The 130,182-nt window shown below is 51.4% G+C and overlaps 1 protein-coding gene and 1 non-coding gene across 3 annotated transcripts; both read left to right on the top strand.

Annotated features, from left to right (window-relative positions):
- The first annotated feature begins 9,040 nt into the window (after positions 1-9,040).
- Positions 9,041-124,766, top strand: Nfatc2 (nuclear factor of activated T cells 2). 2 transcript variants are annotated; one of them, XM_020175153.2, is made up of 10 exons: positions 9,041-9,170; positions 25,306-26,335; positions 30,815-30,986; positions 60,095-60,297; positions 61,215-61,387; positions 74,622-74,762; positions 89,290-89,345; positions 89,751-89,877; positions 91,581-92,270; positions 121,739-124,766. In XM_020175153.2, exons 1-10 carry the CDS (start codon positions 9,041-9,043, stop codon positions 121,792-121,794), a joined length of 2,778 nt encoding a protein of 925 aa, XP_020030742.1. In that variant the 3' UTR covers positions 121,795-124,766. The 2 variants fall into 2 exon arrangements, with proteins under 2 accessions (XP_020030742.1, XP_073931084.1); XM_074074983.1 differs by lacking the exon at positions 9,041-9,170 and adding an exon at positions 115,423-115,508 and having other exon boundaries at positions 25,691-26,335.
- Positions 74,225-74,297, top strand: Trnaa-agc (transfer RNA alanine (anticodon AGC)). Its single transcript has one exon. It is a non-coding gene; the product is annotated as a tRNA-Ala (tRNA).
- Positions 124,767-130,182: the final 5,416 nt, after the last annotated feature.

The following is a 130,182-nucleotide window of genomic DNA, read 5'->3' as shown; positions in this document are numbered from 1 at the left end:
GGGGATTTTTGGCAACTGGTGTGTGGGCTCTCTGGTCTTTCCAAAGGATCACACCTGTGGTGACTGTGACATGAGCAGCCTAGAGCCAGCTTGGACGCTGGGAAGCAGGGGGAGGCTGGTGCAGGGCGGGGGTGGCAAGCGCTGGAGGGTTGGGAGTGGTGCCGGCCAGTCCACAGTGTTGACTGTTCTCAAAGTGCCAGGGTGCCCGGGTTCTGCAGGGATCCTCCCTCTCTATCTGCAGTGCCCGGGGGGTAGAAGCTTTGGGTCTTAGAGCACGAGATCACTTCAGCTGTGCGTGCCACAGGGCTACATTGTCACACGTCTCCTTCTGCCCTCTGTTTTCTGCTTGCACTGGAAATCAGCCTGTGTTTCATCTTGGTCCAGAACTGCCCTCCACTCATAACCCAGGGAGCGAATGACTCAGTGGTGAGCATCAGGCTCACATGTGACAAGGCCACGGTGGTGACACGAGTGACTTTCTTAGTAGCATCACAGTCTGAACGTGCCTCAGTTTCCTTAACTGGAAAGGGGGGGACAGTCATCATCGCACACAGGGTGGGGTGCTTGGGGGTGCAATGGAGACCCCGTCTGAAGCTCTCAGAGAAGGCTGAGTGGTCAGCTTGTGACTGCTGCCATTTTTACTGTTACTCTTTGGTTTTAAGTCAAGTTATTAGTTATTAGTTCCCTTCAGCCAAATACCTCCAGGAGTCCGGAGGTATGGCAGGTCCCCGTTCTGCCATACGTCAGGGGTCTTTTCTGCAGGTTCTGGATGACCGATGCCAACCCCTCAGCGTGAGCCCAGAGGTGTTTGTGTGAAGGTCTGGCTGGGAAGGGGGCGCAGGGCAAGTGAAGGTCAAAGGTCAGACACACATTCAGTTATACAGCTGTGTCAGGCCATTCACGGGCTGAGTGACTCAAAGCAGAGGGGAAGTCTGGTGGTTGTGTTGGGGGAGGAATGAGAGAGGGAGAGAGAGAGAGAAAGAATATACAGATATACACGTTATGTGCCTTTTTTGGGAGGAAGGGGTAAGGTGCTGCAGGGTTGAGGTCTCTCTGGAGTGCACTCTGTCCTCATCACTGCCGGATGTCAAAGACTGCTGGGTGTGGTGGAATACTCCTTTAATCCTGGCACTTGGGAAGCTGAGGCAAGTGGATCATGCATTCCAGACCAGTCAGGACTTCATAGTGAGAGCCTGTCTCCAAAACCCAAGAGCAGGGGTGCAGCTCAGTGGTAGAGCGCTTGCCTGGCATGCATGAGGCCCTTGGTTCCATCCCCAGCGCCACGGGGATGGTGAGGCAACACTTGTGCCTGAGTCTGCAGAGAACATGGCGGGAGGGAGCATGGAAAAGAGGGAGAGTGCTGGGGGAGTGGTCACGAGGAAGGCAGCCGGGCTGTCACTGAGCAGTGACAGGGTGACAATGGGCCAAGGGGGCCAGGCGGATAGTTGAGAAGTGGTGGGGATGGCAGGATAACCAGGCTTGGTTGCTAACTAGCCAGCCCTCCTCCATGCCTGCCCTTAAGGCTCTGACCGGGTAGAAGCCGGGCCTGGCGGGTGAGTAGTCCCTTAAGGGCAGGGACAGAAGTGTAAGGGAAAGGCAAGTGTGCCGACTGCACTCTGCAGACACGCTTGCTCAAGGCAGGGGGATGAGCTATGCAGCAAGGAACAAAGACAGAAATAAAACCAGGGCCAAGAGGACATGCAGAGACGGAGGGGAAGAGCCAGGAGGCTGGAGATCAGTGACTCCAGCTACACAGGAAGCCACGGGGCAGCCAGGTGGGGCTGTGGCAGACAGAGATCCACAGAGCCATGGCCCAGCTGCTGCTGGCACATGTCTAATCCCAGCTACTTGAGAGGTAGGAGAGTCACAAGTTCCAGGCTGGTACTGGGAAAGTTAGCAAGACCGGCTCAAAACAACAAAAGGACTGGGGATGCAGCTCTCTCAGTGTGGCAGAGCACTGGGCTGGCATGCGCGGCGGCCCTTGGTCCAAGCCCCAGTACCATACACACAAAAAAGGAAGAAAGTGGAAATTTGGAATTTCATAGGAGCGTTCTCAAGCTAAAAATGGTAGCGCTGGAGACCCCTAATGTAATATGCCTGCAGCATGGGTTTGGCTGTACTATTGCAAATGCGTAAACTAGGCTGCTGTCCGCAGGCCACCTCTGGAGCTTTCTGAGGACCCTGCTTTCTTAGAAGGATCCCATCCATGGCCAAGGACATCAGCTGCCTAGTGCCTCAGTCCCCTCCCAGAAAATAGGTTCCTCACAGCAGAGAAGTCCTGCCCAGGCTTTAAAGAATGATTCGGGAGGACTGTGGTGTGGCTCAGGTGGTAGAGCACCTGCCCAGCAAGCACGAGGCCTTGGGTTCAAATCCCAGCACAGCAAAAAAAAAAAAAAAGATATGAACTGGAGTGAAAGTCAGGCTCTGTCTGGTTGTGTCCCTAGTTATAAAGAGCTAGTTCCTGAAAATGACTTTCCTGGAGCATGGGGGCAGGGGGATGGGGAGGCATTCCAGACAGCAAAACATAAGGGGAAAGCAAAAAGCCCAGTGACTAGGATGAGTCAGATTGATTGTAATATTTTAAAAATGGTAATGAGTGCCAAAAATCCATGATAAATTTAAAAAATCACAATAATTTTAAATGAAGGCAGTCACATTGTTTGTTTTCTCTTTACCTCAGGCTCTAGCGTGTTCTACACGGTGCTATCACTAATCCTACCTTTATTAAAATTCCAAAGATTTGCTCATTATGGATTTTCTGTGTTTATCTTGTTTTTTTTTAAAGCCATTGCATAAAAATATAATTTATTTGGGTTCTAAGTTTCGGTCACCTCTTAAATTTTGCCTCTTGCCTCACCCTAGTGCCAGTCCATAGAGGTCAAATGTAGCCATCTGTTAAGTCATACTATTAACATCTAGTGTGCTCATGAATTCCAGCTTATGTGTGGGAAGAAATTGCTTCTGGAACTTGGTGGAGAATGCTCCTACTTTCCAGATTAGATATAAAACTTTCAGTGCTGGCCTTTTATGGCCAGCATTTGATTATAATGGGAACGTTGTTAGGATGTGGTGTTCCTGACTTGTTTCATTAAAGAGTGTAATCAGGATAGGCTGCATCATTTCAGGGCATTACACAAAAGGAAAATGCCACTATTGAAAAATTAAGATGCTGAAAATGGCAGTAGTAGAGCACACGCTAAGTCAAATACACTGCTCCCCCGTGTGTGGGGTGCTGGTGGCTGTGCTTGTCCTACCCCAGGAAGTTGGCTAGGGTGTACTTTGGTGAGCTTGCCTTTCCTTTGTAAATTAAAAAGAATCTGCCGGGTGCAGAGGCTCACACCTGTAATTCTAGCTATTCAGGGGTGGAGATAAGGAGGATCACAGTTCAAGGCCAGCCTGGGCAAAAAGTTCTCATGACCTCATCTCAACCAAGAAAAAACTGGGTGCAGTGGTGCACACCTGTCATCCCAGCTATGCAGGGAGGCACGAATAGGAGGATCCTGGTTCAGGCCTGCCAAGATCTAAAGCGAGAGCCTGTCTAAAAGATACCCAGCACAAAAAGGGCTCAAGTGGTAGAGTTCCTGCCTGGCAAGCACAGGGCCTGAGTTCAAACCCCGGTGCCACCAAAAAAAACCCAAACCGAAACAAAAAAAGCCTTAAAGGATCCTTGAATATAGGAAGTGAAATGGGGGTGCAGGTGTTATTTAGTTCACTCCCCTCCAGTTTTACAGTTGGAGAAACTGAGGCATGAAAAGCTGGTGGTGCCAGCCCGGGCCTCTCCACCTGGCTGTTCCTGCTGTACACAAGATGGGCTCCTGCCCTGGCCACACACTCGGGCCTCCACTTGAGAGGCCACTGACCTTCAGAGAGGCCAGCTTGGAAGGGGGTGTTGTCTGCCACCGGACATTTTCCTCTACCTATAATGGTCTTTCCATTTTCCTTGTGAAACCATCCGTGCAGGCAGAAGTTCCCTGAAGCCAGTCAGTCCGATGAAATGTTTGTAGAAAGAACTTACCCAGCTAGGGGCTGGGACACAAAACACCACCGATTTTCCCAACGTCCTGCTGGGTCCCATGAAACCCAGCCAAGCAGGGCCGGGTTCTCCTGATCTGTCTCTCGGCGCAGATGTGCTTGCCCCATCCTCCGTCCACTCCGTGGCTACTTTTCAGTAAGTACCGACCATGTCCTGGGTTCTATGGAGGAACTGGGTGTACAGCCAGTCTCGTCAGATAAGAATACAGGATTTCCAGTTAAATTACAATTTCAGATAAACAGCAAGTAATTTTTTTGAGCTTGCATCTTCCCCCTTGCAATATTTGGGACATATACTAAAAGTGTTTTTAAAATTCAAATTTAACAGGTGTCCTATATTTTTATCTGTTCAACCTGGACACCCTAGATACTCTACTAAGAAAAAAAAAAGACAACTCCCCCCACCGCGTTTATAAAGCTCATATTTAAGGTCAAGGGACAGACAAAAACAGATAACTACATATACATAAAAGAAATCTATGGGGTAAGAGGAGCACAGAGCAGTCAGAGATGACAGGGAAGCCATTCCTATTGGGACAGGCATGGAGAGTCTCTGGGGAGGCGATGCTTCAGCTGAGAAGTGGGCAAGGTGAGGAGACAGCAGGTGCAAAGGCCCTGTGGCAGGTCATGCTTGGTGTTCCCAATAGCAGGTGGATTTTCACTGTGGCAGATGGAGCAAGGGAAGGAGGGACTTGGTACCCCCTAGAGAGCTGGGTGATGGCAGCTGACAAAAGGCCCTGTGGCCACAGCCTTTGTATTTCCTTTTAAACATAACGGGAAGCCACTGGAAGGCTTATGGGATGTGTATTTTGAAGGATCCTCTGACTGGCCCATGTTTGAACAAAAGCGGAAGCAGGAAGTCTGGGGGAATGTACGATGGGAGTCAGGGAGAGGTGATGGGGCCCTGGATGATGGGGGCAGGAAGAACAGTGACTCTGGTGAGGAGTGGCTGGGTTTGGTTATGGTTTGAAGGTAGAGCTGCCCATGACTGAGGTTAGCCTGTGGGTGGGAAAGGGGGAGGAAGCAGGGACCACTTCTTGGTTTTTGGCAGGATTGCTGGATTCATGCATGGGCAACACGTTAGCTGAGGACGAGTGGAAAAGGGTAGCCGGGTTTGGTTTTGGACACATTTACTTTGAGACCCAAATGGAGATGTTGAGTTGGCAGTTGGATATATGAACTAGATTTCCCGGGAGAGGTCCGAATGGTAGATAAAATGATGTGGAAAGGAGGGCAGAGCTGTGGGTCCCTCCAGAGTCATCTCCTGGGCACTTGCCACTGTAGTCTCTTTTTGGGTCCTCCAAAACTTCATATTCCCCCCTGTTCTGCCTCAGGACCTTTGCACATGTTTCCCCATCTATCAGTTCTTCCCTCACTATTCTCTGGCTATCTTCTACTCAACCTTCCGGCCACAGCTTAAAACTCACAAACTGTCTCCAATTGCTTGCAGACTTCAAATCCTAGGAGCTTTGAGAAGATGGTGCTGTTGCAAGGGACAAGCAAGGCAGCTAGAGTGCTATTCAGAATGTCCCAAGCAGCACTTCCTATGGCTGAAGGTTTTGTAGTGCTTGATCAGTTGTCAAGTGATCTTCTCCGTATTATCTTATCTTGCTATTGGAGAGATTTTGGCGGAGGAGGGGGTTAGGTTCTCTTCCTAGCATTTGCGTGGCCTCCTCCTTGGGGAGGAGGAGACTTAGAGAAAAGTTTAAGGATTGTATACACACAAGTAGAGACATCCTCACCCTCCATCCATCCAAACATTCATTCCTCCATTTCCCTACCCACCCATCCATCCATCCACCTACCCATCCATCCACCCTTCCACCCATTCACCCACCTAACCATTCACCCACCCATCTGCCCATCCATCCACCTACCCATCCATCCACCCTCCCACCCATTCACCCACCTAACCATTCACCCACCCATCTGCCCATCCATCTACCCCATCCACCCATCCATCCACTCACCCACCCATCCATCCATCCACCCACCCATTCACCCATCTATCAATCCATCCATCCACTTACCCATTCACCCACCCATCCATCCATCCACCCATCCATCCATCCACCCACCCATTTACCCATTCATCCACCCATCCATCCATTCACCCATTCACCCACCCACCCATCCATCCACCCACCCATCAATCCACCCATTCACCCATCCATCCACCCATCCATCCACTCACCCATCCGCCCACCCACCCACCCACCCACCCATCCATCCAAATATTCACTCATCCATGCACCCACCATCCATCCATCCATATATATTTACTCACCCATTCATCTACCCATCAATTCACCCACCTATCCATCCATCCATCTAGAAATTATCCATCCATCTGCCATCCCTCCCTCCATCCTCCGTTCATCTGCACATCCACTGTACATAAAGCTGTGAATGAGATGCACATGACCCCTGCCCTAGTGGATCTCATAGGTAGTGGAGATAAAAATTCTCTGATATTGGCTTGCGTCCTTCATCTACCTCTTTGCTGGGGGAGTGTAGTTCTGCCATAGTTAGGTTATGAGTGATTTTCCAGGAGCTGGAGGTGTAGACCAGTGGGAGAACACTTGTCTAACATGCACAAGGCCCTGGGTTCAATTCCCAGCACTGCAAAAACAAAACAATACAGAAAGAAGCTTCCCAAAGGAACACCCTAGAGTACTGTTCTCACAAGAAGGCAGGAAGGATTCTGGGAAGTCATAGCCAACAGATAGCTGCATTCAGTAATTGTGAGATGGAGTGGAGTGATGGGAAAGAGTGTGGGGGTGTGTGTGCTGTCACTGGTCTTTCTCCTTTTCTATGGCAGAAGGGGGGGCTGAATTTCAGAATGTGGACCTTGGGTCCCTGTCATAAGGAACCAAGCAAACCCCTTTCCTTGTAAGTACTTGGTTATCAGTGTCCTAGCCGGGGCTGTCATCCCCTACTGCTTCACCTAAATTCATCAACCACCCCTAAGACACTGGTTAGATAGAAAGTCCAGTGGTTCTTCTAGGCAGGAAACAAAGGAAGGGTTTTCTTTGTTCTCTGACAACCAGAAAGTGCTTCACCACACTTAAATATGCCCAGAGCCAGGCCCAGGCCTCTGCAATGGAGTCCAAACCAGTGGCTGTCGCCTCTGGCCTCACATTGGAAGCACTTGGTAAGCTGTTTCAAAGTATTGATGCCTGGGCCCCACGCCTAAGAATGTTTAAATCAGAATGATCAAGTTGGTGTTTGGGGCTGGGGTGGTGGTGAGTCCTTGTGTAGGTACAGGTGGATACCCCGTTCACAGCTGTGCGTCTTTGCTTCCAGGTCACAAGCCTGATGAGGGTAGAGAGCATGTCTGGATGGCTGCATCGCACATATCTGTAGCAGTGCCAGTGCCTGGCAGGTGCTCTGTGATTATTTTGTGGAATGATAATGTGTGGCTTTGCACAGAGCCCCTTAGGTAGCAGAGGCACTGCCCCCTCCCCTCAAGTCCTTCCTGGCATGGCAGCGGGCGGAGGGGGAGGTGTTAGCCACTCTGGTCAGGCCACAGTTCACATCTGGCACTGAGGACCTCTTCCATCTTCTCCTCCCCTTTTCTCCTTCTCCTCCTCCTCTTCTTTTCTTTTTTATCCTTCAGTACTAGGAATGGAACTTACTTGAACCATGTCGTGAGCCCTTTTGTTTGTATTTTTTTGTTTTTCAGGTAGGGCCTTTAACTTTATCAGGGCTGGTCCTGTCTCCTTCTCCAGAGTAGCCTGGATTACAGTCATGTACCACAGGGGTGGGCCACCACACTTGGCTTCCACCCAACCTTCTGATCCCGAACACTGGCCTCACATTAGAGTCACCAGAAGTCTTTTAAAAAACAATCTTGGGACATTTTGGCTCAGTGAGTTTTAATGGTTGCAGGACCTGGGCATTTAAAAGATGTCCCAGGTGGTTCTGACGGGCCCTGAGGGATGAGGACCCCCATGCAATCTCCTTTTCTACCTGGGAGTGTTTCTCCCCTTCAGAAATGTGCAGAGACCTCTGCCAGTGTTTTAGGCGGCACTGGGTTCTCCTGTAGTGTTTGCCAATCACACCTGCTCATGACACTCAGCTTGGATGCTTGTCTGAAAGCACATATCCTTGAGCTTGTAATTTTTGGAGCTAGAGTCATCCGTGTTTCAAAGCAGCACCCAGATGGCTTGGTGCCTGCCAGCCTCCCGCAGCCGGGCAGCTCCTGCTCTGCCTCCCACACCCCCAGGCCTTTCAGCCCTTATTTTTTTTTTTTTTTTTTGTCTCACTACAAGGACACTTCAGGTTCATGGTGAGGCCCTGCCTCATCACCAAGGGACTGAGTCCTTTTCCCAGGCCCCTGGAGAGGTCTCTCCTGACACCCGAAGTTGAAGTTGTGTGATCACCTTTGTCCCCTTATCTCTGGCCCCCCACCCCCGTCCCAGAACCCAAGGGCAACAGTGGCTGCTTCCTGGGGTCCCAACCCAGGCTAGTGGTAGGTGGCCAGGAAGCAATGAATGCAAGGGTGGGCTCGTGGAAACGCGGGCTCTCGGAGGAAGAGGGTCACTGGGTGGCTCCTTAGGGCAGAAACGACCCGTGGCAGCCGCTTTTTGTCTAGACCCAGGATCGGACAGGGGAAGGTGGGAGGCGGCCCAGCCGGTCGCTAAGAGCGGTGCCCGCGCAGTGCGACTCCTTCCTGCCCCGCGGGCCAGCCGCCCCTCCCCCTCGGGCCGGGTGGCGGCCCCGCCCCCGCCGGCCTGGCCGCTGTCCCCGCCTCCCCGCCCCCTCCGCGGGCAGCAACAGGTGCCTCGGAGCAGGAAGCTCGCGCGCCGCCGCCGCCGCCGCCGCTCAGCTCCGGGAGCGTCCAGGACCCGCTGCGCCAGGCGTGCCATCCCCGGGCCCGGCGTGCGTCCCCACGGGGAGAGTGACCCCGTCGCCCGGAGACCTGCCGCCCCCGCCACCCTCCGCGAGGGGCCCCGGAGCGAGCCGCGCCCCCCCAGCCCCGCAGCCCGCCCGCCGCCCTGCGCCCATGGACGCCCCGGAGCCGCAGCCCGACCCCGACGGCGGGGACGCCCCCGGCCCCGAGCCCGGGGACAGCCCCCAGGACGAGTTCGACTTCTCCATCCTCTTCGACTATGACTATCTGAATCCTTTCCAAGGTCGGTGGAGGCTCCGCCGCTGGCCCCCGAGCCCGGGTAGGGACGCGGGCCTGGGGACAGGGCGCAGGGCCGCGCTCTGCTCCACCTGCCACCCTTCCTCGGGGGCCTGGGCGGGGGGTGTCCCTACCCGGGTGAGAGGGAGGGCAGCCGACCACAGTGGCCTCTGCCACCCTTAGGAGGCGTAGGCTCGCTCTGGCTCCATAGGGGCGTGGGTACCCAGTTACTTGTGACTGTCGTTAGAAAGCAAAAGATGGCAGGTCTCCTGGCTGGGCTGGGGTGGCAGGAGGCGAGAGGGGATGGAAGTGATTTCTCTGCATCCGGAGGGAGGAGGCCTGGAGGTGATGCCAGGAGGCTGAGACTGGGCCCAGTGATCTGCGGGGGGAGGCTGCGCTCTGCGCTCCAGGCCTTCAGTGACAGGCGACCCGTGAGCGTGCATGCTGGGGACTGTAGAAACCAAGGAAGAGCCTGACTGTGTCTAATGCGCCGGGCGGTTTGACTTCGATGTTGAGAGGCCGGCCCATTTCCTCTCTGGGTTCTGCTGCGTTTATGAGCCCCAGCAAGGGGACCAGTTGGAAGGTGATGAAGTCATCTACCCCCAGTCCTGATGGATGGGGCCTGGGGGAACAGAGTGTGGGTTAGGGAAGACACAAGCGTTTGCTGCCTGAACTCTTTCGGTCTGTGCCTTCTGTCCTGGGGCCTGGGGACTTCCCCAGGCTGGGCGGGCTGCTCCTCTGTCATTTCACGTGTTCAACAAGAGCCTTAGTCAGAGGGGGAGGAGGCCCTAGACCCAAGCTCACTGTATTTTTCTGGTTAGCAGGTTGTCTTGGAAAAAATAACAACAAAAAAAACCCAAGCAGGCTTCCTGAATTCAACAGCCCAATCCAGCCATGCCTGCGGCAGGCTCGAGGCCAGCCTGCTGGTGACTTCCACATGCTCTGCTTGCATCTGGTGCAGGGTGTGTAGGAAGGGCTTGTGGCTCTGGCTCTGGAGGAGGCCTGTGGCTGAGACTTGGTGGCTCCAAGTTTCCCAGAGACGCTGTGTTAGGCAGCTCAATGAAGAAGCATTAACTTTCTTTCCTGTCAGTGTCCTGCCTGGCCACCTTTGCGGGAGGGGCTGGCTTTGACTTTGGGTATCACCTTCACCAGGGTCCCAGGAGATGAGCAAGGATTTTTCTTTGGCTGGAGATGGAAATAATTAGGCAGTAAAAAGAGCCTTGTGTAGAGTCTGAGTCTGGAGGGTATGATTGGCTTTGAAAGGATACAATTAGAAATCTGCGAATGATCCATGCAAACATCACTGGTGTTTCTGTCCACCAAGATTAAAGTCATGTTTGGCAGAGAATTAATATGCCCCTCCCAGATCCACAATCAGCTCACTTTTTTTTTTTAAGCGGTGGGGGGGAGGGTGAGGATTTCTGGGGAAATAGTTTCCAAGCCAAATCTGCTGGGATGCATTTTTTATAGTTTTTCTTGGCAAGTGGTGCTCAGTGGCCACCAGGTGGGTATCTTAATGACCATGGGGAAAGCCCTGGAATCTGTTTTTTTTTTTTTTTAAATAATAAACTTTATTTTTGGAACAGTTTCAGTTTTATTGAAACATTGTAACGATAACAGAGTTCCCATATACTCATCACCTGATTTCCTCATAGAATTAACATCTTACATTTGTTATAATATCATGAACCAATAATGATGACATTATTAACTAAAGTTCATAAGTTTTCAGATTTAGAATGTTTGTGTTTTTCTATGAGTTTGACAGCTCTGAAGCGCACTGGTCTGATAGATCATAAACTGCCCTTCAATTTTGTCTTCCTTCCTTCCTTCCCTCCCCCCACCCACTCTCTCACTGTTTCTCTCACTCTTTCTTTCTTTGAGAAAGGGTCTTACTATGTAGCCCAGGCTAGCCTAGAACTCTCCATCCTTCTGTCTCAGCCTCCTGAGTGCTGGCATTGCAGGCATTTACCACTACCCCGGCTCTGATCTGAGTTTTTCTGGTATTTTTCTCATGATTGGAATAGGGCTGTGGATCTTTGGAGGAGGAAGGTCATGGAGGTACAGTGACCTTCTTCCCATATTGTCAGCTAATGTTGACCTCCATCACCTGGGCCACTCTTAGGTAGTAGAGAGCCGTGCTCAGGTATCTCATGGTGAGACGATGCCTGGGAAAGTGGAAGACTCAGCTCCGCTGGGGAGAGAAGGGACTTCCTAAGTGTTGGAAGGCTAGTGTGAGATGCCCCAGGTGTGGTGTGGCTCTGGCAAGGCCCCTCTCTGCTTCTGCAAGGTGGAACTACTGAGTGTTAGCCTTAGCTTTGGTCACAAGCTTGGCAAAACCAAGGAAGGAAAAGGCGCGTCGATGGTACAGATGTCACAGTCAGAGTTGACGAAGGCACTTAGGAAAGTCTTGGGCGGTTGGACCTTTAATATGTAGTGGACATTGCTGAACCACATGGTAACATGTCTTTGAGCCTAGCAGGCACTGTTTTCACCCCCATTTCATAGGGGAGAATGGGAAGGCACATGGAGGTGAAGTAATTTTCTTGGGAAAGCACAGCTGGTAAGTGACAGAGGTGATGTCTGGACCTGGGCAGCCTGCCCCAGAGCTGGGGCTCTGAACTATGCTGGGAAGCGTCGCACTCCTCCACTGGATGAGTGTCCTACACAAAGCCGTTGGCCAGGTGACTGGGACCACAGTGAGGATGGAATTGAAATGCAAAGAGGGTATCTTGAGCAAGTCTTTGAGCCTCTCTGGGGCTCTGTTTGCTCATCTGTAAAATGGCTGCAGTAATAGTACTTAAGCGATTATTAGTTAACACAGGCCCTAAGCACGCTCCTGAGCCCTTGTGCTTGTTAAGAGAGGTTCTCAGTCTGAGCTATTACTCATTTGCTCATCCAGCAATGAGTTAGCTCCTAGGGACCCCTTGAAGGTACGACCCAGCTCCTGCCTTCACTGAGCAAGTGGCCCCGCTGTGCCTCTGTCCGATTGTATCAACCAGCTCTTCTGGTAGACCGCTGCACAATAGTGGAAACAGTAGACATCCTTGCCTTGCTCTTGACCTGGCAGGGGGAACCTTGAGTGCTGGTTCAGGATCGAGATGTATGCATATTATGTTCGAGAAGTGTCCATCCATTTCTACGTCATTGAGCATTTCAGTAGAAGTGGGAATTGAATTGCATCAAAGGGTTTTTAGCGTCTATGGCAAAATGTGATTTTAATTTTCTGAGGCCCGTTCTCCACTGGGCTCATGCAAAGATTGGTCTAAGCTACGCTGGCCACTGTATTGTTTTCTTGCTGCGGAACACCTGTCTGATAATATTTAGACTTTTTCCAGCAGTACTCATGAGTGATTTTTGTCTGTAATGTCCTTTTTTTTAAATACGTACAGTCATCACTAGATTTCCTTCCCTTTTTGTGCTGGGGAACATCTTCTGTGTCTTGGGTTGCTTTTTCTAAAGCTGTGGCAGATCTCTGTGACCCCATCGAGCCCCGCTGCTTTCTCTGGGGTTGTTTCTCCATGGCTTTCTCTGTTATACCTGTGGCAGTTGACTTGTTTGCACTTTCTATTTCTACGGAAGACAGTTTTGGTAAACTGCATCTTTCTAAGAAATTATTCATCTCATCTCTCTGGGTTTTCAAATTTATTTGCCCAGAGCTGTGTAAAATACACTGTCATTTTCCCCCCAGTGGAAGAGATGGCCAAGTGTATCACGACAAAATGGAGATGGGACTGTGGGGTCCTGGCTGCTGGTGAGAGAGGTGCTGCTGTCAGCAGATGGTTTGGAAATTGAATTCCCTGGGCATGTTTTCATTTCTTGGATTCTTACTTCTCCCAGCTTGTGATACCTTGGGGGAGAGACAGGTGCAGTGGGAATGCCTGTTCACCTCCAGCCAGATAACTTGTGTACTGTGTTGGGGACAGTGGGGACAGACATGCTGGGAGTGCTCGCTGTTGGCTTGCCTTGGTAGGTCTGGTGTGGTCTCCTTCCATTCCTGGTTGGCTAAAAAGTATGGCGCCAGCTTTGACCCTTCCAGTGGCTCTTCCTGATGGCTTCTTTGTAGAGTCTATTCCTGTGATCCTTAAATTGCTGGGTCACTGCCCTTCGAAAAGCTGATAAAAGCCACAGATGCCACACACACACATGTGTACACATGCACACACACATGTGTACACACACACACACTCCAGGGGGCTGTTGGTGCACACCCCCTCCCTATGGGCGCTGCCTCCCCACTCACCCCCATCATGTGCATTTAATGTCAGTTCTCAGAGGTAGTTGTACCCCCTTCTGTGGCCCACTCCATAATGTCACCTGCACTTCAGGTTGGGGAACACCTGCTCTTAACCCATTCACAGGGGACAATTAAGGCCTCATTCTTCCTGAAAACACACTGAATGCTGGTTTTGTGCCAGGCCCTGTGGGTGTAGAGATGAATGAGGTGTGGTCCCTCCCCTTGCCCGGCCCCCAACCCCAATATGGGACACAGCCTGGTAAACACATAAGACAAACAAGGTGCTGTGACAAGGTAACTGAGTTTTTTTGGTGCCTACTAAAAATAGGGCTTTATACTAAGCAAGCAGGCTTGCTGAACACACGTGACATTCGGAGACATTGCCGTCTGTGTCAACTTAAGGACAGGTCTTAATGAGCCTGCTTAGAACATACAATGTCTCTAGGTGCAGCTGGAAAGGTGAAATGAGCGCCAGAGGTAAGGAGAGGCCTCGTCAGGGGTAAAGTGGCCTCAGTCATTCCTCACTCTTGAACATATGTCACTTGAGTTTCCAAATTAAAGTCCCTCTGACCTTTAGGTGGGCTTAGGTTTTGACTAAAGTAGAGGCTCTTAAACCCTTCAAGCTGCCATTTAGGTCCATTCCTGGGGCTCTCTAGCCCTAGAAGGTGGCGGGCTGATCAGTGTGATGGATGCCATGGTTCTCAGTCCCAGAGTTCTCCTGGGCTGTGCCAGGACCGTGAAGTCAGACTCCCAGCAAAGAGCTGTACATCTAAGTGCAGAGCAGGCCTGGCGCCTAGCACCTGCTGTCTGAGTCCTGCACTCTGTACCGTACTCCCAGTCAGAATGCACCCCCAGAGCCAGGAACCCCATGTACATACAGCTGCCTGCTGTCTACACTTGTGTCTGTCGTGCTCCATGTGTTGCAGCCTGGGTGCACATTGTCTCTTGTAGGTGACATGTGTAGTTGTAAGTCATCCTACTGTTCCCACAGGGGGTCAGTCAGTACTCCTTCTGAACTTCCAGCAGAGGAGAGAGGCAAAAAGCAAAGGACATGAGTGGGCAGTGCTGTTTTGGATTTCTCCCTCTATCCCTGTGGGTGGTCTGCATGCCTCCTGGGTACCTGTACCCCTGTTGCTCCAATGCTGGAGTCCACTGGCATGGCCACCAGAACACCAAGCTTGCCGTTCTACCTTGGTGGTTTTCTGCTCAGTGCCCTGGGCTGCACCGCAGTGCCTGCCATGTAGCAAATCTGCAGTAAATATTTGCTGAATAAAGGGGTGGGAAGTTGTGCCCCACCTTATTAGCATTTTCTCATCTGTGAAATGGGCTGGTGATGACAGTGCCCCTGCCAGGGCGGATGTGAGGTCTCACACTTAGAAGGTGGAGTGACTCTCGCAAAAGCATCAGGGCTCTGCCAATATGGGAAATCGAGAACCACCACTGGCTGTCAAGGGCACTGGCTCTTGGAGGAGAGTTTGCCCCAGGCCTTGGTGAGTCCTGAACCATAGTAGCACTCGGGCCAGGGCTGGCTGCTGGCTGCATGCTGGACTGGCTGCAGGGTTCCAGTTGCAGTGAGTCAGTCAAACTCAGAAGCTAGTTCAGTTTCTGACTTGAAAGAATCTTGTCTGCCCTGTTCAGCCCCAGAGCTCAGCTGGCTGCAGAAGGCCCTCAGTTGTCCAGATTCCCCCTCCCCACTGCCTTTCCCCACAGCTCTCCCCATCTCCACTGCCTTTCCCCCCCACCCCCCAGGTCAGGCCTCCATGGCAGTCTGGAAAGTGCAGAAAGTGCCCTGGATGTCTTCCCTCTCCTCACCAGGAAACCAACTCAGATTCCCTTGGTGGTCCTGCTCCCATCCCTGGGCTGGGCAGCCTCAGAGTTAGTGTTTTGCTGATTGATCTGTCTGATCTGAGCCAGGGAATGAGGCCAGACCTGACCCTGGGCTCATCTGGGACAGCCAGGGCTGTCTGCTTCTCCAACCCAAAGCAAGACAGCTGCCTCTGACTTATCTCCTGAACAAACTGCTCCCCAAATATGCAAAAGCAAAGATAATGGTTAGTGAACGCCCACAGTCCCCTCTCTCAGCCTCAGCCATTGTTCATGCAAAGCCAAGCCCAGTATTCTCGCCACCACGCCCTCAGTTACTTTAAATTCAATTCCAGATGTCATAAGCCTTTATTAATAAATAGATGAGCCAGTATCTCTCATAGATAAGGACTGCTGAGAAAATCGCAGCCATCCTACAGTATTCTGAGGGGGTGGATTCCAGGAACCCCACCCCAAAGCCTCAGATGTTCATTTCAATCCTTCCTAGATTGCTTGTACCACCTGATACAACCCTGTCCTGCAGACAGTTGCTACACTGTATTGTTCACATATTGTTTACCCTTCTGGATAAGGGTAAGAAAGAATTGTCTATATGCCTTCAGTCCAGGCACAGTTTTTTCCCTGGATGTTTCTGATAAGCAGGTACCTGAATCTACAAATGCATAATGGAAGGATACAGAGAACCAGTGTACCATTGTTAAACTTAAAATAATAACTTTATAACAAATATCCAGTCTTCAAATTTTCCTTCTTTTTTTACAAGTGTCTTTTTACAGCTAATTTGAGCCAAAAATCTGAATATGAACCTTGCATTGTGATTGTTTGTGACCATTGTGTCTTTTATTCTATGCAAACCCCTGTCAGCTGGTTTTCTTGTGATTCTTGTGATTTATCTGTTGAAGAAACAAACTCAATATCCCCGTGCTCTCATTCTCACTCTGGATTTGGCCAGATGCATCCTGGTGACTTCTAACATGATCCAGCATCCCAGTTTTCCTATAGACTGCCATTTAGTTCTGCAGACCAATACCTTGGGCCTTTAATTTTTTTTTTGTCATTTTTTTTTTCCTTCTGCAAAAGAAATATAGCAGAGGCAGACTGTGAGCTGCAGGCCAGTGGGGAGATTTCCTGAGTCAGCACTGGGGACTGCCCCACCTCTTCTAATGTGAGGATTTGGGAAAGAGTCTTTTTTTCAGCTGGCCTGTTTTAGTTAATAAAGCACACTTCTACCAGCCAGCTCTTCCCATGTGAATTTTAATTGAGCCATGGCTGGGTGAGCTTTCTGAAGGCCAGAAGGCAGCCTGCAAGGCTCGGGATTTGCCGAGGTCCTTATCAAAGCAGACCTACTTGGAAATGCCTGTTGGGGAGTGGGGGGTGAGGGGATGGTAAATGAAGGAAAACCCTGCAAGTCGATTTTAAAGGCTAAGGAGAGGGGTGGTTTATCTGCACAATCCTGGGAAGGTGGCTACAGGTCTGAAACCCCCAGTGGGTGAGGTCACCTTGGACTTAATGATCTGGGGCTGGCAAGGCCGCTGATGAAGTGTGCCCACCTCAGGGAACATGGCACTGGAATGAAAGCTGTGGGGGAAAAGTGTAAGTAAGAAGCAGCCAGTCAATAAGGATTTAATTTGAAATCTCAGTCCTTGGCCGAGGGTTACATGGGCCCCGCTGTCTCCAGGGGAGTTTCCATTGGATTTTTAGTTGGCTGGAGGAAAGGGGCTCTCGGCCTAGAATCAGGGTTTGCCCCTGGAGTGGGACTTGGCAGGGCGCAGCTCCCAGGGGAGGCCCCGGGCTAAACTGGGCAGAGGATGAAGTCTATTTTGACAAATTCTTCTGACAAGATCTTTCCTTTGCCTATTGTTGAGAAAGCCATCCTGGCCCTGAGCCAGGTCTAGGGACTGCTTTTAAAAACGAAGGGAGTGCAGCAAAGTGGCCAATAGATGAAGAAATTACGGTGTATTCTCCCGAGGTAGTGCCCCTGGAGGTGAAAAAGATGCGCACTGCACGCAGGACGGGCGAATCTCAGACTTCACATTGAGCAAAAGAAGTGAGATGTGCTCATCCTGTGTGATTTTATTTCTGTGATGATCAAGCTCAGTCTACAGTGAGAGAAGTCAGGCGAGTGGTGTCCCCCACCCCCAGATAGTTGCTGGCTGGTGTGTGTGTGTGTGTGTGTGTGTGTGTGGCACAGGGAGCCCTGGGGGCAGAAGCTGGGAATGCTTCTCTGTCTTGAGTATGGACATAAGCACACAGCACAGGATGTCACTCACCATTCGTGAATTTTACATCTGATTAATCCCTCAATTTCAATCTCAGTTTTGCCTCTGACTATTTTTATGACATTGGGGGTTTCCCTGTACTAAAGCCTCAGTTTACCCATCTTTAGCACAGAGGTATTGGCAGCATCTGCTTCCCAGAGAGCTAGTGCCCATGTGGGCTGGTGGCACGGTGACACCAGCTTGAATAGGAAGACTGCTGGGATTCTGGAGGTGGCTTATACCCGGCCAGAGACAGTGCTCCCCATCCAAATGTGCGAGTTGAGGCCTGGAGTCTGCCAGATACCTGGGACCTGCTGCCCTCAGCTTGAAAGTGACCTGGAGGACTTTGGGTCGAATTTCTACCCCCTGCTAGCTGAGGGTCTGCAGGGCTCCTTGTTTGTTCATTATCCCTATCCTGTGTCCCAGGCGCCTGGCCTCCTGGCAGTCCTCTTCTTAGCCAGTCGTCTGGTGAAAGCAGACAGCCACCATCCCTGGGACAAGGTCAGCAAAGACCTGTGGCTGTTGCCAGGGCTCCCACGCCGATGGACAGTGTGGTAAATGACCTCCCTCCCTTCCTGGCATTTCGGGGCCTGGTTGATCTGGACAGAATTTCTCAACTCTCAGGGCCTGAGTCTGTCTGTGTCACCTCTGAATGAAGGGTGTGACAACCTGGATCTCTCTCATCCTTAATGCACATGACTCACTGGTTGGGAAACCGTCCACTGGCCTGTGGGAGCAGCAGTAGAGCCTGGGGGCTTTTTGGGAAAGTTTGCCAAATGCTACATTTTTTACTTGAAGGCAGTCAGTGGCTTTCGACAGCAGCTCTGTCCTGTAGGTGGGCAGCCTGTCAACCTCCCACTCTCTCAGGAGCCCCATGTGGTGGGAGGCTAGAGGCCTTGGCAGGATTCTCTCTCTGCCTTCTCCCCTTCCTCCACTTCAGGGCTGCAGGGCAGGCTAAGTACTGCCATGGTGATAGACTGTAATGTCTCAAAGCCAGGGCTGGGGACACCCCAGGCAGGGATGTCCTGCCCCTGGGCTGTGCCCTGACCCCTCTCTTCAATGTCCTTAGGCTCCAGAGTGCCATTTAATGTCCCCGCATCCCTCCTCCCTCCCCCCAACAGGCACCTTTTGTAGGTTCCCTTGCTGGCTTTCTATTTTGGTCATTCTGCTTCCTGAAAATTCTGCCTGTCTGTGCTTCTAGATGGAGAGGATGCCTCCTGCTCTTCCCTTTTTCAAAAGCTATCTGTTGGCTGGTGGGTTGGCACTGAATGGCTGCTCAGACTTTACCATGGGTCCATCTTGAGGATGGGCAGCAGGCTCACGAGAGGCCCCAGGAGGGCAGGTACTGGCACACATGGTCTAAGTGTGATTTTTTTTTTTAAAACAATCCTTGACTCAGTCCTGGTGGGAATATTCCTGTAGGAAGTGATGGGTGTCTTTGGGTGTCAGGGGCAGCTATTTCTTCAGTGAAATCATGGCCCCCCTCAGAGCAGTTTCTATTCTAGGGGAGCCTTTTTCTCTGTGTGGGTGTTGAGGTGTCACCATCCAGGAAATAGCCACTTTTGTGGAAAGTGGGGTACAGTAGTGGTTGAGGGGTTGGTAGAGGAGGTTGCCTGAGAATGAGTCTGGGCTCTGCTGCTTAGAAGCTGTGTGGCCTTGGAGAAGTGACTCATCCTCTCTGGGCCTCATTTTCCCCATTCGTAAAGTAAGGAAATTATGTTACCTGCTTTGTAGGGTTCTTATGAGAAAACGTATTCATATATGTTAGATGGATACAGTGGTTCTTGGTGAAAAATAAATGACAACAGTGTGCTGGCTGTTATCCCTTTTGTTATAACAAGTAGCTCTAAGAGTCAGTAGCACTTTAGTAAGACTTAGTTGGTCCATTCCCAGATAGCCTGGGGGAAAAATGTGAAGCAGGGGATTGGGGGGTGGTTCCTGGCTGCCTCCCTGGGGGTCAGTACCATCTATCAGGAGAAGGTGAATTCCCCAAGTGTGGACCAATCCATTTTATTTTTATAAAAATCCCTTCTTTTTCAAAAATGCTTTTGAAGGAGCTATGGGCTAGCGTTGCCAGTTTTAAGTCACAGAGCCTCTGTGGCAGGGGACGGATGGAGCGTTCACGGAGTGTCCTTTCATAGTAACAGCAATTTCGTCTTCATTCTGTGGGTTTGGGGCTTTGTGTGGACCAGGTCAGATGTGCCCTGTATCAGTCACATGTCACCCATGAGGGCCTGGAGCATCCCCAGGTCTCATAACAGGGGTGAAGCTGGGGTCCCCTCGCCCTGTGCAACTTGTGTTGTTGACTTTGAGACTCAGACTCTTCCTGTGTACAGACTCTTGGACGAGGAGCTGGACTGGTGGCGCAGCAGTCTGGACTTGCAGTTCTGGGGAGTGACCACAGGTCTTCCCAGACTCTCACAGCGCCCGATGTTGGCTGAGCCCTAGGAAGGTGGTGATGGCGAGACAGTGCAGAGCTGAGCCGAGGGCTCCCGAACCTCACAGGCTAGGGTGTGACTCACACAGTGACGCAGCCAGCAGACTTCAGGCCTCTGCCAGAGCTGCCTGTGTGCCAGGCCCCGGCTGCAAAGTAGAGCGTAGTTCTCAGTGGGAAGCAGGGAACCAGTCTGCCTTGCAGGAGTGCTTAAAATAGTTGGAGGGGGGTAGGGATGCTGATCAATGCCCTCCAAGCCCTGGCCCTGTGCTGGCCGCCCATCCTGCTGAGGCTGAAAGTCCGTGGCCTGGGGGCTGATGCACTCCATCTGCCTGGGTTCCAGCTGTGGACTTCAGGCCAGTTAGTTCACCTCTTTGTGTCTCAGTTTTCTCATCTGTGAAAGGGGAATAAGCCATGCCCCCCTCACATATGGTTATGAGGATTAAATAGTTCACCACAGTGCCTGGCACGGCTGCTTTTGCTATATTATCATTATTATTGGTGTGGCAATATTGATCTTGAGTTTCAACGGCTCACTATCTCGGGGGAGACAGTCAAGCGAGTGTCTAGGTGAACCTCGTGGAACTCTGCAGGCTCTGAGCATAGGAGCTACCTGATCCAGCCAGGGAAACCAGGGGCATTGGCCATGATGGGGAAAAGTGGCTTCTTAGAAGAAGGGCAGTCGGGGCATGGAAGGGAGTTCTGGGTAGGGGAACAGTGTGTGCAAAGTGTGGAAGCACAGAGGACCTGGAGCAGCCACCTCTGGGTCCTCCCCCACTCCCACTTTCCCACCTGCCTCCTCCCTTTTGGTACTGTCCAGAGGGCAGGCCCGGTTATCTCCAGTGGCAGGTGAGATGTTTGAGGTGGTCCACCGAGAGCACTTCATCGCACACATATGAGCTGTGTCCTTCCCAGGGCTGTTTTCTCTTTGCGCTGGCCAGGAGTGGTGTCCCCTATGCACAATCGATGGAGTCTCTAACACCTTTCTTTCTGTTGCTGCTGTGCCCTCCCCCTGCCTCCAGGCCTTTATTTGGGTGGACTTTGTGAGGGTCACACAAATGTGCCACATCTTGAGTGTGTGACAGTAACCAGGCTGTTTAATATTTAATGAAACCCATCAAACTCGGCCCTGAACACCTGTATATGTTCTACCTCAATCAAAAAAGTACAGGGTTCTGGAGTCCCAGCTACCGGGAGGTGGAGGCGGGAGGATTGGCAAGTTTAAGGTCAGCTGGGCAAGGTTAGTGAGACCCTGTCTGGAAAATAAATGCCTCAAGGTGTAGCTCAAAAGGGAAAGCATCTGCCTAGAACACAGGGCCCTGGGTTCAATACCCAGTACCGGAGGCGGCCCAGCGCCTGCCTCACCGCCACTCACTTTGTTTTCATTGTATCTTCACCTTCTTCTTACAGATGTGACACTGACTTTCTGTGTTTGCAGTAGTGGTGTGAAGTTCCCTTTTAAAATAAAATGATTCATGGTGAACTTAAATAGAAATATAAATGTTTACTGGGGTACAGGGAAGAGCAATCACGAAGCGATAAGAAAAGTCAGACTTCCGGGAACCCTCCTGAGAAAATTGGTTGGTGCTAAGATGCAGCTGGCGTCTGCCAGCGTCGTGAGGGCAGGGAGAGAAACAGCTGGGCACTGGGGGGGACACACTTCAGAAATAATGAGGAATCTCAGCTACTTAAATATTTTACTTCGTGGAAGGTGGAGATTGGGGGGATGGAGGTTTGAGGCAGAAAGTTGGTGAGACTCCGTCTCAATCAATGTGGTGGGGTACACCTGGTACGCCAGCCATGCGGGAGGTAGGCAAGGATCACGGTCCAGGCATCCTGGGCAAAACCTCGAGACCCTATCCAAAAAATGAACTGAGGCAAAAAGGACTGGGGGCATGGCTCAAATGGTAGAGTACCTGCCTAGCAAGGCTGAGGCCCTGAGTTCAAATCCCGAACTGCCCAGAAAAGAGAACTATTTTAATCCTGAGCTACTAGCTTGTGAAATTTGCTGTCAAATACCAGGAGGACCAAGAAATAAACGATTAATTACCCTCCTACCTTGCTTGCTGTGAAACATTCATAGAGGAGGGAGAGAAGAAAAGCCGTGTCGTGTGGGTTAATTAAAAGCACAAATGCCCTAATGCTCAGAGCCCAGGGCTCCCAGGCTGCGTGAGCGCGTGTGTCTTCACGGCTTGGCTTCTGAGCCATTTGTTCACAGTGGGATTTCTGAGAATCTGCCAGGCAGTTTTTCTGATGAGGCTGGAATTTTTACTTGGAGACGTTCTGTGCTTGGTTGTGCTAGCTTACGGGGCAGTGGCTTCTCAAAACATTGTCAGACACGGATTTGACACTGATCTTGTCCTAGATTAAAGCTGCTATCTGCCAGGAAGGTGCACATGTGAGCGCCGCCTGTGCCACAGGGGTTAAGATGCGAGCTCACATTGGCCGTGCATCAGAGCATCTGCAGACCTTGGCAGACCCCTGGCTAGAAAATCAAAGGATGTCAGAGCCCAAAGCTTCACACTTATCAGTGAGAAGGGGGTGGCCTAGAGTGGGTGGGGGCTTTTCCAAAGTCACATAGCTTAGTGAGCGGCAGAGCAGGGCTAGAGTCTCAGTTTCCTGCTTTGAGGCCAGGGTTTCATTATCACGTGTTATGTTCTATCACCCCTCCCCCCATCAGATTTAAAAATGGGAAATGATGTTTCTTTTCTGGACATAATGTGAAAATCAAAGTCTCCCTTCTGTACGACACTGTCCCCTACTTATTCAGTTCCTCTTCCTGGGGGAAGTCACTGTCACCTGAATCAGAGAGAACTGTGCCCTGGGTTGTACTCAGTATGCATGCGTGTGTGTGCATCTTGCCCTCCCCTTTATGCTGGGTGACTGTCTTTTCTTCCCCCGTGCTGAATCTTCTTGTCAACCTGTCCCAATGCAGAAAGAACTTGGCTTTCTTGAACACATCACGAGCAACCCCTCTTTCCCCCCAGCTGGTGGACTTTGGGTTCCTTCAGTCTGTAGGTCACAAATAGGACACTAATCCCACGCACACTTCATTCTGCATAGGTGAGGCTGCCTTGCAGGACAGGTGGCACTGCTGGCTTCCGCGAGCATGCATATTTGGAATTTTGCTAGATATTATCAATCCTCCTCTGTAGAGGTTATGACTCTCTGCCTTTTGGTTTGGACAATAGCATCTTTGAGGAGGAGTTCCAGCTGACAGTTTTTTGAGGACCTGCTTCCTGGCAGGTCCCATCCAGGTGCTGGGGACACAGTCTTGAGCAAGAAAGTCCTTGTGGCATTTACTGATTGGTTAGGGGAGAGGCAGACAAACTAACTTCACTTCACGGCCAATTGGAATTTCGAGAAGTCCTGGGAACACAGTAGGGACCCCTGGGAGGGGCCTGAGTTACTCAAGGAGATCAGGAAGACTCTGGGAATGGGCTTTAGTTATGCAGAGAAAGGGGGTGGCAGGAACTGATGAAGCAGAGGGAAGATAGCAAGTGCAAAGGTCCTGAGGTAGGAAGGAGCTGGGTGTTTTCACAAAACTCTAGTTTGGCTGTAGTCCAAGAGAGTGGAGAAAGAGGAGAGGCTGGGTGTGCAGGCCAGCCCCAGCCAGGCATGAAGACAGTTATCTTTCCCCTTAGTGCCCTGGGAAGCCATTGGGTGGTTCTCACTGGATGGGGGGTGGGGGGGGGACCACATCAGCTAGATGGTCTGACGTCAGCTAGGCTAAGCTTCCTCAAGGGTGGCCCAAAAAGGGCACATGGAGGCAGAGGATTGCATGACTGTCTACCCTGCTCCCCAAGGCAGGAGCCAGGCAGGTAGCTTTAGAAAGAGTTTCCGTTCCTGGCTGGCAGGCCCTTGGGTGTGATTCTTTCATGATTTTTCTCTCAGCCACTCAGCAAATATTTATGGAGGGCCTGCAAGTGCCAGGCACTGTGGTGGGCGCTTGGCAAACAATGTTGAACCAAAGTAGACGTGGCCCTAACCCCATTGGAGCAGAGTCCAGCGTGGAGTCACAAATGCCCATAAAGGCCAGATAGTAAATGTTTTAGGCCTCATGACTCATATTGACTCTGTCCTAGTCCCCTGCTCTGCTGTTACAGGAAAAAGCAAGCCCTATGTAGAAAAAAAAGAAAAAAATTGGCATGTCTGTTTTCCAATAAAACTTTATTTGTAAGTGCAGTCAGGGGGGCCAGATTTGGCCTGTGGGTTGCAGTTTGCTTGCAGTAAATACCAGCGTGTTGTGAGCTAGTAGCAGGTGCGGTGGGGAAGAGCTGGTGTGGGGTGGGAGGGAAATGATCTTTCTGAGGTTCAGGAGCTGCCAGCTGAGCAGATGCAAGAAGGAATTAGAAGAAACATCCCTGGGAGGTCTTGTGAGGACAGGGAAGTGTACATTCACGGACCCAACAGGAAGTGGTTGAAAACACTGAAGTGATCCACTGGGGGATCAAGCCAGCGTGGGAGAGTGGGGCCAGGGCCCAAGTTACAGAGGGTTTCTAGAATGGGTATGTCAGAGCTACTGCATGGAGAGATGGGGGTGGGGCGTGCTGGATGGAGAGACATTTGAGTCTTATGTCTGCTGATGGCGGAGGTGGGGAGGGTGTGGGTGTGAGGAGCCAGGACTGACCCAAGTTGCCTGTGGAGAAGGCGGAGGTGGGGAGCCCTGGAGGTGGAATGGGGTGAGGGGCAGTGGAGCAAACCATGCCCTTGTCAGTTCCAAGGGGTTTTCCCAGCAGCCCTGGGTGCCTGGACTTAGGCAGGACCCAATGAGGGACACAGAGCAGCAAAGATGGGGTGTGTGCCTCCGAGGGGTCCGGCTTGAGAACTAGGGACAGTGTGAGGTGAAGTGTGGCCATGCCTGTAGGTGATTGGGCAGATAGCCTGCAAGAACAGCCCTCTTTGGTGCTGAGTCCTTTGGAAGGGCGACAGAAGTGGCTATTGTAAAGGAGAACTTCATTTGCTCTGCAGCCCCTGGTCTCCATGGTTTGGGGGAGTCCATAGCTGTGACTCTGCCTTTGGGGGATCAGATGTCTCGGTGGCAGGAGTTCTAAGCCTATTCATTCCATGACTCTGGGTGGTGAAGCTCTTGCCCACCTGGGGCCCCATCTGTAAAGTGGCACAGACGAGACAGGCAATCCCGGTCCTGAGCTGAGCAGGCGACCTCTGCCCAGGGGGACCATCGTCTTTGATCTCTGTCTTCCAGGGATTGGGACAACAGGGCCTCACTTTCCTCCCAGCGGGGGCCAGTTTTAGCTCAGGCCCTGACATGGCGGGGATCTGACCAGATGAAGTGACAGGAGCCAAGGCCACCTGTGACTGCTCTGCACGGGGAGTTCGGTTTTAGAGGCTTAAAAGTCCCCTCCCTCCCTCCCCCTTCTCTTTCCAGAGGAACCGAGCGCACATAAGGTCGCCAGCCCACCCTCCGGCCTCGCGTACCCCGACGATGTCCTGGACTATGGCCTCAAGCCATACGGCCCCCTGGCCGGCCTGGCTGGCGAGCCCCCCGGCCAGTTCGGAGAGCCGGCTAGGGTAGGGCCCCCGAACCCTGGGAGCGCGGCCAAGCCAGCAGGGGCGTCGGGCCTGAGCCCCCGGATCGAGATCACTCCGTCCCACGAACTGCTGCAGGCGGGCGCGGCCCTGCGGCTCGGGAGAGACGCCGGCCTGCTGCCCGAGCCACCCGCGGGGGCCGCCAGCCCGCGGGTCACGCTGCCCGTGCCCGGCTTCGAGGGCTACCGGGAACCGCTTTGCTTGAGCCCCGCTAGCAGCGGCTCCTCTGCCAGCTTCCTTTCCGACACCTTCTCCCCCTACACCTCGCCCTGCGTCTCGCCCAATAACGGCGGGCCCGACGACCTGTGTCCCCACTTTCAAAACATCCCTGCTCATTATTCCCCCAGAACCTCGCCAATAATGTCACCTCGAACCAGCCTCGCCGAGGACAGCTGCCTGGGCCGCCACTCGCCCGTGCCCCGTCCGGCCTCGCGCTCCTCGTCACCCGGTGCTAAGCGCAGGCACTCGTGCGCCGCCGCCGAGGCCTTGGTGGCCCCTCTGCCCGGAGCCTCGCCCCAGCGCTCCCGGAGCCCCTCGCCGCAGCCCTCGCCGCGTGTGGCCCTCCACGACCACGGCGACCCCGCGGGGTGTCACCCCACGGCCGGCGCTGCCGTCCTCATGGATGCCCTGAACAGCCTGGCTGCCGACTCGCCCTGCGGGATCCCCCCCAAGATGTGGAAGACCAGCCCTGACCCGTCACCCGTGTCCGCCAGCGCGGCCAAGGCCAGCCTGCCCCGCCACATCTACCCTGCTGTGGAGTTCCTGGGGCCCTGCGAGCAGGAGGAGAGGAGAAACTCAGCCCCCGAGTCCATCCTGCTGGTGCCACCGACTTGGCCTAAGCAGCTGGTGCCTGCCATTCCAATCTGCAGGTGAGTGGGGCTTAATTGTTAAGAGGTGGCTTTCGGGGCCATGGGCGGTCGTGCCTGCCTGTAATCCCAGCTACTTGGGAGGCAGAGATGGGAAGCATCAAGGCTAAGGCCAGCCTGGGCAAAAGGTTTGGGAGACCTCATCCCAGCAATCCCACTGGGCATAGGTAGGAGGATCGCAGTCTGGGGATGACCCTGGACAAAAACGTGAGACCCTGTCCCCAAAATAACTAAAGCAAATAGGGCGAGGGCATGGCTCAATGGAAGAGCGCCTGCCTAGCAAGCTTGGGGCCCTGAGCTCTAACCCTGGTACTGCCCCAACAAAACAAAACAAAACAAAACAAAACAAAACAAAACAAAAAACAGGGCTGGTTTTCTAGTTACAGTATGGGATGTAGTCAGGCAGACTGGATTTAAATCCTGGCTTTGCCCCTTACTGGCTGTGAAACTCTGAGAAAGAAGTTAAATTTCCCAAGTCTCAGTTTTTGCACGTGTAAAATGGGTATAGTTAGTGTTCCCAGCTCACCAGGTGGCTGTTATGAGGAGGCCATCATGCAATAAATATGACTGTTCATAGGGCACTTTTGCTCAGCTATTCACTCAACAAACGTTTACCAAATCCCTTCTATGTGGCAGGCTTTTTTTTTTATAGGTTCTGGGCAGAAAGTGGCAAACTAGATAGGACCAAATTTCTACCTTCATGAACCTGACATTGTAGTGAGCACAAAGCAAGCCTTAATATGTAAAATTCACAACGCATTATGACAGGAATTGGTGTGTGTTGATATCTGCCCATGCCTCAGTGATATGGAGGTCCTAAAAAAATGTCCTCGGGGAGTTGAAGATCTTGGCGGGCTGAAGAGATGTGTGCAGGTGGCAGGACAGGCTCTGGGATCTCTGAGGACTGAATTTGCATCCTGGCTCTGCCACACACAGCCAGCATATCGCAGGTGCCTGTGGCAGACGTTGTTAATCAATTATGACTCATCAAGCACCTTGTTGACACTCTGCCCAGAGCAGACACTGCTAATCAATCAGTACGCCCCTCTCCGTGCACACACTTTTTTCCCTCTTCCTTTGAGACAGGGTCTTGCTATGTAGTCCATGCTGGCCTTGAACCCTTGAACTCATGATCCTCCTGCCTCAAGGACTCCCAGCTTTTACTGGGCACCTTTTCGGCTTTGATTCATCCCTGGGATGAAGATAATAATAGTAGCCACCTCATGGTGCCTTTTTCAAGGATTAGGTAAAATGCCAAAGGTCAAACTCTTGGCACAGAGTCTGCACTTAAGAGCTCCACGAAGGAACAGCCACCGCTGTCACAGGGGACACTTATCCTCATCGGGGAAGCAATTACTCACTGACAAGCCTTTGCTGCCAGACTGACCCACAGCGGCCTTTGCAGCAGTGCTGGTGACAGCGATAACCACTGACACAGCACAATGACAGGGGCATAACGGCCACCAACATTTGAGGATGCTTGCATGTGCCAGCACGACTTTAAGCACTTTATACGTGTCACTTAGTACATTTTCCTCGCGAGCCTGGTTTGCTATTATTTTGCATTATTTTTTACGTAAGGGGAAGGGCGAGGTGAGGACAGACACTGTTCCGTCTGCTGTCTCCTGGATGAAGCGCCAATGGCTTACGCTATCACCATCATCCCTGAGGTTTTCAAACTGCTTTTGGCTTTAGTGAATGGAAGGCTTTCCCCCAAATAAAAGGTTGAGTTGAATGCCATAGTGGATTCGGGACTGAGGGTGGCCAAGGACCTGCTCTCTGGGCGCCGGCCACTCCCACAGCAGACTATAACAGAGCATGGGAGCATCCAAGCTGACATTCTTCCAAGGTGTGCCAGCCAGCACCATGTAGGTCACTGGTATTTCCTAAAAAAAAAGAGTTTCCGGGTTAAACAGAGTTCACATGTGCCCTTGTGCAGGCCTTCCCAGAGCCTTTAGTGTGGGCGGAATGTGCAGTGATTCAGAGCCCATATGACTACAGAGTTCTGAAGTTTCACAGAGTCACTTTGGGAACTGCTGATGGAGGCCAAGCCCTGACAGACTGGCAAACGGGCCCACCGAGGTCCTGCGGCAAGCCCTGCATAGCCAGCAGCTAATAAGGAAGGTGCAAACGAGAATCTGTATCCGCGGCTCTTCACCTGCTGCAGATCTGTCTCCAAATCTTGACTTTATTTAATGGGAGGACCATTGAGAGGAACCTTGATGGCGACATGTCTGTCTGAGATGTTTGCAACCCTGTCTCTCTGTTCTGCAGCTTGACGTGTGAGGTTCTGAGCACTTGAGTCCTTTATTCCCCAGCAAGTGCTGATCTGTGTCCCCCAGTGAAATACTGCAAACCTTTCCTATGACACTGGGGGAACGGGGCAGTCAGGGACACCTCATGGTAACATTTATTTCCTGAGGATGGCTGTGGACAGCTTAGACGAGGACTGGAATGTATATACAGGATTTCAGGCTGTCTCACTGGTCTGACTCAAGGTTGTATTTCAGTGTCAAATTCCTATCTGTCTCAGAGCCAAACTAAATTAAACACTGGAACTTGGGAATATCCCAGGGAATCTTCTAGTCTTTAAAAGTTTTTGATACTTTAAGAGATACTAATACTCAGCTAAAGTGGTGTTTTTGGTTTTATCTTGCAAACTTTTAATTCCAACTTGGATACTCTTACTCGATACAAGTAACAGTATTTCACACATAGCACATTGGCTGCAGGCAGAGCTTGGAGGCCTGCTGTTGTCACTAAAGTAAATGAAGGCACTAGGGACACACTACGGCTATAGAGTGAGGGAGGCTCCAGGGCCACCTGGCTGGCTGGGCAGAGAGGATGGAGGTTTCCTTGCAGAGTGAGGCTATGATTCAATGTTGGGCCGTACATGTGAGCCGGGCTCTGAGTCTACCTCTGCCGTCCTCCCTGGGGTGCCACCATGATAGAAGGGTTGATTCATTACCAGTGCTTAGCTAACTAAGTCTGGTTGATAATGTCATCTTCTCACAACCCTAAGCTAAGTGGGAAAGACTACTCTGAATGAATCGGTGATTTCTGCCATCTGTAAAAAATCTAGACACAATAACACAAATCTGTGTGTTTGCAACTTCAAAGCTATTTTGATTATACAGACCTGCTTTGAGAGAGAGATGCTGATCTATTAAGTCACCTCTCCACACACCCATCCAGCCAGCCAGCCACCAGTTCACATGAATTTAGCAAACGTTATGGCAGGCTTTACAGTCATGCCATAAAGGAGATTTTTCTTGGACCCATTTAAAATAAATTAACAAGACAAGAGGCAGCGTGGAGGGGTGAGCGATGTTGGCATCCTGCACTTGGAGTCAAGAGACCAGAGTTGGAGCCTTGGCTCTGCACTGCTCTGTGATGAACCCGGGGAAATGTCTTCATGTTCGCTGTGCTCAGAAGCAGGGTCTTAATGGGTCTCAGAGACCTTGGCCGACTCTTCTGCGACGTGATTCTAATCGTGTATCAAGTACCTGTTTTGTGCTGGGTGAGCATATGACACTTAAGGCACGCCTTCAGAGTTGTGCAGATGTGAAGGCGTGTGTGTCTAAAAGCATAGCCAAGTCAGATTGTCACAGGAAGTAACTGCTTGACACACACGTGTATATCTAACATAGTCTAGGAAAATGTCACAGCTAAGTTTATTGAGCACTTTGGTTTAAGTTCTCTATATAATCTCCAGCTCTCATTTCACAAGTGAAGAAACTAAGGTCTGGGAGGAAGAGGGATTCCCTCAAAGCCACACAGGTAGATGGAGGTAGAGCCGGGGCGTGAACTTGGATGTGAAATTCTTGTCATGTTATTGACTTTCACCCTTCATTTAATGTCTGTGTGGTTTGGTCCATCTATAACCTGATAGACACCTCTGTGCTTAGAGGACCGTCAGGTACAGACCCTATGAATAACGACTGTGACTGGAGCCAGCCTTTCTTCACAAAGGCACTGTGAATGGAGACCTCAGACCTGGAAATGAGAGTGCTGCAGCTCTCAAATGCCATCTGCTCTACTTGCCATGTGATTGCAAGACACTGGATAAGCAAGGTCAAGTTCTTGCTTAAAGACCCATGGCAAGTTAGTGCCACTCGGGTATTCTGCGCCATCCCTCTGAAAAAGGAAGCACCCTTGCAAAGGGGTGTCTTTGCGAGGTGGAGGTGCTGTTCCCTCCAGTCCCCAGAGAGGTAGTCATAGCCATTAGAAACATGGTAGAATTGACATGTAATGAAATTAGCTTCATATGTCATGAAGCTGGTTGTGCTGTCTTCATGGGAATGAAAGAGAGGGCAAAGCAAAGATCGCTGCCTTGTGTAGAGCCCTGTCTATCATGTCTGAGCATCACGTGACTCAATTTTCAGCATTTTATTCATGTACCACGGGACCCAAATTCCGGAAAAGGTGCTGTTTACCTTTATTGTACAGGCTAACTGATCCTGGCTTCTTTTCTCCCCTCAGCATCCCAGTAACAGCATCCCTTCCTCCACTTGAGTGGCCGCTCTGCAACCAGTCAGGCTCTTATGAGCTGCGGATCGAGGTGCAGCCCAAGCCCCATCACCGGGCCCACTATGAGACTGAGGGCAGCCGAGGGGCCGTCAAGGCTCCCACAGGAGGTCACCCTGTGGTTCAGGTACAGACGCCGTTTCTCTTGCTTTTGTGTCCCATGTTTGTCACAGGTGACTCACTTCTGCTGAGCCTCTCCTTGTTGTTTGTTAGGCTGATAAGCGTCTCAGCCTCTGCTTTCTTTAGCCTCTCCTTTCTTTAGGGGATGAAAAATTTGAAACTGAATCGGCATCTGGAACTGCCTTGGCTCACAGCAGTCTGGGAAGAAAGTCTTTGGGAGGCGGAGAAAGATACGGATTACATTCATGTGCCAGATACTCATTTCTTTCTGATTGAGAAACTGTTAGGCTTGTGTGTGCACAGAAGGTTTCCAAGGTCACAAGTTTCAGATGAGAGCCCAGCTCTCGTCAAACACAGAAAAGTAAGAAAAACTAAAACTACACACAACCAGATTTCCTAAGAGAACTGTGTTTAGGATTTTAGTATATTACTTGCTCTTTTCTTCATAAACACGTTGACCTGTGCTAGTCTCTGTATGCCTGATGCTGTAGTAAACGTAGTGTGTACTCTGACTTTTTAAACTGCAGAACCATGAGCATCTCCTTCTGATTTTCCTAATCAATATCCTTTATATCTATGAGTTTTGATTTAACCTATTTTCCCTCCAAATAAGTAGAGAAGTATCTTTTTTTTTTAAGTCCAGGAGAGTTGAAATATTCTTTAATTGTATAATCTGATTTACCAGGTGCCCATCAACCAGCTTGATTATCCAGCATCTTCAGTGTTTTTAAATTAATGTAACTATTTCTTTTGTATTTGCCTTAAAATGGAACTAATTTATGGTAGGACCCTAGTTCTTAGTCCACAGCATTTAGCAACACCCCCGAGAGCGGGTCTTAAAAAGGCACTCCAAAACTGCTTAATTAGAACCTCTATAACACGAGTAGAGTCCAAACAATACCAACCCTCAAATCACCACAGGCCCTTGGGGTATGAACCCCGGTTAATATCCGTGATAGCAGTAAGAACTTACAAATCCTGGAAATTGCTTTTCTAAATCTGACATTACAGACATCTTAGAATCTATTTATTGATGCTCTTTTCTTTGACTATGAGTCACTTCTCTCCTTGCGTATCTGGTACTTGTTGTGACATTGTGGTGATGACTGACGCTGGATATTGTAAAGACTCTGGATTTTGTTACCTTCCTCTGAAGAAAGCCCAGGTACTGGCAGGTCAACATGAGTGTGTGTGGGCTGCATTTTGCACGTTGCTAGGGGGATTTGTGGAAAGCCCAGTGGTTTCTCGTTTGCTGAGGCTCCCTGTCTTGAAATTCTTTTTTTCTGTTTGACCACTGGCCTCAGCCTTCCCTGCTCTCAGGGGACGGCAGGCCAGTGCTGTGTGCCGCCAGAGGCCTCAAGAATGTCTACCGTGGAATTGTTTTTGTGGTGGGAGGATTGGTCTGTTACCAGTTACTCTGCCACAGCTGGAAAGTGCGTTTTGCCAGAGAAAGTCTTCATATCATTACTGACCCGGCTTTGCTGTTTCCCAATGAGAAAGTGGCCTGCAGGCCGCTGCTGAGTTGTAATGGAGAGAGAGACCATTCAAAGCAGATTAGGAAAAGGGGAAGGTGACTCCTAAGGCATTGCACAAAAATGACAGGAAATTCCACTTGAGAACACCTGACATGGGACACCAGGGCCCGAGATGTCTTTGTTTGCTGAGCTGGTGCATTTCAGCAAGTGGGTTCAACCCACAAGCATTTTTTGAGCAGGTGTCCACCATACACCGTGCTTGACACTGACGTACGTGGAAGAATGAGGAGTTGTGGTCGTCTCCCTAGCCTGGAGCATGTGGTCTGGTGGGGAGAAACAGGGACTCAATAAATGCACAAATGGTAGAATGACAAGCTGTGTGGCATGTGGCAAGAAAGAAGAGTACATGGAGCTCGGGGCACTTAAAACAGAAGGGGAAGAACATCGCTGAGATGGGGCTGAGGATGCTTGGGTGAACAGCATGTGCAAATGCCCAGGGGTAGAAGGAACTGGACCATGTCAGAGGAACTTAAGGAGCCCACTGTGACAGCAGCATAAAGGGCCAGGGAGAAGGAAGAGAAGCAGCAAGGGGCCAGAGCACACAGGGCCTGGGCATGGGGGAGGCCAGGAGAGAAACACCACCTGATTTAGGTTCTAGCAAGACTGGCACTGGCTGTTCTGTGGGGTGGTAAGAGCCGAGTTAGGCAGGGAGTCTGGAGGCTTCTTCCAAGGCCTCCATCCACTTCGGGCCAGGTGCTGTCTTCATCTGCTGCTCATCCTACAGATGCTCGCGGAGCACCTGTTACCCATCAGGCATCAGGAATCGCTAGATTCTGCGATACTATGTGAAAGCCAGAAATTCCACCCTGGTGAGCTTACACTTAGCAAGATGATAATAAATACTCAACCCTTGCCATGTGTGAGTCGCCATTCCAAGTGGGAAGTCCTCAGGAGCCCTGTGAAGCAGGTTACAGTCAGATCAAGGTGAGGTCATAAAACTTGGTCAAGGTCACAGCTATTTGTGGGTTGGATTCCAGGAGCTCTGCCGGCTGCATGTCCTTGCTGAGCATGTACGCCTCTGCAGACAGCTCACCCTGACTTCTCACTCATGCTTACAAAGTCAGGTAGACAGTGCTCACGCCTCCCACCTGCCACCCCTCCCCCATTTCCTCCCAGTTTAGCCCCGACACCAGCTTACCGGAGCCCAGTCCTACTCCTTGGGGGAAGTCTGACCAGCATTGGCTGTCCACTTGTGCAGTTGGCTATGGCCATGGAGGCCGGGCGGTGTGAGAAGCTGGGCTCTGCTCAGCAGCACGGGAACAGGGGCAGATGTGGGAGACGAGCTCAAGAGAGATGCGGAGGGAGTGGGAGCTCAGGGTGCACAGCAGGGCTCTGTCACTCCTCCAGGAAAGGAAGGCAGCCTCCAGGTTTCATTTGCACCCCTCATTGGGCGCTGGGGCCCTGGAAAGTTCCAGAGAAGGGAATGGGCTGGATGGGGAGTCCAAGGACGCCTGTCACACTGCCACTGAAGCCCAGGTCCCTCTCAGTGGCCCAGCCCTCTTGTGGCCTGTCACTTTGAAAACCTAACGTATGCTTTAAAAATCTGTAGTCACATCTTCAAAAGAGGCAAAGGATTTTTAAAATCACTTAAGAGATGACTTCTCTTCAAGATGAAATGTGCTAATCCCTGGTTTTAGCATTGGAAGCAATTAAAAAAAGAAAACCCAACTTGAAGCCGGGGGCTCCTGCCCGCCTCGTGCTTGCTGCTGCTGTGGCCCTCGGACTCCTCCCTCATCTCCATTCCTGGGCTGTGTGACAGGGCCTGTGCCCTCTCTGTTCTCTATTCTGTGGTTCCCACCTCTTCTTTCTTTCTTTTTTATTTGCTGCATTATAGAACTTTACTTCTGCCGGCTGGTTTTGATGCCTCTTTATACAAGAGGAAAATGAGTACAAGACAATGAAAAGTGAAAATTCCATGTACAAGCCACGCATGGCTTACTTTTTGGAATGTCACTTGGTCTGGGGAAGAAGTTCGTTCCACAGCCTGAAAAGCTCACGGATCTCATGGCTTGGTCGTGAGCATTTTGAGCAGGACCCGCTGTGGGGCCGTTGTAGTTATCATGATGGAGGTCCACAGAGCTCATGCCTCGATGGAGCTCAGAGGCTGAGATGGGAGGAGGAGACCCGGATGGTGGCGTGTGACTGTTGCTGAGATGGACTGGCTAGGAGGTCCCCAGAGACCAGATGAGGACCACCTGGAGTGGTCTGTGGGTTCATACTTAGACTCGAGATAAGGTGTGATGGCAAATTAGGTGCTCAGCCAGCGGGCTTATAACTTGGGGTAACTGCCCCAACAAAATGAAGCATGTCAAGAGCTGCTTCTTGGAAGACCTACCTTAGAGGGAAGTGTCATTGAGGGGGTGACTTACCAGCTGTGAGCAGGAGCAGACCATTGAGCTAGCAAAGAGATGAGTGGTGCCATCAGCGTTTCTGTCTCTGGGTGATGGTGGAGTGTTCCATGCACAGAGCAAGGATATGCAAAGGCCCTGGGGCAGGGCAAGAGCTCAGAGTGTCTGAGGGGCTGGGGACATTGTTTAAGTTTGGCATGGAGGGTGATGGTTGGCAGGCCCAGGCCATGCAGGGCCCAGTAGAAAAGGTGGGGGCCAGTTGAAGGTTTTATTTTGCTGCACAGGGAGACAACATTGGCTTTTGAACAGGTGAGGAATATGATTCTGACTTTGCACTTTTAAGATCGTTCAGCTTAAAACGAACTAGCTTTGGAGGAGATGAGGCTGAAGTCAGGCAGGAGTTGGTAGGGAGTTGAGGAGTTGCTAGGTAGAAGTGATGCTGGGCAAAGGCCCCAGGGGTGAGGACTGTAGGAGGGAAGAGAATGGACTCTGTGCCTGAGGAAGGGACAACAGGGTGGCTGGGCCACCTGCGTGGGTGGTGGTAGAAGATGTGGGATGAGAAAGTTTTCGTGGGAGTTGATGACGAGTTCTCTCGGGACACAGAGATGTGTTCCTTCCCTTCTCTCCCTGTCCCCATGCTCGGGATGGAACTCAGACCTTCTGCATGCTTGGCAAGCACTTTACCTCTGAGCCACACTCCCAGCCCTTGGGGCAGTAATCAGAAGCTGTCCTTTTACTTAGATAAGAGTCACGATGTGACATCCTCCAAGGATGACACTCTAGATCCTTTCAAGATGTTGAGACTTACAGAGAGAGCACTGCCGTCCCCTCCGAGGCAGAGCCCTGCTGGCCCCTCATCCCAGGGAACAGCAAGGCAGGCCAGTGAAGAGCAAGCTGTGCGTGCATCTGTCTGGGTTGCCACCCTGAGGACGGATGGCAGGACATAGCTGCTCACTCAGTCGTGGTGCTCTGAGACTCTCTGTCAGCCATGTCTAGGAAAGGAAAGAAGCCCCCAGTTTCTTGTGCAGCCTTATTTGGGTCTTGCTGATGCTAATTCTTCTTGATCTGGGCAGCGTTGGTGTCTACAGACATTCAGGTTCCCTAGGAGTTGGGGGAGAGTGCTCTGAGCTGGCTGAGATCCTGGGCTCATTCATTCCTTTATTAAAAAGCTTTGCAAGGACCTCCCACATCCAGGCACCAGGAATACATCAGTGAACATATACAAAATCCCTGTCCCTGGGGAGATGATGTCTGGCTGGAGGGAGATAAATGACACATGAAATCAATAGCAAAATTAAATAGCACATTGGAAGGTGATAAGTCCTGTGGAGAATGGGTGCTGGGCAAGCAGAAGAGGGAGTGGTTGGAGAGGCCTGTATGACCTGGGGGGTCAGAGGCTCCCATGAGGAGGCGACATTGGGACCAAGAAGGGGATGAGGGAGTTGAGGGCACAGGACCCTAGGGGAAGAGGGCTCTAGGCTGTGGGCACAGCTGGGCGTGGTCTTGGGTCAGAGGTGAAGACCACGGGCCTTTGTTGCTCTGTGGTAGGTTTTGGATCCTGTGGGGGTAGGGCTGTGGGGACAGGAGGAACTGCTCCAGGGGTCTAGACTGGGGTGACAGTGTCCTAGACCAGGTGTCAGATCATGAGATATGGCTGCCTAGTGACAGTTTCTGAGACTGACATGAGTGAGGGACTGTCATCTGGCTCTTTGAGGTCGTGGCCTTGGGAAGGGCTGGGTCCCTAAGTGGAAGGACCCTGCTTGCCCCCACTGAGATGCCTCCTGTTTTTAGAGGGGACATCTTTTAGAGGTGACCCCACTTAGCTTTTTTGTGGGCATAGCAGAGCAGGAGCGCAGTGTGGGGATTTGGAGTCCCCACCACCTTCCTCACTGTCCTCTCCTCTGTGCTAGTCTCCAGGACAGAGCACCAGCAGTTTAATTAAAACCCTTTGGAACGAGTCTGTCCGAGCCAAGGACATCCGTGGGCTGGATGTGGCCTGGGTGTGGCCCGGGCTGGGCATTGCATAGTGTGTGGGGAGCAGGTTGTGAGAGTCGAGCACTGTGTGCTGCGTTCAGGGTGGCTGGGGGAGGAGGCAGTGCTGGGCGGGGGGCTGGTGCAGGAAAGGCACTGTGTGTCCAGGTGGATGGAGCCACAAGTGAACTGGGCTTCCCTCTGGACACTCAGGCGAGGTGGGCTGTGTTTCCAGTCCATATTAGAAGACAAAGTGTCATGAATGAGCCTCAATGAAACAGTTCCTTCAAATGTAGGCAGAGCGCAGAAAACTTGTAGATTACTGGAGAAACCATTGTTTCCAAAAGAGAGGAATTCTGAAGCCTGAGCTAGTCCTGACAACCTGTGGGATCACGTAGAAGAAACTTCACTGTGGCACGAGTGAGCTCCGGGGCCCCACTCGGTGCTGCGCACCATGACATGGTGACATGCGTGAGCCTCGATCGCTTTCCTTGGTGACCTATTTCTCCTTGTGTCGGTGGTGGTAGAATTACTGCACTCATCTTACACTCAGGGTAACTGGGACACAGCAGTGATGTCACCCCAGCTGACTGACAGCTTGATTGGGTACAGGCAGTCTGAAGCCAGAGCCCCACTGCATGTGGTCTCACTGCCTTGGGGAAGTTGAAGGAGCAGGTGTCGTGACCAAGGTGGTGGCAACTCTTGTTGGCTCTGGATGATGGCGGGGCTGCACTTTCTTCCATCCAAAAGTGACTGAGCCCTACGCCTTCTAGACTATTTGTCTTGTCTTGTCAAGAGCGGTCGGGATGCTAAACAAACGCAGTCACATGACCTCAGATGTGGACAGTCACCTGAGCCACTCCTGCTCTTTTGCTGAGGCCTGGGACTTTTGGTGTTCCATGCCTGGTGCAGCTGTTTGCAGTGGTGTTCACCAGACCCAGGCAGTAAGATGCATCGGGCTGTTGGGTCACACGTTGCTGGCGTGTCGCACACACCATTTTATTCCATCCTCGCAACCGCCGTTCACAGACGGGGGAGAGAGGCTTAGGGAAGTGAACGGACTTACCCAGAGCCGGGTGGCAGTGAGCCGTGGAGCCTGGAGCGTGGGTGCAACTTGTGATTGCTTGTGTCTCTCCTCGCCTGGTCATCCCTGTGTCTGCGTGCTCCCGGCTGGCTCTGCATTGACCCCAGGCACAGTCCGTGAACTTGGGGGTGGCACCTGGGCACTGTGGGGCGTCCAGGTGGAGGATGGCATGAGTGAGATGGGCAGGCCTTAGGACAGTGCCTCCACATCCACTAAGGCAAGGGCCCAGTCAGGCGTTTGAGTCACCTTGCCTCCACCTCGTCCAGGTGGGACTCGGGTGAGGCGTATGAGGAAAGGAGGCCTGTGCTTGAGGCCACTCTTCAAGCACCAAATGCCACCAGAGAGAGAGGACCGTGACTGCATCCTGGAGCCCTCCAGAGGCTCCTCCCCACCTCGCTCTGCCTGGCTGCAGTCGAAGCTCCCGTGTCCTCAGCTGGCCCTGCTCACCTTCTGGGTGCCCTGCGGGCTCACCGGGCTTGGAGCCGAGAGCCCATGTCTGAGCTGCAGAATTTTCTGATTGGGCGCCCTGAGCGAGACGCCACATTGCCTCGAAAGACACCAGCTCTGCTGACAACAGTCACTGCAGGGACCATGGGGGATGGGCAGGGACGCAGCCTCTCTGGATCCTAAAGAGAGAGCGGATGTCAGAGAGCCTGGAAGGCCATGGCCCACTCACAATAGTCAGTCTGTTTATTGAGCCTCCCATGGAAAGGCCTGGCTCACATGTGTCCCTGCTCTGTGAAGGAGGGAACCTATACTCCATACTGAGCCACTTTCCCATTGTCACTTGTGACCGGTGTGCCCATTCTGACCAAGGCAGTCCTGTGGATGGTGGCAGTGCTGGGGACAGAAACCAGGGCCTCATTCCTGGGTAGGCGAGCACTTTGCCACTGAGCCACACTGGGCCACTTACAGATGAGGCCACTGAGGTTCAGCAAGTGCCTTTCCCAGGTCACACTGCTCTTCGGGGGGTGACACTAATGCTGGCCCCCAGTGTCATTGCAGAAATCAGGCTCCTCCCAGGGTGTGTGCCCTGTTTCTTACTTTTCCTCTGCACATCCCATTAGGATAAAACTCCGTGTGGAGGTTTCACTGCTCTGCACTGGGGTGCACGTGAGTTCGATGCTGGTGACACGAGCGTCATTGACACCTGTCTTCTGTGGAGGCTGTGCTCTATGCATGGCTCTTGTCCTCACACAGGGCTGTGACACAAGTGCAGTGGATGTCCCAGGCCTACAGATGATAAACCTGAGCCCTGTGAAATCAGGAGCTGAATTTAAAAGCTTGTCTGTCAGGCACTGTGGTCAAACTACTCACAGAACGCTGAATGGTCCTCAGCCTTGCTGTGTAGCGGGGGGATTCCAAACACCCTGACACAAGGGTGCAGAGACACACAGACGTAGCACACATATAAACATGAGATATTTTATATATCAATAAACACGTGTGACCAGGTGTGGTGGCGCACACCTGTAATCCCAGCTGGTCAGGAGGCAAAGATAGGAGGATCACTATTGGAGGCTGGCCCAGGGCAAAACCATGAGCTCCTGTTTGAAAAGTAAAAGGTGTGGCTCAAGTGGCAGAGCACCTGCCTAGCTAGTGCAAGGCCCTGAGTTCAAACCCCAGCGTAGCTCCCAAACCCCACATGTAATATATCCATGCATGTGTATACGTAATGTGTATACGCATGCGTCTGCATTCTATTCAGTTGCTTTTTCTCATTCAGTACAGGAAAACATAAATTAGGAGCGAAAATTCACCCTCACGACTGGCGTCAGCTTCTGTCACTGCTGCTTCGGTGATGTCCCCAGCCTTCCTTTCCTCTGCTTGCACGCTAGTGCTCACAGGCCCTGCTCCTCCCTCTGGCATCGTCCAGGCTCGACCAGGTCATTTTGATGACCTTGGGGGTGGAGGTGGCAGCATTTGCCAAGTAAGGCTGGGACTTGCTTTAGGTGCTTTCCAGTCGTTCTGCTGGCTCTACAGTACGTGGAGGTACAGAGAGGTTAAGTCCTTTGTCTAAGGTCACACAGGAAGCGGGCGAACCACAAGCTGAACCGAGGTGGTCTAGCACAGAAGCCCACATGCCCAGCCTCTCAAAGAAGAACTAGAACCTTTAACGACCCCGCGATAGCTCTCCGGGTGGCTTCCCTTGTTGCTCAGGTGTTTTGAGAAGGTTAGGGAGTCTGATGCACTGAAGTGGGGAGTCGCATTCCTTCCTTGCCGGGTGTCCCAGGCTCAGGAGGGCCAGGGCTGTCTCCCACCCACCTGGCTTCAACTTCCTTCCCTCCCAGGCACAGGCGGGATGATGACAGCTATGGAGCAGGTGTGGTCCCTGAGCTGGGCGGGGTGTGAAAGCACGGCTCAGGGAGCCAGGTAACCTGCACTTGTCCTCCATCAGGTCCATCAGACCTGAGATGTCCGACAGCCACAGAATGCTCAAAGCTATCCCCGCCACCGTTCACCTTACGTTCTCTGCACACTCGGGCCTGGCCCCGAGCGAGGGCACCGACTGTCCTCCTAACTTATCTCTGGGGATGTGCGGGGGTAAGCGAGGAGCTACGGACAGGACGCAGTGTCCCCTGGGACCTGGGGGGCGGGGCACTTGCATGCTCATCCTTTAGGGTCTGTCTGCTGTGGTTGAAGTCACCATCCTCCTCGTCCCCAGAAGCAGCGTTGCTTGGTGGGGGGGAACCTGGCACACTTGAAGCTCCTCACTGTCATGGAGACAGCAATGATTGCCGAGGTGTCACTTCTTGATTTCCCAAGTAGAAGCCAGGCTGTCCAGGTGGTCTTGGCCTTGGTTATTTAACCAGGCTGAACTTTACCCATGTCCCTTAGGTGTCTGCTGAGTGAGCTCCTCTTACTATGCGACATTTATAATGAAACCATAAATGCTGGGCTGAGGGTGTGATGCTGGCACCTGCCCCAGGTGAGGGCTTATGGAACCTTGATTTGCCTGGTCCCAGGTAAATGTCCCCAAGCGACATAAAACAAATCCTCAGCCTGCATGTGCTTGATCACCCATGTCACTTTCCTCCAGCCTCTGCTCTGAGAGGCAGCAGTGTGGGCACAGGTGGTGCGTGGGTAAGATGTGGCAACAGTGTTGCATGGGAGTGGTTCCTTCACTCCGTGTTTATTCAACAAGCATTGATTAAGCCTCTGCTCAGTTCAGTCCACGAGCGACAGCACGGATGTGCCCAGGGAGCATGTTGCAAGTGCAGGATCTCAGGCCCTGCTGCAGCCCACTGAGGCAGAATCTTCACTTTCACCTTACACAGGCGATTTGTGTGCACGTTGAAGTCTGAGACTCGTTCTCCTGGGGCAGGAGTCGTCCTACTGTGCCGCTGAGTGCTGCCCACCCCCTGCTTTTCCAAATAGGTTTGATCGGCACACAGCCACATCGACTCGTTTTCATATGGTCTGTGGCAAAAGTGAGCCCTTGCTACCTCTGTAGCAGCGTCTAAAATGGTTGACACGTTGTCTTTCATAGAAAATGGAGATGGGGAGCAAACTCCCCATCACAAAGTCCCCTGATGTCATGGGGCTGCATTCAGGTGGGGGGTGACAAAAGACAGGCAAATCTATAATCTGTTGGTAAGAAAGCAGTAAGAAGAGAAAGAAAGCAGGAGGAGGGTGGCCATGACTGTGGGGTTGTGAGGGTGCAGCTTAGAGGACAGGTCACGTTTGAGCAGAATTGTTCTTGGGGGAAGTGATGTAGGGCGGAGAACAGCCGTGCAAAGGCCCTGAGGCCAGTGCTTGCTCAATGCCTGACCCTCATCACAACAGAGGTAGGAGCCAGCTGGGTCTGATTCAGGAGTGCAGTGCTGACAGGAATGATTTCCATAGGGGCTTTGCTGGGACATTTCAGTGCCTCTTCTAAGACCAGTAGTCCAGCGTACGCTTCTGTGGTGCACTGGGTACCACTCACATCTGTGTGCTTAAAATAATGTTCTGACATTTACCGGTAGGGGTGCAGAGGAAGAAGGGTCTCTTGCAAATTTGTGCAAACGTGATACTCTCTAGCAGCGGCCATATAATTGTTTGGAAGAGAAAAATCCCTGCATTGGACTGACTTTGGGTTAGGGGCTCGGACCCCCAGTCTTTGCCTTGGCTGTTCTGATCTTCTGCATCATCTGCCCTGCGCCTGCCCCCCGCCTCCCCCCCAGGCATGACTGTAACTCTTGATAGGGAAGTTTCTGCTGCCCCTCCCCTCCCCCTTCTTCCCCCTTCCCCTCTTTTCCCTCCCTCCTCTTGCAGTGCTGCCAATCCAGTCACTTTCTCTCCCTTTGGATGGGTTTGTCTCCGCCCTCCATCCCGCACTGGCGGGCGGGGGTCATCCTCCTCCTCCTCTTCCGCCTGCAGCCTCAGCCCAGGTGCTTCTCCTCTCGGGGTGGTGGACTTCTGTCCAAAGCAAGGGGTCTCACTCCTATGGGCTCCCTCAGCCTCAGGCTCGGTGGGCACTGGGCGGGGATCAGTGGGTCCCCAAGTGGAAGTGCCAGTGTCCGGCTGTGCTCACTTGCGGTGGTGGTCCAGCTTCTCTCCCCCTTGCTCCCCCTTCATTTGACGCTCCAGGGTTGATTCCTTCGAGAACTCACACTCGATGCTGTTGCTGTGTGGCTTTGGGGACGGCGCAGGAAGACTTTAGAAACCATCCAGTCAAGTGGGTGGCATGTCAGTCACATTTTGTTTCCCTGGGGCATCAGCCACTATCGTACTGAGGGCTTCCTGTCGGCCAGGCCGATAGTTGTCCCTATCAGTCTGCTTCTGAGAACCCGAGGCCAGAACCACCTTTGTCAGCTTGCTGGTGATCGAGCAGAGGCTTAGAGGGGTGTTATGAATTAAGAGGACTGCACAGCAACTGAATCACAGAGCCACAGTCGAACATGTCAAATGCAGGTTAAGCCAGGCACAGTGGCTCACGCCTGTAATCCCAGCTACTTGGGAGAGGACAATGGTTCTTGGCCACCTTGCACAAAAAGTCTGTGAAACCCCATCTCAACCAATAAAAAGAGAAGCGTAAATAGGCCGCTTCAAGAACACAAGACCCTATTAGAAAAATAGCTAAAGGCATGGTTCTGGTGTTAGAGCGCCTGCCTGGCAAGTTCCTAAATTCAAACCCTGGCACCACGGGAAAAAAAAATCCCCCAAACAGGGTGAGAGTGTCTGTCCTATTGAGCACATACAATATGCCAGACGCCAGCACCAGGCTGTGTCACGCTCTTAGCCGTGTGGACTGGCTCCTGTTACCTTGCTAAGGAACAACTGAGCCCCGAATGAGTCACAATAACGCGGAGAGAGGGCTTTGAACATTCCCAGTGTGTGTCTGAGGACAGCTCTGTGCTGACACTGCTCTCATCGCCACTCTGTGTGCATGTATTGAAATGTCACACCGTTCTCATTAGATATGCAAAGTTGGTATGCATACCAATCAAAAATAAAATATATTCTAGAAACAAGGAAGAAACCCAGGCCCCAAGGTGTGATGGCCAAAGACAGGCCTGGGCGGATAGGAAGCAAAGCCCCCCCATGCTTTCCCACTGCTTCCACATCGCTGCTCGGAACATGTTCCCACACCTGTGTACCAGTTGGCTCCGTCACAGCCACCCAGTGTACAGTGTCCACCGGCTCGATCATTCCTTACCATCTTCCCTCTGCTACCTGGATCAGCTGTCACCGTCCCTTGGCTGTGTGATGACCACAGCTCCCTCACTTGTTTCTCCAGCTCCATACCCTTCTTGCCCAGTCTGCTCTTCAAATCAATGCCAGAGGGATCTGTTTAACATGCAGCTTGGTCCCTACCCCTTCCCTGTCCAGGGTCTTCTGTGTCCCCTTACTTGGTACACACGGCTCCTGATGTGTACTGCAGGGCTGTCTCATCTGGCCTCTGCTTGCCTCTCCGTCCCCCAAACGCTCAAGTGGGCTCCTGTCCCAGGGCCTTTGCACTTGCTGCGTGCATCTCCTAGATACCCATATGATTCCTTTTCTTCTTGCTGTCACCTCCTCAAAGAAATGTTCCCTGGTTCCTCTCTCAAAATAGCCACCTTTCTTTCCCCTGCTGTCTCTGTCCCTGTGCTTGTGTGTTATTTTCTTTTGTAGCCTGATAGAAGTCTTCCGTCCTTCTCTCCTCCCATCCTCCTATTCTTCCACCCATCCACCATCCCACCATTGTGAGTGTCCCCTCCTACTTCTCTGAGGTACTGGGGAGCCCCGACTTGCTGTGGCCTGGGGGCCGCTGGGAGTGTGGGTGAGGGACATGTGGAGGCAGGCGGCCCCTCTGTGGCTTTCCTGTGCTAGCGTAAGTGGAGGAAGGGCCAGTTTGGTTCACTGGGACGTGCCCACGCTTCCCCAGCCCCTCAGCTCTGTGGTCAGCGTGCCCTGGGTTTGCGGAGGCAGACAGAAGTTGTGACTTGATGGGATAACTGCAAGTTAGTTTTATAGTGATTAAGAAGAAGAAAAAAAACCCTTTATTTTTCACTTTCCTTTTTTAATCAAGAAGCCTGCTGTGGGTGTTCCCTTGCGGTTTTTTCAGTCAAAGGGAGGGTTGTTGTTGACCTGCGACTTCCCTTGGGGCTTCAGCCTCGTGTGTGTCTAACTTTAACCTTGAACTAGTGCTTTTAGAGCTGTGGCAGGGTTGGGGTCCTGGGCATCTCTGAACAAGGCTGCTTGCTTGTTCATTGTGTCTCCCCCGTCCCTGGTGTCCTTCCTGTTCCCAGGCATCCCCTCCTGCCCACCACTCCTCTCCTCTCCCGAGCAGTGGGGCTGGCTGACTGGGGAGGCTGGACACAGAGTGACCATCATCTAGCAGGAGGGGTGTCGTGAGCCCTAAGCACCCGGAGGTGTGCTTGTGTGTACGTGTCGTGAGAGGTGTTGGGCCAGGGCTTTCTAACAGGGAATCTTGGGGAACAAAATGCAAGAAGGGAGCCATCCATACACAAGACTGTGGAGAGGTCAGAGGAGAGGTCAGAGGCCCCCGAGCAGCCAGCGTGTCCTAGGAAGCCTTCTCCCTGGCTCTTGCCCTCGGTCTCACGTGTGTGTCCCTGTCCTCACATACCCTGTCCTTCTGCATTGGTGGGTCTGTTGTTTTCCTTGCTGGGCAGCAGGAGGCTCGGCCGGATACTCCCTGACCCAGGACGCTGGGTGTTAAGTTGTCTGGCAAGCGTGTGGTGCTGTCCTCGGAGTAGCTGTGTGACTTGCCAGGGACCTGGGTGTGAGTTCCGGCTTGGGGCAAGTCCTGTTCTCTCTCGGGGCCAGGGGTTCTTCCTCACCTCTCAAGCCCATCTGCAAAATGGAGCAGATTGTCCCCTTCCCTCTTGTCCTGTAGTCTTCCTGTCTCAGAGGCCATGTTGGGGCAGTAGTGTTCACTCAGTCAATCGGTTAAGCAGTGGCCGAGCATCAGCTGGGCACCCTGCATAGAGGGAGAAATGAAGGTGGTCCCTGCCTTTGGGGAATGCTAGAGACAGAGACAAGAGGAAGCAAGGTCATGGGGCAAGGCCAGTAGCAGGGGGTTTGGAGCCAGATGGCCCAGGTTTGAATCCTGACTCTGTGCTTACTGGCTGTGTGACATGAAATAAATTGCTTAATCTGTCATCTCCTGAAAGAGTGATGACTGCACTGGGCTGAGCCAGGCCTGGCAGAGAGTGTCTGATAAGTGCACAGCAGTCTGTTTCTTTACAGAGAAGAGCTGGCACAGGCAGGTAAGGGCTGTGAGAGAGGAAAGAAGTGGCCAGGGAATCTGGGGCGGCTTCCTGGAAGAGGTGACATTTCAGTGGGTGTTGCAGGACAAAAAGGAAGAAGGTTCCAGGCTTCATGAGTACCTGGTAAGGGCGCAGGTGAGAGAACACCGGGTCTGAGCGCAGGCCTGAACCTGTCCACAGATAGGGTTTGGGCTGCTCAGAGTTTTAAATAACAGTTGATAGGTTACTAACAAGGACGAATTAGGTTTCTCCTACCAAGGCGGTGTCCAGCTGATGGTAATAACCAGAAGATCTGGTGCCATTAGGCTACTTCCCACATCACAGCAGTGACTGGAAGCCAGGTGGTGGCCCTCCTGTAGGCCAGCCCAGGTCACTCATTCACAGTCATTCCTGGCCTCTCGCAGTGTCTCCCTGGTGAACCCGGTCAGGGCTGTGGGAAATACTCTGAGTAGTGACCTTGGGCTTGCTGACTTTAATGCCCAAGTGTTTGCTCAAAGGCTCATTTTTTAACAAAGAAAAGACCTAGGCCGGGTATGGTGGCTCACACCTGTAATCCTAGCTGCTTAGGAGGCAGAAACAGGATAATCACTCAGAGGCCAGCCTGGGCAAAGTTAGTGAGGCCTTATCTGAAAACAGACTAGAAGCAAAAATGGCTGGAGCTTATTGGGGTTTGAACTCTGGACGTCTGTTCGTTAGGAGGTCCTCTACCTCTTGAGCCACACTCCCAGCTCTTGGGACTTGCTTTCAATTGGTTTCCTGTTGTGTCCCTTCTGACTGGGTCCCTTGGGCAGCTTCCTTCGCCTCTCTGAACTCCACAGATGGAAACCCAGTGCCTGGCGCAGAGCTCACAGCTCAGGGCTGAGTGAGACGGTGGCCCCGGCTTCCCGTGTCCACAGCTCGGGGAGATGAGCAGCCATCCTAACAGTGCCTTAGGCAGCTTGGAGGGAGGTTTGAAGTTGATGGTGGCGTTGGGAAGGGTGGTGACTACTGGCTTTGGGGACTCACTGTGTGCCAGCCACTGCTCTGCACTCTTTCTACTTTTTCCATGGACACAGCCCATGAGCAGGTGGCCCTTGTTACGAACGTGTACCCATGGAGCCTGTAGGTGTGGCTGGTGTCCCCAGCCCTGAAGGGTTCTGAGACATGGATGGGGCCTGAGGATGCCGTGGTCAGAGGCAGCCTGTTGTGGGGCCAGGCTCTTGATAAATAACTGTCCCCATCGCAGCGGGGAGCACCCATGTTCTGGGGACATGGGCGAGGAATCATGCGTGGAGCATGTGTCTCCTGTCCCTTGGACTCTGTCCGTCTCTCACATGCCTGCATCTCAGGGAAGCAGCCCTGTCATGTTTCCTGATGGCGATGACCTAAGACCAGGTGGCTGTCACTCTGTCACTCTGGTTGGCCTCTCATGCAGTTGTGCTTATGTCCAGACCCTGGTCAGTGAGATGGGTGATCATGGTGGACAGACACCCAAGTAATGGGAGGCTCTTCACCCCAAGAGGACGGGAGAATGGCTGTTCACCTGGGGTGCACCTGGTGGGGGCAGGAGGAGGGTGATGCCTGCAAGGTCAAAACCATTCTTTTGGCTCATTGTCGACTTCTCTACACTCAGATGCGCCATTATGACACTGACCCTTACCCTGCACTCACAATGGCCCATGAGGAAATAAAGTGATCACAGGAAAAGTGAAAGGTAGCATATATTGAGCATGTACTGTATGCTGGCACTGCTTCTAAGAGCTCTGCATCCATCAGCTCATTTAGTCCTGGGAACCCCACTGACTGGGCAGGTGCAAGGGTCCGAGTGACCCACCCAAGGTCAGCGATGAGTGAGGGCCATAGGTGGGACTTGCTTGGGTGGGCTGAGCCCACAGCTTGCTCTCCACAGCCTGCTCCACTACTCTGGGATCTCCTCCTGGTTTCCTGGTGGCAAAGCCAGGGCTGAGGTTTCAGCCACTTTGCCGGTGCCACGTGGTTGACCAGAGGTCCAGGCTAAGGCCTCCAGTGTGCGTGCTTTGTGCAGATCGAGGATCCAGGGTGACATGAAAGGAGCCCGCCAGCTGGCGGAAGCTCCCTTGGAGGCCGACCAGAGCGTTCAGCAGCCCCGGGACAGCCACACTTCCTCCCGCGTGCATGGGCCTTAGGGCTCTTCCAAGTGGCCTGGCCCCGATCCAGCAGCCTGCTCCCGTGGGGCAGGCAGTGTCACCGGAGGGAGCCACGACCCTTTGAAGCCCTCCAGGCGGCAGCCCCTTTATCTTGGCCTGGTGCTGGTTTTGACCGGAAAGGGAAGCAGAGGAAGGGCTTTTGTGTTTGGTTCTTGTTAAGTGAGGCTGCCGGGGTTTTGTTGTTCGTTTTCCCACCTTTCAGCGAAAGGATGATGGATGATTCTATGGTTCTGGGCGGCCCTTGAAGCCCGCCACACGCCGTGCCGCTTGCACGCACGCACTGTCATGGTGCATGGCCTCCTCTGTGTCCTGCGAGACCCCGGGCTGCAGCCCCGAGTGGCAGTGGTCACCACGTGCAGGGCTGTGGGTTTGGGCCCCTCCCCCCGACCTCGTCTACACAGGAAGACATGAAATCGGATTTGAGGCTGAGGCTTGGGCTCCGGGGTGAGGAGTTGCTGGGTGTGCTGGGGCCCACGTGACACAGTGTGTAGTGCCTACCTGTTTCTGCCATGTTCGTGGCACATGACGCCCCCTCCTAGCCGTGCAGGGGTGGCGCTCCGTCTGTTCACTGCAGCAGGTCTTGTGTCCTTGCTGAGAGCCTGTGGGGAGTAGCAGTGGTCCGGCAGTTTTCTCGACCAGCCTGGTGATGATCTGGGGAAAGTGCTGTAGTCTGCACTTTCCCGTCCAAGTTCTACAAACTGTGCTTCTGTGGCCAGGAGAGAAGTTGATTAATTGTGTGTTAATCAACACTTTTAACGTCTCTAATTATTTTATATGGGATCTTTATTTTAGTGTCTTTGTGTGCACCTTTGGTTTGCAACTGATGTCCTGGCTTCTTCTTTTCCTTTTATTTTGGGGGGTGGGGTTGTTACAGACAGGGTCTCACTGTGATGTCCAGGCTGGCCTGGAACTCTTGATCCTCCTGCCTCAGCTTCCTGAACGCTGGGATTATAGGCATGTGCCACTGCACCCAGCTATGAAGTTTCTTTTGAAATAAGTTTCTGTAAGTAAAGATGTGAATTAAATAGTAACTGACAGTCCAGTAAAAGACCAGGATTGTAACCGGGGAGTGAGGTCTGGGGAATGATGTTTTAGCCATTTCTGAGCGTACTTTCTTCTTCCTTTAGGGATGACCGTTGTCAAGAGAATGGGTCTTGGAGTTAGACCTATGGGGTCAGAATCCTTGCTGCTCTCTTCCTAGCTGTGTGATCTTTAGCAAATTGCCTACCCTCTCTGTTCTTCAGTTGAAATGAATAGCATCCCCCTGTCAGGGTTGGAGGAGGATGCAGTGACTTGCCAGATAGCCACATTCACAAGGCTGCCAGGGCTTCAGCAAGCACTCAGTATATTGTGAGGTGTCGCTGTGGTGGTGGTGGTTGTGATAACTTACAGCACCCCTGTCCACACAGACACATTTTCCTTCACGTGACCTTTTTGGTGAATAGACAGGGCTCAACAAATATTAGTTGCTTTGAATTTTAAATTTTGAGAAAGCTGCCAGGCCTGTCACCTTTTAACCAGAAGAAAAGCAATTGGGAAACCAGACAGAAGGCAAGCAGTGGTTTTATTTCTAGTGAGTGCCAACGTCCCCCTAGGTGGGTCAGTTGCCGTCTTCTCCTGCTTCCCCTCCCCTCCCGGGAACAGTGTTCGAGCTGCCCGCATTCAGACGGTGAGTAAGAGGCAGAGGACGGGTAGTTCTGCGCGCTTCCGACCAGTCGGATCCCTTGGCGCTTGTATCTGGCAGCTTCTTGCGGGTCTGCAGTCAGCTCTCGCTTTTCAGAGGAATCATTTTTTAGGAGTCCCTTTGTGAAGCGGGCACCGATGCACCTGCACTTGGCACCTGGAGTTTGTTTGAACCGAGGCCCTCTAGCCATGCCTGTCCTGCTCCCACTGGGAGGCAGTGGCGGAGAACGTGGAGGCACAGAGGATGTGACACCGTGGTGAGAGGACAGTGGCGTCTCAGCAGGCTTTAGCTGCATATTACAGAAAACCCCAAATAGCAGTTGCTTACACACCCAAGAATTTATTCTCTTCCACAGCGAGTACAGAGATGGGGAGTCCAAAGTGCTATGAAGTTACCAGGAATCCAGGGTTCTTCTTTCCTCCTGTTCTGCTCCAAGGGACTTCATGGTCCAAAATGATTGCTGGCTGGAGCTGCAGCCTTCTCACCCACATCCCATGCAGTAGGGATTCTGAAAAATGAAGGGAGACAGGGCGCAACAGCCAGGTCAGTTTCCTCTCAGGACCCCCTGTAAGTCCTCCACACACTCCTGCTTCTGTCGCATTGGCCACATCTAGTAACGGGGCTCTGCAAGGATGTCTAAGGACGACAGGTGCCTAGCTGGGTCACTGGCGCCGCAGAGAAACATATCCTGTTACTGAGGAGGGGCGGGTGACAGAGAAGGGAGCGGGGGATCTCCACCACACTGCAGGGACCTCAGAGATGCTGTGATGCTGGTTTCATGGTCCTTTGTTTGTCATCTAATTTTCTGTTGCCTGGAGTCTGGACTGGGGACTATTAAATCTGTGGTGTGCCAGAGCTTTGGGAGGTCCCCATGATGGGTGACCTGGGGGACCTGTGAGATTGTCCCTTGAGAACTTGCATTGAACCCTGTGTCCCTCCAGTGGGCTGTCTGTCATTCCCAGGCATCCGCTCTGTGTGCCGTGGCACAGGTTAGTCAAGGGCAGTATGAGCCCTGTGTCCTCTCCTGTAAGGTCCATGTGGGGCTGTGTCTGTCTGGACTCAGACAGAGCTCAGGTGGGGGCGGAGGCCCCACAAGATATTGCCCCAAGTGCTGAGCGAGGCATTTTGGTGTCACATTTTAGTCAGGTTTATTCCTTCTGTCTAAGCTAGCATATGCTCGTTGTAGAACAATATGTAGAAAATATGGACTGCTCGTTAGCCCTGTGAGAGGGCTCCGTGAAGGACACAGATAGGGTGTCTGCCAGCATGGACTGTTGGTTCCCAGGTGTGGCAGACGCAGACGCAGACGCAGAGCAGGCAACATATTGTAAATACGTTGGGATGAAGTGTCTTAAAGGAAACAGTGGGTGGTTCAAGGGAATGCTGGAAGGCATTTCCTTTGTGTTGGAGGTGTTACGAGGGGCCTTTCCAGGGACAGCCAGGAATCAGATGGAACATTCCAGATAGAGGGCAAGGGCCCTGAGGCAGGGGAGCTTCCGCTGCTTGAGAAATGGCTAGGAGGCCCCGGGTGGCTGCCTGCAGTAGACGAGGGGAGGAACAGGAGTGCTAGCAGCAGGCAAAGCTGGGGAGAGCAGAGGGACGCAGTCGTGGGAGACGGGACTTTGCCCCACAATGCTGGCATTGATTTCTCTGTGCACTGGGAAGCCATTGGCAGGTGTTAAGTAGGCAGCAATGTGACCTCATTTGCTGCGAGGAGCCCCCTGTGGCTGATTATGGAGACTGTATTTGGGACAGGGCATAGGGAGAGGCAGAGATCAGCAGGGGGCAGGTGCAGGTGAGTGATAGGGCGGTGTGCTCTCAGGACGCTGGGCTGCCTGTTCTCGTTGGCACGGGCTATTGTTCCTGCCCAGCCGATCTGCAGAAAAAGCCCTTTCTTCACACTTTAACTAACTTGTGTGGTCCTCAGTGTTGTGACTTTGTTCCCCAAAGGACAGTTGCTAGTGTCCAGAGATGAAGAGGTGCTGACTGGCATCTCGTGGTTAAAGAGGCTAGGGCTGCCGCTAAACCTCCCAAAAGGACAGGGCGGGCCCATGGCAAGGGATTATTTGGGCCCCAAATCAACAGTTGTCCTTGGCCTACAGCTCTGAGGGGACTTAGTTGTCACTCACATGTGTTAATTCAATTGTGAGACTGTGATAATCTCCAGGGTTACCATCGGCTGTGTCTTGAACTTGTCCCTCAAGGTTGTCACATTGGAACTTAGATCCCAGTGCAGCAGTGTTGAGCAGCAGGACCTTTACAAAGGGATCAGGCTGTGAGGGCCAGGACTCGTCCATGGATTAATGCTGTTGTCTTGGGAGTGGGTTCCTGCTGAAAGCATGAGTTTCCTGCCCTGCCCCTCATGCTCTCTTGCCCCCCGCCCCCTCCCCCTTCTGCCACTGGGTGGTGTGATGAGAAGGCCTTTGCCAGGTGTGGGCCCCTTGGCTGCCTGCAAAACCATAAGAGAGAGTAACAGGTGTTCAGTGATAGCAAAAAATGAACCAAGATGACATCCATCCAGAGAGGCCCCTGATTCTTCCCTGAAGGGACGGGTGTCCATCACTCTCTGAGAGGCGCTGGAGCGATGAATGACTGAGGAAGGACTGAATGAGCCCAGAGCTGTCCCTGCGGTGGCACGGTGAGTCAGACTGGCCAGCCAGGCCTCCTGGCGCTCAAGAACAGGCTCCTTGTTCCTGAATGATGCGATTTGTTGATCTTCCAGGGGCCCCGCCTCTCCCAGGTCAGCGACAGAGGCCGTCTCAGTGCCGTCTAGCCATGTGCCCAGGGTGAGCGCTCTGCAGAGAGCCCTCCAAAAACCCACCCTTTGAGACCAAAGAAATTGGATCTTAAAATCCCAAAATAGAGTGCGGAAAGGTACACATCACGTCTGCCTTCTCCCTTTCCCCCTTGTGGCAAAAGTGACTCAGAATTCTTGGTCTGGCTCCAGAGAGACCTGCACAGCCCGAGGAGGGGCAGCACAGTGGGGACAGCTCCCCTGGTGTGGGCCAGCCGGCTTGGCCACTGTCTTGCCCTTCACAAGGACTGTCCCTTGCTGCTCCTGGCTCAGGGTCTTTTCCAGCTTTGGTTGCAGTGAAAGATGAGAGGCCAGATCTGCTTGTCCAGATGTCTCTGTGGGACATTTATGGGAGGCTGACTGCAGCTTCCTTAGGCCGATTCATCGTGTGTCGGGTTGGGGCTGCCACAGGTCCTCGATCATCCCCAGCATGCTTGGGGCCTTCCCAGGCTGTCATGCTGGGGACTGTCACAGGCAGATAATTGCACGGTGGCCCCTCCTGGGAGTGGAGTCCTCTCTGTCTTCCTGCTTCCTGGAGTCCAGGGAGCGCTGGGCAGACAGCAGTCACCTGGTTCTCAGTGAGAGACCAGCGTCCCAAGTGAAACCCCTGGACGGCTGCTTTTGAAGGGTGCTTGCCCCTCTCCTCTGGTCCTGAGGTGAACAAAGGGCAGCAGGGCACACTGCTGGGCTTCACTTTTCCCTCGCCGCCTCCACGAGGCTGCCAAGTCACTGTCCTTTCCATTCAGTCTCAAGATGGTAAAGTTCATTTTTCCAGCCCGAGTTTGTCTCCTCTTCGACTTCCAGTGTAATTGGCCTGGTATAATATGTCTCTTTCACGGCAAGCCACATTCCTGCAGACTGGCTCAAATGGCAGGGACACGGCAGGCTGCAAACGCAGGAACACTTCCAGACGCAAACAGGCCTTCTCTCTCAAGAGCACGGAGATGAGTCAGCCACAATGTGTCAGTCCATGTAGGAACCCAGGACTCACTCTATTCATCTGTTTATTCAGCAAATATTTATCAGACATCTACTCTGTGCCAGGGACCATCCGAGATGCCAGGGCACAGCGATGCTCAAGCTTACATCCTAGTGGAGGGGAAGGGATAGAAGGAAGTTCATGTAACCACACTCACCACTGTTAGGGAAGAGATAGATGGGAAGCTGCTGGGGAGGTTGTGCTGTAGCTAGGCTACTCAGAGAAGGCCCTGCATTTAGGCTGAGACCTGAAGTATCAGGAGCAGTCAGCCCTGGGAAGACCCAGGGGAAGAAGGCTGCAGCCTATGGGAATAGCTCGTGCAAAGGCCCTCAAGTTGGTGACACAGACGGGCCAGGTGATGCAGGAATCTCAGGCTGCTATGAGGTGTTTGGATTTTATTCTAAGTGCACCAGAAGTGAGTTCTATTTTAGAGCTGAGGACATCCTTCAAGATTGTTTCTTCCAAGGACCAAGGCCAGAGAAGAGGAGTTGAATTGCCAAATTGTAGGTGAGAGGTGAGTAAAGGCTAGCATGTACTAGTACCTGTGACAGGTCTCACACATAACTCACTCGATCCTCCCAGCAGCCTCATGAGCTATGCACTCCGCCAGCCCCATTTACAGAAGGAGAAACTGAGGCCCGAGATGTAGACTCACTTTCTTACCATGGCACAGTAAGTGCTGGTGCTGGGAGGTCAACAAGCCCAGGAAGCTGACTGAGGCTCAGTGACTCCTTCTCCATCCTGTGCTGGCTCTACACAGGAGGGGCCCAGAAAGGACTTGGAAAGACCTCATTCGGCTTCTTCAAAACAAAACAAGCCAGCTGTACCCAAGGGTCTGCTTTGAGAAGGTTCATGTGTGCAAATCCAGGACTTTCAGACTCAGCTCTTACATGACATAGTCCAGTTGGAGCTCCTCCATCCAGGGAGACATCTGGGGCCAGGCTGACCCTCCTGTGTGGTAGATGGGGTTGTGGGGAGCATGGGGGGTGGGTGAGCAGGGAGGGAAAACTTCAGCTTGAGGGAGGGGCACGTGATCTGCTGTGTGTACTCAGAGACTCCAGGGAACCGTGCGTGGCCTACGCCCATTAGACCAGAACGCCCTGCCCTAGCCACTCCACACTGGCGTTGGGGGTATCCTCCTGGTCCTGGACGTGGCCATGGTAATTGGGAGCAAATTCAGCGTGTTTCAGGGCCCGAATGCAGCCAGTGAGTGTGCTTGCTGTGCGGTAGATGGGTCTGTTTTTAATCTCCATCAATGTGAGAAGTAGAGAATGGCTTGATCTTAAATTTAGACTATGAGGAAAGGACTCAGGTTGTTCTTAGCCCATGTAGAATGCCTTGTTCTTTTTATGGCTTCCGTGTGATTTCAGATCGTATCACTGCTAGAACGTGCCTGGCTACTTAGTGGACCCACTATCAGTAAGAGGGCAGACACGGCTGCCACCCTCATTGCACCCTGGTGATCCTGTCACCTCTGTTGGGAACAGGGAAGGCCAGGTGCCAGTCATCCACCAGCCTGGTCCTGCCCACATTGGGCAGGCAGGCCCTATGACAATGGCTATCTGTCACAGAAAGGAAGGGTCTGTAGAGAGGAGACTTGCTCACCCCAGCCCCGGTCTCACCTGTCGCATTGCATAGGTGCTGTAAGCTCTGTGCCCACCACTGGAAGCACTGGGCTGGGCTGCTGCCCCTCAGGCTGAGTTCTAGTGGGGGAGGCACAGCAGGAAGCCAACATACCAGCTGTGCAGTGTGGTGATGGGAACCGGGCGGATGAGGCAACCTGAAGTAGGTAGGTGGGTGGAGGGTGATGAGGTGCCTGGTGAGAACGCCATGCAGGGTGGGCAGCCTGTGAAGCTCTCCCTATTGAGGGGGTCATCTGAGAGTGGATGGAGGAAGAGAGGGCGGGCCCTGTGCAGTCCAAGCAGTGGGAGCTGTAAACATGGAGACCCCAGCCTGGCTCCCCGGAGATGACAGCCAATGTGGCTGTGCGGGGTGGAGGGATGGACCCTGAAGGACCCTGAGTCACCTTCAGGACTCTGGCTTCTCCATCTGAGTAAGATGTCTACTGTCGAGCAGCGCTGAGGTCATTCTGGCTGTGGTGCAGAGAGGACTGTGTGGCTCAGGTAGAGAGGACAGGTGGCAGATGAGTGGGGCTTAGGAGGAATTGGAACCAAATCGGCAGGACTTTGAGACAGCCAGCATGGGTTGAGGCAGAGGGGACCTTTACTGAAGTAAGTCATTCTGTGCGCGTGTGCGTGAGGCAGGGTGGGGTTAGGAGCTTTGGCTTTCATCTTCAAAAACAAGTGTGGAAATGAGGATCCGTGTGTGTGTGGTGTGTGTGTGTGTGTGTGTAACTTTTCTCCCTGGGGCTGTCCCTTCTTTGGAGTGAAGACTTTGAGGACACACCAATTTGCTAGTGCTCCACATTCAACAGAAAGGCTACTTAACATTTGAGTGTTTGATTTCAACTAAAATTCAAAACAGTTTGTCTGGCCAGTTGCCATTTTGAAAATTAGTCCCACATTTTGGGTCTGAGTCACCTAGCTGAGCTTACGGCGTGTCCAGATTGTGATGGTTCCACTCAGGACTCAACCACTTCTTGACAGGGCAAAAGCAACACGTGGTCAAGGGAAAAGAACTTTGACCTTGAATCTTTCCTCAAGCCAGCGGCACACATCCGATCCTCTCTTGATGTCACCCAGCAATGGCAGCGAGCATGGCTCCCAGTCAACCCTGCAGTCCTGAGGGGAAACACTTGGTGCTCTACATTGCTAAGCCAGGGGCACCACTAGTGGGTGTTTATGCATCGTCCATTAATGGATTTCAACCTTATCGGGATATGGCCATTGAAACTAGAGGAGCATCTGTCCAAGGGAGGGCATTTGAGACTGTCGCATAAAACAGGATTTAAGGACAGGATTTATTATCAAGCAGAAACATGTGTCTGTGTAGCTACAAAAAAGGATGGAAAGCACAACATTTCAACGAAGCAAGAAGAAAACGCTAGTGATTGCATAGGATGGCAACTGTCATAAATGACGCATTGTATATTTCACATTTGCTCAAAGAGTAGAGTTTAATATTTTCACTATAAAAATAAGTGTGGGAGCTGGTGTGGTGGCTTGTGCTTGTGTTGGGTGCTGTGTCCTTCTTCTCCCCCTCCCTCCTCCTCTCTCTTCACTTCCTCCCCTTGTGCAGCAGGAAGGTCATTCTTGATCTTGTAAGCTGGTGTCTGCTCGTGGCTCCTCCGAGGACCTGTGTTTTCTGACCCAGAGGTCCAGATCAGAGAGCAGAGAGTCCACCAGCTGCCCAGGGTGTGGGGAGGATGGTATTGAGAAGGCAGTCTTGGAGCCTGAGAGCTGGGGGTTCACATCCTGGCTCTGTCCTGTGTTTGACTGGGCAAGTTGCCCAACCTTAGCAGGCCTCAGCTTCCTCAGTCATCAGATGGATAGTGACCGACCTGTCCTGTAGAGTTGGTTGTGCAAGGCGTGAGAAATGTTGAGTGCTGTGTTTGGCACGAGGGAAGCAGGCACTGTGCACTGCTGCGGTTGTGACAGTGGCTGTTCTTTCATCACTGCCATTGCAAACACAGTGAATGAGGGCCCTGCTACCTTGGAACTCAGGTTCAGGTGGGAGGAGAGGAAATTAGTAAATGAATAAGGGCATTTTAGATGGAAATAAATATTTTAGTGCTATGCTAGTGGATGCTTCGTCTCCAGGCAGAAGCCCTGCTTTGTAGCATTTGCCAGTTTTTTGGTGTAAATATTCCCACCAAGGCTGGAAATATACACACACAGCTGACCAGTGTGGTGTCAACTGGCTTTGAAAATTTCTAAACATTTCACAGTTAAATTCTAGCAAGGCATAAAGAGCTGGCCTGGTACTGGGTGTGTGCAAATCACATGGTTCAAGAAAGAGGTGAAGCTCTGGGAACTAAGTGTGCATTGAAAGAATATTCCAGGCAGGGATGATGGCTGGTGCAAAGGCCCTGAGATCAGAATGAGCTTGGTGTGTTGAGGGAACAGGAAGAGGGTTGATGAAGGCCTCTTGTAGCAGGATGGAGAGAGAAGGCCGAGGTGGGGCTGTGGGGAGCCTCAGAGACCACTGTGCCACTGAATTTGGATTCTATTCTAAGGCCACAGGAAGTCTTTGGAGGGTTGTAAACAGGGGGTGTCCGGATCTGATTTGCATTTTTAAAATATCACCAAGCTGCTCTATGAAAGACCAGCAAAAGGCAAGTGGGGTGTCGGAGGTTCCCCAAGTGAGAGGCAATGGTGCACCAGCAAGGGAGGGGACAGAAGTGGCTGACGCAGGTAGAGCTGAGGGGACGTGACCGAGCTCTCTCCAGGTGCCCCCAGCATGGAAGGAGGATGCAGGCTCCTGCTTCCATCCTGCCTGGCTTCCTCCTGACACCAAGGACCTGTGTTCACCAGGCCTGACAAATCCAGGAGGGAGATGAAGAAATACGTTTATCTTGGGGCTCGTGCAAAGTAAAACAAAATCTCCTCTCGATCCTTCCCTTCTTCCCTTTGCTTTTGCAGCTCAGAACAGTACGTGATCTTCAGATAAGAGTTTCTGACTTGGCCTTTCATCTTCCCCAAGCCCCAGACACTTATGTCAGTGCTGTGTGTGCTATCAGATATGAGCAGGCTGCATCCAGCTTGGCTCCCACCCAGCCTGCCTCACTGTGGCTTTTATTTTTAGTTTTTTCATACACATATATAATGTACTTTAGTTGTATTCAAGCTCCATTTACCCTGGCCTGGCCCCCTTCTCCCCTCCCACTGATCCTCCCCCCCATTCTACTTCTTTAATGTCCTTTAATTTTCTGTCTGTGTGTTTTAGAAGGAGCCACCAGAGCTCATCTTTCCAGAGCCCCAGTGTCCAATGGTGTCACGTCCTGTGATAATGGAAATATTTTATATCCATGCCACCCACTGTGGTGACTTTAGCCACATGTGGCTAATAGGAGTCAGAAACTGAATTTTCAATTTTGTTTGATTTTTTTAATTAGTCTGTGTGTGTGGCTAGTAGCTTGTCCATTGGCCATGTGTGGTCATATGTCACCCTGGGACCTTTGTTTGTTTTTGGCAGGTGATAGGAGCTCCTACAGAAGTTTTACAGAACTTCAGAGAAGGTTGGGATCTTAATTGTCCCTTGTCACAGTCATCCTCAACTTGCAGAGAAAGGAATGGAGGCACCGAAGGATTAAATATTGAATTAGCGTTGCTGTTCCAGGGACTGGCAGGAACTCATCATCAAACTCTCAGAGCAATGATCTTCTGTCTTTTGTTATCCAATGTATGTTTAAAACTAATATTAAAAATCCCAGGCTTCCAGTAATATATTCTTTCTATGCTATGGTGGATAAAGTTCAAATCCTCTTTGACCACTTTGTCAATCTTGAGCTCCTCCTCCATCCCTTGAGGTAGTGATGGTGTGGTCTGTTTGGAGCATATCCTTCCACACCTTTCTTTGTTGCAGCTATATATGTATCAGTGGATGCATGGAAAACATTCTGCTTTGTTCTGTGAGCACCAGGTTTTGACACATTGTTTCTCTTCCTTTCAACAATGTGTGCTGAATCCTGGTCAGTTCACAGATGCTACTGTAATAATTTTTTTAAGCCCCAGCTTGGTATTTCTTTGCTTGGGTCTGTCATGTTAGTCCAGTCTTTGATATAACTGATTAGTCAACGTTTTATCACAACTCTGGCATGCACAATGCTTTTCTAGAATGCGTGCTGATTTTTAAATTTTTATATGTATTTTTATTGGAGCTGTTGCTCCAGTCCACTTTAGAATTTTTACACCATGTGTAATTTATCAGCTGCATGAGACTGCCTGTTTGTGCACAGTCTCCAAAACACTTGATGTTATCAGCTGTCTGCATGTATGCCGATCTAACAGCAAAAAATGGCGTCACCTGGTTGCCAAATTTGCATTTTTCTATTTACAAGTCAAATTGATCCCGTGTTCTGTGATGACAGCCATCTTTCTTACCATCTTTCTGTTTCATAGATGTTAGGAATTCATCCAGCAAATACGTAGTTAGAATGCTCACTGGGAGCCAAGTATGATTCTGCACGCTAGGGATTTTTTGTGGCAAGTGAAATAGACAAACATCCCTGCCCTCAAAGAGGGAGCCAATTTATTTGTGAGGAAAAGCCCTGGGCACCAGGAAGGAAGACGTAATCTAGTGTGTTAGGTTGAATTAAATAAAGATGAAGCTAGGAAAAGTCATTAGACAGGGATGGGGTGGAGGGTGGGTTTTATTTGGGCTGCCAGCAAACCTTGTCTCCTTATGGTAGTCACCTTTATGTGCTCTGTGTGTCCAGCTCTCGAGTGTTAAGTGGTGAATGCATTTTCTTCTAGCCTTTATTTTTTAACTTAGACTACTCAGCTTTTGCCTTGCTCCTTTTTTTAAAATTACCAAATCAAACTTTGTTAATTGGAATATTGTTGAGTAATTAGTGATGGTTCTTTCTCCTGGTCTTCCAGGCAACTGTAGTCGGGCTCTGGTGTCCTTCCAGATTGTCTCTTGTCCTCTCTGCTGTGTGACATTTCCCTGATCCTTGGTTACCAGTTAAATATACTTTCTGCCTGTTTCTCCATAAACAAAATTCTAAGCTACACTCTTTCTCATGGCTACGTAATACTCTACTTTAGCAGGGATCCCTGCAATTTACCCAAGCAGTCCCCTTGGGTTGGACATCTAGGTTGCTCCCAGTTCTGCGTTCATCTAGACCATGCAGCCCTGTCACACTCTTTGGCTGCCTGCAAGCCTCTCTGATCTTTTTTGGTGGTCAGACTAGAGCCCTCGCACACTGAATGTGAGTGATTTTGTTTTTCCCCACCCCAGCTCCACGGCTACATGGAGAACAAACCTCTGGGATTGCAGATCTTTATCGGCACAGCCGACGAGCGGATCCTCAAGCCGCATGCCTTCTACCAGGTACACCGCATCACAGGAAAAACTGTCACCACCACCAGCTATGAGAAGCTCGTGGGTAACACCAAAGTCCTGGAGATCCCCCTGGAGCCAAAGAACAACATGCGGGCAACGTAAGGCCTGGCGGGAGTGAGGGCTGCGGGTCTTATCGGCAAGTGAACAGGGGCGGAGTGGGGGGTGGGGGGAGTGGGAGTCTACAGAGGTGGCTGCAGCAGCCCTGAGTGGCCTCCCCGATCGCTACAGTGCTCCCTAATGATTTGTATTTTTTAAGTTTATATTTGAAAAGTACTGAATGTAAATGTTTGTCTTCATACTGGGAGAAGGAATACGCACAAGTCTTTTAATCATGTAAGCTGGGATGAGGTTAAATTCTTGTACATTTAAAAAATTGCTTTGACCCAAAGAAATTGTGCTTCGGTGACACTGGGAGGTGAAACTTACAAAAGTGATCTGCTAAAAAAAAAACAAACAAAAAAACAAACAAACAAAAAAAAAAACTTAAAAGACCTTTTTATGAGAAAATAAATTCAAACTTACAGAAAAACCATAAGAAGGGTGCAGAGAACCAGGGCTTTCACCTTGCCTTCCTGGTTGCTAGTGTCTGCATTTGTGTCATTACTTCCTCTCTCTCTCCCCCCTGCATTTTTCCCCTGAGCCGTTGGAGAGCTGGATGGAGGCGCTGTGCCATTTCACTTTTTAAAATGTCAGTGAGCATCTCCTCATGGAAGATGCTGTGCCCAATCACCGTGCATTTATCAAGTTCAAGAGAGTAGGGTGGCTACGCTGTCCTTGCCTCGGTGAGGATCACTCCACAGTCAGTTTTCACCCTGTGTGTTTGAGGTTTTTCAGGTCCTTTTGTGAGAAGAGCTGGCATGAAAAATTTCCCTAGGGGAGTCATCTCCCGTAGGGAGTCGGCATCGTGGTGGGCATTCCCGGCTGGCTGCCCACGGCGGCTCTGTGGGTGACTCAGCCGTGCTCTGCACTGTGCCCACGGCGCTGTGTTAACCGTGGGCTCTCAACCTCCGCACAGCATCGACTGCGCCGGGATCCTGAAGCTGCGAAACGCCGACATCGAGCTGCGCAAGGGCGAGACGGACATCGGGAGGAAGAACACCCGGGTGCGGCTGGTGTTCCGCGTCCACATCCCCGAGCCCAGCGGCCGGATCGTGTCCTTGCAGACCGCGTCCAACCCCATCGAGTGCTGTGAGTCTAGCTCGGGCCCGGTCCCTCCCTGGGGGTGTACCTCCCTGAGCTTCCGCGCTGGGCACTGCACCTGGCCAGGTACCCAGGTGGCTTCCCTGCATGCACAGGACTCACAGGACACGTAGTTGGCCAGGGGTGACCAAGAGGCCACGGAAGGTTTTACCTCTGCTTCTGTTTACTTGTAGAGGGTTTTGTGGCTTCACAGGAAATTAAAAAACAGCCCAGCTAATGGGTAGCCCACGGCTTTGCTTAGAAGACTTGAAAAGGATGAATGTTCTGGTTTAAAAAGGGTAGATGCATTTGGAACAGGGTCGTACACGGTGTCCATCTTTTCTCTTCCTCCTTTCTCCTTTTCGGTAAAAATAACAATCAGGTCACAATGGCTTTGACCTCTGGCTCTGCCCCTTGCTGTGCTAAGCGGCCCTTGGCTCTGACCAGCATTCTTAGGGCCATTTTACCAATACAAAGGGTGGAGTCACAAGTGCACACAACCAAAAGGCAGTGTGGCTGGGATTTGAACCAGAGTTTTTGTGCACGCCACCCCTGCCCCGCCCCTCCCTGTGTGTTGACTGTGGTCTGTGTGAGGTCAGGTGCTAGGCAGAGTGCCGGGCATCCATGGGGCAGCAAGATGCATTCTGTGTCCTCAGTGAGCTCACAGTCTGTGAGGATAAAGGCCCCACCACACACAGTGGTTGTGAAGTGGCTGAAGATTTTAGGAACCTGGTATGAAGTACCTGAGAACCAGCACTAGTTGAGAAAGTGAGCAGAAACCTGGCTCACTTCTGCCAGGCTTCGAAACAAGCAGCTTTGAGCTTATTTGCCTGTACTTTTTAGGAGTGTTTGGCTGTGAGTTTTGGCAGTACTGGGGTTTGAACTCAGGGCCTCACACTTGCTAGGCAGGTGCTCTACCACTTGAGCCACTCCACCAGCTGACATTTTGCAATGACACACAACAAAGCTTACTGTTTGCTATGTTTTTAAAAGTTTCGAAATTATTTTTAAAAGCATAAGGAGAAAAGTAAGAATTGTTTCAGAAACAAAAATTGTATTTTATGTTGTCATCATCATGTTCCGTGTTAAGCTATGTTTCAGGATGTTTTCTTTTTATTGGACATTTTGTCGTAACTTGATGTCACAAAATCAATTTCCTACGGAGGTCAGGTGGCAGAAAGGAGACAAGTAGGTTGGATGGCAGGCAGTAAGGAATAGTGGAGACTGGGGATCAGTGTAGCCCAAATCTCATTTTAAAAGATAAATTATAAATCTGATTTAAAAAAAAAAAAAAGGTAACTGAGCCAGGGGTGTAGCTCAGTGGGAGAGTTTGTACTAGGCACGCACACAACCCTGGTTCCATCTCTGGCGCATACATGTTTGTGTGCACACACGCACACACAATCATTAAAAAATGACAACAAATTTGAAATACTCTGTGGGACAGAAAAAACCTCTGTGTGGATTCTATTAATCAAAGGTGGTAAGGTGGTCTTGGGTGATAATCTAGCAAAGAGAAAGCAGGACTGTTTTGTGCAGAAAGGGCAGTGGAAGCCTGGCCTGCAGTGTTGGAAGTGAGTGAGGAGAGAGGGCGCTGGGACCTGGTTGGCTTGGAAGTGAGCGCAGGGCTCTGATCTTTTCCATCCTTTCCAGGCGAGGGGCAGATCAGGCGAGTCAGTGGTACATTTGTGCTCAGACCTAGGAGACAAAGACCCAAGGTACCATAAGAAGAGGAGTGTTGACAAGGGCATCCTTTTAGAAATGATGGAATTCCCTGCCCCTCCCCTCCTCAGCAAATGCTACCTCTATCCCCAAAGCTGGTGTGGTGGCCACGTTGGTTCTGATCTGCTCAGGATCTTGTTGGAAGGAAATGCAGGCTCTTTCTGGTGATCTGGGGGATTCTGAGCAGATAAGGCCTCCCCTTTCTGGCCAGTAACTCTCTCTTCAGGTCAGGGCTGCAGCAGAGCAGGGCAGAGGCTGGGCAGGGCGATTCTTGGAGTCTGCATTCCTCTCTCTCTCTCTCTCTCTCTGGGTTCCTCAAGTCAACTTATCTGTCATCAGTCTGAGGCTTAGGGTCATTACTGAACCACATGTACCTCCAGTTGGGTGGCAGGGCATTAAAAAGCCATTTGAACCTTGAAAATCTGCTTTCCCCCCTTTTTAAAAAGCACTTGGCTGACTCACCTACCTGGTTCTGACAGATAAGGAAACTGAGCCTTTCTTGGTAAAGTGATTCACTGGTTTTTACTCTGTAGGTGGCAAAGCTGGAGTCTCCAACTTTCTAGTTCTGTGAAATACCTTCTTTTGGTTTCCATAACACATCCTTTCTGGCAGTACCACCCTGAGTGGGCCTCTCTCTCATCCAGAATCTTCTGTTGTTTTCTCTTTCCTTCTTTGCTCTGTTTTCCTAGACTGATGCCTGGCAGTTCTATATTTATTTACTGAATAATTGACTTGCTGTTTCATCTGTAGGGAGATATGCAGTAAGTGTTTATTGACAATTAGTGTGTTGGCACAGTCTGTGTGAAAGCAGTATTTATTGATTAACTGATCGGGGCACCTGCTGGGGAGGGTGTGATGGTAAGAATTTGGAGTGGTGTTCTTACAGTGCCAAGGAGCTTTTTATCCACTGTTTGGGGATCAAGGGGCTCTCACTGCAGGCAGACAGTGGCCTCCCACTTCTTAACAAATGGCAGGGGTCAGACAGGAAGCCCTTCCCTGTCCTCAACAATGAGCTTCTGCATGAGACACAGCTGGGCCACCACCTCCTCCCAGGTACCTGCTTTGACCCGCTGTCTCCTGCTCACCCTCATTGTCCCAGTGCTCAGCCTGTGTCCCTGGTTCTCCTTGGTGTCATCTGCAAGGCTCACTACGGTGGTGGCCAAGCTGCCCTGTGTCCCCTGATCTGGTTTGTCATTGTGCACTTGTCTCAGTGGCTGAGACATCAGAAACCAGCTTTCAGTTCTGCAGCCAGAACTGAATTCTGCACCTCAGGGTTGGTTCCTTCCAGAGCCCCTCCCCCTACCCAGGGCTATGGGACTGTGCTCCGCATGGCATGGCCCTTTTTCTGGGTCCTTGTGTGTGTCCTTTCAATTCTTGATAAGGTCATAGTCAGTGGATTTAGGTCCCACTCTGGTCCAGGACAACCTCATCATCTTTAGTAAACACCTTATTTGCAAATAAGTGCACCCTGAGATGTCTGTGGGCTGAGGCGTGGGTGGGGCCTTATTCAGCCACGCTTTCTCCCTCCCCACATTCTCCACTTGCCTCTCTGTCCACTTGGCAGGTCCCTGGTGCACTGGGATCTTTCTCTCAAGCCTCTTGGCTTTGCCTTGCTGTCACCTTCACTCAGGACACAAGCCTCAACCTTCACTACACCCAGGAATTACCTCTGAGTTACATAAACACACACACACACACACACACACACACACACAGGCCAGGCTCCATCCTGGAGACTCTAATTCTGTTTGTCCAGGGTACAGCCTTTCCAGGGCTCCCCATGAGTCTGATGTGGACCAAGTTTGAGAACCCCCCTTCTCCATCCTTCAGTTGCTTGGCTGATCCCCTCTCACTCAAGGCCCGTGAGATGGCTCCTGGTGAAGGAAGAGTGTGAGTCCTTCCTCCCTCCTTGTGCTTGTAAGGCTGGGCCAGGGTTTGCCAGGTCCTAGTGCCTAAAGGAAGTGTCTAGAATATTGAGAAAGTGAAGGAAAAGAAGCCTCTCCAGGCTCCCTAGTGGGGAGAAAAACACACCTATGAGAGAACGGAGACGTCCACAGGGATGGGTGTCCTGTCCATGAGAACCCTCCAGAACCTCTCCACTCAGGACCTGCAGGTCTACTGAGGCCTGTAGGCTTTCTCCCTGCCTGCAAATGGGCCCCATGCAGTGCATTTCAGAAAGTCTCAAAGCAACTCACACCAAGCCCTGCCCTCTCAGTACCCAGACCTAAATTTGTAAATTCATGAATTTGCTTTGTTCTGTTCACAGGTCTTGGGGTGTAGGGTATGGGTTTGAAAATAGATTTCCTCACCTTCTCCCCACCCACTCCATCCCTCTCTGTCTGTCTCTCTCTTTCTTTCTCTCTCTCTCCCTCCCTTCCTCCTTCCCCCCTCCCTTCCACAGGCACTTTTTGCTGAAGTGTAACTAAGACACTGTAGATTGCTCAGTCTGTGTTCATTCAGCTCACTGACTTTTGACAATTGCAGGTGGCCCTGTAACATTCAGAGTTCCTTACCATTGCCCAGGGTTCCTGTTCCAGAGCTTGGTGGAATGGAATCATACAGTGTGGGCTCGTTTGGCTTCTACAGGCTCAGCATTTTGTTTTTGAGACCTGTCACTTCTGTTGTGTGATTCAATAGTTCATTCCTGTGCAGGGCTGAGTAGACTTCAATAACAATTGTTCATGTATCATGGATAGATATTGTGCTTGTGCCCATGGTCTGGGCCCATGGATAAGGCTGCTGTGAACATTCTTGTCCAAGTGCTTCTTGTAGACAATGTCTAGGAATAGAGTTGCCAGGTCGTAGTGGACTATGAGAAGCCTATGAGAACTTGGCATAAGCACAGCTGTGCCCAATAATCAGCAGGCTGACTTTGGCATGGCCCCCAGCCTCAGAAGAGTGCAAAATGCAGCACAGCTGCTTTTCCTAAATTGTTTGCATTCAGAGAAAGAAGTAGGAACACAGGTTTCTCTTGTTACATTGTCACACCCCTCTCCAAGAACTGCTGCTCCACCTCCTCATTTACCACTGGGTATAAAAGACTGCTGAAGGAGGACTCAGGGCTTTTTGATGGGGATTTTGATTGGCTGCCACTGCTGCTGCTGCTGGCTGTGCCTCCACCAGAGCAGCTTTCTGCACCGAGAACTTTATACATAGGCTTTAGAAAAGCTAAGCGAGAACATGGGACTGAACCAGTCTAAGGAAAGAGACTTTAAAGAATAGAAAAGAAGCAAGGTTTTAAAGAAAGACTTTAGAAGTAAGGCCTTAATGAACAGAGAAGAAAAGAAGCAAAGTAAATGAAGAGAATAATAGAGAAAAGAAGTAACAAGGATGTTGTGTGTCTCCATCCAAGTGCCCAGCACACCTGGCTCCCACTTTATGCATGTTTGTCTATTGTTTGTCCTTTCTGCATCTCCAGCCACCACCCAGTTAGTCAGGAGGACCAGGAGCGTGAAAAAGCTCTCTACAGGTTAAGAGCATGTTTTCTACATTTTTCCTTGTTCCACAGCCTCACTGATACTTGGTATCAGCCATCTTCCATTTTAGCCACTGTGGTGAGTGTAAAATGAGAGGAGCTGTGGTTTTTGATTTTCACCCCCATAAGTCCCCATATCTGAACTTGTCAGCTATCTCCATCTTCTTTGGTGAAGTGTCTGTTCAAATAGTTTGCCCATTTTCTTTATTTGGGTTTTAAAATTTTCTTTGCTTATGTTTTTACTGTTAGTATATAGCAGTTTTTTGAACCTCTATCAGATATTCATACACTGAATGCTTTTCCCATCTGCAGGTGACCTATCTCTGCGTGATCTCTTTTCATGAGTGTCATTTGTTTATGTTTTTGATACAGGGTCTCACTATGTAGTCAAAGCTGGCCTCGAACTCTCCATCCTCCTGCCTCAGCCTCCCAGGTGCTAGGATGACAGGTGTGTGGACCATGCCCAGCTTAGAGTGGGTATTTTATTTCCATGAAGCCTAACATGCCCTTTCCCCTTTCCTTGGGATTGGTGCCTAGCTGAAGGCAGCAGAGACATTCTCTCAGGTTTTTTGGTAGAAGCTTTCTGGCTCTGGTGTTGGCCTGCATGATGCATCTTACGCTGGTTTTTGTGTGTGGTGTGAGGTAGGGCCAAGCTCCCTTCTTTCCAGATGGAAATTCAGCTGTTTCCGGTTTCTTCTGAAAGCAAGAGTTTATTCCCTTCCCCACACCTTCCCTTTTTGTCCCATGTCACTCCACTAGGTCGGGTGAAAATGCACCATTGCTTCCGGAAAACCCTCAAAATTAGTGAGACTAGATGGCAGAAGGACTGGGCTTTATTCATGATCACAAGGGCCCATCTGTTCACCTGCTCCTGCCAGAAGCCACAACAACCTACATCTTTCTCTGGGATGTCCTGACATTTGTCTTCTCAACTGAAAATGGATTTGGGGCCTGAATTCTTATTCTAGGCACAGGAATTCAACAGAGAACAGAACAGCATCCTTCCGTCACAGGGGTGAAACAAATAGTGGGCATGCAGTCAGCATTTGAGACAGAGCAAAGTGTCATGGTGGACATGACCAGGACTGTGTGTGAGGATATAAGGGAGCAGCAACTAGTCCTACTGATCAGAGTCAGCTGCTCAGAAGAGGCAGTATGTCAACCACCCTTGAGTGATTGGGCGTCTCCTCCAGGTAGAGGATACAGCAAATGCAAAGGCCCTGAGGCAGGATAAGCTTGGGAGCAGAAAGGCAGCCAGGGAGACCATGAGGAGTGAATGAAGGTGGGGAGAGGGATAGGAGGTGAGGTCTGAGACCAAGCTGGGAACTTTAGATTTTATTCTAAGTGAGCAGGAAACCATGGATTCCAAGACCTGGTGTGGTTTCTAGTTTAAAGCTCATGCAACACAGTGCCAGGCACACAATAAGTGCTAATGCATGCTTAAAGACCCTGTAAAGGAGGAAAGGAGATGAGAGGCACAGGACAGGGAGGAGGAGAAGGGAGAGCCGTTATCCGCGCCCAGTAGCACTTGGCACCATGAAGTCACTGAGCTCCGTGAACTCAGTGTCGGCCCCATTTTCAGGTGGGTGAAAGCATGGGGAAGTTAAGTCACCTGAGCATGGGACTGACCACTGTGCCAGCTACGTCCTGCTCAATCCCAGCCAAACAAGTGACAGATTAATTCCGGTCAGCACCACAAAGCAAGGGGTGTAAGTCGGTGAGTCAGGGTCCCCTGAGGGCTGCGGGCACCAGAACATCTTCCTCGAGACCTGTTGCAGGGGGTCTTGGATGGCATGTGTCTGGCCTTTGTCAGCTGCTGCTCTGTCTCCAACAGACTTGTCAGCAGTGCCCTAAGCATCACGAACGGTGTAGGAGCAGGTGGGTAGGAGTTCGGGTTCTAGAGCCAGCAGCCTGGCTTCACATCCTGGACCTAGGGAAACTGACCCTGTGCTCGGTTTCCTCATCTGTAAGATGGGAGTGGCAGTAATACCCGCCTTGCTGGTGTGGGAATTGTGTGTGTGTCACTTTAAGTGCTGGCTGTGATCACATGAGGACCCCTCGAGTGTCTCTTTTGTGATGGATGGCCCAGTGTGCACAGATCTCACTGTGCCTGTGACCCTCCCCACAGCTCTGCAAGGCAGATGTGACATCCATCTGCCTGCCACCCTGATGTGTGAGCAGTACAGGAGTTGAGCAAACCTGAGTGCCCCAGGTGAGAAGTGACAGTACATGCCTAGTATAGGAGGGGCCTGGGTGGTCAGCTCTCCTGGGTGGTCAGTGGGCCTGGGAGGAGTGGACAGCCCAGCAAGGAGGGCAGCACAGTTCCTTGGCTGGGATCTGGTTGCTTTTCTGCCAGTCCACGTGGTTCAGCTGTGTGGGAGCCGGGAAGACAGAGCTGCCCTCTACTGAACACCTGCCACAGGCTGTGGACCCCACATGCTGCTTGTTCCTATTCTCAACAAACCCCCAAAGGCCCACCCTACAGGCTCCTTCACTCATTCAGAAATATTAACTGAGAAGCCAGGTGTGGTGGCGTATGTCTGTAATCCCTACACTCAGGAGGTGGAGGCAGGAGGATCCTGAGTTTGAGACCAGCTTGGGCTATACAGCAAGACCCTGTCTCAAGGGAAGAAAGAAGTATTTATTGAGAAATATTTGCTGAGCACTGACACATGCCAGTAGCCAAGGTAGATGCAGTTCTTGGGTTGCACCTTCTAGGAAGTTGAGCTTCAGAAAGGCCTGTGGTTCACTGTGGTCCCTGCTTGCAGGGAAGGGGCAGAGCCGGGCGCTGAAGCCCGAGCTTTCTGTTCTACCCCTGCTGCTTGGTCCCTTGGTGACCAGGCAGCCATCCATCAACCAAGGTTCCTAGAGCCCTCAGGGAAGTTCTTGGGAACATTCTCAAAGGGCCTGTGATACTCTGGAACCATAGAGCTATGAGCTAGTCAGCAGAGAAAATAACAGCTCTACTCTGTGCCTGGTCCTGTACGAATGGGGTGAGGCGTGAAATAAACGTCCAGGACATGGGTGCCTCTCGTCCACGCTCCAGATGAGGAGACAAACCTGAGGTGCAAAGCTAGGAGAGGATCCCATACACAGCAATCCTCACCTCTCCCAGAGGTGAGCCTACACTAAGGGGGGTCTCACTAAGCAGGAAGACCCAGGGAGTGGCCAGCGTGAGGCAAGGAGCCATCTGTGCGCTCTCACAGCCCCTCAGGTGAGCCTCTAGTCAGCACCACCTTCTGAGCTGGCTGAGTCAGGCTCAAGGCCCAGGCCAGAGGCCTGATGCAGGAATGAGAAGGGCTCACTGCGGTGGGGTCAGCGTGGCGGCCAGGGCTTGGGCCAGATGACCACCTGGAGAGCGGCAGACCTTTGTGGTCTGTGCTGGCTGGTGGCTTCCCACGGGGTCTTCCAGTATCCTTCAGTGTAGTGGAATCCCACAGTCCAGGTCCCCTGCCTGCCTGCCTTAGCTGTGAGTTCTCAAGAGCTTGGTCCCCTCCACACTCAGCTCTAGGTCAGTGCTGGTGCCGGTGAAAGTAAACAGCAGGCGGTTAAACCAACAGCGCCCTGCGGATTCAAAGCTCATTAAATACTGGCCCCCCAGCCACTTTATGATGTGTCAGAAGCCAGGAGCAGCAGCGAGGCCCAGGAACATCAGGTTGCCAGGGCCACCCTGAAGCTTAAGCAGGAGCCGGGCTCCTGGCGTCCCCACAGGGCAGAGCTGGGCCCTCCAGGATGGCCTTACACCCAGATTGGGGTTTGGTTAGAGAATGGCCAGCTGGGGGTTTAGGGTAGCCTGGAAACTGCAAGTGCAAGGCTGAATGGGAGAGGTAGGCAGAGGCCCTGGAGGCCTGGAAGCTTCCTGAGAGTCCTCTTTGAGGTCCAGGTCCTGTCGCCCAAATTAGCAGCCGTGGGTAGTAGAGGTTGCATCAGACAGCGACGCAGGCCCAGGAGGGTGATTTGGGTGCTGTTTGCCTCTCTTCAGTTCCTCTTTCAGGGGCTAATTGGACCCATTTGCTTTACCTCTGGGCCCTCTAGGGGTGGAGGACCTGCCCAGGAGGAGTTCCCCATGTCCTCAGGTGACCTCTTCCATGTGTAACTCAGCTCTTAAACAAATGTGTGTGACAAGTCACCTGGAAGGATTGTTAAAATGCAAAGGCCCAGCCTCTTGCCTAGGAGACTCTGAAACGGGGCGGGGTGGGGCCTGGCCTCTGCGTTTTTATGGGGCACTTGCCACCACCAGGCACTGCTGCAGAGTCCTGGGAGCCATGTTGAGAAACCCTGGCAGTCGGGGGTCAAGAAACCCTGGTTATGGCTGAGGATCCACCAAGCACCATGGTGGTGACAGACGCCATCTGTGTGAGCATGCAGCCCAGGTCATGTAGGCTTGGTGAGGAATGTCTAAGTGAGGAGCCTGAGGTTTGCACGGTGATGGCTCCAGCCCCAAGCGTGCTCACTTCCATGGTTGGCCTTACTCCACCACCGTCAGTGATAACACACTTTGCTCTCTGAGTGGTGACTGAGCGCTAGGCATAGGCTGAATGGTTTGGTCTTACGTCAGATATTTTTTTACTGTGTCAAAATACACATAACACAAAAGTTACCACGTTACCAGAACTATGTAGTACTGGGGCATTTTTTTTCATCCCCATAAAAAGAAACCCTGTACCCACTACCAGCCACTTCCCCTTCCCCTCTCCCTCCAGTTCCTGGTAACCAATCTCTTTTCTGACTCTGCATCTGGCTGGTCCTTTTCTATCACTGAGATCACACAAGATCTGTCCTATGTGACTGGTTCCTTTCAATTGGCATTGGCACTTTGTTCCTTTTATGGCTGAATAATATTCTACATGAGTCCGCCCCTTTTTGTTTACTCATTCATCCATGCGTTGACATTTGGGTTGATGTTAGATATTTTACCAACTGTGTTCTGATCATGGCCAGGTGTTCATACATGTGATCTCTGGTACCGTATGAAGCAGACCCCTAAGGGCAGGTACTCTTGTGATTTTACAGTGGTGGCATCTGTGATCCGGAGAGGTGACAGACTTGCCCAGGGTGCAAAGGGAAGGTAGGCTCAACTCTCAGGACCTTGGCTTCCTGATCCCATGCGTGTCTTCTCTAGCTGCCCCCAGTGTCCTGCACTGCACCATGGTATGGTGACAGTGCCTCACACCAGGCTGACTGTGGCCCATGGAGCCATCAGAATTGTTTCTTTCTTTCTTAAAAACAGTCTTTGCTGGAGTCTACAGTCAGACCATCTAAATCAGGATCTCTAGAAGTATCCCTGTCCCCAGTGACATCCAGTTGTGTCTGCAGACATTTTGATCGTCCCAACTGTGAGGGAGGGGTTGCTACTGGTTGTCTAGTGAGCAGAGAGCAGTGCTTCCCTATGTGCACACACAGCCCCACAACAAAGAACCATCGGGCCCTGACGTTGGTGGGGCGGAGGCTGAGGACCCATGCTGTAGAAATTAGGCGGATAGCTTTCCAGCTCCTGGACTGATTCTTGGGTGCAGTAGGGCTGGGCTTTACTGGCAGCAGCACTGGACCTCTAGAAGGTGCCTGAAGCTCTGCATTTCCCACAAGTTGCCGGTATACCAGCCTCTGCTCCAGCTGAGGGCAAGACTGGATGTGGCTCCTAGGAAGTGGCCTGGACTCGTTCTCTTGCCTGTCTCTTTCAATCTGCATAGAAAACTAAGTTTCCCTTCAGGTAAGGAGGTAGAAATGCAGACCTGGCCTTGTGGCTCAGCTGGCTGTTTCAGATTGCGAGGTTTCACAGGGAGCTGCATGGAGTCGGAAGAGGCAGGCGTGTTCACAGCAGTGCGTGGTGATTCACCGCCCTGTCTCCCTCCCAGTCAAGCCCGGCCGCCAGGCCCCAGCCAGGCTGGCTGCAAGCCCTTGGCCAGCTTGCCCAGTAGCGATGACTCAGGTTTTCCACCTGTAAAATGGGAGGGGTGCCTCTTGCCACCTCCCTACCCATCCCCAGTGCCAGAAGCCCCTGTGGCCCCCCAACTCCATCAAAGGCAGATCTTAAAAGCTGGACGGTGGCTGCTGTTTTCACTGCTGCTAAATCTCCATTAGTGGCAGCTCAATTAGGAAGTCATCATGGAACTCCGATATTGAAAAAGAGGATTAATACCGCAGCCCATGTGGGAGGAATTAGCTTCTGCTGAGAGGCCTCTCTATAGGTCTCCAGCCGGCAGCTCCTGGAAGCTGTTGGCAAGCCGGGCTCTGGGAGCAGAGAGCCAGAGCCAGAGCCAGGCACGGAAACCGTCAGGGGGCTGTGCAGACACTGGGCTGGGTTTGCAAGGTGAGGTGTCTGGAAGCCTTTGGCTGGCTCAGAACAGACTCCTGACATGTTGCCAAGTCACCCTGTTGCAGCATCAGGGTGGCCCCAGCAGCCCCAGGGCAGGAGGAAGGGGATCCTAGGTGTCTGGAGCCCAGGAGGGAAGGGTTAAGTTTGGGCTTTGGGCCTCACGCGTCTGCTGCTTAGCTCCCGGATGGGGAGGTCTGCAGGCCCTGGCATGGAAAGGGCTGGCGCCCTGCCCAGCTCTCTGAGCTCTGGGAGGAGAGCCAAGAGCTCAGGCTGACTCACCAGCATGGGGAGGGACCAGGAGGGGAGGCGGGGCCTGAGGGGCAGTGGGAGGAGGAAGGCCCTGGCTATGGCTGGAACCTGCAGCTCACCTGCCCAGAGAGACAACTGTCTCCTTCATTCTCTCCTGCAGCCTTCCCTCCCAAAGGTCCAGAGGCTGGCCAAAGGGCTGGAAGATGGCGCTGGATGTACAAGCCTGCCTGGTCACTTTTGGCCACCTGGCCTCATGGTGACCTGACTCCTCTTAGCTTTAGTTTTCTACCTGGTCTTGTGTGGATGATTTTACTGTTTCCTTCCTCAGGGGCTGCTGTGAGCATTCGAGCGTATTATCCTGACTCAGTACTTAGCACAGGCCTGTCCCCTTCCGCCACCTTTCACTCATCGTAGGTATAAACAGTTCAGTAGAGATAGTGAGGTCTGTATCCACGTCCCTCTCATCCATCCCTCTTACCCATCTCTAGCGCCTCCTACTGCTGAATTCTGCCACTGTTCATGACTGGCTTACAGGAGGGGGAAGGTGAGGCCCTTCCTTCCTGGGGCTGACATTCCAGGGGTGTGGGGAGGGGAGAGGAGAGAGAGAGGGAGAGAAAGAGAAAGGGAGAAAGCTTTGTATAATGTAGTACTGGAAAGTTCTCCGGTGAACAGCAGAGTAGGATGCAGTGGGGTGGGGCTGAGGAGCCTCTCTGAGGAGGTGACTCTGGGTAGGACCCATAGGCAAAGGTAGGGAAGAGAGAGCCCAAGAGAGCAAATGCTCAAAGGTTGGAGTGTGCTCAAGAGACAGTGAGAAGGTTTTAGAAGTGTGGCGGGAGCAGAGGGATGGAGGGGCTCTAACATGACATGGGGCAGAGCCTGGACGGTTTACAGACCACACTGGAAGCACATATGGATTCCACTGTGGATGCGACCAAGTCGTGTGGGAACCGGTGCTGACATCAGCACGCACGGTGCCTGCATTTGGGCTGACCGGCTGCGCTGCCGAAGGAGAGAGCACACTGAGCAAAGGAAATCTGGAGGAAAAAGTTGATCCACCCCTCACTTTACAAAGGATAATAAGGGCGGCAGAATGGCTCAAGTGGTAGAGCGCCTGCCTAGCAAGCATGAGGCCTTGGGTTCAAACCCCAGTACTGCCAAAAAGAAAAGAAAAAAGACTCCCCAGGAGAATAAAGAGGCTGCCAGATTCCCTTGTCCCCAGCCCTCCTCAGAAGGAGGACAGGCACATGTCCCTGGATTCGGGAAGCCGTGGGTTGTTGGAGAGAGATTCGCTCACCGCACTCCAAGCACTGTTGTAAGAACACAATATTTGTAAAGTTGCTGGTTGTCAGGGGTGGCAGTTGTACGTTTGCAATGACAACAGGTGACAAGGGGGGGAGGTGGGGCGTGTCGTATGTCATTGTCCTGAACTGCCTCTCGTGTGTCTCCCCAGTCACAGTGACTTCTTTCCCTCTCGCCCTCAGCCCAGCGGTCCGCCCACGAGCTGCCCATGGTGGAAAGACAAGACATCGACAGCTGCCTGGTGTACGGGGGCCAGCAAATGATCCTCACGGGACAGAACTTCACGGCCGAGTCCAAAGTCGTGTTCACGGAGAAGACCACAGGTCAGCGGCTTTGAGCTCTGTCTGTCCTCTGGCGTCGTACAGAAGCCACCGGCTCTTTCTCCTGCACAGCAGTGGAGCCGCGTGCAGTTTCCTACCCTGCTCCTCTTTCCCTCTCTTCAGTGATCCTGGGGGCCACGCAGCTCACTGCTGCACGGTTGTCTCTACCCTCAACTTCTTTTGAAAATTGTATTTTTTCTACATAGGCAAACTTTTAAAACTTTTCCTTATTATCAAGAAGGGACGCCAAATAGCCTGGGGATTTTGCTTGCTCTGAGCCTGAATATCCTGGGTTCAAGTCCTGGCTGGGTTGTTTGTTGCCTCTGTGATCTTAGGCAAATTACCTAACCTCTCTGCGTTTGGAGTTCCTGAAGTACAGAATGACGATAATAAGATCCCAACTCCACAGGCTTTGTGAGGTTAAATGAGTTACTATGTTGAGGAACTGTAACAGCTCGGGTTACATCATAAACCAATAAACAGTGGCTACTTGTTATTTGTTTTGGGGTGTGGAGGACTCACACTTGCTGGGCAAGTGCTTTACCTCTTGAGCTATGTCCCCAGCCGTCTTGTTTTTATTTTGTTTTGGAGACAGTCTTGCTAACTTTATCTGAGCTGGCTTTGATCTTGATAACCTCCTGCCTCTGCTTCCCAAGTAGCTGGGGTTGCAGGCGTGCATCTCTCCCCCACTACACTGCTTATGCCTATTATAAGCAGTGCTGAAATTAATCTCTTAGAATTATTTTGTCTTGTTAACTAGGAATCTGTACATGTGTCTTCTTGTTTATTTAGGGTTGAATGCTAGCAGCAGAATTCTAGACAGTCATTTGATGGCTTTAAGGATCTAGTGATAAATTGTCTTCCAGAAATCTGCAAGATGAAACTTCCACTGTGACAGTAATGGTCTACCACACCCCAGAAACACCACTTTTTCATTAGAAGTATCTTTGTGGGATTGGTGCTCATTGGTGCTCTGCTGTGTGAGGTTTAATGCTCTTGCCTGGTGGCCACGCACCAGGAATGCTCAGTGAGGGCAGGAGCTGCTGCTGCATTCAGGAGCTTCGAGGTGGGGGCTGAGGGTCAAGGTTATCGTGTGTGTGCATGTATGTTTTGGGTGTCAGAATTTGGTAGCTGTGCTGCCCTAGGTAGGTCACTGCACCTCTCTGAGCCAATGGTTTACTGCTCTTGGGAGGTGAGAAGATGTGACAAGGCCGCAGGCTGGGCTCTTTGCACACTGAAATGCTCAGTGTTATCTTTTATTGTATTTTGGCTGTAGAAGGACAAAGATGACTCAGGCTTCTCATGGAACCAGAGAGGTTATGAAATAATAAGTGGTAATAAACCATGGAAACCTAGCAAAAGGGCTGGGGTTGCTAGGTGATGTGAGCATGGCTGGGTTGGGGTTCGAGGTAGAGTCTCCCAGTTTGGAGAGAATGTATGTACCTGGGATAAGGAGTGCCATTTTGAGCCTCCCTGGCCCCAAGCACTGGTGTTGGGGGAGCTCACTTTGTATATCTCTCTGCTTTACCAAATAAAGTTTGGCTGAACTTCAAACATAAAATGAAATAAACTATGGACCACGTTCTGTTCTAAGCACTTTGTATGTTAACTAATCTGGCTCTTCATGACTTTCCATGTCCCCACCCTAGGAAGTGACTGTCCTCCCAGCTTCACTGCTGACACTTAAGCACAGAGAGGTTAAGGGACTTGGTGAAGGTCACACAGCCAGTAAATGGCAGTGATGAGTCCCGGGCTGCTCTGCCCTAAAGAAGCTTAGAACCTAGCTAATTTGACCCTTTGAACCATGGAGACTTGACTCACTTTGTGGCAGTAGAGGCCCTTGGGTCCTGTCATGGGTCATTGGCGTCTGTAGTATCCATTTACAGAGAGCCTTCCATGGCGACTCCAGATTCCAGGTAGGCTGATGACAGGAGACCCCTGAGTCCCTGAAGAAGTGGGGGCTCCCTTGCATGGGGGTGGTGCCTGGCTCCCTGCAGCTCTAACTGAAGGGGTGCCTCAACTTTGTAGGGCCCTCAGTCTGCTCTTTTGACCTCAAGGGCTCACCTCCCCGCCCGGCCACCTCCCACAGGGGGAATCCCTGTTGCTCAACCCCGTTTTTCCAAAACGCACCCTGTGCCCATCTCCATGGACACTTGGCCGCCTGGGCGCTCAGGCGGGGTGGAACAGCTGGAGTTTTCCAAGGCAGGGGAATCCCAGCTGTTCTTCACATTAGGAAAGGTGACAGGCTCGCAGGCTAATCTTAGCCCCAGGGCTTGGTCATCAGCACCACCAGTTCTTCTAGTGTTCTTTTTATAGCTGTCCACAAAAAACAGGCTTGGCACTTTCTACCCCAGCAAGATGACAAACTGAGGAGCTGGAAAAACAGGAGGCGAGGGGCAGCGTGGAGCTGCCGAACTTAGAAAAACTTGGTGTTTTGGAAAATGGCGTCTTATTTATAGCAGCAGTAATAATAATGAGAATTATATTAATCTCATTCCTGTTTTTAATTATTTTTCATGACTTACAAGACCCTGTGAGATCCAGCGCTGCCTGTCTCTCTGATCTTAGCCTTTCCGATTCTGCTGTGCTTGCTTGGCTATGGTAAAGCCCTTTCTGATCTGTCCTTTCTGCCTCAGGACTTTTGCAGTTACCGTCTGCTCTCACCGTGTTCTTCTATCATTTATTTCACACAGCTGCCTTCCTGCCGTTCCTTCAAATCTCAGTCAGAGGCCACTTTCCCCAAGAGGTCTCTTTGACCATCGCTCTTGTGGCCCAGCCTCCCCCACAGCTGTCACCTCGGTTTTCTTGGTGACACTTAGCATTTTGCAATCCTCCTGCAATCGTCCTGTCTGTCTGTTGACTCATGTGTTGACGGGTCTCCCACACCAGACTTAGTTCCTTGACAGCAGGGACTCAGTGCTTCCTACTGCATCCGTGTGTAGAGTCAGTGCTCATCTGTCACATGGAATGAAGGCCACAGCCCCTCACGTTGTTCCTCCAGCCTTGAGAGGTGGTGACTCTGTCCTCATAGGTGAAGTACCTGAAGTTCAGAGATCAAGCCAGGGACCCCTGTCAGCCCGCCGCTGGGGACTAGACCTGGACTCCCAAGGCAACCTTTGTCCTAAGTCTGGAGTAATATCTCTAGTCATGTCAAAGAGAAGCCAGCAGAACAATTAGGAGTTTTCATATTTATCACTCTGGGTAAGTGTTGAAAGGCCATTTGTCTGTTCTCTGCAACGTCAAAAATGTGTGACCTTCCAGGCAGAGTTCACGCTGGGAAACCCAGGCTGTTCCTGCCCTCAGCTGGGAACCCTGGCTGCTGGCCCCTGGCCTCAGGCGGAGTCGGGGGTCCCAGCAAAACATTGCAAAACAGGAAAAAATCTAAGGACACAAAAATAAAAGTGATGTGGTTGCGGAACCGGGGTTGCCATGGCTTTGAGTGACTCCCTGCGCCTGGGTGAGATCCAATGTTTTGGAAGGTTCCTCCATGTGACACAGGGTTTTGGAATGTTTCAGCTGGTAAATCCGTCTTAATTCAGGCCCCCAGCCCCAGCCAAGTAGCTCCCTGGCTCTGTGAGTCCTGCGGGGGCGTAGGCTGGAAACTAGCCGACATCAAATTACTCAGCTTTGAAACTGAAATTGAAGAGAATTTTTGTTTTGTTGGATGATTTTCTTGGCGTGGTTTGATGGCAGAAGCTCCCATCACCTGTCGAGGGACAAATTGATTTTTTAGCAAGGATGCGTGGGTGGTGGAATTCCCTCTTTCCCCTGAGTCACCATGTGCTGACATGAGTCACTTTATTACTTGGAGGTTCCCAAAGGTTGTATTTTGAGCTCTGTTTAATAAATAGAACTGCATGTGCTTAAAATATTAATTTTTTTTTTTTTTTGCTAAGTAAGTATCTTTCCACGAGTTGGTGTCTGGGAAGAGTGAAACGCCTTAGAGAAGAAGACCCCCTCATCCCCTGCCTGTTTCTGCTTCTCCGAGCAGCAGATCTGGGGTGGAGGCTTTCCGACAGGGTCCCTCTGGGAACATCAGACCCAGGCTGGGCAGGGGCGTGACTAAGCCGCTGCAGACCTTTGTCCTCTGTGACTCATGGCTCCTGTGTCATTGGCCCCCTGGCCTCCAAAGACCAAGGCCAAACTGCAACTCTGAAGCCCCATTCGAGACTGAGAAAATGGTCTTGCTTTTAGAGAGCCAAATATTTGCCCTGATATCTGCTGTCTTATACGTGAGATCAGACTTCTGAGGGGAAGCTTGTAATCCATTCTATTTGGATACCATGGAATGAGGCCACAGAGAAATCAGTTTTCCAGGTGACCTGAGTCTGAGTGTCTGCCAGCAGACATTGTTCTTAGTGTGCTTGGGGGTTCATTAGGTAGCATGCTGGATTTTGGAATATCCAGCAGACTGGATCGGCCTCTTGGCTGCACCGGGGGATGTCACCTTGGGACTCAGTTTCCCCAACTTTAAAGTGGGGTCAGTGGTGTTTTAGCAGTAAAAGGAGATCAAGGAACTGAGAATGTCAGGAGCATAGTAAGTACTCAAAAAATGACAGCTGCCCTCCTGTGTGCCGTCCAAAAGCCTTTGCTTCACACGGGGTCCAGAGCAGGCCCAAGTTGGTTTCTTGTCTGGCTGAAGAGTCCCTCATGGTATAGGGGAGTTCTCTCCTTTTGTGCCCCAGACCTGACAGACTTCTAGCATCCTGGCCCAGCAGAGCTGGAGGGACTAGATTGATGGCTGTCTCCATCCCCTCCCTCATCTACAGCTGGGGAAGCTTAGTCACACCTGTGGTTGACAGACTTCCTTGAGGTGACAGAGCTCATCAGTAGAAGGCGGGGCACCAAACCCCAGTTTCCTGGTTCCCAGAGCAGTGTGGGGGTCATCTGTACTTGGTGGAGGGTGAGGGGGAGAGATGAGCCAGGATCTGAAGTGGGCGTCTGTGTAAAGTAGATTTGACCACATGCACTCTCGCTCCACTCACTTAGCACCCAGGGCTTCCACCGTTGCCCCTGGAATTTATTGAGCTCCTCCAATGTACGGCACCGTGCCTTGCACGTAACAGACAGTTATGTGCAAGAGTCTCTGCTCTCGAGGGTGGAGTCTCAAGCTTCTTTATAAGGATGGCACTTTCAAACAAGGCAAATGATATGAAGACAGAGAAGGCAGAGCCAGGGAGGGAGCACCCAGGGTCTGGAGCAGGGGGCAGGATGTCCTGTTCAATCTGAACCTCAGACGAACATTGAGCTAACTCAGAGTCCTGTGTGCCAGGCGGTGGCATACTTGCTGCAAGCCAGTACTGACTGTTTTGTGAGATGTAAGTTTAACTGGACGTCCTGTACTTTTATTGGTGAAATCTGGCAGTCCTTGGGTAGAGAGGTCAGGGAGGAATTTTCCCAAAGGGATGGCTTTGTGCAGAGCCATGAAGGTGAGAAAGAAGACTGTGTAGACCAGGAAGGGACATGTTCCAGGTTCTCCCAGGACTGAGGGCCCAGCAGGGATGCCGCTGGGCACCTGGTGCATGGTGGGGGGAGGTACCACTTGAGTCTGGGAGTTGCTGGGGTGGGGCTGCCCTGCTGGGTCCTGGAGTTTCCATTTTATCCTTGAAGCAGCGGGTGGTTGCTGGAAACCTCAGCAAGGCGTGGCCAGGTCTGGTCCATATTTGTGAGCTTACTCTGGTGACAAGAAGAAGAGTGGCCTGGTGGGGCGGGGGGCAAGTGGGCACAGAGAGGCAAGTGAGCCTCTCTGAGGAGACAGGGATGGTGGGGATCAGCCCACCAAGGCAGTGCGGGGCAGGAGAGAGACACACTGGGACCCAAGCTGCTTTCTCTTCCGATCTCAGAAGTCCACGTGGACATTGTTACCCATTCGGAAGGCTGAGCTGCTAAGCTGAGGGGATCAGGCGTATCCTTGACTCCCCTACCCACGTCCGCCTGGCTTATTCAGCACAGGGAGGCCACATTTTCTTGCTAGCTAGCAGTCATAAAAAGCAAACCCAAATGACTTCAACTGTCTTTATTTAGCTAATTTTTGAAAGCAGAGCCAGGACTGGGAAGCGTCAGGCACGGTTTCCTAACACGAGCTGACACTTTGATTTCCTTGCCATGTACTCCAGCTCAGTGGCAGCCTGCAGACCGAGTGTAGATGCATCTCCTTCCTCCTCCTGAAAGCTTGCTTACTCCTCCCACTAGTGTGACACCAGCCATGCTGACACCATCAGGGGCTCCTCCAGGAGCCCTCTGCAGACTGCAGAGTCTCAGCCTGCCTGGCCAGCCCTGCTCTCTCTTATGTGCTTGGTCCCAGCCTAATGGGGACGGGTGGCTTGCAGAGGCATCAACTGAGTTACAGGGCCACCCACCCACTCACATACCCATCCACCCACCCACTCATATACCCATCCACCCACCCACTCATATACCCATCCACCTACCCCTTCCTCCTCCTTCCCACCCACCCGCCCACCCATCTAGTCACCAATCCTCCCATCCAGCCACCCACCTACCCATCCATCCACCCACCCATCTATCTACCTACCCATCCACCCGCCCCTTCATCCTCCTTCCCACCCACCCACCCGCCCATCCATCTATCCACCCACCCATCTGTCCACCTACCCATCTACTCACTCATCCACCCACCCATCCACCATCCATCCATCCACCCACACTGTACTCATTCATCCACCCACCCACCCACCCACCCATCCACCCACCCACCATCCACCTACCATCCACCCACCCATCCATCCATCTAGTCACCAATCCTCCCATCCAGCCACCCATCTACCCATCCATCCATCCACCCATCTATCCATCTACCCACACTTTATTCATTCATCCACCCACCCATCCATCCATCTAGTCACCAATCCTCCCATCCATCCACCCACCCATCTATCCACCTACCCATCCACCCACCCATCCATCCATCTACCCACACTCTACTCATTCATCCACCCACCCACCCACTCATATACCCATCCACCCACCCCTTCATCCTCCTTCCTACCCACCCACCCACCCATCCACCCATCCATCTAGTCACCAATCCTCCCATCCAGCCACCCATCTACCCATCCATCCATCCACCCATCTATCCATCTACCCACACTCTATTCATTCATCCACCCACCCACCCATCCATCTAGTCACCAATCCTCCCATCCATCCACCCACCCATCTATCCACCTACCCATCCACCCACCCATCCATCCATCTACCCACACTCTACTCATTCATCCACCTACCCACCCACTCATATACCCATCCACCCACCCCTTCATCCTCCTTCCCACCCACCCACCCACCCATCCACCCATCCATCTAGTCACCAATCCTCCCATCCAGCCACCCATCTACCCATCCATCCATCCCCCCATCTGTCCACCTACCCATCTACTCACTCATCCACCCACCCCACCAACCCACCCATCCATCCACCCACCATCCATCCACCCACCATCTATCCACTCATCCATCCACCCATCCATCCACCCACCATCCATCCACCCACCCACCCACCATCCATCCATCCACTCATCCATCCACCCATCCACCCATCCATCCATCCACCCACCCATGTACTCATCCACCCACCTACCCATCCATCCACCCACCATGCACCCACCATCCATCCATCCACCCACTCATCCATCCATCCACCCTGCCCATCCACCCACCCACCCGTCCATCTACCCACCATTCATCCACTATCCACTCACCTGCCCACCCACACACATACCCCATCCATCCACCCTCAAAACCTGTGCTCTTGGCATCCCACTGAGATGGCGCTGCAGCACAAGGCCTGTGATGTTTGTAAAGCTGTGCTCCCACCCCATTTTTTCCTTGCAGAGTCTTTCTGTGCCTCCTCTAGCCCCTGCCTCTCCACCCAGGCTGTTGGCTCCCTTCCGTTCTTTCTGACTAAGCCTTGGAAGAGCCTTTTTCATGCTGGCTGCCAGTCCCTTCTAATGCCGTTCAGGGAAGTTTGCCTGAACATCTGCTTGAGAGACCCACGTCCTCTATTTCCTCTCAGCCAGGTGCATTAGACACTCACGTGGTCCTCTCAGCACTTTTGTGTGGGGCCAAGCCCCAAGCCCCAAGCCCCGGGAAGGGTTGGAGGCTGGTCCACGGCAGAGTGAACCCTCAGTACTGAATTGCGTTGAGTGAGCATGCTGCATCATCTGCACCTGTGTTTCCAGCCCCTTCCTTCTCTGGTCCCCAAAAGGACTCTGCAGTAAAGGCTGAGGTCCTCATCATGGCACCTGTAGCTGGAGAGGCCAGTCAGACATGTCCTGAACTCTGACGATGAGGCTCATGGTGAGGAATCCTGAGGCTGCGTGTGTGTTTAGCAGGCCAGGATCTATTGGGCAGACAGAGAATAGGGTGGGTGTGGCCCTGCTCTTGGGAGCTCCCAGCTTAGGTAGAAAATGAGAGGGCTTCATTCTGGAGCCCCTGAGCAAGCCTGCAGGGGGGGAGGGACTGGCCATGAGGGTTCTGGGGATGAGGGTCTTGGGAGGTGGATGCAGCAAGTTCTGAGGTGTGGAGGTGGAGTTGGGAAGGAAGGCAGGACAGGAAAGCCAGGTCGCTATCCCACTAGAGCTGAGAACCTTGAGTCTCTGTCTCTTGAGTCCCCATGGGAGGTCAAGCTCTGCCTTCCAGTCTGGGGAACACTTGAGGGCAGGAAAGAGTTGTGGTTCATCCTTGTCCCACATCCTACACAGGGACCGTAGGAGCTACTGAGCTGGCAGTGCCTGCCTGGCCTGTGTCATGATTGTGGTCCCCAAGGCTCCAAGGAGACAGGCAAGTGGGTAGTAGCAATACACTTTTAAAAATACAAGCCAGTTAGTCACCTGTAATTCTCCATGTGTCTTAAATCAGTGAAGGAGACATAAAGGTGTACCCCCACCCAGCCAACCCCGCCCAGAGCTGTGACCCATGAGTGGCTTGGACACTGGCTCCCTACATTTGTTTTAGTTTTTGTTTCTTCAGTCCTGCGGCAGGATCTTGCTGTGTAGCTCAGGCTGGCCTCACACTCCAAATCCTCCTGGTGTAATCTCTGCTGGGATTACAAGCTATGTCACCATGCCCAGCACTCCCTATGTCTAAGCAGGTCACACAGTGGTGCCACACAGTGCACACTGGTCTGAGGGTGTAAACCAGTCCTGCTTTTTAATATAGCAAGGTCAAAAATATAGGTCTACCTGATTGTAGAGACTGTATGGTATTCTCAGATCCAATACATGTGATATTCAGTACTGATCACAGGTACTGTGATTAGCTCAGCCAGTCTTCAGTGGCCACTTTATTTGTAGTAAGGAATGCAGTGTGATGAAAGAAAATCTTTGGTACCCAGCAGAGCACTCGGGTCAGTTTTCTTTCCCTAGAGGCTGACCGATGTGAGACTCCAAATCTAAAATACAATGATGGCAACCTTAAGGATAATCTGGGCATCTGGCTGCACATTTTACCTATTTTAATGGTCAGTCAGTAATATTGACTTTGCCATTTTGTCTGTGAGGAAACCAAGGCACAGAGTGGTTTACCTACCACGCCAGGTTACGCAGGCAGTAAATGGTGAGAACAGGACTTGAACCTGGTTAGAGTAATGTCAGTTGAAGAGAACTGTCAGTTTTTATTTTGAAGCTCACTGCCTTGAGGGAGTGTGACCCAGTGCGCATCATGTCCTCCCAGTGACCAATCCCCCCACCCAGTATTGGCCCAGCAGTGAGAATGGATGCAGGAAGGGAAGAGGGACCCAGGACAATGGCCTCCAGCAAGGCACTTTGCAAACCTCACGCTTCCTGGGACTGGCCCCTTAAGCATTTCTTCCACGTGGTGGTGCGTAAATCTTATTTGAGATGTCGCTGCTGTCAGCTTTCACTTCCCTCAGGGGACTCACTTGCTCAGAGATGAGTTTAGGTCCTGCGTGAGTACACAGGCCTGAGCTGTGCTTTAAGCCCCTGTCCTAAAAGGTCAAAACACATAAGGTAGACGCCTGGCTTTGCTGTGATCTTCCACTTTGCTTCTATGAATATTACTGACCCCTCTCTCTCTCTCTCACATTTAAAAGTTAAAATAATAGACTCTCAACTTCCTGAGTACCTGGATTACAGGTGTATACCACCATGCCTGGCTTGAAAACTGCTTTTTGAAAGCAAAAAAAAAAATCTAGCACCATGCCGGATACTGCCCTTTTGAAGTTCCCTCCAGCCCAGTCCTGCAGGTAGAGACATTAATAATTACAACCAGACAATGTTATTTCTTAGTTAAAATGTTTGTGGTGTTTATTTTTTTTGGCAGTGCTGGGTTTTGAACTCAGAGCCTCACACTTTGCTAGGCAGGCACTCTACTGCTTGAGCCACACCTCCAGCCGGCTCTTTTCAATATTAATGCATGCTGAAATAGACATAAAAAGGCTAATGAAAACAGGGTTAAATAACTCGTTGCCACTAGGTGTAATAATAATCCTCACTTATCAAGGTAGGAGATGCGTCTCTGTTGGATGACCTTGGACCTTTGACTCAGGAGTGAGGATTGTTCCTGAGCTTTGTACACTGAAGGACCAGGTCTCAACACTTCAGTCCAAATGTCTTAATGTCCGTCAGTCCATCCTTTCTTGCTTCCCTTGGAGCAGTGCCTCTCGAGCATCTATACAGCACGGCACCCATTATCTCACTTAATCCTTATTTAAACCTCTGGGGTGTAGGCACTGTGACCCTTTCCTGTTTTGGATAAAAAGCAGAAAGTATTGCATCTTCTCCAAGGTCACACAGCTAGTTGGAGGCAACCAGGGATTCGAAGTTGGGTCTGCCTGTTCTAGGTACGCAGAAATGAAATGACAGGGTGCTATGAGGACAGAGAGGAAGTCAGTGCCAGTGATAGGCCATTTCTGAGAAGGTTCAGGTTGCAGTCAATGTGTATCCTGACAGAGCAGGCTGCAGTGGGCAGACATTTCTTCCTACACTGATGGCCTTCTTACCCCAACCCACCTCTGGAGGCCTCAGGGTGTGCCAGCCTCGCCTTCTGTAAGGGTGTCAGGCTGCACTGCCCCAGGATCTCTGCTTGGGCTGCAGCCCTGAAGAGAGGAACCTGAGGGAGCCATATGGGCAGTACTGGTGGTGGTGGTGGTCGGGGGTTGATAAAGAGCCCAGCCTCTGAAGCCAGGCTGCCTGCTCAGATCTGGCTTCCCTGCCCTTGAGCCATGTGACCTCTCCAGGCCTCTTGCCTCTCTGTGCCCAGGTGTCCTCACCTGTAACATGGCGCAAGGGCCAGACCTGCCTCCCAGGTGGTGTAGGAGGAGCAGATCAGGATCTATGGGGTGCAGAGGGTGCTCCGTGTGCATCAGTGTCCAGAGGAGCTGAATATCAGTGGTGCCTGGAGTGGCAGAAAAGGAGTGGGAGCAAGGCTCAGGGCCTTGAAGGCCACAGCGGAGCTTGGACGGTGTCCTAGGGGCACAGGAAAGTAGGGAAGGTTCCAGAAGATCTGAATGGGTCATGGTGATGAGTGAGAGTGACCCGTCAGGCTTCCGCCCATGTAGGACCTCATTGCAGTCCTCTTCTGCTCACAAACCTTGAAACTTCTCCCTGGGTACTGGATGATACCAATTGTTGCTGAAAGGCTGTGATTTAATAACCATGTGTCTTTGCACCACTCTTCTCCTCTGGGCCTCAGTTTCCCCTCTGACTTGTTGGGCTGGCTCATCTACTCTCCACTACCCTAGAACACTCAGGCTGGGGGTGGACGGAGCCTGGTTTGCCATGCATGCCTACCAGGAATGAGGACCAGGTTTCCTTCTCACCTCTACTGGTCCCTAGACCTGAGGAGCAGAGCCGTGACAACTGTCCTCTGGTGACATCTTTTCCTGGGCACAACCATTCTGTATTCTCTGTGCCTTACTGCCAATGCCCGGGTCAAGGAGGAGAGCAGGGCATGAAGCTTTGTGGGGCCAGTGTGACCTCACGATGGCTTTTCTAGGAACTCCACCGTCTCCTCCCAGTGCAAAAGAGCATCTGAAAATACTCCCTTACTTTCAGAGCAGCGGCACTCAGGCACGGTGACAGCCAAGATGTTGTTAGGCAGAGCAGGTTCAGCCAATAAGAGGCTGGCAAGAAGGTGACAAGCCAAACATGGACACACTACTGTTTCCTCTGGGGTTTCTGACTGGGTGTCCAGGCTCTGGTGAAGTGGCTCACTTGGTTTCTGATTCGGTGTCCAGCTCAGAGCTCACTCTGCAGCCAGTGAAGAGGTGACACTTGCCACGGGACCCAACTGAGCCAGGCTCGTGAAGCTACATTCCTGGGGGTCATTGCACCTCAGAGGGACCTGAGAGGGGACATGTGTTTCTGTTGGGTGGCCTTGGACCTGTCTCTGACATAGAAGTGAGGACTGTCCCTGACTAGCTCTTCACAGAGCTCTGTATGCACACAGGTCTCCATGACTAAGTCCAGGTGCCTAATGTCCATCCGTCCATCTGACCATCCTCTCTTGCTTCCTCTGAGCAGCATCTGACGTTAGCTGCTGGCTCTCCTTGGTCCCCTAAATAGCCATTGGAGCCACTGACACTCTTGTCTATTCTGTCATGAGATATTTACCTCCAGTACAGCGGGGAGGCAGCAATGACTGTCACTAGGTCCCTCCCACCTGGATCTCATGCTAGTAAGGATTGGTGCATTCTTTCCTCTTCCTTCTTTTTTGTTTATTTTGCAGTACTGGGACTCAAACTCAGGGCCTGGAGAATGCTAGGCAGGCACTGAGCCACCCAGCCCCTTTTGCCATAGCTCCCATCTTCCTTAGTCACTTCAGCAATTGCACCTAGTAGAACTGTGAGACCAAGCTTCAGACTTGTTGTTACAAAGGGCTCCAGCTTGTTTTCTGGTTTTTTGTTATTGTTGTTTTGTTTTGTTTTTTTGCAGTACTGTGGGCCTAGACCTCGAGCCACTCTACCAGCCCTTTTTTTGGGATTTTTTTTTCAAGATAGGGGCTCGCAAACTTTTTGCCCGGGCTGACTTCGAACCATGATCCTCCTGATCTCTACCTTGAGTAGCTAGGATTACAGACGTGAGCCACCAGTGTCCAACTTGTCCTTGCAAGACCACCAGGTTTGCAGGGCTTCAGTAGCAATCTTCAGACTTTGTGTTAATTTGAGATGAAGGGGGTCTCTGAGACTCTGGAGCTGAGGCCAGTGGGGACAAATTGGAGCTATCACAGAAGATGCTCCCAGCTGCAATCCAGGAAGGGATTAGGGGTTCTGAAGTTGAATGTTGGAGTGCCCTTTATCCTGAAGCCCACCTTGGAGAGCCTCTGTAGGTGATTCCTGCAGTCAAGAAACTCTTCTGACTTTGACTCAGCATTTTCCAAACACTTATTAGCATGTAGAATTTTTTCTTTTCTTAAAAACCATTTAATACCCTGAAGAATTGGTCTTCCACAAAACCCCCTGGAAACACTTGTGGAAATGATTTGTCTCAGCTGAAAGTTGCTCAGTGACCAATGTAGGTGGTCAGCAAGAGAAATCTGTAATTTTCAAGCACAGAGTTTTGCTTGGCTCAACTTTTTGGCCTTAGCCTGGGAACTAGTGCTGTGCTCTCGGGAAGGGGAGTTGACTGTGGAGCAAAGCCTTCTCAATTGTTCTTGTGACTCACATGACATCCAGGCTGTCTGGGACCGGAAAGGTGGAGGGTGGGCTCCTGTGTTTCCACGCTCTCTGGTGACTCATGAGACAGGACATGGTTCAGGTCACCGGGTTCCCTCTTGACTTAGGACAAAATATCTAAACCACCTGTGTTCTCAGACAATAGGGACAGCATGTCTGGGATAGTCAGAGGCCTGTACCGAGGCCCCTGTGACAGTCTTGGCATACGAAGAAGCTTTTGGAAATAGCCTTTGGTTGAACAAAGCATATAATCAAGTGTAATGTATAACAATACCTTTTTTTTTTAAGAAAGAGAAAAAAGATAGAAAAAGATAATGATGGTAGGACTCTGAGCAAGTTCTACTCATTTTTCTTACTTTTCTATTGTTGCCCCGTTTTCTTTATTTCATTAATTAATTTTGGTGGTAATAGGGATTGAACTCAGGGCCTCATGCTTACTAGGCAGGCACTCTACCACTTGAGCCACACCTCCAGCTCTTTTGCTTTTTAGTTTATTTTTCAAATAGGGTCTCAAACTTTCACTTGGGCCAGGCTTGGACTTTGATCCTCCTACCTCCACTTCCTGAGTAGCTGAGATTACAAGTGTGCATCACCTTGCGTGGCTTGTTTCTGAGATAACGTCTCACTAATTTTTGCCTGGTCTGGCCTCAATGGCCATCTCCCAAGTTTGTTGCTCAGTTTTCTATTGCCAACATATCTCCCTTTTGGAAAAGGAAATATTCAAATATGTAAACATAAACATATACACACACATAGACACCTTACTGAAATGAGGTGATAGATAAATAAGGTCAGGTAAACACGAGCTGGTAGGTTTTTATCTTTAATCTTTGGTCTGTAATAGTTCCTTCAGATGCTGGCATTTTTGTTTTGCAGATGGGCAGCAAATTTGGGAGATGGAAGCCACGGTGGATAAAGACAAGAGCCAGCCCGTAAGCTCCAGGACACCTGCCTCAGACAGCTGAGCATTCCTGAGCCCCTGCTGAATTTTCTGTCCTGTGCTCTCCTCCCTTCCTCCCTCTTTCCCTCTCTCCCTCTTGCCCTCCTTTCTTCCTCAGAGCCTCCCCCCTGCTTGGCGGGTCCTCACCCATACTCAGCACATATGGAGCTGATGCACAACCGGCTGATTTGCAGTGGTGACATTTTAATGTCCTCTGATAGAGCATCTTTCCTTGCCCAGCTGGAAAGTTAAATTCCCTCTAAATCTAACTTTGCTTGTAAACACAGGGACCGTGTCAAGACTCTCTGCTGTTACCGAGCTGGCTGGGTGTGCTCAGGGCCTGGGTGGGAGTTGAGACATTGCTGCAGTTAGGTTCATGACTGCTGCTTCTTTGTAGAACATGCTTTTTGTGGAGATCCCTGAGTATCGGAACAAGCACACCCGCATACCTGTGAAGGTCAACTTCTATGTCATCAATGGGAAAAGAAAACGAAGTCAGCCCCAGCACTTTACCTACCACCCAGGTGAGGAGTTCTCTCTGATGCCCCTTCCCCTTCCGTGTTGAGAGGCGGCAGAGGTGTGGGACTCAGGACTCCTCAGGTCCGCTTCTGTCTGGGCCAGGTGACCCAACCTCTCTGAGCCTCCATTTTCTCATATGTCAGCTGGTCCCTTCCTTGTAAGAGTCATGGAAATCAAATGCATATAAACACTCGGGACAGAGCATGGCCAGCTGATGGCAGATGCTGGCTTTCCTTGCCATTAATGTTTTCTTGGGGGGGGCGGGGGGGGGGGCGGAGCGGGAGAAGAAGGACAGGTGAATTGAAGGTTGAAGCAGATGGCTTCTGCCCCGTCCTAGATTTGATTGTACTCAGGGTCAAAGGTGGACGTGCCCTTGAACTTGCCGTGGGTGGAGTTACAGGATGGACAGCCAGGCAAGAGGTCTTGTTCCCACGGGTTCTGGCAGACCTAAGAATGGCGATGACGGCTTTATCCAGGACCTGTTTGAGTATCAGACACCCGCTCTTAGCTTACAGGCCAGCAATGAGGGAGACAGATGAAAAGCTCCTTTTCACGTGGAGTTCTTCGGTTAATTGTTCTATGGCACTCTCTTTTCCTTTGTGGTAACAACTCCTGGGCCCAGCCACGGCTCTTGGCTGGCTGAGCAGGGTCAGGGACTGACAAGCTGGCCTTGGAGTGGCATCCTGAGAAAGGATATTGGTGGCTGGAGTCAGCCCTGTAGCCCTGCGTGCCTCCTCCAGCCTCAGCAGTTGAGAGATCGCCCCACCCCACCCCACCCCACCCCACCCAGGGTTCCAGTTCCACTACTGACTCATTGACTGCAGTGAAGATGGAGGTCCCCCCACCCCTGTCCTGGAGATGACTCCATTGTGATGTTGGAGGACCATTTTGGTGATGGGTGCGGGCCAGGGAGAAAGAAGCAGCAGCCAACACTAATCATAGAAGTGGTTGGTGTTAACAGTACAGTAGTAAGTGCAGGCATTGAGCACTTACTGCATGCCAGTCACTGTGCTCTGCACCCTGCACATCGTCTTATTTAATCCTCCTGCAACCCCATTAGATTGTCACTGCCAGATAACAGATGGGGAAACTGAGCCTGAGCCAGCCAGCAGGTCTCACTACCCTGAAGCACTGCTGACCAGAAGTGGGTCATGGTTGCTGGCTGCCCATTCTGTTGTTTGGAGAAAACCTAAGTGCCCAGTAAGTCCCAACTGCTCTTTGGGGCTCAGAAGTCCCAGCACTGAACAGAGCAGACAGAAGTCATCCCTGGGAGGGGCTGACATCCTGAGATAGGTGTCAGGTGACACACGAGGTTTGGGCAGCTTTGGGCAGCGTTTCAGAAGGTGACAAGTGGGTGCAGGGACTAGGACAGGAACTCTGGGAATGGGGGTTGGGAAAAGGTATCATCCTAAATATTCTTCTCTGAGTCCTCACCTGGGGGACATTCGCTGACAAGGCTCCAGGGCTGAGTCAGACCTACCGCCACCTTCTAATATTGGAAAGACCTGTACTTTCAGGTCACTGCCTGCCAGGGTAAAGTTTCCAACTGAGCACAATTGCACAGGGAACCTTAAGCCCACTGCTAATGAGCGGCAAAGGCCAACCACTGGGGGCACCCACTGGGGGCTCTCAGACATGTCCTCTGGGCCCCTCTGCATATGCACGGCTCTCTGCAATTGATGTAGCGTGTGCCTTTCTCTCCTCACAGTCCCAGCCATCAAGACGGAGCCCACCGACGAGTACGACCCCTCTTTGATCTGTACCCCCACCCACGGAGGCCTGGGGAGCCAGCCTTATTACCCACAACACCCAATGCTGGCTGAGTCCCCATCCTGCCTCGTGGCCACCATGGCTCCCTGCCAGCAGTTCCGCTCAGGGCTGTCATCTCCTGATGCCCGCTATCAGCAGCAGAACCCCGCAGCTGTCCTCTATCAGAGGACCAAGAGCCTGAGCCCCAGCCTGCTGGGCTACCAGCAGCCAGCCCTGATGGCGGCTCCCCTGGCCCTGGCCGATGCCCACCGTTCAGTGCTGGTGCATGCGGGCTCCCAGGGCCAGAGCTCAGCCCTGCCCCACTCCACCCCGGCCAACCAGCAGGCCTCGCCGGTGATCCACTATTCACCCACTAACCAGCAGCTGCGCTGTGGGAGCCAGCAGGAGCTCCAGCACATCATGTACTGCGAGAACTTCGGGCCTGGTTCCGCCAGGCCCGGCCCGCCTCCCACCGGTCAAGGTCAGAGGCTAAGCCCAGCTTCCTACCCCACCGTCATTCAGCAGCAGAGTGCCACAAGCCAAAGAGCTGCCAAAAACGGACCCCCAGTCAGTGACCAAAAGGAAGTCTTACCCACCGGAGTAACAATTAAACAGGAGCAGAACTTGGACCAGACCTACTTGGATGACGGTAAGATGCTCTCTTTTCTCATTGCACCTAAGGAAGGTGACCCTCATGTCCCCCTGGAAGTTCACTGGATGGCCTAAGTTTATCCCTTCATCTCTTTGGGCCTCAGTGTCCCCATTTTAATTTGAGAGGCTTGAATTGGATGACCTGAAATGCTATGCACTCATCTCCTGGCAGGAATTTTTGGGGTGGGTGATAAGTTTTAGGTGTGCCCTCTCACCACTCCAGTAGAAAAAGTACACGAGGTAACTCTGGCCACAGGGTGTCATGTAAGGTCATGACCTGGGTCCATTTAACTGCTTCCACTCTCTTTCCAATGGCCAAATTTAGATCAAGAACAGGAAAACAGAAAGGAAGGAAAGCTAACCTCCGTTATTCCTTTAGAGAAAGTTCCACTTTACAGCCCTCTTCTGTGTAGCAGGGAGGAAGCAGAAGGAGGGCAGCCATTGAAAGGGGGCTCTATCAGAAGGACATGAATGGGGGTTCCAGGGTTGGCCGTGGGCAGAGGGCTGCTATGTGCTGGCAGAACACAGAGCACATTGATGGGGATGGTCGTGAGCTTCCGCTGCAGGGAGCCCAGCCGATGGGGTAGCTGGGCCAAGGAGAAGAAGGCTTTGTGCTGTTTGAAGGTACCCGGCTTTGCTGGCAGAGGGCCTGGCTTGTCAGAATAGCTGTGATGTGGCATTGGTTTGGATCTTGGGGAGGAGCCAATTGTGTTGATCAGACTCAAATGAGCTCAAAAAGGTATAGCTGAAAGGCAGACATGATGGGACAGCAGGCCAGCCTTCCCCTGGGACTCCAGAAAAAAAAGAGTGGGTGTGGGGGGTGGCAATCGAGAAGAAGAAGGAAGCCCTAAAAGGCCAGCTGCCACTCTAGCTCACGTGTCATTGGCAGTAGCTGTGATACACAGGTGGAGCGTAACCTCGTCCAAGAATCTGAACTCGGAGTAATCCCAAATCTGAAACTTTTTGAGCAGCATGTTGGTGTGCCAAAGGTTTTGGATTTTGGGGCATTTGAATTTTTGGATTAGGGATTCTCAACCTGCTCCTTGATGACTCAATTATTTAGGAAAATGAACTCTCAGGAAGCCAGCCAAGGAGCAGAAAGTAAGGCAGGAGACTCAGAACAGGTAGGTGATTATCACAAAGACAGGTACTAAATGTCACACACACCAGTGACAGGAAGAGCCTTTGGTGCTTGCTCAGAGACTGGGCACTTTTGCTTCATGCAAAGTCTTGATGAGACAGGCTCTCTGGGGGTCCTGAGACTTCTGGTAGTTTCTACATCCTCTCTCTAGTAAAACTATCAAAATTGAAGCAAGGACTTTAGGGGTCACTTGCTATAGACTCCCACTGCCCTCTGTGCCTGGCAAGGATGACCTGATCGTGTCACCTGGTTAGCAATGGAAGGTCAGAGCCTGAATGCTGAAGTCCAGCTCTGTTTGAGATGGAGCCCTGTATGCGATCTATCCTTGGATGGTTGGTGTCCAAAATGGCTAAGATGAAGTCTTGGTGCTTCTTTTAAAGGGGGTTATCTGTGTAGTGAAGTCAATTAATGCAGGCTGCCCAGGGCAGTGGACCCCAGAGCTAGAGTTGTGACTGGGGACCAGTGAACTGGGGCCTTGTTGGAGGTGAGGTGCTATGAATAAGTGAGGGCCCAAGCAGGCAGGAGCTGCCCAGAGGCCTCTGGGATGGTGTTGGTTTGGTCCCCAGAATGAGACAAGTGCTATCTTCTCCCACCCTGTCCCTCATTTCACATTAAAGATGAATGGTGAGCACCAGTTAGGAACTGTTGACGGATGGGCCTGGGGAGGTCACAAGGCCAGGTTTGCTCATGTTATAGAGGAAGCCACCAAGTGTGGAGACCTTCTAGGGCCTCCTGAGGTATCTTTCTGGACACAGGTGTGTGGGGGTCCACTCTAGGTGCAAGTCACCACTGAGGATGTTGAAAGAACTAGGCAGACTGAGGCTGCTTCCACCGAAGGGTCCTTTCCTTAAGTTCCCTCTGCACAACCCACACATCTAGGATTTGGGGAAGAATCCATGGCAGAAAGGTTCCATGGCTTTAAAAAGTAAAAAAAAAACAAAACCCAGGGTTAACCAAGGATTTATTAAAAATGTGTTTTGTTGCAGGATTTCTCAGAGGCTTTACTGTATTAAAACTAGAGGGTGTAGTGCTTTCCAAAGTAACTTGACAGTGCTCACACACACTCTGGGGGATCTGCTCCTGTGCTACTACATGGAACTTCACAGCCGGGCAGGCCTGGAACCTGCCCTTCCCTCCAGCACTGGGCACAAGTAACATAACACAGAGCGCCCCAGCCACCCCATCCTACCTGCCATATTTGGGCTTCTCAATTCGCCAGCTTTGCCCTCCTGGCCTGAGTGTGACAGAGATAGAGTAGTTTCTGCCACATAGTCCCTGAAGCAGCAGGTCACTGCTGCTCAGCTAGTGTTTGTGCTCAGCTGGCCTTGTCCCCAAGGCTCTGCCCTATGGTGGGCCCCAGCTGTACCATCACTGCTGCCACAGGTGACAACTGAGCTCTGCCTCTCAGTTGCAGAGACTTCAGGTCCTTCTCTGAGGCCCCCTGGCTCTGCCCCCAGGGAGCACGGATCCAGGTTTCTTGCTCTTGTTCTGTGCTTATTTCTGACAAGTGGACTGGGTTATGTCTCCATCTGGCTCGGTGACCTCTAGGCTTTCAGGATCTTTCACTTATTATTCAAAGCAGTGTCTGCCGTGCAAATCCCAGGTCACGCCCGAGCATGCTTCTGGCATGTGGCAATTCTGACCTGCCACTTTTTTGTCTCCATGCTTTGCTGGAGCTGGTGTTCCTTTGGAAGCCAGGTAGGAAGGAGCTCAACTCCATGTGTCCAGGACCCAGGAAGCTTCTGCAGCTGCAAGTGGAGAAGTCTGGTCTCCAGCACAGGGGCAAACTCTGGTCTTGATCTTGGAAGTTCACCACGCTATACCCTGGGGGCCAAGGAAGCCCCCAGTATTTGACTATCTTTTCCCACACCTGGTGGGGTTCTCTCCTGCATGTTTTTCCAGCCTTGTTCCTGCACAGAGGGCACCGTCTTGGCCCCGTGTGCTCCTGGACCTCCAGAGCACTGCTTCTACCTCCACTGCCAGAGCCAGAGGTGCTTTAGACTCTTGCAAAACAGCACAATGAGTGGGTTCCAGGGCACTGTGCAGCCTTCCACCCCCAGCACAGCGGCCTTCTTGCAGCATGAGCTGCACACTATGGTCTCTCTTCTGCCTCCTCTCCTCCCCGTTCTGATTGGTCTCCTGTGCTAAAGCCCCAGGAGACACCTGGGCAGCAACAACTGCTCCAGGCAGTAGCCAGTCCTGTGACTGGACTCTTCCCTCCTCCCCAACCCACTCTGTCCTTAGCCCTTTCTGCTCCCCTCTCCCTCTCTGTCCTGGCCCTCGATCTCTCTGATCTTGCAACCCTACCCCTCTCCACCCGTAAGCATCTGCTAGCTGTCTCCTAAGCCCGCAGTGATCCTGAACTTAGATGAGATCCTTGTTCTTGTGAGGCTGTTTGTTTTGTATTTGTGCTGAGGACATAGATGGCCATGAGGAAATAAATAAGCTAGTCAATTTCCGACACTATGAATGCCACACAGAAATTATACCAGTCAGGAGCTGGCAGGCGGGGTGCTGGCCTCTGCAGACCAGGAGTATGGAAGGAGACGTCTCGGGAAGGTCTGAGGGAACAGTGTTTGGGGGGGCGGGCAGCAGGTGGTGGGGGCTGTGAAGTCAGAGAATCAGGCTGGAGTTGGCAGGCTTTAGTTTTTGAAAAGACGGCTCTGGGTGCCTTTGAAAAGCGGACCGTAGTGAGGCAAGTGCGGAAGGATGACGACTTAGGGCAGTAGAGGTTTACAGTCACACCCCTTTCCTGTGGGCTTTCATTCTTAGATTTCAGGTATTCCTGGTCAACTTCAATCCGGAATATTAAATGGAAAATTCTAGAAATAAATAGCTCATAAATTTTTAGTAACTTTTATTACAGTATATTGTCATAAGGGTTTTATTTTATCATTTTAATTTCCTACTAATTTATAAATTAAGTTTTATCTTAGGTGTATGTGCAGAGCAGAAAATGTAACATATATAGGTCTCAGTACTGTCGGGGATTCTGTGTCTCCTGGGGGTCCTGGAATGTGTGCCTGGGATAAGGGAAGTGACTGTCCTTCACTTTAGACACAGCCAGCAGTGGCAGTGAGTCCTGTGGCAAGGTGATGGACTCGTGGCATGCTTTTCAGAAGCTGTGCCACGCGCTGTTCCGTGATGCGGTGGTTTAAAAAGCATCTGGAACTTGTCGAAGTGTGACGTGTGCACAGACCTTCCTACTGCTTCCTTTTATAAAATGAAGGGGTGGCTGCAGTGTCACTGCCAGGGTGCAGGCCTCTGGCAGAGGGGAAGGGCAGGAGTCCTTGGACAGGACTTGTACCAGGTGCCATTGGTGTCTCTTCCTGGGAGTCAAGTTGTCTCCATAGCTGACCTGAGGGGTTGGGGTCACTAGGCTATGTCCCCACCACATCCACTGCAGGATTTGGGGATGTGAGTGCATCCTGAGGATGCAGCCGCAAACAAGAGGTCCACAGGGACGGGAGTGTGGTCCTGACTCAAAGGACCCTCTTCTAGGGCCCCTCCTGGGGAGAGAGGACGTGGTCTCAGTGATGGCAGGAATCCCACCAGTGGCCTTCAAAGACAGCGTGTGCTGTGTGTGTGCTGTGTGTGTGTGACAGTGTTCACGTGAGTAGGAAGAACATGGATGGATCTGCTCATTTTAAAATTTACTCCTGCCCCATTCTTCAAATGAAGTACTTAAAAATTATTCATGGAAATGTATTGATGGAGTGAACTTGAATACTTCTCTCTATATTTCAACATTGAAATGGAGTCACGTCCAGAACCGATTGTGCAGGGTGCTCGGTGCATGTCACGAGCGGGCCACCCCCAGAATTATCACCTGGATCTTGACAGTTTCTTGTCAGCACCCAGAAGTCCCACATTGTCCTTCTGTCCCTTCCACAAAGGCAGCCACCTTCCTGCCTTATAACGCAAGAGGTACATTTTGTCTTTTTGTACAAACGAGAGCCACACAGTGGCACCTCTTATGCCTGGCTTCTTCCTGTCCATTCTCCCAGCGTTGGGTGATGTGTAGGTGAGCCTCATTTTCCCTCGGTGGCTGGTTCCATTGAAGGAAGACTGTGCAGTCACTCTGTCACGTTCCTGCTGACCGACACGAGGGTTTTTTCCAGCTTATGAATAATACTTTGTAAGCACTTGCGAGTTCTTCTTTCTGTGCCTGGACAAAAACATTTCTGTTGGGCACATGGCGAGGAGTGGAGCCCCGTTTTCCAAAGTGCTTGTCCCTGTACCCACCACAGAGTGTGGGAGCTGGGTGAGTCATTTTCAGTGTGGTCACCTGAGATCTCCTGAACTTTACTGCAGTCCTCACTTCTGGAGGTGTCTCAAATGAGAGACCCTCTTAGTATGTCCCCTCTGGTGGGTACAGTGGACTGTGGGCCAGGGCCCAGGTTCCTTCTGGCAGGGAGGCTGAGGGTGTCCTTTGAGAAAGCTCTGTCCCTGAGGCCTGGGCCTGTGCGTGAGAAATGGGCAAAGCAGGAATGACAGAACGCACCCTCCATAGGGAGAAGGTGGAAAGACCAGAAATGAGAGCATGCTCTGTGACTGGCTGGGCTTTGTCCAGCAGGTCAACTATCTTCTACTGGGCCACTTGGCCACAGCAAGCCTGTGACAATGCATTTCCTGTTGGGGGGGCACACAGAGCTCACAGAGTGACTGGCACATTAAGCCCCATGCCATGCCAGCCCTGTTGAGGCTGGGCCTCCAGTGCTGACTAAGAGGAGGCCCAGGTTCTGGTGAGAACCAGGTTCTGGAGAACCAAATTTGGGTGTCATTGGGTGGGGCTACCCAGTGCTCCAGGGATCACCAGAAACTACCCACACCTAAGTAAATCACCTGGTCTCCTGTACGGGCACCAAGAAAGACCTGACACCTCCAAGGGCCTGTGCCAGCATTCTTCCTAGTGTTGGCTTTAAAATACATTTGAAATATATATTTATATGGGCAATATGTTCATTTGTTTGAAAAGTCAAAACAACATAAAAGGATATCTGGGATGCGGGGTTAGCACTCATCCACTCCACGCCCACCCCCACCTGTGTCACCATCATCATCTTTGGTTCCGGGCCATGCGGGTAGGACAGCAAATCTGGGTTTTGAAGAAGAGCTGTGGGGTTGACTCTTAGCCTGAATTTTGCTCATCCTTCAGGCCACCTCCTATTCATTCAGCCAAGAAGAGTTAGAGGCTCATTAGAAAGTTCCAAAGTCCAGAAAACTGTGCCTGCCCACAGACCAGCTCACAAAATTGCAAATGCTGCAGTTTGAAGGTCACTTACCTAGCTAGCATAGCAGACCCAGGCCTCTCCCGGGGAGTAAACACCATGCAGGTACCCGTCCGCAGCAGCGGCTTTGTTTTGCTTCTTAGTTAGTGTTCCTCCTTCCCTTCCAAGGGACCTCACATTGACAGCAGTGTCACTTAGCTATCCTGTCCTCTCAAACGAGGTACACTTTGTATTGCTGGCTTACATAAGAAAGTGACCTTCCAGCTGCCTCCACGCCCAGAAATGGTCAGCCTCTTTCTGAAATTCTGCAAAGCAGATGTTTCTAAGGGAATGTGTGCTTGCATTTGGAGGTCAAAGGCCACCAAACCACAAGAAAGCCCATGCTCAGACTTGCTGTCCATTCGGCCCACGTTTCAGAGAAGCATCAGCCCCTCCAAGAGCAGACCAAGGGAGTCTCCCACCAAAGCCAGCTCTTTTAATGCTACTTAGCGTCACCGCCACAAGAGGCCATTCTCTTGCCATAACAAGTGATAAGGAAGGTGCTTGGTCAAGCAAGATTGATGGGAATCTCAGCACTCAAAACAATTCCAAGGCCTTCTCTAGACTTCCAATCCTGTCGGGACACCCTCCCTGCCTCCGTGGATACTGTGTGCTGGACGCACTGAATACCTCACTCATTTTAGATCCATGAAATGAGAGGCACTTGTCGTGGTCACTCAGGGTTATCTGGGATGTCGTGGCTTCAGAACTGTGGATTGTGATGAATTAATTCATCCCATGCCACAACTGGAAATAATCTACAATTTCTATATTGAATATAAATCAGCTGTAGCTCTAGTCTGATCCTCTCTAGAAAAGGAGAGTTTGAGAGACAATTCAGCTATCCGAGGCCATGAATTAGGCGGGTGGAGGTTAATCAGATCTTATTTTATATACTCCCTACCCTCTCCCCCATCAGAAAACCCATTTTGGATAGATAGCGAAACTTTATTTTTTTCAGGAGGGAAACACCACAAAGCAAGATGGGAGGTAGAGGGAAGAGGGTGGTGAGTTTGAGGCCAGCTGGGACAAAGGAGACCCTATCTCAAAAACCAAACAGGACGGGCGGTGTGGCTCAAGTGGTAGAGGGCTTGCCTAGCATGCCCGACAGCCTGGGTTCAATCTGTAATACCCAAAACAACCCCCCACCCCCCTCCCCGCCTCCTCTTTTTAAAAGAAGTATGGTTTTGCTGCCTCCCATAGAATTCAGATTTGGGTACATTTTGGGCTTTGTAGCCTTCAAGTGTAATTCTGGTGTCTCTTCCTGCCTTGGACCTATCTGATTTTATTTTAGCACCATTTTTCTTTTACGTTTCACCCATGCAGGAAAAAAAAAAAAAAGCCTTGAGAAATGATGAAACCATGTTTTTGGCTCTTCCCCTCAGCATTTTTGACACCTCTTTAATTTTTTATTGATCTGGGGGTCTGGTCAAGCTGAGACTGTTTGTACAGGAAGGGTTGGGCCTGTTTTGCCCATCTAGGCTGTTGGGGCTCTGTCGCTAAGCAGAGTCAAAGATGTGCTGAGGGTTGAATTTGAGGAAGTCTGCTCTGGTCCTCAGCAATGCTTCCTGCCACGTTCAGATTTGGGATGACATCTGTCTCATCCCGTTAAATTGCCATGAAATTCCATCTCTGGCCAGGCAGCCAGCGTGGAGAGCTCACTGGTCGTGTTACAATAAGCATCGAGCACCCCGACTTGCATTTATGACAGGATTGTCTGTTGCACACAGTTTGGGCTAACGTGCCAAGTGTTCTGCAAACTACTAAACGGGTTTCATCTGAAGCCTGTTAGTTCCACCAGCCCAGGAAAGCCGAAAGGACACTCCTAGTTGTTAATTTCCCAAACTGGACAGTGGAGGCTCTGCTGCACAAGCCAACGACGTGGAGGACGCCTTTGAACCATCCCGCAGCCGGTTCTTATAGATTTCTGGAAGTTCCTGGTGTCTTTTGAATTCTCAGCTTTATTGGATGCCTAAGAAAGAATTGGCCCCACGTTGATTAAAGCGCCCTTCTCACTCCTTACAGATGGGTTGAGTTGTGGTCGGCTCAGCGTTGGGAAAAGGGCAGCTGCGTTTATTCGTGGGTTGCATTTAGCCTGCAGAGATTTTGTTTGGCCCACCCACAAATATATTTTTTTAAATATTTAGATTAGATGCCAACGTTTAAGAATCAAGGGATTGCACATAAAAATATCAATTTCTGGCTTCCCTTAGAAAATCCAAGGATCTAGCCACTTGAGGCCCTGTGTTCTGCACGACAGCTATGAGGAGTCAAAGCCAAGGCAGAGCACAGACCACCTCCTTCGGGCAGAGCCTGCGCTCGCCCCTGGCCACAGCCCCCAACAGCCCCTCTTGCCTCAGGAGGGTAGGCAGTCAGCTGCTGTTCACCACCACGCTTTGCTCTTGTTTCTCTTACTCTTGGCTGGCCTCAGTCAAGGTTCCTATCTGTACCCAGCAGGCATTTGAATTTGTGACCCTTGTTAGGGAAGTGCCACTTAGCTCTGTGACTTCCGAACGCAGGACCCACTTTGAAAAGTGTTCGTTCCTTCTCTCCTTTCCTCCTCCTCCTTGTGGCTGAGAAGAATTTTTAAATTGGAATGAGCTTTTAAAAACTTTTTATAATGAAATATTTTGAACCCCTCTAAATACAGAGTGGCACCATGTACCCTGTGCGCCCACCACTCAGCAGCAACTATTACCAGCTCACAGGCAATCCGAGGTGTTCTTGACTTCAGGTCCTCTCCTGGCAGAGTTGTGTAGGAATAGCTGGAAGCAAAACCTAGACAGTGTATCATTTCATGTACCAGCATTTAGTATGTATGGCTGAGAAAGAATCTCAGAAGACACAAAGCATCTGAAGGTTAGTAATGTCTCATGTCCTGGGTGTCTCCTGGCCACACTTGCAGTTGTCACAGAAATAACATGGAAGTCTTGTTTTTATGACTTTTATCATTTGTTTGCCTCACATTTCAGTCCAGGCAAGCAGATGACCTGGTTCTAAGTCTGTTCCCTCTAGATTGAATAAAAACCATTTTGGAGGGGATCACTAGTATCATTTGGCCATTTATTTGTTAATGAAAAAGAACATGGTGGCTTATCCTGTGACATTTCTCCCAGCCCTGCTCTTGCTGATTTTGTCCCACCGTGCGTCTTGGACTCTAGCAGTGGACTCCAGAGGCGGAAGTGATTCGGGTGCACCTGTTTTTGGCAAGACTGCTTCATTGGTGGTGACTTGTCCTTGTCAGGAGGTGCGTGACATCAGGTGGCCTCTCTTTGGTGACCTTAGTAGTCGTTGATAGAAAGCTTTGCTCCATTAATTCACTGATGCATTAATTGCAAAGTGTTCTACTCCTCTTCGGCCACCCCTTCCTCCTCCGTGAGCTGGAAAAGCTCTATAAAGGGAACTTCCCTGCATCCACAATGGGAGAATTCATATCGGGAAATCCGGATGAATGCCTAATTCTTCCTCTGTTTACCGGTTTTTAAATAATGACTTGGTTTATTAGTATCCCCCGTGGTGACCAATTAGAGTCGTTTGTGGGGGTTAGGTTTTTTTCTTTTATTTTTGGTGCCATTATGATCTCATTGATTTAAGCATAAGATGTTTTAAGATTTGAATGGGCTTTTTGAGCAGTTCCTTTTGTCCTTATGATTTGATGGGTGTAAATAATGACTTCCTCTCCTTTCTCCCTCTGATTTAGCAATGTGCTCGCATGGAGGAAAGAGCCCTACACGTACACTGAGGGTGTGTGAAGGAAGTCTTAAGTAGCTCTCGTGCTGGCAGGCTGGGCTATGCCGTTCATGGCAGACTTATGGGATCTGTTCAGTGTAACTTCAGAGCCAGGAGAGTTTGCAGCTCAGGGGAAGATTGCATACTGATTAGGATACCACAGGCTGTTGGAACTCATGCCTAAAGGGAATGGTGACTTTGACAAGGTAGATGACTCTTTCTCATGTCACAGACAGTCATAGTCCACAGCTGGTAGTTGGTACCATGGTGCCAGGAACCCAGGCTTGTCTGCCATCTAAGGATGGTGTGCTCATCTCGCTGTCCAAGATGGTTCATGGATGGAAGGAGAAGGCAGGAGAAGGAGGACATGCCTTTTACTGTAAGAACACAACCTATAATTTCCTTGGTTAATATCTCACTGGTCAGAGCCTTGCACAAAGGAGGCTGGGAAATGTAGTTTCTACATTTGCATCACTCAGTCATATGCATAGCTAACACCTATTTCCATGGGAGACAGGGAGAATGGATTTGTGGTCTCTGTGCGATACATGAACACAATGGGAAAGATAGCTCTAAGGGGAGGTTGGTTGTTTTGTGTTCTTTTGTATGCTCTGAAGTTTCTTTGTCCCACAAGTGTTAATTGCATGTCTGCTATGTGCTAAGTATAGTTTTTAGGCCCCGGGGATGCAGAGGTACAGGAAACAGTCCCTGCATTTATGGTGCTCCCTTCTAGTTGGGGAAACAAATGAATATGTATTGTAATGCCAGTTGGCAATAATTATTATGAAGAAAATTAAAGCAGGAGGGAGGAGGACTTAAATGGTTACTGATTGCCAATTTTCCCCCAAGTTCAGGAAGCCCTGCTCCTCAGGGTCGACCCAGCGATTTCAAAACATTTCCTTAATATCTCTTTGAAACATGTTTTTCAACCTCAGCATCTTGACATTTTGGACTGGATCATTCCCTTTCGTGGGGCCACCCTGTGCACTGCAGGTGTTTTGCAGCAGCCCTGGCCTCCACCCACCAGGTGCCAGCAGCAGCCCTCCCACCCTAGGTGTGACAACTCAGATGTCTTCAGGGATTGCCACATGTCCCTGGGAAAGGGGTTGAGGACCACGGCTGAGGTGTCCACAACTTGTACCCAGTTGTCATGGAGGCAAAAGTCTTACAGCATCTAGTGTCCACCGATCAGTGTGCCTGTTTTGTGGGGTCTGCTGCACACACAGGCCTGAAATTGCTCAGCTGAAGAATCTTAGACTCCTTCAGCAGGTGAAGCCACAGGGGCTGGTGTCTGCCATGACACAAGTACTCTGTGCTGTGCCCAGGACAGTGGCTTTAGGAAAAGATGTCAGTGAGCAACTCACGTCTAAAGAAGCCTGACTTGGAGTCTTCACCTCTCCCTTGCTCTTGGCCTTGGGTGAGACCTGTGTGAAAAGCCACGTGCAGAGTCACATGCCCTACAGACACCAGGAAAAGCTGACGGGATGTGGGCTGGTTGCTGGGGAACTGCCTGGCACTTGCCTTTCTGGTTTGCTGTCAGATCATTGGGTCCTATCCAGCACTAAGCACCTACTGTGTGCTGGACTCTATGCCAGGTCTGGGACACAGCAGGGAGTCCCTGCCCCCACCCCTCACACAAAGCTTGCTCTGTGTGTGTGTGTGTGTATTGGAATTCAGAAGTCAATAACCAATGAGAACTTCAGTTGAGGGACCAGTGCACAAACAAAGTTACCAAGGAATGGGTAGCTTCAGGTAGGGTGGCCAGAGGACACACAGAATCTTGAGACCTGAAGGGGGAAGGAGGGGAACAGAGAGAATCCCAGGCAGCACAAATCAGCACAGGGGCCAGAGCAGGAAGGGATTGGTTTGTATGCAGGGCAGGAAGAGGTCTGTGTGGCTGAGCTGTGACTGAGACACGGAATGGGAAAATGGGGACAGCTGGACCGGGGGGCTTTATGGGCCTGCATTCTATTCTGGGAGGGAAAGGAAGCTGCTAGCAGCAGGACTCAGCGGTGTGGGCTGTGTGTTTGCAAGGCTGGCAAGTAGGAAGTAACTCCGACAGGTGAACCGTCCCTTGCACTGGATGAGCACCTGAGGAAGGCAGGGACCGGTGGCATCACCTTCTGCAGAGGTGGAGGCAAGCTGAGGAAAGGGGCAGGGACGGTGAGGTCACAGAGCCAAGGGCCATGTGTGTGAGAAATGACCTTGGGCCAATTCTGAAAGAGAACAGAGCAGAGCTTTTATCTGGGACTGGTCCCTTTTCCCTTTTGCTCTGCCTGTCAGCTGAGAGTCCAGGAAGTTGGCTTTTGCTTCAGATGTACAAGTCCGGAACCTTCTGGATACCTCCATAGATGTCACACTCACCTGGGGCAGAGGGTGTCTTCCCCCACCCACCCGCTCAACTGTCATCTCCCCTATCTGTGTGGCTGCCTGAGGGCTGGAGACTGGGCCCTAGGCGAGTGACTTAATGTCTGAAACCTCTTGTGTAAAATGGCACTGGCAGCAATGCTTGAGCTCTGGCCAATCTTATCATCAGCCCTCCAGAGTGTCACTCTCAGCTTTGTCCTCCTGACTGTCCACGCAGGGCCGTGGAGGTGCCCAGCCTGTATATTTGGGACATGCCATCCCTCCTCTGATAAGTACCCACCAGCCCTGGTTCCCATGTAGCCTCTTCCAGGTTTGAACCGGCCCTGCATTCTGGAGACAGGAAACCCCCTACCATGACCCTGGAGGCTGGAGGAGAGCTGTGACACCCATGGAACAGCCCCAGCAGCCAGACTGGATGACAGGTCAGGAGCGACCCTGGAGGTCCTGGCTGGGGCTGGGCCCCACCCCAGATAGAAGAAGACTGGAGACACCCGGAGTGTCTGTTAGTGAGATGCGACCTCGTGGCCACACAGGAGAGGAGGCTCCTTCTCGTGCATTTTATACTTTGCATTTTCCTTTGCCAGCAAGTGGTACACTGCAGTCAGAACAGTGAGCCAGGGGCTTCTGTGAGAACTGTAGACTTAGATACCACGTCACTGTGCCTGGCTGTGTCTCCCACCACTGGGGTGCATGGCAGTCTCCCCACCCACCCTCTCAGCTCCAGTGGAGGCTCCCACTGATGCCATCTTGCCACTGGACCTTTGTTCATGCTTCAATCTCCATGTCGAAGGCCATCCCCTCTTTCCTGCACCTTTTGAAATCCGGCAGCATTTCAAGGCTCTGATAAGGCCGTCTCTCTCAGTAGCTGAGAGGCTCTCTCCTGCCTCTGAGTCCTCCTTCAGGAGTTTTCGTTGTTTTTCTTACCCATTCAAGTCCAAGTCTCAGTGGTGAGGATGAGTGTCACTGACTTGTCTGGCCCCAGCTGCTCGGGGCAGACTTTACACATAACACATGTGCCATGACAGTGTTCAATGTTCATCTGTCCCTCAAAGCCTGGCTCTGCTCCCTGCCCAGGAGGTGCTCCCCACGTATTTGTGGAATGGGAAGAACGTTCAGGAGTGAAATGGATGCTGCCTGGGTTTTAAGTTATTTAAAACTATTTGTCCTACAACAACTATCGTAATGATGGCCACTAATGCTTAGACAAAAATCGTGTAGTCAAAATTACAGTTCCATAGGGCAAGAACTATTACCATTCTCATTTTATAGGTGAGGAAATGTGGCCCAGAGAGGCTGAGTAACCGACACGACATCACACAGCAGTGAGGAAATTTGTCAGTGTTCTTAGGTTTTATGAAGAAGGAAGCTGGCTGCTCTAGAAATCCAAAGCCCCGCAGGAGGCAGGAGAGGCCCTATCTCCTCCTTGACTGTGCAGAATGTGCGCACCTCATCTCCCTCCAGCACCGCGCTGGCCCACTCTCCCAGAGAGAGCTCTGCACATGTGGCTTTGATTTCTACGAGCGACCCCTCCCTCCCTTTCTCTCTCTCTCATTCCTCTTTCCTTCCTTCCTTTAAACACGGAATTGCTTTTATTAAATATACCAACAATACAAATATATGTAAGTACATTCTCACCTCCCAAGTGTGAATAAGCGGGCAGAGTGTCTCAAGTAATAGAGCGCCTGCCTTGCAAGCATGAGGCCCTGAGTTCAAACCCCAGCAGCACAAAATAAAAAAAAAAACCTTTCCCATGACCCTCGCTATGTCATTACTCCAAAAAGTAAGAAAGGCTGCAGTGTCATTGAAGCCAGTTTCCAGTAAAAGTGCTCTGTGTGTGTGTTGTTGCTGGTACCTTTTTTTGCTTTACTCTGGGCGCAGATGCTGACTGTGGAACCATCTTTTCAGTTTCTTGTGTCCGCCCAGCCCTGTGTATCTTCCTCATGGTGCCATTTTTGGTGCAGAAGTCAAGCGGTTGACTGTAGAATTCCCTGTGGGTTTTGCTGATTGCTGCCCAGGGGTCATCCAGCAGGTGGCTTGCTCTTGGTATTTCCCTAAAGTAAATCAGTGACCGGCGGTGGAGACTGGATCAGATTCCCGGATGGTGACCCCTCCTGCTTCCATTGCTCAGTGCCCGAATATATCCATTGTGGGATAATAGCTCCCCTGAATTTTCAGCTTGTTGCTTGTTCTATCTTTGTTCTTTCACCATGTAACCGAGTCTCTAGCCAGGACACTTAGTTTTCACGGAGAACTTGAAGCAAACGATCTTTCTGGAAGTGCTTTCCTGAAAACTGCATTTTCTTCCATTATGTGTTCTTGAAGTTCACTTGTCATTGCTGTAATTCTTCTCTCTTCTCTGCTGGGTAGTATTCCACTTTGGGGCTTACTAGTCCTTTCTGCTGCTTTTTCGGAGTGTTTCTTCCTTGCTGTCTGGAATGTTCCTCACCTCCTGGCACACACAGAGGAGTTTCAAGTGTTAGGCCTGCTAGTGAAGTGACCTGTTGTAGTGGTACACACCTGCAGCTTTTGCACACTTACCTTCTGAGGTGGCTGTACCAGGGTGCACTCCCCTCAGCAACAGACAAGTCTTCATTGCTCTACACTGTCACATTTAAGACGGCCACGCCTTTAGATTTTCACCTGCTTGTGTGTCTTTGTGACAAATGGTGTCTGTGTTTACTGCAGTTAACTTCCTTTTCTTCTAAGTTTGAGCTTTGTGAATCTGGTTTGGGATTCTGCACTCCAAAATATGTCATTGACTGGTGGCATGGGTATCACTCATAGCTTGTTAGAATGCAAACTTTCAAGCCCCATGCAAACCTGCTGGGTCAGAAATGCCGGTGGGGACCACAGGCTCACGTTTACAAACCGCCAAGGGATCCTGTGCTGGCTCAAGTTCAAGTGCTGTTGAGGAGACCTTTGTCCCCTGACATCTTCCAAACACAGATGGCCTCCCCTTCACACTCAAGGGCGTAATCCACTTGGAACAGGTCTCTGTCCAGCACAGGGGAAGGTTCCAATTTCATGGTTTTCCATGGGGATAATACATTGTCCCAGACATCTATGGAGACATCTGTCCCTCCCCATGGCCTGTGGTCCTCTAGTGCTGTCAATAGCTCCCACACCAGTGCAGCCTCTTCCTGGTCTCTTGCTTGGCCTTATTCCTTTAGGTCAGTTTGCTTGTCTTGAGCCAATACCAGCAGTCAAGTAGTAATTGTATCTGTTTGTGGGGTGCAGTGGACACTGTCTTCATTGCAGAGTTGTACTGAATTTTAGATCATTGACTGTCTAGTAGGATTAGGGCAAATGGATGTCTCTGGTGTTAGATTTTTACTAGGGTTTTCCCAAAGCCTGCTCAAGGCTTTGAGACATTTCATGATGGAAATAGTGTGGGGGAGGAGTGCTGTTATTCCCAGTCTCGACCCTGCCATCTGGGCTGGGATCTACCAGCCCATCTGTCTCCTCCCCATGGAGGCACAGCAGCCTCCGTGGATGGCTCCTGGGTCTGAACAATGGAGGAAACCTGGGGCTGGAAAGCTGGCCCTCCCCTCTCTAAGTGCCTCGGTTTCCACGGGGATATGCCTGCCTTAAAGCTACAGTCTTTTCACGGGTAGTTTCTAGCTGTGTCCCAGCTGGCCTATGAAATGAGCTCAGGAGAGAGAACCTCACAAATGAGGAAAACATTTCTCCCTCTTCAACTTGGCCCTAGTGGGAAAGGAACACCACAGTTCTCGTCCTAACCCAAGTGCTGTGTGGTTTAATATGCCCGCTGGGCACCACACCTGGTGCTCTGGGGACATGGGCCTCAGAGAGCTTTGGGGCTAGGATTTCACTAGTGCAAGATAGAGCCAGGAGAGACCATGTGCCAAATCTCAGGGCCACTGTCCTCTGCTTCACAACCATAAAGCACCAACGCCCTCTCTTTCTCTGGGACTCTCATCTACAGAGTCATTACAGACGGCCTTATGTCCCTCTGTGTTGTGTGATGACATCAGCGTGAACTTGCCAATGCTCAGAAGCCATAGCTAGTTCATTCGTTCCTCTTCTTTGATTATCATTCATTCCTCTTCTTTGATTATCATTCATTCACTAGCTGTGAATTGTTTGCACAAAAGGCTCCAATCCCTGCCCCCGAGCTCACGCCCCAAACGTGGGCCGTGTCAGCTCTGGTCCAAGTCCTGCCGACTGGGCTGATGGTGCTCGCTGTAAGATTTCACACCAGCTCCTGCAGGCAGCCAAAAATCAGGCCTATTGGGAAATTCTTGTTAAATCCAATTAACCGGGAGGCCGTTTCATTCTTTCATTCCTCCTTGGAAAGTTTGGGATCTGCTGTGTGCCAGGCTCTGCCCTAGGTGCTGGAGACACAGGATGAGAGATGAGGTCCCTTCCTACCTTTGTGAGGCTTGTTTCAACACTGTGTTCAACCCCACTATGAGGGCTTGGTGGTCCAGTGTCACCAACTTCAAAATACAGGGTCCTTGTGGCTGGAGCCATGCTACCCCCTTTCCAAAAGACCAGGACCTGTCTCCAGGGTAACCACGTGCAGCTGGCTGGGCCTGTGCCAGCCAAGTGTCTGTGAATACTGCGGGGCTAAAGAGGAAAGACAAGCTTGTAGGGAACAGGGACAAGGAGGATGCTGAGATTAGGCCCCAGGAAGCTGTCCTTGTTCCTTGGCCATTGTGACATGTCTTCCCCTAGGGCTGGCTCAAGGCACATGGCTCCTTTGCCCCCTGGGAGCTTGGTACCTTCCTAGCTGTGGGCAAATCTGCCCTCCCCACCTGCCAGAGATATGCTCTCCTCCCTGCTAGCACCTTTGCCTCTTACTCGAAACCAGAGTCTCAGAACTGCCACGTTTACTCATCCCGAGAGCTGGGGACAGTTTGGGACGAGGCCCAGTGAGGCGTTTTTCCTGTAAGCCCTGACGCCCTGCTCGGAAGGTGTCTGGGTGCTGGCTGCTGTGTAGATCTGCTGCCCAAGGAGGCTTCCGGGGCCTCTGGCTTGCAGGGGTGGGGTGACTCAGTGCTGCTGTATGTGTCCCCAACCCAGGGCAGCTGGTGCACCATGCAGTGGGGGCTGGGCAGGATGTGAGAATGCATCTCTGACAGCAGGCTGACCTCAGACCCACCCACTCTGAAAATGCACAAACAGCTCCAAGGTGAAAGTGCTTTGGTGGAAGAAGGTGGACCGCCATGAAGTCAATTGGTCTATTAACCAGATAGCCTCAAGCCCTGGGCTAAGACACGGGGCTGAGGAAAACAAAGACAGCCATGGTGCTTTGGCTTTGTGTCTCGAAGCTTGGTACTGTGCTTGGGGGCTTAGAAGATGGGCTGTGGTCCCTCCGTGAGTATCACACATGATGCTTGCTGTGGCCCAGGCGTCGTTTGAAGCTCCGTGCTCATGTGGGTTTGTTGATTCCCTCAAAATTCTTGAAGTTAGGCCTTTGCCCATCTTTTAGGGGAGGCACAGGGAAGTCCCACAAAATGACCAGATAGAGCTGGGACTTGAACCCTAGCAGTCCGGCTCCTGGTGACGCTGGCCTGGGGCTGTGAGGCCCTTGCCTGTCTGGTTGGCCTTGTTGCAAGCAATCCTCAGCCCCCCTCCTCAGAGACTTTATTCCTTCCCAGGAGTGTAGTAGGTACATTGTGAGGTTAGGGGCAGGGTGAAGCATGGGGGTGCTGGCTGGAGAAACCTGGGCAAGTCAATTAGCCTGATGACACTGATGGCAAGTGCCTGCCATCTGTGCATGGACCGGGACAATAGGTGACTTTGGTAAAGTGATGAGTGAGGACTATAACAGTCAGCTCAGGCTGTGTCACAGAATACCACAGTCTGGGGCCTTAGAAACCACAGGCACTTATTTACACAGTTCCGGAGGTTAGAAATCCAAGGTCAGGGTGCCTGTGTGGACAGGCTTGGCAGAGGGCTCCTTGCCTGGCTTGCAGATGGCCACCTTCTTGCTGTGTTTGCACACAGGGCAAACTGACTGCCCCCTGGTGTCTAATCCCATCGTGAGCTGCCCTGTCCCCCCTTCAGAGTCCAATGCACTGTCTCCCAAGGCCTCACTTCTAAATGCCACCACAGCTGGGTTTAGGGTTTCAGCATCTGAATTTGCAGGTGAGGATTAGACACGATCCAGTCCATAGCAAGGACTGTAGGGCGAAAGTTTGAGGGGATGAGTCAGGAGTAAGTTTTCTGTCCTGGGACAGCGTCACGTGCACTGAGTTTAAGTGCCAGGGCCAGGCCTGTGCCTCTCACCTCGGGGCACCTAACCCAGGATCTGGGCCCTGCATGGACGCTGTGGAATTTCTTTCCAGGTGGCCAGTGGCTTCTCTTGCCTGTACATCTGGAAGGTGTGGGGGAGATAGGTATGACTAAAACATCTTGTGTGAAGAGTAGATTGCACAGGACAGATGTCAGGTACCAGTCAGGGACGCCACGTCACAGGGTGTGGGCTTACATTGCTCTGGAAGTATGCGGACATACATGTGGGTGTCCTGTGTTGGGGGCTGTGCAGTGAGCAGGACATGGCACATGTAGGTGGACATAGAATGATCTGGAAGGTGAATTTATGGGAAGGGGAGGCTGGACTGGAAGAGTCAGTACGATCCAGTAAGTTGGCCTTTGAAGGGAAGGTCTTGCAAAGCCAGGCCAGGCATTTCAGACCTCCTTCAAAGCTGTGGGGGACGTTTTGTGTGACTCATGGCTTGGGATGGAAACCTTTATCCCTGCCCCTGGCTTCCACCTGCCGCTCCACCTGGAGGTCTGACCACCCCATTCCCAGCCTCAGTTCTATCTCTTGTGGCTGAGTAAAGGACACAATTTTCAAAAGTCTTAAATCTTTTTAAGTCCTCCATCCCCCAAACAGAAGAATGGCTTCCCAGACAGTCGGGTGTGTGGTTCCTCATCTCATCTGCGGTCGCAGGCTTTGTGGGTTGGGATGGCTGGTTCTTTCCCGAATCTCCTCTTCGGGAGGACCCAGTGCTTTACTCTTGCCTGTACTTGGAAGGCAGCACGGTGTTTTGCAGTGTGTGCTTTGTGGCCCATGCTTCTTGCAGAGGTCTGGGTCGTCTATGGTGAACAGGAGGAAGGATGAGGAAGCCAGCGTGGTTGCTTTAGCTGCCGTCTGCTGCGGTCACTGACTTGAGAAGCTGCTGGATGGGAGAGGCGTGGCTCAGCTGCGTGTGCTCAGAAGTTCTGCTGAGCTGGAAAACAGACCCGGGCCTGGCTTTATACAGCAGGTCGGGCCTTCCCAGGAGGGTGGCTGGACAGAGGCCGAGGTGCACTTGTCAGAAAGCAGGGGATGGGGGAGTCCTGGCCACAGGTTATTTCTGATCAGGGGAATCGTATTTCTCACTGTACAGCTTTCAGTCTGTGCGGACTTTAGATCCACCTCAGTTTCCCCTTGGCTCCATGCCCTGCACGCACACAACTCTCCCCATTACCATCCGACCCACCTACATCTGCCTGCCTGTGCCCCAGAAGTCGGAGGTCACCTATGAAATTCGGCAAGGTGGAGATCCTTGAGTTGTTCCCCCAGTGCTTTCATGATAATTATCGATGTCGATCAAGCAAGTCTGTGAACCACTTCCACGCTGCGTCCTAAGTGACCACAGCACTAGTGGGACACCACGTTCCTACCAAGATGGTAGAAGTGCACTGAGTAGGCTCCAAGCTGCAGCCTTGTAAAAGACCCCAGAATGGAGCAGTGAGTCTAAGACGAGAGGTGGCCCCCTCTGTCTTTGGGAGACTTTGTAGATGGCACCTAAGGAGCATGGACTGACTGTGAACATAGGCCTTTTCTCTTGATGTCATTTCCATGTTACCAAAAATTGACCAGAACCCTCACGTGGATCAGGGGAACTTAATTCCTTGATTTGGGGATTTGGTTTTTTGCAGTTCTGAGGGTTGGACTCAGGGCTTTGTGCTTGCCACTCGAACCACATCCCTGGCCCTTTTTCCTTTTTCGTTTGTGTTTTAGATAGTGGACCAGCCCTAGATATTCTCAGACTGCAGCCCTCTTACCTCTGCCTCATGCTGGCTGGAGTCACAGGGTTCAACCCGATGCATAGTGTATTTTCCAGACAGAGTCTCCCTCACTTTTGCCCAGGCTGGCCTCAAACCATGATGCTTCTGTTTGCATTCTGAGTAGCTGGGATTATGGCCTTACTTCCTATTTAAGCGTGTAGGGAAAAAGAATTGCATTCTTGGTTGGTGGAGGGGACTGTTTTAGACTGGTCTTCCCTGTTTTCCTCCCTCCCAGCTCTCTTTGTTAGAGGACAATAGTGTAGGGCTAATGAGCCAGTTACATCACTGACTATCATAGCAGTGTTCTTATTCCACTCTGTGACTGAGGAAACTGAGGCTCAGCAAAGATAGCGAGACTTTTGCAAATAGATGACTACAGTACTTTTGTTGAGGGGAGGGGTTCTGGGGACCACAGTACTTTTGTTCTAGGAGCTTCAAGCCCCCAGGGTATCCTGAAGATCTTTCAAACTTGGAAAACCAAGGTCTGGGAATCTTACCCATAGACCTGACGCCACATCTCAGCTCTACCTAGTGCTGGAGGGTACCACAACAGGCTCTCCTTCTTCTCTGCCTCTATAACTTGACCTGAGAATGGGGATCCCACCAACCCTAGAGGCAGCTGAGACTGAAACCAGGCAGGGTGGACAACCCCCTGCACAGGGGTGTGCAGTTGGTATCCTGAGTTGAATTAAGAGAGGCTTTCTCTGGCTCTAATGCCTCTGTCTTCTACCCGTGCAGCAAACATGGGGTAAAGCACCACCAATAAACAGGAAGCTACACTTGCAAACACAGCCAGAAAACCATCAGTGCAGACTCTGCAGGTCTGAGAAGGTGACAGACAGCAGGGCTTGCCCTCCTGGGCACCAGCTTCATTAGTCCATTGAGACAGTGCAAGTGGCGATCCCCAACCACGGCACCACACACTGCAGTGTTAAAAGGAAGACCTCTCACTCTGGCTGAATGCCCTGGGCCTCCACCTTGATTGGTGTGACCTCTGATCTGTGTGACACTGCTACCTCCTATGGGGTGCCTTAGATGTGACAGGCTGCATGTATGACGTGAAACCCTCTTGGTTCCAAGTCTTTCTAGGAGTCATAACTAGCCAAGATGGAGAGTGGCGTGTTCTAACTGAGGTTCCAGCAGGGCCACCCTGCTGTTGGGCAAGGACGGAGGCCAGGTGGCCTCAGTGGAGGCGGTTAGCCTCTGAACAGGCCAGGGAAGAGCTGGAAGCACTTACGCAGGGATGGGAAGTAGGCGCTGAGCACGGAGTCAGTGAGTGCACTGCAATTGGCCTGGATGACTGGGAGATGGAATTCCTGTTTCCTACAGTAGGAACCAGTAGAATGGGGTTATTTAGGGGAGGTGTACAGAGGATCCAGAGACTGGTTCAGGCCTTGTTAAGTTTGAGACACCTAGTGGGCCCCTTGACCTTCTAAGTCTGAAGTGCAGGGGTGCTGATCTAGGCTACAAACACTAATGTGGCCATTGTCAGGAGAGGAGTGGTATTTTAAGGCCCCTAAGGCGGTATCTCACAGAACCTACCCTGGATTTGGAATGAGCTGATTTGTAGTGGAGTGGGGAGAGGACAGTGAGGGGTTACCACCTTTGGCCATGAATACCTGGAATGATGGAAAGTGGGAGTCCTTGACTAGGGAGAAGCTGAAATTCTTGGTCCCCTCTGTGATCTAGCAGCTGTGGAGGAGGAGAAAAGAGGTGGTCCTCCCCCATCCGAGGCCTGCAGCTGCAGCCTAGAACCAACTCCTGCCTGCCACATCTGATCAGCAATCCAGCCTGTAGCCCCAGAGTGGCTAGGAAGATCTCGTGTTGAGACTTATGGGAGCTCCCGTGTGTCCGGGAAGGGCTGTCCCATTTACTGACAATGCCAGTGGTGCTCTTTCCCGCCCTGTGGGAAGCTGACCCCAGAGCATATTTCTAAGTCAGACCCTCAAAAAGAACCTTGGCCTCTCGGTGTGGCCACTCAGAGGGGATGGGGAAGACAATTTTCAGAATGTAGGCATTATACATTATCATTTAAAATGGGAGAGGCTTCATTGTTCTGACTGGGCAGAGGTTATGAAAGTCACTTGTCATTGCCAACAAATAGGAAGAAAATGTGCATCCTTAGGAACGTACATGACTGCAGAGCTGCTAGCAGGCATACGAAGAGAACCTTAGTATACAGAGACACCTGAAGGAAGACTGTATTGAGTACATCCCTTGTGGAATTCTAGTTTTCTGTGGGCTCTAGCGAAGTCAGCTTTAATTGGCTGTCATTCGAGACTCCATGACAGAGTCCCTTGGTCTAGCTTAAGGAAGACACACCTGCCCCACAATCTCGTGATGCACTCTGGCCTCAGAGCCCCAGGTCCTTTGCACAGAGTCCCTCATCTCAGTGATCACTAGCCTGTTGTTGCTTTAACTCTGGCATCAGTACCAAGATGATGCAGAATTTGGGCTTAAATTACAGCTGAAGGGTTCAGTTCTCTCTGGGGTTCTGAGTGGCTGGAGGAGACCCAGTAAGTGGACGATGTTGCCAGGAGTGAAGTTAGAAGCATAATAGGGATCAAAAGTGGTTTTTTCTTCTTCATCTCAAAAATGGTTTTGCACATCTTTTTCAGAGCTGATAGACACACACCTTAGCTGGATACAAAACATATTATGAAACAGAATGACTGATCTTTGATCCAAGCAATCAAAGTGAAAGGTAATTGATATCTTCTGCTTCTCTTTGTTTTCCAGCTGTGTGTTTTCTTAACTTGAACTGACTTTTAGTAAAAGAAAACTTAACAACCCGAAGGCCCTGTGTTCTCCTGTCCCAGTCATGCTCACAGACACCACCTCCTGCTCTTAAGGGCTGACCTCGCCTCTTCTGAGGTGGACAACCCCAGGGCACAGCCCGAGGTTCTTAGTCTGTGGAGATGGGGAAAAGAGGGATGAGACTCTGGGGATTTGCATGCTGTCTCAGGGGCCCCTCACCCTACCCCAGGACCAGCCTGCAGGGACAAATGTAGCCATGTCCCCCGACCCCTGCCTGCACCTTTTTGGTTTTAGGCACTGCTCTGTGTGGTCGGTTACATCCAGCTGTCCACAGAGGTAGGAGTTCTGCACTTGACTCAAGGTTTCAACTCCTCTCTGGGGTTTCCTTGCAGTGTGCTTTTGACAGCATTAATTTGGTGTGGTTTCCCAAGGTGCTCAGCTGCCCTCTCCTGGCTTCCACCTGGCATTTGCCACTGGGCCTGCATAGAAGGGCTGGGAGGTTAAAACGAAACTGGCCGTGCAATCTTTGGGCGTCTCTCTGGGGATAAAGTCCATGTGGGATACTGAGGAAGTGACTTTACCTTTCTGTGCCTCAGCTTCTGTGATGCTATTGCTGTTCTAGAATCTTCTTGACATTCTCACTAGAACATGTTAGCTCTACAGTGCCCACTGTGGTGTGAGCACAGACCAGCCATTGTTGGTGGTGTTGGGGTCTTTGCCTCCTGGCATGCTGGGTCATGGTTCGCTAATGCCCCCTTTGTCAGTGAAAGGAAGGGGCTTCCTTACCTCAAAGGGCAGGTCCATGAGTCCTCAGCAGCATCACACGGAATTCCAGTAAAAATATCCATGAGACGTCATGCCTATAGCGCACACAGAAGCATCGAGGAGCTGGCAGCTCAGAGCCATATCTCAGAGAGGACATGGCCTGTGGAAATGTCCCAGCACTCCCCAGCGGGGTTCATCCAACAGGGGTCATCAAAGGCTGTGGAGGTCAAAGGGCAGTGGTCCTACCACAGTGAGAATTTGCACAGCATCCACTGTGGGCCATACTTCTTCTGGAAGGTTGCTTCTCCAAGAAATCAGGATGACGAAATGCAAGTGACTTGTCATTGCTGGGTATAAGCCCCTTCCAGAGGTGTCCGTGGGCAAAGCCTTGTTCCCGTGATTCTTGAGCCTTGGAGCTCGGCCAGCTGCTACGTCTTCAGCTGTCCCCAGCACTGACCTGGCCTGGGATGCATTGGATCCCAACACTTCAGGCTATAGTCCTGTTGTGGTATTTCTGTTCTTTGAGATGATCCTCTGTGGTCAGACCTGGCTGGGCTCCTCTGGAAAGAAATTCTTCAAAGGCCCCAAGTTCCTGGAGGCTAGAAAGCTACTTAACAGAGCCCGAGAGCTGGGACTTTAGACGATGTCTCCTGAGTCGTGAGCAGCAGTCACAGGGAAGGCCAGCTGTCCTCCTTGGCCCCTCCCACTGTGTGCTCCTTTGCTCAGGGAATGGAGTTGAAGCCTGGACCTCTTCCTGGGTGCCCACTTACCGTTGGAACAGACAGCAGACTAGCCCAGAGAGTGCTTCCTGTTGCCTGCAGGGTTGTCTCATCCTGACCCCAGCCCACGGGGATCTTGGGAGTGATTTCAGCATAGCACTGTGGGGCAGAGGAGATTTGTGGAACCTCTCTTGGCTCCTGCATTCTTTGATTTGACCTAGAACATAGTCTCCCCTTCCCATCTCAGCTGGAGGAGTGTCTTTCTGGCCATGGTCTTTGTAGCTGGGCCCTTAGGCTCTGGTGAGCGCTCATGGGATCTAGCTAGACTGTAGAAAGCGGGTGAGGTTTGTGAGAGAGGCAGCAGGCCCATCCACTCCTTCCTGGTACTTCTTTCTCAAGGGAATGAAGCCCCAAAGTCAGCAGTTAAGGGGTGAAGGCTTAAGGTAGGGGACCCCTGAAAGCCCCCCAATACACCTATGTAGAAGGGTGCAGTTTCCCTGGTCATTCTTCTGCCAGTTGGAGTTGGAAGGCCTTGTGTGCTGATGGAGAAGGAGTCAGAAAACGTCCAGCGCAGAGGGGGATGCTAGCAGAGTTGAGTCCAGCAAAAACCATCCACAAGCCCTTGTGGGATAACACCAGCGGAGGCTCTGGATTCCCACCTTACTGCACCCCAAAGTAGGCAAGGAGAGTGCACTAGTTTCTTCCTCCTCTTTGCCATTAGTATACATTAGTTGGCTCTGGGGTCAGATCTGCCCCCCACCCCTGTTTTGGGAAATATAGTTTTATTGGAGCCCCTCCCTGCCTGTTTGCTCATCTGTTGCCCCTACGGCTGCTTCTGTGCCACAATGACAAAGTCGAGTAGTTGAGAAAGAGCTCACAGTGCTACCAAGTGAAGACATCACCTAGCCCTTACAGACAGGGCTTGTTGCCCTTGGTATAGCTTCTTCTGTTTCTCTGCAGCCATTTTTATTATTATTTTTGTTTGTTTTTGAGCTGCAATGCCTCTCTATAAATAACTTGTCATTTATGCTAGAAATATTGCATCATAATTTTTGCAAAAAAAAAAAAATCTGCCCATCTTTCTTTTCCGGTGACAGCCTTAGGTGTCAGGCTTAAAAGTCACTGTGAGGTCAGAGACACATTCATCCTGGGTCCTGGCCTCCAACTGATGGAGGTTGGGTGCTGTGGTGGGCTGACCCTGCCCCACTCTGTTCTGAGAAGGTGGGGATTTCTCAGGCATGGCGCCTGCTCCAGCCCTGTCTACTGTTAACGCAGAGGCTGCCTGGCCTCTTCCTGACCGCAGGCGAAAGACAGTGCAGGTCCTGAGTCCCTAGAGGCAAGGTGATGAACACCAACCTTCACAGCACAGGCTCCGACTACTGTATAGACCCCAGAGAGTGCAGGTCAAGGCAGCAGGGTTCAAACTCCTTCACTGCCGTGACAAGAGACTGCCAGTCTCTACTTCCCCATCTGTTAAATGAGCGTGAGAATTACATCACTTCAGGGTGGTGGGAGAATTCAGTATAGTCTCTGGCCCTGTACAGGGCTCGATCCATGGCCTTCAATGTGTGCGTGGCTCGAGTTCTTTTGTACACAGAAAGTCTCCAGGGCAGTAACAAAGCAGCTGCCCACCTGTCAATCAAATGACAGAGGAAAGCCAGCTCCTGTAAACTGAGTACCAAGGCTAACAGTGCAGGGGTCTGTGGCAGGCCATGAGCGTGCGTTGAGCGTCTGATGTGTGCACAGTGTTAATGCATGATGAGGGAGCAAGGGCAGGAAGGAAGTTTGACTGGGACATGGGGAGGGGCTGTGTGGAGACCTGCCAGTGGCCCAGTGTGGGACGAGGCAGGAGGAAAGGTAGGAGCTGGCAGAGGATAGATGCTCAAAGCATTTGTTGGATGAATGATTGGGTGAGACTCAGACCTCTGAGTCATACTTGTGGGCCACACCCAGCTCTAACAGTGGGACCTGAAGTGCATTTAGCCCTCTCTGAGCAATGTGTTCTTGTTACCAAGTGTTACCAAGACTTCCTATGTCCTGGAGCACAGGATAGAGCAGGGCACTCGAGCACACGCAGCAATGTAGAGAGAGTTGCCAGAGCAACAGAGAGTGAAGGAGCCCAGGGGACCCAGCGCTCCCTGCTGTGAGAAGCCTGGGCCTGACCAGAATAACATAAGCTGGGGAGAAAAGTGTTAGAAGAGGCAGGAATGGTGTGAGCCTGACTGGGGGACCAGAAGGGCAGAGGCTCCGAGGTGGCCTGAGTCGCAGAATGGAATGGAAGCTGGTTCAGGGGGAGTGCAGTGCACAAGCAGGAATGCAGCAGCAGGCGAAGTCGCAGGGGATGAGGAAAGAGGGCAGGGGGAGGCAGGTGGAAGACAGGCCAGAGCGGGGAGCTTAAACACGCAGAGGGATAGAGTGAGGAAGGAGAGAGAGAGGAGACCCAGGAAGGAGAAGGTGATTGAGTTAGATGCCTTCCCCTAAATGGGGAAAGAGAAAGGGTGAGATGTCATGGCGGACATTATGACTCAGTTCAAAAGGCAGTGAAGTCTCCCTTCACCCCAGTGCCCTGCAGGGAGATGCCCTGCAAGCAGGACATGAATCTGGATAGAGGGGTTGGAAGAGAGACCCTCTCAGAATTTGAAGCCCAGGTTTTTAGCCGGCCATGCTGCACACAGTTGCCACTGCCTAGCTATCATTTCTGGGCTAGAACTTTTTCCTGGTCTCAGCTAGGGGAGCAAGTTGAGGTTTCAGGAAAAAAAAAAAGGCTCCTTCTCAGACAGGTTGCAATGGGGTCTGAACTTCAGGGCCACCACCTCAGCCACCACCCAGCAGCATAAAACAAGAAATGTTTTCGAATGTTCCACGTGTGACTCTTCTACATGCAAGTAGCTTTTGGCCAGCAGGACTGAGTTCATCCCAAGGGAGGGAAAGGCCTGTGAGGCCTCCCAGCATCCGGGACTCAGCCTGATGCAGAGAAGGAAATGACTCCACCCCGCAAGAGGGCCAGGGTGCCCACAGCTATGCCTACTGGCTATTTTTAGAAAGCTGAGACTGTGGAAAATTTCCATTAAGGATCAACTCCTCTCCTTCCCGAGGCTGAGAAAACAGGAAGGCCTTCAGAACCCTGGCTTTGAAAAGCTTTGCGTGGGGGGCCGGCCCCCGCCCTGGCACTCTCCTTTCCTTATGTCCACAGAGCACCTGTAGCTTGTCATGGGGCTGGGTCTCTTCATTAAGCTTCCAGTTAGGACCCCTGGCACCCAGCATTTGCCCACGGTGCTGGGTAGCTGAGTAGACGAGCTCACCCTCAGGGGTCCTATGCAGGGAGCCACGTCCATCTCAGGAGCGCTTCTCACTGGTGTATATATGCTCACCTGGTACCATCCAGGTGTCACGCTCGAATCCCAAGCACTGTAATCATCCTTTACTTCATGGTCTCATCCAGGCTCCTCAGCAGTCCAGGAGCTGGGTAATGGTTTAGACACCACTTACAGTTGGGAAACTGAGGCACAGAATGGAAGGGCCCTGCAGAAGTGGGATTCTGACCCCACTGCCTGACTCTAGGACCTGACCTCTCACCCTGCCTTTGCACGTGCATTCAGTGTGAACCTGAGTAACGATGACTGCACCTGACCAGAAAGGCAAAGCCTGGGGGTACTGACTACCTGCCGTGTGCTGCGGTGTCGCTAACTGTCATCATGGCGTTGCTAAGTGCTCACAGGGTCAGCAGGTGTTGGGCACCGTTCCCAAGGCATGGGCTGCCTCCTATCATGTACCTTCATGCTTTGTGGTCTCAACAATGCAGATGGGGAAACTAAGGCACAGAGAAGTCAAATCACACAGCCAGTTGGGGGTAGCTGAGAGTCAAACCGGGCTTTGCCCACTCTTTAAACCTATGCATATTCCCCGTCCTTGTTATGGGGTCACAGACTTCTCTGGGCCTAAGTTTCCAGGAAAAAGCACCCCAGGCTTCAGAAGCCCCAGTCTGAGGAGGATGGGGCTTAGGACACTGTGCCAGCTCTCGTGGCCATTTTCCATCTATGTCAGAAAATGACTTGGGTGAGAGAGTCTAGGGAGTTCGCAGGAAGAAGTCAGTGTCAGGAAAGGGGAGCGTGACCTGCGTCTGTCTTGAGTCGCTCCTCTCCCCTTCTGCCCTGGGACCAGCCAACCAATTCCCGAATGTCACCAAGGTTAAGCTGCCTTGGGGATGCTCTCCCACGGGGCTGGCGCTGAGGGTGTCAAAGGCAAAATGCCTGCAGAGCCAGGGAAGTTTCTACCCCGTTCCTGTAATTGGCACCTTAGTCTTTTAAGGGTCCCTGGTGTTTTCATCAGACGTGATTACGTACTAGGTATTTTCTGAATGTGGCAGTCACAGAAGTGGTTTGATTATACATACAGGCCTCAAGAGCACGACCCAAAGATAGGGAAGAGAGCTACTTAAAGCCTCACTGATGGCCCAAACTCAGCTCTGCCACAAAGGCCACCATCTAAGCAGAGCTGCACCACAGAGTATTCAGGGTTGGGGCACAAGACATGAGGTATTTCTTGTGTTACAAATTCTCAAATGTATTATCATAAGGAACAAAGACGTGCTTCAAAGTACAGCCTGACTGCAGTCTTAGAAAACTCACCCAAGAAGTGTTTTTGGTGTCTTCTCTCACTCACGCCTCTGCTCTTTCCCCCTTTTCTTTTTCAGTTAATGAAATTATCAGGAAGGAGTTTTCAGGACCTCCCACCAGAAATCAGACGTAGAAGTAGCCATTATAACAAGACTTCTGCCTCCTGTCTTGGACCCCCGGCTCCCTCCGCTGGCCTCCTCCTCCTGTTCTTGTCTGTCTCCCTCGCATGGAACAATGTGTGTGTCACAGAGCTGACTGTCGACATGGAGCCCGAGCCCGCCACCTCTCTCAGCACCAGCGTGTCTCATCTTTTGAATTTGTCTTATGTCCCAAAGAGCATGGAAATACCAAGTGCCTGCTGACCAAAGCCACACTCTGAGACCTGAGTGGCCAGAGCCTGTGGGGACAGGCTGGGGACAGAGATGTGGACATCATGATGGGACACCAGCCCTTGCTTGCATCCATTTTCCCAGGTCACAGAAATGGCTCTTGCCCCTTGTGAAGGAGAGACATTCTTAGAGCAACCAAAGGAATGTGGCCCAAGAGTCTAGCTTACAGGCTAAAAAACCCCAAACCCTCATGGGATTTGAAACAGAAAGTTCATTCTTAGAACTCGCTTCATCCATGCCATTAGCTGGGACACAGTGAAAACTTTATTGTAGAATTTCCTCCTTCCAACATGAAACTGCCTTGCCCAGACACGATCACCTGTTAAAACTCCTTGGCACTAAGTTATGACCTGTGCACGAGTTTATCTTTTTGTTTTTCCTCTGATCCAGACAGCGGGCCAGGGAGGCCAACGTGGAGTCCTCTTGGCCAGTGACTTTCTTACCACCCCCACCCCAGCCTCAGCTAATACAGCACCCAGTCCTGGGGGAGCTGGGCGCACCGCTCTGGGTGTTGCTGTCTACACTCGCTGCTTCTCCAGGCTCATCCTTTCTGCCTTCCTTCCGACCAGAGCTCTTCCACAAGTAGCTCAGGAGGACCTCAAACCTATGCATCGAATGTCAGGAGGAATGGGCAAAGGGCTAAAGCAACCAGAAACCAAACAAAATGCAGGTGTTTTGTGAAACAAGCGTTTCTATAAGTGGATTTCTACCAAGATCGAGCAAAAGAATTCTCTCTCAGCCCTAAATGCAGAGTAAAACAGGGACCCTCAGGCTTTGGCTCAGAGTTCATTGGTTATTTTTACCCAAATCCGTTTAGACTTCCCCTCGACCCCAGAGTGCTGGCCCATCATGCCCTGCCTGCTTCAGTGGACGCAGACGCCCTAACGGAAGCAGAGCTACTTGAGAGCACTCTGTGGCACAGTTGTGTGCACAGTGTGGCCTTCTTTCTCCCCGTCATTGTGTAGCTCCCCATCTTTTCCTCCAATGGTGCCACTTGTGCAAACAAAGCCTTGGGAGTAGATGAGGGATGCAGCCCAAGTGGTCGAGCACCTGCTTTGCAAGTGCAAGGCCCCAAGTTCAAAGCCCGGGGGGTTCTTGGTAGGTGAGTTTTAAAGGCACAGACATGCTTCCGTTTGCTTTTGTTGCTGTTACCCCAGGGCAAGCTGAGTCTTTAGTCAGTTCCCCAATAATCAGTAGCACAGTGGACTGTCCCCAGCCTGCTTGGAAAGGCTGTAGTCAGACTGATTTCTAAGCCCTGTCTCCAGGCAGAAAGCCCTGGCTGCTAAATGCCCACCATGGATTTTCTGTGTCCTGTCAAGGTCACGGAGGTATGCCTTCCTGAAAACAGGGCCAGGTGTGTCTGGTGCTCCAGACAGAAGCCCAAATGCCCAGATACCGGCCCACGCATCCAAGAGTAGGCAACCTTTTGATGGACGCTTGGCATTTGGTGCCCCCATCAGCAGGGAGCTTTACTCCACCCACACCAAGGACAGAGCTGAGCACAGTTCTCTTTTAAACGCTCCACTCGCTCACACAGCATGCCAGCAAGAAGTTGAAGGGCTACCGCAGAACTTGTGTGATGCTGGACACTTCTTCCTCAACAAAGAAACTCCCTTCTGCTTGCATCTGGACCTACAGAATTCTCTCTCCAGCAAGACTCACTTCTCCAGGGAAGAGTTAAATGGGGCAAATGATTTGTTCTCACTTGCCCTGGCTTGGATCCATTTTTTGCACATGAGGGAAAGGGGCCTTTCTGAGTGCTTCACCAAGTGTCTTCCTGCTATTGTAGTACAGTAGGTCAGCTTCTTTGTCCACAGGGTGAAAAGGGCTAATGCGTTTTCCATCGTCTTCTAACTGTGTTAGCGAAAGGGCTTCCTGGTAGCTCACACCCCGTGCGCATGTGTGTGTGTTTAATGAACAAATAAACCCCTGTCCTTGTCTAAGACATCCTAGTCGGGTAGTATAGGAAGCTCTGTCATAAACAGCTATACCAAATAGCAAAGGAAAGAAAAGGCATTCGTTATGACATCAACACGCGAGTGAAAGTGTATCAGGAACCGACAGCTATCAAGAAAGTTTTGTCAGTGACAGATGCCAGGAGGATATGTCGCCAAGAACAATCGCCTGTGAAATATTTTCAGTGTAGGAAGAGAAGGAGAAAGCGAGGGTGCCCGAACGGTAAAGCGGACGTGTTGCACGCGTGTCAGAAGGTTCTCGGTTCAGGTCTGAACTCACCACCCCCACGGTGATGTAAATACCTAGCACTCGGACAGCTCTGCCATGTCGCTGAATGTAGTATACTTCCAAAAGTTGCAAGTCTTCCTGTATTGTACAAAAATACTGCTGCTTGATAATATATATAGCAATCCAAATTAATGAATACATTATTAAATTTTATTTTCTTACCTGTATTTTTATGCTTTTCATCTGCCCTCGACATACTGCAGCCCTGTTGGAATTAGAAAATATTTATAAGTGGTCAGAAATCCCTTCATGTGTCTTTTTATACATGTTGATGTTTTCCCATTAAGAGAAATGTGTTCTTGAAATTTTTGGTTAACCAGTCCAGGAAGCAAACGAAAAAGCCTACCTGCAAGCCTCTCAGGCGTCAAATGGAAGAGATCACTTCAGAACAAGAAAGGGAGGGGTTTATGCAAAAAGAAGCCATCTTTTTCTCACTCTAGAAGCTTTCTTCAGCCCTCAGCCTGGGTTTGTCTCTGAGGAGGACTGCACTGTAAATAAATGATCCAGTAGGGGATTTTGATTTGCAACAACCACAGAACCCTGTCTACATTGTATGGAATCCTGAGTTCCTACTCACCAGACCCTAAGTGCAGGCTCATAGTTACAGAGCCGACTGCATCCTTGTCCTGGTCGAGGACCCCCATGTGCCTTATCCAAAGGACAGCCACAGTTTCCAGCATAGATGTAGCCAAGGATGAGTTGATTCCTTCCAAGACCCAGGCGCACTGCTGTTGCATTGTGCGTTTGCCTCCAGTGGCCAGGACATGCATCTCTGCAGGCCAGCCTCGGTCAGAGCTGGAGTGTCACACTTCAGCGGATGGGAAGCTGATGTGTTCTGATTGTCTCTGAACTAATGGGAGGTTGAATTTATTTTCATGTCACAAACACCCCCCACCACGTGCTTCCTTTTGTGCAGAATTGAAAGACTGTCAGGGATGCACTCCACAATTGTGTTCATGTCACGTTTACAAGAGGCACGGGGGTCGTGATGTTCCTGACAAACTGGGGTAACCATTCCCAAACTCATTTTCTGGAGGGACGGCCCTTCAGGGACCACACATCTTAACCTTAGGTTTCCCTAGCTTGGAGCCTGGGCGTCAAGTCTCATAGGTCCAAACCAGACAGGTGAACTGCACACAGGAGTCTTCCTGCACTCCACCTGAGTGCTTAAGGAAAATAGCATCACAAATACCACAAACCTCACCTCCCTTGGCTTTCCTGGTGCCTTAGTTACAGCCACCATCACTACCTTCAGTTTGTTTAAAAACAAATTCTGGCGACTGGTGAGGGAGGTGCTTCCCTGAGTTTGGGGTCCTGCAGGTAAAGGATCTCCATGTAGCTGTGGGCAGATTACAGTAAATACGAGGTTTAGATGGGATGGGTGCATCCATGAGAGCAGGTGCCCCCAACATCCTGACAGGCCTGAGTGGGTGTGGGACCACAAGCCCACATCCCGGATGTCTTGTCAGAGAACCCCACTCACCCCCGTGCCCTCAGAGGAGAGAAAAGTTCACATCCTCACAATTCTCCAACAGTAGTGAGTCGTTCCAGCAGGCAGTGCTGGAAGACTTGAGTATGGAAAATCCTGATTGTTAAAACTTAGATCATATCACATTCCTGTGCAAGACGTTTTTAATCTCCAGTTTAATGTAGTTTATTTTTGCTATATGTAAAGTATTTTTATACAGCTTGTATTCTGATAGTTTAGCAATAAAACAGTTGAAAGCAACCACCACTTGGGTGTATCTTTGTGTCCCTAAGTGGCTATTTGAGTAGCCTGCTGATGCTTGGAGCTCATATAGCAGGGAACATTTTGGAGTGCATATCCCATGTGTTCATTGGCTCTTCATTAACCTGTCAAATTTTATATGGGACACTGGGGCTCAGAACCATTTGCCCAAGGTGATGGAGACCCCGATGTCAGGTTGCACACCTCTGATGTTCTGTTTCATCTGCCTCTCTGAACCTCTCTGAGGTAATGTCCAGAAAGGTAGGTTGATGACGACTATCTCAGGCCAATTCCCAGGGATTCCAGAGTACTTGCAGCCAACTGGGCCAAGCCACTCATTGAAAAGGCAAAGGAAGCCTTTTTGTCTGAGCATCTTGCAAATTCCAACCCCCTGGGGAGACCACCTTTTGCCATCAAACCTGCAAACATTGCAAGCACAAGAACATTCTAGCTGACTTCCTCCTCAAAACAGGTTTTCTTTCTGTATGAGGCATGGAAGAGACTGCTGTCTTTAAAGCTGTATGTGGTTCTCACTTCTTTCACTGTAAGCCCTGCGCTCTGTGCTTTAGGGCCCTCCTCCAGCACACCTTGGCTCTGCATTTGGAATGCCCTCCTGGGAATTTCCTGGGCCCCTTCTAGTTCCTGGGAGCAGGAGGACCATGTGGACAGGTGTCCTGGGCCCTGAGAGAGCCTGTATGGGTCCCGGTGGCTCAAAATACCTTGAAATGGTCTTAGACCCCTCTGGTGGCTACAACCAGCTGTCCCCATTTCTTGTCTCAGTTCCCCCAAAGAGTTCCACATCCTACAGCTATGGAGTCCATGCTGGTTTCCAAAGAGTGCCCTGGTAGGCAGATTGGTTTGGTGGCAAGGGCAATATTTTGGTTTTTGTGGGATCCTGTGAGGTGGAACCCCCAGAATGGTTCTGACACACTGACTTGGGAACAACTCGAATTGCTTATGTGGTGAGGGCCACACACCCTGCGGGTGACTCCTCCCCCTTAAAACATTCACTGCCAACCGGGTGCCTGTGGCTCATGCATGTAATCCCAGCTACTCAGGAGGTAGAGATCAGGAGGATCGCAGTTTGGGCAAATAGTTTGTAAGACTCTATCTCGAAAAACCCAACACAAAAAGGGATAGTGGAGTGGCTCAAGTGGTAGAGCTCCTGCCTAGCAAGTGCAAGACCCCAAGTTCAACCCCCTCCTCCCAGTACCACCAAAAAAAAAAAAAAAAAAACCCGCTTATGGGAGAAAACCAAGTAGATTTCCTATACAACTGCTTCAGCCTCATAGCCTAGAAAGAACCTGGTTTCATGCAGAAACAGGTAAATCTGAAATAACACAGCTACCAAGCAGAACCACAAGGACCTTTAAGATGAAAGTGGTTTGTTTGGTGTGAGGAGCTGTGATGAGGTATAATGGACACGCTTGCTATAAACCTCATGACATTTTGAGGTTCAAATATAAACCAAGTTGGACCAAACTTTCTCCAAAAAGGGCATCTCGCTCTAAACGGTCTCCTGCCCTGCCCTTCCGGTGACTTTCTGAAGTGGAGTTTGGCATTGGTCCCATGTGGAGTGATCTGTAAAGCTATGACCCCCTCATACACACTCCACCCCTGGCACACACACACACCTGCCTATCGTGGGCTCCAGGAATCCCATCTGCAAATTCTGAGCTCTGACAGTGCATTAGACTCAAAGTACAAAGTACAGTGCACTCAGAGCTGTTCCCAGGGGCATACTTGTTACCTCCATGGTCCTTAGCCACTCTTAGAGGGGCAGGGGGGCACAGCCATCTATGAGATGTGACCTGTGCTCCCCTGAACACACTGCGCAGTTTCTGCTGCTCACGTCACAGGAGACCCGTGGGCTCTGTTTAGGAACCATCTGTCTTCATGCCATAGGCAGAGCTTAAGGACAAGATGGGCCAGGGCTTTACACACCCATGCTGATGCCTGCACAAGGCACATGTGGTCATGTCCCTAGGCATGAGGCAGTTCTAGCTTGATTCCCAGGAAACTCTCCCTTCCCCGGCTCTTCCTCTGCCATCAGCCGATGACAGTAGCATCTGTTTAGCCAAAAACCCAGGTGGGCTGGTGAAGCTACTCAAGTGCTAGAGACCTGCCTAGCAAGCGTGAGGCCCTGAGTTCAAACTCTGGTAACACCAAAAAACCAAAAAATTCATACAAAAACCCAGGTGCCCCCCACATGTCAGGAGGGTGTGGTGGGTTCACACCTCCTTGCTCATGCAGGCTGGGCCGTGCTCACCTTCTGCCTGGATGACAGGATGGCCCCTTCACTTTCCTGGTGGCTCCTGCCCACCCTGACCACAAGAGCTTAAATAGGCCTCAAATGCTAGCTCACCCTGTGTAAAGCCCTCCACTGGTGGGCCTTTGCATTTAGAAGGATCTAGATTCCAGGCAAGGCCCTCAGCCATCTTTCCGGCCCTACCACCTGCCCAGAGCCCCCTCCAGCTTCTCTTCTGTCCCTTGCTGCCCCCACACCATCTTCTGCCTTTGTCTCTGCTTTTCCGTACCTAAAGAGCTCTAACCCAAGCTTCACGGACCTGACTCTTCCTCATTCTTCAGGTCTCCAATCAAATCTCTTCCTCAGAACACTGCCCTGACCACCAGGTGTCCTGTGAGATGTACTGCACACCCTGGACCACATGCTAAGTAGTGCACAGAGCATCTTTCCTGTTGGGATGGCCACTGCTCATTTACTGTCTGCTTCCCACCTCAGAAGCCCGAGATGGGAAGGACAGCATTTGCTTTTGATCAGTGACACACAAACCTGCACACGGTAGGTCATCTGTCCCTGGGTGTTGAATGAACAGACACACCTAGCTTACAGACACACAGTGACTCTGACAACCGTGGTTTCATCTGGGATGTACAGGAAATTAATAGCGTCCTAATATTTAACATGTTGTTTTTAAAACCAAGCAATGGACTGGAGAGATTTTCCCTCTGTCCCAAATGCCTTGGTGGATTCATTTCTGAATTACGCAGCAGTGTGTTCCAGCCTGCCTTCTTGAAAGAGCCAGCTCCCATCACTGCAGAAGGCAGTAAAGACTGTGACTCCCTGGGGACCTGGAGCTGCCAGGCTCCTGGCAGCCTGCAGTCACCTGCAGTTCTCTAGCCTGGAAAGTGCTTGCTGCTGTGGCTAACAGCTCCTTGGGGACAGGTAAGTGAAGGGCAGCTGGCCAGCTGCTGTTTACAAGCCAACCGTGAAACTTAACTTCCCCCAGGGAGCACATTTGGCAAGGTGAGGGTGGGGCTGCTGCAGTGTGGGAGCCCCCAAGCCTGCTGGAACACTAGATAGTGCTGAGGCACTGGGTGACCCCACACTGGCTGGGCCTCCCCAACTCCACTTGCAGTGTATGCTAGGAACCTGTTTTCGGTTATCCTCCAGTGCCGCAAATATGCCACACGGCTCCATGCTGGTGGGGTCTCCCACGTAGCCCCTGGGCTCTGAGATCTGGAAGCAGGAGGTCGTCTATCCCCACCTGCAAACTAGAGGCCACTTCTCCTTGTGCAGTGCTCTCAACCCTCCTGGCCCCTGCCTCACGCAGCCCTCAGCACCTTCACCCTCGCCTCATGGCTTGCTTCCTATCCCAGGAGGGAAACAGAAGCAGGATCTGCTGAGCACACTACCATGGCATCTGTCTCCCCCGCTGGTGGCTCCACTCTATCCTCCCCCATGACTAAATGACTGTCCTGCTCCCGACTTAGGCCACCTCAGTCCCTCTCACCTTCTAAACACAGCGCCAAGCAGTGGCGCTCCGAGGACAAGCACGCGATTCCTTCTCCTACCTTCCAAACATGGCTGGCTGGCCCTGCAATCCCGGCAGCCCTTGCCTTGTTCCTTTATGCAAATCCCAAATGACACTGTGCCCACTTTCACCAGTATCCCAGCCCGTTTTCTCCTCAGCTCGGTGCTGCCAGCTTTCACCACACTCCACCCTCTGCTACCCTGAGTCCAGGCTCCTAGTGTCCCCTGGGGGTTTGAATCTAGTGGCAATGGTCTATCATCATCCCCTGTGATGGACCGGTCTCCTGGCCAGGCCCTGCCACCCCCCATTTCTGGCATGTGTCCTTCGCACCCCTGCTCTCTGGCTGGCTGCTGTGTCTCGTCTCCCCTCAGCAGAGCCCCCTC

Source organism: Castor canadensis, chromosome 5 (genome assembly GCF_047511655.1).
Source record: "Castor canadensis chromosome 5, mCasCan1.hap1v2, whole genome shotgun sequence".
Lineage (NCBI taxonomy): Eukaryota > Metazoa > Chordata > Mammalia > Rodentia > Castoridae > Castor > Castor canadensis.
This window is presented reverse-complemented; position numbering and strand designations above follow the sequence as displayed.

Excerpts from the sequence above, each read along its gene's own strand:
- Nfatc2 (XM_020175153.2), top strand. The coding sequence starts at position 9,041 with ATGGACGCCCCGGAGCCGCAGCCCGACCCCGACGGCGGGGACGCCCCC. Across the intron at positions 61,388-74,621 it reads GTCCAACCCCATCGAGTGCT|CCCAGCGGTCCGCCCACGAG; the intron begins GTGAGTCTAGCT and ends TCTCGCCCTCAG. Across the intron at positions 89,346-89,750 it reads ATAAAGACAAGAGCCAGCCC|AACATGCTTTTTGTGGAGAT; the intron begins GTAAGCTCCAGG and ends GCTTCTTTGTAG.